The sequence below is a fragment of the Buteo buteo genome, chromosome 16 (genome assembly GCF_964188355.1).
Source record: "Buteo buteo chromosome 16, bButBut1.hap1.1, whole genome shotgun sequence".
Classification (NCBI taxonomy): Eukaryota; Metazoa; Chordata; class Aves; order Accipitriformes; family Accipitridae; genus Buteo; species Buteo buteo.
Window position 1 is genome coordinate 2912758 of NC_134186.1, and position 132900 is coordinate 3045657.

At 48.8% G+C, this 132900-nt stretch overlaps 17 protein-coding genes across 35 annotated transcripts; 7 read left to right on the top strand and 10 right to left on the bottom strand.

Moving 5' to 3' along the window:
- Positions 1–500: 500 nt before the first annotated feature.
- Positions 501–2160, bottom strand: FAM167B (family with sequence similarity 167 member B). Its single transcript, XM_075048713.1, has 2 exons — positions 1732–2160; positions 501–1118 (listed from the first exon to the last, which is right to left on the bottom strand). The coding sequence occupies exons 1-2, from the start codon at positions 2020–2022 to the stop codon at positions 855–857; spliced, it is 555 nt and encodes a 184-aa protein (XP_074904814.1). The 5' UTR covers positions 2023–2160; the 3' UTR covers positions 501–854.
- Positions 2161–2653: 493 nt separating this feature from the next.
- Positions 2654–8433, top strand: LOC142040070 (myotubularin-related protein 9-like). 3 transcript variants are annotated; one of them, XM_075047311.1, is made up of 13 exons: positions 2725–2780; positions 3367–3415; positions 4024–4301; positions 4520–4579; positions 4892–5000; positions 5327–5452; positions 5553–5726; positions 5845–6062; positions 6184–6345; positions 6454–6595; positions 6686–6906; positions 7116–7267; positions 7397–8433. In XM_075047311.1, exons 3-13 carry the CDS (start codon positions 4105–4107, stop codon positions 7558–7560), a joined length of 1725 nt encoding a protein of 574 aa, XP_074903412.1. In that variant the 5' UTR covers positions 2725–2780; positions 3367–3415; positions 4024–4104; the 3' UTR covers positions 7561–8433. The 3 variants fall into 3 exon arrangements, with proteins under 3 accessions (XP_074903410.1, XP_074903412.1, XP_074903411.1); XM_075047310.1 differs by lacking the exon at positions 2725–2780 and adding an exon at positions 2791–2826; XM_075047309.1 differs by lacking the exon at positions 4520–4579 and having other exon boundaries at positions 2654–3415.
- Positions 8434–8513: 80 nt separating this feature from the next.
- EIF3I (eukaryotic translation initiation factor 3 subunit I) lies at positions 8514–12776 on the bottom strand. 2 transcript variants are annotated; one of them, XM_075047313.1, is made up of 11 exons: positions 12723–12776; positions 12424–12516; positions 12185–12272; positions 11517–11582; positions 11002–11151; positions 10763–10890; positions 10370–10480; positions 10018–10107; positions 9592–9665; positions 9297–9389; positions 8514–8954 (listed from the first exon to the last, which is right to left on the bottom strand). In XM_075047313.1, exons 1-11 carry the CDS (start codon positions 12723–12725, stop codon positions 8873–8875), a joined length of 978 nt encoding a protein of 325 aa, XP_074903414.1. In that variant the 5' UTR covers positions 12726–12776; the 3' UTR covers positions 8514–8872. The 2 variants fall into 2 exon arrangements, with proteins under 2 accessions (XP_074903414.1, XP_074903413.1); XM_075047312.1 differs by lacking the exon at positions 12723–12776 and having other exon boundaries at positions 12424–12555.
- On the top strand, positions 12724–16159 carry TMEM234 (transmembrane protein 234). Of its 2 annotated transcripts, none has more exons than XM_075047314.1 (5): positions 12724–12820; positions 14098–14249; positions 14688–14754; positions 14944–15036; positions 15766–16159. In XM_075047314.1, the coding sequence occupies exons 1-5, from the start codon at positions 12724–12726 to the stop codon at positions 15825–15827; spliced, it is 471 nt and encodes a 156-aa protein (XP_074903415.1). In that variant the 3' UTR covers positions 15828–16159. The 2 variants fall into 2 exon arrangements, with proteins under 2 accessions (XP_074903415.1, XP_074903416.1); XM_075047315.1 differs by lacking the exon at positions 12724–12820 and adding an exon at positions 12827–12864.
- Positions 16160–16521: 362 nt separating this feature from the next.
- DCDC2B (doublecortin domain containing 2B) lies at positions 16522–23577 on the bottom strand. Its single transcript, XM_075047316.1, has 10 exons — positions 22818–23577; positions 21873–21930; positions 21350–21426; positions 20981–21112; positions 20318–20464; positions 19812–19851; positions 19301–19369; positions 18883–19072; positions 18546–18646; positions 16522–17194 (listed from the first exon to the last, which is right to left on the bottom strand). Exons 1-10 carry the CDS (start codon positions 23093–23095, stop codon positions 17063–17065), a joined length of 1224 nt encoding a protein of 407 aa, XP_074903417.1. The 5' UTR covers positions 23096–23577; the 3' UTR covers positions 16522–17062.
- Positions 23578–23708: 131 nt separating this feature from the next.
- On the bottom strand, positions 23709–27138 carry IQCC (IQ motif containing C). Of its 5 annotated transcripts, XR_012653109.1 has the most exons (6): positions 27007–27138; positions 26337–26528; positions 25505–25844; positions 25179–25297; positions 24561–24719; positions 23709–24478 (listed from the first exon to the last, which is right to left on the bottom strand). XR_012653109.1 is itself a non-coding variant. In XM_075047320.1 (5 exons), exons 1-5 carry the CDS (start codon positions 27079–27081, stop codon positions 24678–24680), a joined length of 717 nt encoding a protein of 238 aa, XP_074903421.1. In that variant the 5' UTR covers positions 27082–27138; the 3' UTR covers positions 23709–24677. The 5 variants fall into 5 exon arrangements, 4 of the variants coding, with proteins under 4 accessions (XP_074903421.1, XP_074903420.1, XP_074903418.1 ...); XM_075047320.1 differs by having other exon boundaries at positions 23709–24719; positions 25505–25841; positions 26385–26528; XM_075047319.1 differs by having other exon boundaries at positions 23709–24719; positions 26385–26528.
- Positions 27139–27254: 116 nt separating this feature from the next.
- On the bottom strand, positions 27255–29242 carry CCDC28B (coiled-coil domain containing 28B). The gene is made up of 6 exons (XM_075047322.1): positions 29079–29242; positions 28217–28844; positions 27963–28120; positions 27717–27871; positions 27579–27601; positions 27255–27394 (listed from the first exon to the last, which is right to left on the bottom strand). The coding sequence occupies exons 2-6, from the start codon at positions 28369–28371 to the stop codon at positions 27343–27345; spliced, it is 543 nt and encodes a 180-aa protein (XP_074903423.1). The 5' UTR covers positions 28372–28844; positions 29079–29242; the 3' UTR covers positions 27255–27342.
- An 894-nt stretch (positions 29243–30136) lies between these two features.
- On the bottom strand, positions 30137–40375 carry TXLNA (taxilin alpha). Of its 2 annotated transcripts, none has more exons than XM_075047324.1 (11): positions 40140–40375; positions 38508–38659; positions 37082–37420; positions 36478–36569; positions 35348–35518; positions 34844–35038; positions 34547–34666; positions 34168–34242; positions 33541–33633; positions 33015–33110; positions 30137–32574 (listed from the first exon to the last, which is right to left on the bottom strand). In XM_075047324.1, exons 2-11 carry the CDS (start codon positions 38623–38625, stop codon positions 32224–32226), a joined length of 1650 nt encoding a protein of 549 aa, XP_074903425.1. In that variant the 5' UTR covers positions 38626–38659; positions 40140–40375; the 3' UTR covers positions 30137–32223. The 2 variants fall into 2 exon arrangements, with proteins under 2 accessions (XP_074903425.1, XP_074903424.1); XM_075047323.1 differs by having other exon boundaries at positions 38412–38659.
- A 483-nt stretch (positions 40376–40858) lies between these two features.
- Positions 40859–64099, bottom strand: KPNA6 (karyopherin subunit alpha 6). Of its 4 annotated transcripts, none has more exons than XM_075047326.1 (14): positions 63970–64099; positions 51677–51810; positions 50831–50926; positions 50437–50536; positions 50009–50103; positions 48818–48949; positions 48500–48588; positions 47378–47477; positions 46197–46360; positions 45265–45343; positions 45045–45170; positions 44322–44449; positions 43629–43807; positions 40859–42610 (listed from the first exon to the last, which is right to left on the bottom strand). In XM_075047326.1, the coding sequence occupies exons 1-14, from the start codon at positions 63971–63973 to the stop codon at positions 42426–42428; spliced, it is 1611 nt and encodes a 536-aa protein (XP_074903427.1). In that variant the 5' UTR covers positions 63974–64099; the 3' UTR covers positions 40859–42425. The 4 variants fall into 4 exon arrangements, with proteins under 4 accessions (XP_074903427.1, XP_074903426.1, XP_074903429.1 ...); XM_075047325.1 differs by lacking the exon at positions 63970–64099 and adding an exon at positions 59571–59607; XM_075047328.1 differs by lacking the exon at positions 63970–64099 and adding an exon at positions 58044–58399.
- A 1440-nt stretch (positions 64100–65539) lies between these two features.
- TSSK3 (testis specific serine kinase 3) lies at positions 65540–66739 on the top strand. Its single transcript, XM_075048649.1, has 2 exons — positions 65540–65684; positions 66078–66739. The coding sequence occupies exons 1-2, from the start codon at positions 65540–65542 to the stop codon at positions 66737–66739; spliced, it is 807 nt and encodes a 268-aa protein (XP_074904750.1).
- A 1178-nt stretch (positions 66740–67917) lies between these two features.
- BSDC1 (BSD domain containing 1) lies at positions 67918–75118 on the bottom strand. 2 transcript variants are annotated; one of them, XM_075047332.1, is made up of 11 exons: positions 75024–75118; positions 74747–74807; positions 73916–74032; positions 73104–73274; positions 72932–72986; positions 72430–72545; positions 71993–72061; positions 71705–71786; positions 70975–71514; positions 69781–69884; positions 67918–69191 (listed from the first exon to the last, which is right to left on the bottom strand). In XM_075047332.1, exons 1-11 carry the CDS (start codon positions 75032–75034, stop codon positions 69159–69161), a joined length of 1359 nt encoding a protein of 452 aa, XP_074903433.1. In that variant the 5' UTR covers positions 75035–75118; the 3' UTR covers positions 67918–69158. The 2 variants fall into 2 exon arrangements, with proteins under 2 accessions (XP_074903433.1, XP_074903432.1); XM_075047331.1 differs by having other exon boundaries at positions 73904–74032.
- On the top strand, positions 75111–80228 carry ZBTB8B (zinc finger and BTB domain containing 8B). The gene is made up of 3 exons (XM_075047330.1): positions 75111–76388; positions 79079–79257; positions 79570–80228. The coding sequence occupies exons 1-3, from the start codon at positions 75443–75445 to the stop codon at positions 79885–79887; spliced, it is 1443 nt and encodes a 480-aa protein (XP_074903431.1). The 5' UTR covers positions 75111–75442; the 3' UTR covers positions 79888–80228.
- A 10534-nt stretch (positions 80229–90762) lies between these two features.
- Positions 90763–105929, top strand: LOC142040081 (zinc finger and BTB domain-containing protein 8A-like). The gene is given in 5 exon segments (XM_075047333.1): positions 90763–90984; positions 90987–91070; positions 102429–103416; positions 104364–104533; positions 104791–105929. Coding segments are annotated over 5 exon segments (1794 nt in total). The 3' UTR covers positions 105121–105929.
- On the top strand, positions 90935–97391 carry ZBTB8A (zinc finger and BTB domain containing 8A). The gene is made up of 4 exons (XM_075047334.1): positions 90935–91070; positions 92299–93266; positions 93747–93916; positions 94321–97391. Exons 2-4 carry the CDS (start codon positions 92327–92329, stop codon positions 94651–94653), a joined length of 1443 nt encoding a protein of 480 aa, XP_074903435.1. The 5' UTR covers positions 90935–91070; positions 92299–92326; the 3' UTR covers positions 94654–97391.
- A 1873-nt stretch (positions 105930–107802) lies between the features above and the next one.
- Positions 107803–114796, bottom strand: ZBTB8OS (zinc finger and BTB domain containing 8 opposite strand). 4 transcript variants are annotated; one of them, XM_075047336.1, is made up of 8 exons: positions 114615–114794; positions 113035–113219; positions 111567–111591; positions 110863–110984; positions 110544–110626; positions 110087–110139; positions 109792–109828; positions 107803–109082 (listed from the first exon to the last, which is right to left on the bottom strand). In XM_075047336.1, exons 2-8 carry the CDS (start codon positions 113120–113122, stop codon positions 108996–108998), a joined length of 495 nt encoding a protein of 164 aa, XP_074903437.1. In that variant the 5' UTR covers positions 113123–113219; positions 114615–114794; the 3' UTR covers positions 107803–108995. The 4 variants fall into 4 exon arrangements, with proteins under 4 accessions (XP_074903437.1, XP_074903438.1, XP_074903436.1 ...); XM_075047337.1 differs by having other exon boundaries at positions 113035–113222; positions 114531–114794; XM_075047335.1 differs by having other exon boundaries at positions 113035–113222; positions 114615–114793.
- Positions 114797–114988: 192 nt separating this feature from the next.
- On the top strand, positions 114989–123941 carry RBBP4 (RB binding protein 4, chromatin remodeling factor). 2 transcript variants are annotated; one of them, XM_075047341.1, is made up of 12 exons: positions 114989–115185; positions 116154–116298; positions 116951–117096; positions 118375–118548; positions 119461–119576; positions 119728–119888; positions 120014–120140; positions 120251–120328; positions 121474–121550; positions 121674–121731; positions 121823–121933; positions 122813–123941. In XM_075047341.1, exons 1-12 carry the CDS (start codon positions 115170–115172, stop codon positions 122876–122878), a joined length of 1275 nt encoding a protein of 424 aa, XP_074903442.1. In that variant the 5' UTR covers positions 114989–115169; the 3' UTR covers positions 122879–123941. The 2 variants fall into 2 exon arrangements, with proteins under 2 accessions (XP_074903442.1, XP_074903440.1); XM_075047339.1 differs by having other exon boundaries at positions 114990–115185; positions 116151–116298.
- A 337-nt stretch (positions 123942–124278) lies between these two features.
- On the bottom strand, positions 124279–132856 carry SYNC (syncoilin, intermediate filament protein). 2 transcript variants are annotated; one of them, XM_075047346.1, is made up of 5 exons: positions 131803–132856; positions 131460–131711; positions 127696–128971; positions 126269–126393; positions 124280–125006 (listed from the first exon to the last, which is right to left on the bottom strand). In XM_075047346.1, the coding sequence occupies exons 3-5, from the start codon at positions 128962–128964 to the stop codon at positions 124943–124945; spliced, it is 1458 nt and encodes a 485-aa protein (XP_074903447.1). In that variant the 5' UTR covers positions 128965–128971; positions 131460–131711; positions 131803–132856; the 3' UTR covers positions 124280–124942. The 2 variants fall into 2 exon arrangements, with proteins under 2 accessions (XP_074903446.1, XP_074903447.1); XM_075047345.1 differs by lacking the exons at positions 131460–131711; positions 131803–132856 and adding an exon at positions 130354–130503 and having other exon boundaries at positions 124279–125006.
- Between the last annotated feature and the right edge of the window lie 44 nt (positions 132857–132900).

Consider the following 132900-nt stretch of genomic DNA (forward strand, 5'->3'; position numbering starts at 1 on the left):
TCTGGTGAAGGCAGTGTTGTCAGCCCTGGCTGGTACTACCCCCCCAGGATCCCTCCTGCTCCCAGCGCAGTGCTGCAGGGGCTCGGACGGGGGCACAGGGGCTGCCAAACCCTGTGTTCAGCCTCCAGCACCTCCTGGCCTCAAGCCTCAAAAACAACCCCTCCATTCGCAGCCGGTTCGGTGACGAGCATTTCCTGCAACGGTGCAGCCCGAGCACCCACCCGCTGCCAGGGGCATCCAGGGGAGAGGCTGGCAACGAGGTCCCCAAAGCAGAGACACTGTCTCTCTAGTACAGCACCGTCCTAAAGCAGAAACCAGTGAGAAGCCACCCACCCCACGAGCCAGAGCCCTGGGGAGCAGCCAGGGAAGGGGTGAAGGCAGTGTGGTCCGCCCCTGCCACCCCCAGATCACCCACAGTGAAGAGCCGGGAGCCACATCTAGAGGCACAGGCAGGTGCCCAGGTGCATGCAAAATAAGGAAAAAACATCAGTTCTCACCTTCACCTCCTTTTATTTCTCCTCAAAGGGCTGCTCCCCACATTTTCCATGGTGGTCGATCCCATCATCTTTAGGGACAGGGCACTGGGTGCCCCAAAACACCCTGTGCCCAGTGGGGATGGTGGCATTTCTCATGCCACCGTGGCGTGGCATGGCATTGCCCTCGGGGCAGGGCTGGCAGCACCACTGGCCCCGTACTGCCTACCCCGAGGGAGCTCAGCCCCAGCAGCAGCTCCGCAGTCCCCGAGGCATTTTGGAAGGGATCCTCGAGCCCTACCAGGTGTGGGTGCACCCATGGGTGCCCGCAAGGCTCCCGTCTGGGCTTGGCGCAGAGCATTCCGCCGGGTCCCGCCGTGCTTAGCAGAGGGAGAACCGTCGAGAGTTGATGTTCATGCGGGTGACCCCGATGTGCTTGAGCGGCATGGAGAGGAGGAAGGCGGCCTTCGGCGGGATGTTGCAGAGCAGGTCCGAGTCTTCCTCGCAGCCCTCAAGGCCGAAGGTAGCGTCGTCCAGCATCTCCTTGTGCTGGTGGCAGGCCTGCTCCACCTTCAGCCGGTGCAGCTGCGCCCGCAGGCGCATCAGCTGCTGCGCCAGGCGCTGGTCTGCAGCCTGCATCTCCCGCTGCACGGGGAGACGGGCATCAGGGTCGGAGCAGGACCGGCCGTCGGGTCAGCTGCCCGGGCAGCGGGGATGCTGAGGCAGCAGGGCTGAGGTTTGGTCAGGGCATAAACCCACCGGGGACCACGCGCACACGTGGCCTTGGGATCAGCACAGAGCCCACGCGCGCAGTGCCGGGGTCGGCACGGGGTCTGTGCCGGGGGTCGCAGCCCGGGGTCAGCTCAGATGCCCGTGGGTTTGTACCCGCATGGCTGTTGCTGGCTGTGCCACCCCGTGAAAGTCACCGCAGCCGTGCCACCAGCAGAGCAGGCAGGAGGGGGTGGCAAGCGCAGACCCTGACGGAGCCGTGACCCCCCAGGGGACACGGGCAGAGCCACGGCACTGGCAGAGCCACACGCGCCTTGCAAAAAGCCACGTACTCTGGCCATGCTGGGCAAAGGAGCAAAGCACGGCGCTGCGGCTGGAGCACCCCGGCCCCCACGCATCCCGTCGCTGCCGCATGAGGTTGGGCTGCAAGCGCTCCCCCCGCACAGCGAAGCCCCACGGACCCATCCCTGCCCTGGGGCTCAGTCCTTGCCCACCCATCGTGCCCCCCATCCCACCGACATCTACTCACCAGCTCCGTCCTGAGCCACTCCAGAGCTGCCTCCATGGTGGCAAAGCCACAGATACCACCATCCCACTTGTCCCCGGGGTGCCCAGGGGCCGGCTCTACCCCCCGTGCCCCCCCAGGGCTCCGGCTGTGCCAGGGCTGCCCCCGTACCCGGGCTTCCCACTCCAGGTAGGAAGGTCTCCGTGTCTGCAGCTTCAGCTTGGCCGTCAGCGCCTTCACGCTGTCCAGGCTCTCTTCTTCCCAGCTGGGCTCCTCCTCACCCAGCTCCTTGAACTTCAGCTGGCCAAAGGACATAGTGGCACCCACCGGAGCCCCCCAAAACCTTTGGGTGAGCACTCGCCCCCTCAAAGCCCCCGTGCCAACAGAGTCTCTGCCCCGCTGCACCTACAGAGCGAAGAGCGCCCTGACCACGGACACCCACCCGCTCTCCCCAGCTACACCCGAGTCCCGGCTATTTATTCACCCCCAGAACAATAAAGGTTGGGGACGCCGAGGACAATTCTAACGGGCCGGAACTTTCTTTATCCCGAGGAGTGCAAAGGAGGGGGCTTTTTTTTTTTTTTTTTGGTTTTGTTCGGTGGAGGTTTTGTTGGTTGGGGTTTTTTTCCTTTTTTTTTGTCCTTTTTTTTTTTTTGTCCTTTTTTTTTTTTTTTTCCTTTTTTTTTTTCTTTTTTAGCATTATTGTCTCCAGCTGGGAGGAGACTCCCTGTTCCCCGGGAGGAAACCTTCACCGGGACGTACTGGCAAGGAGGAGCAGGGATGATTTATCCCCGGGCGCAGCCGCCTTCCCGCACCCGGTTGGGGGGGGGGGAGAAGCCAAAAAAAGCCCAAGGAAGGAAAAAGAAACCGGTGGGGGCTACGGGGGTGGGGGGGGCGGCTGGGGTCCCCTATCCCGGCCGGGCCGTTAAGGTGGAACCGGGTCAGGATCCGGCCGCTGTCCCCGTTCCCCCGCCCCGCCCGGCGGTGCAAGCCGCCCCGGGGCCGGGCTACCTTAAACCCGACATCCGCCGGGCGCGGAGCCCTGCGCCGAGCTGCCGTCCCCGCCAGTCCCGGTAAAGCTGTGCGGGGCATCGGCCGCCTCCAGGCTTGCACCCCCAGGTCCCCTGCTTGCACCCCGAGGTCCCTTCTTGCACCCCAAGGTCCCTGCTTGCACGCTGAGGTCCCTTGCTTGCACCCCAAGGTCCCCCGCTTGCACCCCAGGGTCTCCTGCTTATGCCCAGCACTTCTCTCTTTGCACCCTGAGGTCCTCTGCTTGCACCCCAGGACCCCTGGTGCTCCCCACAGTCTCCCGGATGCACCCCGGGATTCTTGCTTGCGCCCCGAGGTCCCCCACTCGCGCCCCGAGGTCCCCCACTTGCGCCCCGAGGTCCCTTGCTTGCACCCCAAGGTCCCCTGCTTATGCCCAGCACTTCTCTGCTTGCACCCTGAGGTCCTCTGCTTGCACCCTGAGGTCCTCTGCTCGCACCCCGAGGTCCCTGCTTGCACCCCAAGGTCCCCTGCTTATGCCCAGCAATTCTCTGTTTGCACCCTGAGGTCCTCTGCTCGCACCCCAAGGTCCCCCGCTCACACCCCAAGGTCCCCCGCTTGCACCCCACGGTCTCCTGCTTATGCCCAGCAATTCTCTGTTTGCACCCTAAGGTCCCCCACTTGCACCCCGAGGTCCCCGCCTGCCGCCAAACCCGAGCAGGTAAGTACAGGGGTGGCCAGGGCAGGCAGCGCTGCCAGCCGCTCAACCCTCCTCCTCCTCGCCCAGGGCACTTGGTAGCCCCTTCTGCTCCATCCCCAGGCCCGGGGGGTGCCTGTGGGTGCAGGGCAGAGCCCACGGGGCCGTGGGAGCCAGGGTCAGGTTGGTGCCAGTGGTCTGGCAGCGGTCGACGCAGCACCGAACAGCCCCAGCGCAGCAGGCCCCACCGCAGGCAGGAAAGGACCCAAGAGCTGCTCCCTGCAAGGCGGCAGTTGCATTTTCACCAGCCACCAAAAATCTCCCCCCGCCCGGCAGCGCAACCAGCATCGGGTGCGGGCTACCTGGCTTGGGGTCTGGGCACTGCCAGGGAGCCTGGAGCCAGCTCAGCCCCCTCTGCCTCAGTTTCCCCATCTGCAATAACAGCATTGCTGGGGGGGGGGAGAAATGTCACGCTTCCCTGCGTTTTGCAGCGAGGAGGCTCCGTATGCTATAAGTGACAATGTAAACAAGAAGAGGGGGGGTGAGGCTATAGGGCCCAGCGTGACAAAGAGGGAAGAGGGGGTTTCCAGGCTGGGCTCTGCGGCTGCAGGATTTCCCCTTTCTCCCTCCAGCCCCGAGGCAGCCGCTGGCCGCAGGTCCCTGTCCCTGGCAGAGTCAGGCTACGCCGAGGCTCGGCGGCTGCCGGCACCGCCATGGAGTTCGCCGAGCTGATCAAGACGGCGACAGTGGAGAGCGTGCTGCTGTCGTGCGTGGGGCTACCGGCGGTGAAGGGCACCCTGTGCATCACCAGCCACCACCTTCTCCTCTCCTCCTGCCCCGGGGGGGACAGCCAGCCCGGTACCGTGGAGCTCTGGCTGCTCATCCGCAACGTGGACGCCGTGGAGAAGAGGTGGGTCTCTCCCTACAGCCAGCCCCGCGCTCCTTTCTAGCAGCATCACCCCTGCCTTAGCTGGAGGAGATTCCCCACCGCTCTCCCGGTGCCCACGGCAGAGCACGGCCACCCCACGGTGCTGCCCGCCAAGCCTCGTCCCTCCTCTTCCCCGCGGCCCATGCCAGGGAATGCTCGCGGCACCGGCCATTGACCTCCTCTTCTCCTCTGTGCCTCAGAGTGCAGAATTTAGGCTGGTACCAGCCCCCCCGGACTAACGGCTCCCCACGAGACACCAGGTTTGGCTCTTAACATGCTCTTGGCTCTGCTAACCCGCCCGGCAGTGCCCGGCTTTGTGCTAACCATCGCGGCGCCCGCCGGGCCCCGGCCAGGGCAGGGAGATGGTGGAAATCCCGGCTTCAGACCGGTGTGCCATCGGCGTCAGATGAGACCCAGCGATTCGGCACCCACACCAGCACAGCCCTCCCGCTTCGCCCCGCTCAGCTCTCCTGGGGGGAGAGGGCAGCTCAGCGCTGTCGTGTGTCTGTCCGCCTGTCTGTCCGTGTGCACGGACCAACAGCCAGCCCTGACCCTTCTCCTGCCTCCCCCAGGCTCGCCGGCTCCTCCGGCACCATCACGCTCCGGTGCAAAGACCTGAAGGTGCTGCAGCTGGAGATCCCGGGCATGGAGGAGTGTCTCAACATCGCCAGCTCCATCGAGGTGAGCTCCCGGGTGGCCAGAGAGCCTGGCCCGAGCCGCGTCGGGGTGCAAAGGGTTGGCAGGAGAAAGCAGCCGCCTGCCGTGTTTGCTCTCGGTCTGTCATTAACGTGGGTAAACACTCAGCTCCCGGACAGCGTTGGCAAAGGGTGCCCGAAGAGCTGGTGGTGCCAGCGCCTGCCTGCCCAGCCCTCGCTTGCAGCTGGGACACGGCCAGGAGCGGGGAACAGGGATAGGGTTTGCAGAGCCCTGGGAACTTTCCCAGCCACCTCCGTGCTCTGGTCCGTGCCCCCCACCCGTGACCAGCTCCACCTTTGCTCCCACTCCAGGCCCTCTCGTCAGTGGACTCCGTGATGATGATGTACCCGTTCTTCTACAGACCCCAGAGCCTGAAGCTCGAGGAAGGATGGAACCTTTTCCCCCTCGAGCAGTATTTCCAACAGATCGCCTCGCAGGTGAGCCTGGAGGGGAGAGACCCGGCTAGGCTGGGGGGAGAAGTGACTCCCTGCACCCGTGCCGCGCTGCCCGCTGGGGCTCACCCCGCGTTTCCCCCAGACGAGCCGGTGGCGGCTGAGCGACGTGAACCGGGATTTCACCACCTGCCCCACGTACCCTCCCGCCGTCATCGTGCCGGCGGCGGTGGACGATGATGCCTTGCGGAAGGCTGCCCGTTTTCGGCAGGGCGGGCGATTCCCCGTCCTCAGCTATTACCACCCCAAGAATGGCACCGTGAGTCCATCTCCCCATCCTGCCCCTCATCCCCTCTCCCACCACTGCCAGCCCTTGAGCGAAGGTGGCTCGAAGCCCCCCCCCCGGCTCTCGCTGCCCACCATCCCTCACCCCGCAGGTGATGCTCCGCAGCAGCCAGCCGCTGACGGGCCCCAATCGAAAGCGCTGCCGCGAGGACGAGATGCTGCTGGGGACGGTCCTGGATGAAGGGGGACGGGGCTTTATCATCGACACGCGGTCGGCCCAGGCGGCGAAGCAGGCTCGGATGACGGGGGGGGGCACGGAACCCAAGTCCTCCTACCCACGGTGGAGGAGGCTGCACCGGCCCCTGGAGAGGTGAGGGGTTGTGCTGAGCCCTTGCACGCTCGTGACGCTGCCCTGCCAATGGCATGGGGACTCCAGCCCCCCCTCAAAAAAGGCTCATCAAGCCCCTGACACCGCTTTCCTCCCCTCCCAGAGGCCGCCCGCTGCAGGAGAGCTTTATTAAGCTGGTGGAAGCCTGCAACGACACTTCGATCAACATGGACCGGTGGCTGAGCCGGCTGGAGAGCTGCCGCTGGCTGAGCCACGTCAAGGCGGCCCTGAGCACAGCCTGCCTGGCCGCACAGTGCATGGACAGGTAACGGGGGGGGGGCTGCCATCCCGCAGCCCCTGCTTTCCCCCTTTCAAAGCTCTCAGCGTGACACAAACCTCAGGCATCGCCCCGACCGCTCGCGCTTGCCCGCAGGGAGGAGGCCAGTGTGCTGGTGCACGGGGCGGAAGGAACGGACACGACGCTGCTGGTGACGGCGCTGGCCCAGGTGATCCTGGATCCGTCCTGCCGCACGCTGGTGGGCTTCCAGGGGCTGCTGGAGCGGGAGTGGATCGAGGTGAGACCGGCAGTCCTGAGGGGGCCCAGGGACCCCAGCCTGGTTGGGCAACCCCTTCACCCCCGTTATTCCCCCTCTGGGGTCCCACAGGCTGGCCATCCCTTCCACCTCCGCTGCGCCCGCTCTGCCTACTCCCATGCCCGGCTGAAGCAGGAGGCACCGCTTTTTCTCCTCTTTCTTGACTGCGTGTGGCAGCTGAGCCGCCAGTTCCCCTTCTCCCTGGAGTTTGGGGAGCACCTCCTCCTCACCCTCTTCGACAACGCCTACGCTTCTGACTACGGCACCTTCCTCTGCAACAACGAGAAAGAGAGGTGAGTGGGGTGGGAAGTGGGGACAGCGCTTTCCCTTAGGAGCAAGGCCGTGGTCACCACTGTGACCTTGCGGCAGACCCTGCTGTGGCCAGGGCAGGGGCTGACCCTGCCAGATAGGGCAGAGCGAAGCTTTCCTGGACACAGCTTGGGTCACACCAAGCCCCATGACTCCCAGCAGGGACTGAAAACTCGTCTCATCTCTCCCATAGGTGCCTGTGTAAAGTGAAGGAGACCACGCACTCCCTCTGGGCTTGGCTGAACCAGCCTGGAGAGAAGAAGAAGTACCTGAACCCTCTCTACTCGCACAACGCCCTGGTCATCTGGCCCTCCGTTGAGCCCCAGAGCATCCAGCTCTGGCAGGGTAAGCTGAGTCCAGTGCTCTCTAAACCCATCTTCAGCTCCGAGCTGAGCTGCATGAGGGAAAGCTGCTCTGCTTTTCCCTCTCTCGACAGGGCACTGCTGAAATAACACACAGCCCCTTCTCTCCTAGGTTTATTCTTCCGATGGATCCGTTCATCCCAGTACCTGGACGAGGCCTGGGCAGAGATCGAGCGGTTAGTAGAGGGCAACAAAGCCCCTGTCAAGGAGAGCGCAGGGAACAGGCTGAGCCGGTCCCTCTCCGACCCTGCTGCCCGGACAGAGAACGAAAGATGAACAGCAGCACGGGCAATTCAGTCCCCGTGGGCTGCCAGCCCAAGGTGATGCTGCAGCTTTCCGTGGGAAGCGCTGTGCAGGACACAGGCCCCGCTGAGCCTGGAGGACAGCTCTGGTGGTGCGGACGCAGACTCCCTTTCACAGCCTCTGGGCTGCGCAGACTGAGCTTGTTTCAGTAAAGTGCTCTCTCTCGCAGCCCACGCCTGCTTTTCTGCTCTTATATAGGGGCAGAAGCAGCCCCGCTCCCTCGCAAGCAAGGGTCCTTCCCGCTCTCTTTCCCAGCGGGATTTCAGCAGCAGCGGCAGAGTAGAAGGGCAGGAGGCAGCAGGAGGTCGATGTGCCCAGCAGCATTGGCCTCCAGCAGCTCCCACCGCAGCAGAGCAAGAACTAAGCAGCAGAACACACTAAACCCCCAACACCCTCTCCACAAAGGGCACGCTGGTCGCCCATGTTGCGTTAGTTGCTCCTAGCTGGGAGCCAGGCTGGGAAATCTGCCCTTGAACCCAGTTTTGAGGAAGGAAAGAGATACAAACCACCCCTCCAGACAGACAGACACAGGGTGACAGGGCTGGAAGGATGAGGATTTGCAACACAAGCATGCTAGTGCAGGAAATAACTGTTCTATGAGGAAAGTTGGCTCAGGGTCAGTCTACCAAATAAACAAAGCACCAGAACTGGGCGCGTGCGTGTCATCTGGAAAACAATGACTGGCTGCTGCGCTTCCAGCCTGTTCACACTTCAGGGCCGGACCTGAACCATAGCTGCAGATCCTCCCTAGGAAAGAGTTAACCTAGGCCTGGGGCGGACAGAGGCCCCAGGAGTAACAGCACTGCTGGCTGCCCATGGGTGGGGAGCAAGGCACCGCCAACAGATCCGGGAAAGCAAAGCATTCAGGATAATTTTGTTCCAGATCAAGAAAAAAAAAAAAACAAAACCAAACCAACACAGAGAGGTGCTTTTCCTTGTGTTTATAAAAGATTTATATTTATTTCCTGATGATTTTTTTTTCTCCCCTGATGTATAAATATGCCCAGCAGGGCAGGAAGCTAGCATCCCCAGGGGCAGGCAGGCAGCCAACCCAAATCCCTTCCTTGCCTTCACTCTATCTCCGGTGAAAGCCAGTCCTGCCCTTTTGAGCCGGTTGGGTTTCTAGTTCCCCACCTTCACACAGCCCCCCAAGGTTGCTGCTAACTGCTTCCCGCTGCCTCCTGCAGAGCAGAATAACTTCAGGCCTTACAACAGTTCTGCACAGGAGCTGATGGACCGGGCAATGGGTTGGAGGAGGAAAGAGAAGAGGAGAGAAAGTCCTCCATTAAGCTTCAAATTCAAACTCAAAGTACTGGGGATCGAAGTAATGGATGCGAACGTAGCCATCCTCACCCCCGCTGCTGTAACTGCAAGAGAGGAAAGACAAGATAAAGTCAGGAATGTTGTCAGGAGCTCACGGCGTCTAGGTTTACACCAGTATTGGAGTCTGTTCTCACACCCCCCTCCAAAAACTAATAAAGGAGTCACAGGACAGAAAAAATATCAGTGACGCAGCCAAAACGTGCAGTAGGGCATCAGTGTGAACCCCCTGGACAGCATGGGGGGAGGCAGCAGGGCTGGAGTGGGAGAATTAAGGAAGGTGCTTGCTCCATTCGCACTGCAGAGCTCCTGTGAGCCCAGCCATCTCCTAACTGGAAGGTGGGCTTGGCTTGACTGGGGCATACTGCAAGACCCACAGAGATACTCACCTCTTCCCGTCAGGGTGAAAAGCAACGCTATTTATCGGACCAAAGTGACCCTTCACTCTGCCAAACTCTTCTTCAAAAGCCAAATGGAAGAACCTGGGAGAAGGAAGAAAATTGAAATTATCACAAGAAGCCAGGAGCCTGGTTAGGGACACTATCAGGGTTTCCTCAAAAAAGCTCTGCAAGTTTAATGACTCCTCCAACATTGCCAGGAGAAAGATGCTCTGGGACAAGCACCCCTGGGCTGTCAGGAGTCCTCCAGGTGAGGACTCGACCTTGCCAGAGGAAAAGGACCAACCTTGCCTCAAATTTGCCAATCCTGGTGGAGGTCGTGGTCACATCCATGGCCTCTTGCCCACCACCAAGCACGACCTGCAAAGGAGAGAAGCCAAAACACTTCAGTGCTGCTTACACCACACGCACAGCAGCAGCCAGGAGAGGAGGGAGCTGAGCCTTGGGGACGCCTCCTACTAACCCTGCAGATCCCAGAAACTCATAAGCAGGCCTGACTCCAGCCCCAGAGAAGGTCCTGCCTCCCAGACACACTCGTTTGAAGATTAGAGGACACAAAGCCTTGTTCCCTGCACCAGACCGCAGCAAAGTTTCCCAGACCCATCTCACAGTCATGTTTTTTAGCTGGACTGGTGACACTCTTGTCTTCCAGCTACCTGGGACAATGCAGGAGTCACAGCAAGACCGTTACAATGAACGAGCTCATTCTTACGTGATCAAAAATGGGGGAGAGTGCAGCAGAGTTCACCGGTCGCTCCGTCCGGAATGTCTTCAAATGCTCGAGTGTCGTGCAATCAAATAGCTAGGAGGCAAGAGGGAGAGAGTTATTCTGCAAGAGGGCTGGCAGCCCAATTAACTCACACAAATCTTGCTGCTAGGCCTCACCCCAGCCGTTAATTTAATGTGGTGGCACCTCCCCTTTCTCCCTGAACTTTCCCACTAAGCTTTGACTTTCCACTAACTCAAATTTCTAAGGATCAAACCTCTGTGATGGCCACAGGTCTGAGCAGAGGTCCTGCAAGCAAATACCAACAGTCCACTGCAATTCCAACAGGAGGCCTCACCTTGGCTGTGTTGTCCTTGGAGGCAGTGATGAACATGGTCATGTCCCTGGAGGTCTGAATATCGTTGATTTGCTTGGTGTGCTCCTTGATGTTTGAGAGCTGTTCCCCTGACTGAAGGGTAAAGAAGGCAGTTTCAGCGTGCTGGCAAGCAAAGTGAGTGTACACAAGATTTCTCCATGAAAAACAATTTAGGAGATGTCGCTGTCAGCAGCAGGGCAGACACTGGTACATCAGCCTTGCTCAAGGGAGCTGCGTATTTTAACTATCCTTCCATGAGGCTGCTGGTTTGAGCCAAAAAGCCCATATGCTGTCCCATGACCAGAACAGGAATGCTGCGATATCCTCCCCCAGGCATTGCTGCCCGAAGAAGATGCTGTTCCTTATCAGACTGACCTTGGCACTGAACTGGTTCAGCTCTCCACTCTCATGTCCTGCAATGATGAAGTCTCCCAGAGGGCCCCACACAGCACTAGTGATTTTAGAGTCACTGCACGGGATTTTCATGTAAGGCTCGTTGTTCTCTGCAGGAAGGAAGGAAGGAGACAGACAGACAGACAGACAGAGTGGCACCAGCTCCAGCGATCAACGCCTCCCCTTATTCCCTGGTGCAGGCACTGGCCCGGATTCCTCACCGATCTGGCTGGGGTCCCGGAGGTCAAAGAAGCTCACAAAACACTGATATCCCATCTGCTTGTCCGTGGAAAACATGATGATGTTTCCTCCAAAGTCGAAACCACATGTCCTCACTGCTGAGCTGGTCTTCACCAGGGCGAGCTGCTTTCCTGAACACAGAGCAGAAACTGTCACTTCACCAGGTATTTTATTGCAAGGTTAATGAAAAAGATCAGATGAGCGGCAGGGTCGGAGGGAGGAGAGCATTGGGCGTAGCTGACAAGCAGGTTTGGTGACCTGCAAGCACTAACTGCACGATTTGACTACTTGGGCGGTAAAGTGCACAAATTCACTACATAGTCACTAGAAACTAGGCACATCCACAGACCCTCCCCTCCAGCAGTCTGAGTTAGGATTCAGACCTCTTTCAGGGGGGTGCATAAGCACATGTTTTGCTGCCACTATGCACTCCAAGCTTAGCAGACTTCATGGCAAGACAGAGCTGTGACTCAAACAGAGAAGAAAAGAGTCTTACCTGTTTCACAGTCCCACAGCCGACAGCTGTTATCCGCAGAGCCAGTGAGCACATGTCGTGTGTCCCCTAGGTCACCAGTTAGGGAATATCAACACATTCTCAGCCCCAAAAAGCTACTGTCTACATACCCAGGGAATATTTATACACAAGATTAAAAAGCTGTATTACACAGAGATTGGGCAATGTTCATTCCAGGACCAGCAATACTCCAGTACAGACAGACACGGAGTCCCAGTGTTCGCATTAAAAAAATCCACAGCTTTTTTCTAGAAATGTTAAAGGAAAAGGCTCCAGCTCTTGCATTAACACAACCTTTACATGTTTTTGTCTCCGCTAACTGCTGCCCACACTGGAGACGGAAGACCTCGTGCAACTCAGACACCTTCCCAAGGCCACCACAGCAAAAGCAATTATGCACAAATGAAAGCAGACAGGGCAATGCCACACATGCTATTCCAAACGACAGCCCAGCATGAAAAATACCCAAAAGATGGAGTAAAGGAAAGACAACAGAAGAGTTAAATATACTGTATCACACACACACACCCCCCCACCCCGGCTCCTCTTCAAGAGGAAACAGTGCAGCAGTCGGGAGGAATCAGCTCAAGTGAATCCCTGTAAGGAAAATACATGGGGCGGACAAACTGGTTTCCACGATCAAAGGATACAGTCTGCATCCACGCACCAGACCGCTCCTGTGTGGCCGTTGTAGGTGCCGAGCCTCTCTCCATTCACTGAATACCAAACGTTGACAATCTGGGAGAAGAAAACAACCAAGCATCCCTCTTACCAGACGGATTAATTAACGGGACTGATGAAAAGCTCGTCAATTATCGCGGCGGAGGCTGGTTTTCACTCGGGGGTGGGGGTGAGGGGAACACGGACGGGCAGGGCCCGCCGCACTCACGGGATCCTTGGCCACGGTGAAAAGCAGGTCTCCCTCCCGGTTGTATTTGATCTGCGTGATGGAGCGCTCATGGCCCTGCAGTAGGATCGGCTTCTGCGAGGCGGGGGGAGACGCCATTTAATGCTTCAGGCGAGGCACGGCCTCAGCCCCCGGCCCGGGGCTCCTGGGCCGCGGGGAGGGGGCGGGGGGCGGCAGTGCCGCCGCCCCCCGCCCCCTCCCCGCGGCCCAGGAGCCCCGGCCCGGGGGCTCTGACACCGTCCGACCACCGGTCACGACCACCGACCCGACCCGGCTCTTACCATGGCGGCAGCTCTGAGGGGAAAGAACCGGCCGATCGCTTCCGGGTCAGAGGGTGCGCGGGACGGAAGTAGCGTCACCGTCGCTATGGCGGCCGTGGGTGAGCTTCCGGGATGGAGGGGAGAGAGTTCCCAGGCGGGGAAGGTTCTGCTTTGAGAAGGGAACGGGGTCTTCCCTTGGGAAGGGAAATAGCCACCGGCTGGACCTTTGTGGGGGGCTTCCTTGAGGCGGGGGGAATGTGGCGGCAGGCTGGGGCCCGGGGGGATCTTCCCTGAGGGTGGAACAGGGTCATGGCTGTTCCCGAAATCCGGAATAAAACTCCTTAACACCAAGGGGGAGTTAAGAAGCAGGCGCTTCGTTTAGTGCAGCGCTGGGAACGCGGGGGATCGCTCCTCCAAAGGCGTGTCCCACTTAGTATCAAAATCCATCAGTTTTAACAGACTTTTTCTGTCAGGACATTGTTACATAAGCTCTTTACATAAAAATGCATACTATGCTCGTTCTTAAATTTAACCTCTATGAGGATTGGTCCTTTGATTATATAACCTTATCAATATTCTTATTTAAAAACAATCATTGGTCAGTTACACTTAGCTCTACTGATTGGAATCTTCGATACTCAAATCAAGATGGGAAGGGTGAGGGGATTTCCAAGCAGCAAACTGGTGTCCATGATGGTTTCCTTAGTTTCTTGAAACAAAACATAGAAAAAACAGTAACATCCTGGTGAGGTTTCTATGGTTAGCTATTTCAAAATTTAACAATATTAAGCTTCTTATAGTCACACATAACACAGTTCCTGAAGTTTCTATGGCTACATTTCAAACTTAACAATCCTATACATTATGCTTCACAATTTTACTTCTTAATCAAACCTAACTCTTCTATGTGATTAAGTTTTGATTTCTTTACCAGAATATTTGCAACATGGCCTGGACCCCTGTGGGGTCTTCTCTGAGGGGGGAGTGGGGGATGTGGCCCTGGGTTTGGTCTGCTGTGAGGTTTTCCCTGAAGGGAGAGCGTGGCCACGGGCTCGGCTGGCTCTGCTGCTTTCCTCGAAGGAGCGTGGCTGCAGGCTGGGCCCGGTGAGGGGCTTTCCCTGAGGGGGATGCAGCAGCAGGGTGGGCTCGCTGCGGGGATTTCCCCACCCCCAGAGGAATATGTAAGTAGGCCCAGAGTGGGGTCCTTCACAATGGGAGACAGCTGTGAGCTGGGCTGGTGAACGTTGTCTCTGATGGGGAGCAGCAGTGGACCAGGCCAGGCCCTCTACAGGGAGATGAGGCCAGGCTGACCCGGTGTGGGCTCTCTGAGGTGACGGCAGACTGGGCTGACATTCCCGTGGGGCCATCGGGTCGCTGAGCCCAGGCTGTCCCGCAGGAGAGGCAGCGGCGCTGGTGCTGGTGGCCGTGCTGTGGGGCAGCACCGGACCGTTCCTGCGGACGGGCGCAGCGGGGCTGGAGGAGGTGCGGCGCCAGGGCCGCCTGCAGCAGCTGCTGGCAGAGATCCGCTTCTTGGGCTTCAACTACAAGGTGCGACATCATCCAGGCTGCCGGGCCAGGGAGGTAGCACGGTGTCAAACTGCCTTTGGGATCATTCCTTCCTGTTTACTTCTGGACTTGATACTTAAACTGTTAAATATTCCATCTATCATCACAATTCTTTATCCTTAGTAGTGTTTCATTTAATTGCCTATAGCACTGCTCTTCTTGTGCAGAATTGAGACCACTTTCATAGGTGGCAGGTTATTAACCCTCATATTTTACATAAAATAAGCACGGTCTGCCTTTTGCAGACTGGGGAACTAAGACATTGAGGAGCTTGTGCCTGGCAGCGGAATCGCCAGCGTGCCACATTTCCGCTGCCCAACACAGCACAGGGCAAGGGGGTCTGGGCTCTGCTGCCCACTCACTGCAGGGCACATGGTGGGTTTGCAAGCAGCAACTGACAGGCTTGTGTTCTTCTTGCAGTACATGGTGCCGTTTCTGCTCAATCAAGGTGGATCTCTCCTCTTCTACCTCACCTTGGCATCCGCAGGTTAGTTCTCGTCGCTTTCATGGAGCGGGTTGATTGGGATTTTGGGAGGATCAGTGCTATTGATTACTCTGGTGACTCAGGTAAACATCAAGCAGCTGTCTTGTAATAATCACAAATAAAAGAAGTCCCTTATGATTTGTACAAGATCATCCATTTTAAACTGTTTGTGTTACAACTGTTCAATTTCAGATCTGTCCCTGGCAGTACCGCTCTGTAACTCCCTGGCTTTGATAGTCACGCTGGTGACTGGGAGGCTTCTGGGAGAGGACATTGGTGGTAAAAGTAAGTTACACTTAAAACATTTCCTCACATTGTCTCCTGCACCTGTTTGCTGACTTAATAGTGTGGGCTACCCACTGGTCTCCTGAAAAATAGCAAACACCCACACAAGGGCTTTAACTAGTTAAGCAGCAGTTCTTGCTACAGGACCTGAAAGGGAAGTGAAACGGACTTGTGGGCAGCGGTAGTAAATTTGAAGATAGAACTGGCTGTCCTAAGCTAACAAAGTTTATAGGCCCGAGCTTTCACCTAACTAGATATTTAACCATAAGAGAAGCACTAAATAATATGCCCACCATGGAAAAGGAGTGCCCCATAAGCCCCCAGATGTTAACACCCATCCTTCTTTCCTTCCCTTACATCCTACAATGACATTAACTTGCTCGGAAAGTCAGAAAAACGGCAGGAAACTTGAAAGCTTAAAAACACCAGGACCTGGCGCAATAGCTGTAGGAATAGACTAAAATGGTTTTTTTTTTGTTTAAGCATGGTTCTTGCTAGCCAGACATACAGCATCAGCAACGTTTTCTTAGAAACGTGCTTTGCTCAATGTACACGGGCAGTCCAGACATCCAAACCCCTTCAGATCTCACCTGGTCCAGGTCATATCTATCCAGACATTTATGCTAGCCTAATTACTGTGACATCTGAGCATCATATAGTTAGCAATGAGAAGATCTGACTAGTGTTGAACTGTGTAAGTTCCCAACATCTTGTTGTTCATTTCCGCAGGGGCTGTGGTGGGAATGCTGCTCACCATCCTAGGAGTCACGCTCTGTGTAGCTGGTTCATGAACAAGTTGCAGTGAGAAGCAGAGGAAGAGAACCTGTTCAAAGGTAACCCCCGTGGCTGAAGAGGGGGCTTCTGGCTCAGCAGCAGACCCTTTGGCTCAGTTGGACCTAGGAAGCTGTATTTTGACACACAGATGTCAAAAACCGTGAAAACCTGGACCATATTCTCTGAGCATCAGGGTGGAACAAGGCATGTTGCAAGGACATCCTATTTAATGTCTTGAGTTAAGGAATTTTTTGTTTGTGGGTGTTTCAAGGCAAGGTCTTGTTCAGCACTGCAGGGATAATAAATGGTTAATAAATCATTCAATGGGAGCTTCTGGGACCGAGTGGTTTTTCTGTAGAAGGAATCTGTTTAGGAACTCTCCCTTTTTGTGGCCAAGCACATGGAGGTGGCTTCCTCCACTGCGCTCAGCTGCAACGTACCAGGTCATGCTGCACAGCCCCTTACACTGAGGTTACCATCTGGCTTTTCTCCACTGGCATCTTGTAGAGCGCCTCTCATCTGTAAAATAGCAACAGTGCAGTTTGTCCCTAGGGAGGGAAGGGTGTTTTTCTTTTTAGTGAAATTATCAGTCCAAAATACCAGATGGATCACAGAAGGAAAAAAATCTTTGTTACCCTTGTAATTAATCAGAAACACTAGGGAGGGGAATACAGAAAGCCTTGCACAAAGAGAGTTAATAAAAGAGCTGTTTATTACTATGACTTTTCCTAAATCAGGCAGATGCTCGTAAAAGAAGTTAACAGAAACAAAATGTACATAGTTTTGGGAACAGGTTTGATTGCTGCAAACATTATCCAAGCATTCCAAACCAGAGGGACAATGATGCGATGAAATCTCTTTATAAGAAGCATCTGACATAGAACAAACTTCCTGGCAGACATTTTGTTATAAAGGCGTGTATCCTATTTGGCAATTCTTCCTTCCCAAGTTCAGATACAAACCAGCTTAATTAGAGTTCAGAAAAGCAGCCATCGCCTCTGCCACATCATCACACGATAGAGATGAGGAAAGAGGGAAGATCTTCATTATTTAACAACATTGTGTATCTGATTCATTACTCACTGGTACTCTGCTTCTCAAGCCTACACGGTGAGGATGCTTGATTTTAGAAGAGTTTGTTAATTCATCAAAAAGCTTGGCCAGTCTAGTGTTAGAGAAATCTAGGATTCACATGCTTTTGTTTTCTGCAGCTGTGCAGATAGCCGTGTACCGAACTGTCCCTCTTCTCCCATCACACTCCCTTTGTGAACTCTTCAGAGCTCTTTCCTGCCAAGGGCAACATCGTTTGGTGCTTTTCATCCTCAGAGTCACTGGCATCCCTTTTCCTTGCCAAAGTCTTTTGTGATTTGTCTGTAGTTCGTGCCTTTTTGCGGTGAGAAGAAAATACAGTTATTAATGTAGCACTTCACTATTACAGAAAGGTTCTGGGATGAAATTCCTGGATTCCATTTCCAGTCTTACCATGGCTTTGGCATGCAAACTTGGGTCTCTACATTAAATTCAAAGGTAGTTTATTTAATGCCTCATGATTCTCTCCCACTGCGGAGGAGAGCTGTGACACTCAAATAATAACAACTGTAGAGTGGAGTGATCTGGAGGGGGGAAGGCCAACTGAAAGGAGCGGCATCAGAGTGCCCACCCCACTGAGAAATGCTGGCCCAGCCTCTAAAGCAAACACGGCACACCAGGCTCCCCATTGAGCCAAGAAGTCAGAAGCCATTAGCTAATTCTTTACTAGGGCTTTCTCTAATTTAAGTTCAAAGGAGTTATTTTCCTTTGAAGTTCTAATTAATCCAAAGAGACTACCTAGGCAGAACTGTGAATCACCTACAATATACTGCATGTCATCCCATTACATCAATTCTAAATGTCCTTATGAAAAGTTTAAAACATTAATATGCCACAAACAATAAGCATCTTGTAGACATTTTTCACACAGAATTGTGTTTTAAAAGAACTGCTTTTTTTTCCCTTTTTAAAAAAAGGCTTAAACTTGTTACTATCTAATAAATGTGTTCAGTCATTTTAGGAATTACATGTTTATTCCCTGCCATGTTTACTCACCTGGCTACAGGCAAGTTCTGCTTAACAAGTTGTATTTAGGGGTACCGAATTTTAGTGTAAGAACTCTGAACACAGCCAGGAAGGATTTTACACACTTCATAGAACCATTAAGTGGAATATATACCTTACTGTGGTGTATTATTTTGGCTTTTGGTATAAGTTCTTCTGCAACTCTCTGGAACAGGAGTAAGGATAGAAGTAGTACACACACAAAAATCCAGGAAAGCCTTTGATATCCTTACTGCAGTGGGAAGCTGTAACTCTCACATTCCAGAAGGGAAATGTTCATTACCCAGATGACAATCTCTCGGCTTTCTAACATGCAAAGCCCTGCCGTTACACGCTGTCCTCCGGTTTCTGAAGTTCCCCCTGGTGGTTACTTTCATCTTTACACATTGTAGAGAGAAGCGCAGCGCTTCATAAACCTAACGAACAGGACTTAAAACAAGTGAGAAAACTGAAGGACTTCCCCAAGCAATTGCTATAAACTATTGATTGATGTATTCTCACAGACTGCCTCTGAAGGGCTGGCTCTTGGAGTTGGCCTCCCTGCTGTGCAAAACCTGGAGCACCGATAGATTCTAGTGGGACCATAAGTACTTCCCTGCAGCAGCGAGACTCCTACCAGGGCAGAAAATCGTTTCTCAGACCTGATCAATGGGTACGTCCACCCTTGTGTGTTCATCCTCTTTTACTTCCCGGGCACCTCGCATCTCCTTTGCAGGATCTCTGGTTTTATAGAAGCTTTCTTCTGCAAAGAGAAGAAAAGAAAAAAGCTGTTCAATGGGTATTGCAGATAGCTGTGCCCTGGTCTTGATGAGGCTACAGAAATGTCCTCGTATATGCCCAGATGAGGAGAGGAAAGATGCAGAAATACAGAAGTTATTGGATGCATCACTGCTTGCTTTTGGTGTATCTGCAGGTATTTTGTCCGTTAGCATCAAAGTAAAGCCAGTCTTCCTCTATGCTTACAGCAGTGTCCTTTACCTTGATCAGGCCAGTGCTGCATATTCCTGTTGCTCCTTCTGTTTCGTCCTGCACGGACAGGTTTAGCATGGAAAATGGACTCTTCCTCTCCGAGGCAAGATTTCCTGGCTTGCCTTGGCACTTGTGGAAAAGCAGCTGGGATCTTGCCTTTCTCTGCAGCTCCTGTGGTCTGCATCCTGCGACTGTCCAGCTGAAAGTATTCACCACACACTTCTGATAGGCCTTCTTGATAAAACAGTTTATAAAACACGAGAAGTTTTGCAAGGCAATCCCTTAAACACTGCAACTTTCCTCTGTGACCCTTGATCCTGATTGGTACAAAGCTGTAACGCTGCATTCTCTGACTGGGTTTTAAGTTGATACTACAAGTGAAACAGATACAGGGAACACATAAAACACTTTTTGCAGTCACTCCTACCTGTTGAGGTGGTTCAGCAAGAGCATAGTCACCGGCTCTGTCCTGGGAGGTGGCACAGAGTTCACCAAACCAAAAACAAAAGAAAAAAAGGAAAAGGAAATTTTAAAAGCAAATAGCATAGATAATACAGATGCACACTTCAATGGACAATCCAGGACAGCCCAGCTGCTGTACCTGTAGTCTCTGTTGGGCATTTTACCCACACAGTGAGCAGGAAAGATATCCTAGCTCCAGGATGAATTCTCCCTGCCCATCAGCCAAAAAGGAGAAGAGGTAAGTGAGGCCACCTTAAGGAGTTTTTCTTCAGGCAGTGAGATTTAATTCAAGCGTGATCTGGCCACATAACTGTCTCTAGCTCCTCTCCTTTGGGAATGGTGCCAATCAAGGATGCCATAGCCATGGCAATTGGGAATGGAGATTGTGGTACACATCCATTGCGTATAGAGGGATGCCTGCACAAAAGTAATGGTGACAGTAGCACAAACAGTCCTGCGCCAGCTGAGCCACCTACCCTTCTGTGGTATTTTTTGCGCCTGCTTTTTGGGTGGTTCCTGCAACAAAAAAGAAGCAGATTCTCAGTATCAGGTAGAAGTCAGCTGCAGGAGGACACCATCTCCCGTTTTCCCATAAGAGAGAGGGCCCCTGGAGGTGTTTTTTTTCTCAGCACAGGTAGAGCACACTCCACAGCGGATCACCTTCCCATTATATCACACCACCCACCATAGGCCTGTGAAATTCAATGCCTGGCCTAATGGGCAGGTGCTCCTCAGTGCTTGATGAACACTTAACTGAGAAACAACCAAACCGCTTGCTTTCTCTGGCACCGAACTCTGGATTTCAGGGGCTAACCTTCAAAGCTTTGAAAACACATTATTTCTTTCTAAACTTCCAACACATGAAGCAAAACTCAAGCCCTGAAGCAGACAGCACTGAACAGGAGGGCTACAAAAAGGATGGCTTTAGCTGAAGACCACCACGGACATGATTCTTTAAACAACTTGGCCACAGTCTATGTACCACAGCGTCCTGCGTGCAGAATCCTGGGGCACCAGCAGCTCAAAGTAAGGCAGTTTTTTGTACTCGTCATTTCCCACTGCCACATAGTAATCGCCATTCACCAGCTCCTCCCCACTGGACACCTGGGTTCCGTCCAGCCTGCAGAGCCTCAAGGAAGAGACAGCAAAGGGTTTAGAGATGTCACCAGACCCTGAACAACCCCTCAGCATGGAAGCAATCAAGCAAGTGCAAAGTGGTAAACAGGATCAATCATTCTTAGTATTACTCCGAGGAAGTATGCAGAAATATTACACCCAGTGATCACTGAGATGCAGCTGATTTTAGCTTTTTCCTTGGGTGTCAGTAAATAGGTGTATGAGAAGAAGGTAGGCTGCATTTGTTGGATAAAAGCCCCTCTAGACATAAACTCCTTTTTATGCCATGCTTTACTGCTTGCTTACTGCTTTTCCACCCGACCACCAGCAACATCAGCCCTCCTCACAAAGCACCCAAGACATTGGGGTTATCCCTGATTTGAAGATGGGAAAACCAGAAAAGCAAATGAGTTTGCAAAAGCAGACTTTAAGTGGCTGTCTGAACTCCCAGTCTTCTGTGCTAATCAGAGCTGCTTATGTTCTGGACATAAGGAAAGAGGAGCCGGCAGTGCCTTATCTGGATACCCACTTTTTAACAGCTCCACTGCGCAGGTTGACTTTCTCTGTCAATGTGGCCAGGAGCGCATCCCACTGCAGTGAGGTGCTCTTGGAGAGTGGCAGTGGGAAAGGAGGGCTCAACAAATCCCCGTTCCGGAAAACACTGCAGTAGAAACAACCCAGAGCATGCGATGAGCCAGTACTCCTGCAGCTGTGGAAGGTGGGGAAAAAAGCCAACCAGTGGTACCTGGACAGTATTTACAACAAATAGTTCTGGTAGAAGCTGGGAATTGTATTGTCCCTGTGGGGCAGCGCTCCCAGGATCTCAAAGAAATTCCCTCCTCCAGCCTCCAAAAACATTCCCAGAGACCCTCCAAGGAGAAAACACCAAGGCACTCACTGTATCGTGCAGGGCAAACGGGTGTGCTTCTGCCATCGCGCCAAGATGTTCGACTTCCAGGGAGCTACAGTGCAGAACTGTAGAGACCAAGTTCAGCGCACAAGAACAGTGACAGCCCTGACAGAGCCTCCCAGGGCTGTTCCCTTTTCTCCATCAGGAGCTGCCTGCTCTGGGACACCGCCTGCCCTGCCTTCAGGCTTGCTGCTGCTAGGTGGGATTTGTTGTCAGCAACACCCAGGCTGGAAAGGCTCTTCACATAGCTGAGCACCTTCCAGAATTGCCAGCCAACCTCTGAGCACAGATCCTTCCCCTGCACCATTAAGGGGGATGAAGGTACACAGCAGTAGCCCCTGTGCTCTCTCCCATGTCCTACTGATTCCTGTAGCACTTTCCTGATCTCCACTGGGCACCTCGCAGCCTTAAATCTCAACTTTAGTTTCATCAGTGCCAGCCCTAATGTCTCTCTCTCACCTCCCTGCTCATTCTGCGGTCCCGCCTGCCCCCACTCAGCTCAGGGACTCACCTGCAGACCCTTGCTGTTCCTTGTCCCACGGAGCTCCTTCCTTCCGTGATTTAAATAGCTGTGAGAAAAAGATGACAACGTTGCCGCATGCCAACTGGGTCATGGCTGACTAAAGAGCAGTGAGGAAACCACCGACTGCTCTGCCTTGGTGCATTGCCACCAGAAGTGTGGGTCACTTATTTGGGTCACTTCTGAAACAATTCTCCAGGTGCCCCACCTCATGGTCTCCCAGAACTTCAGTCTAAATTAAAGTCTGCTACATGTAAGAAATTCCCAGCCAAATACAGACCATTTCAGATCCCCACGCTAAAGACACCCAAAAGATTTTATTCCTTTGTGTTGCTCACTGATCAAGGCTCCAAGGGCTGACTGGCGTTAATGTAGCCTAGACCACCTCCTCAACAAAACACAATACACACCCGGGAGCCCCTGGCACACACACCACACACATCACCTCTAGAGTCAAGCGATGCCACAAAAACCTCTTTAACCCCCTGTATTTCAGGATGAATCAAAACAGCTCTACTTTGTACAGGATTAGAAACCAAAAAACCTTCATTGAACCAAAGCAAAAGTATTTGTCAGTGGAGACAGTGTGACTGACAGCTCTGCCAAGGAAGCGGGCAGCAGCACCTCCCACGCCACAAAACAAGGTGCACAGGAGGCAGAGCAGCACCATCACAACATCCTGCCAGAGAACGCATGCCTCCCCCAACGTGTGTTCTTCTGAGAGTCAACTGACCTTACCAGGAATATTTGCATTTTCCATGCGATCTGGAATATGTCCAGTAGTTTCCAGTAAGAAAAGAAATTAATCCGTCTCTGGTTTTCGTTGGGTTTCTACCCTTCTTACCTCTTTTTTTCCATTCACACCCCAATACGTTCCCCACAGAGGTGATGTAAAGCTGTTTACCAAACCCAGAGACCAAAGTTCCATCTACTCACTCCAGCTTTTTGAACTTTTCAAAGCCTGCAGCCACGTACTGGCATCCGTCCTGCAGGTCCCCCAGCTCAGCGATGCGGCGGCCGTGCCTGGGTGTGTAGATGTTCCTCACAGCCAAGGGCGCGCGAATGCTCTTGGTCACCTCATTCAGAAATGCCTCAAAGGTCAGAAACCGCCGCTGGTTCACTACAAACTTCCTCCCGGGGAAGAAAGGGTCACCATTGCGATACACCACCACATTCTTGGCTGGAGGTGCCAGAGCTAAGCCGCAGGAGCTCATCCCCCGTAGGTCAAGCAAGTCCCGCTGACCAGAGGCAAAACAGACCAACGTGGGGAGCAGAGGAGAGCTCCAGCCAGCCTCCCGCTGAGCCCAAACCTTTCCGACCAGCCGCTCTCACGCTCTGCCGTCCCTTCCCAGCGCAGTCCGGCGCGACTGGCTGTCTCCATGGATGCACGCCCAGCAGGAGGAAGTTGTGGGCCCGACTGGAGGCCACATCAAACAACCTGCAGAGCACTTTTCTATTCGAGAACCGGGAACCACACAGCTCTAATCCCCAAACATCAAGTACTACGAGCTCCTTCACCAGCCGCTGCAGCCACCAGGCTCAGATTAATCAGCTTGAAGGTACAGTAAGTGCCAGTATCTTTACAGCAGCAGCTCACATCCCATCCAGAGCGGCACTATCCAGAAGCTGTCACCCCCTTGCCATCGCTACCTGCATGAGAAGTGCAATGGGTTTCTGTCCTGTGTTTATTGGACAAAGATCCACATCCCAGTGGACACACCACCCTTTGCACTGAACAGGCTGCCATGGGTCGGAACGGGCCGTGGACTCACTTGGGTCTGTCCAGGAGAAGGTGGCAAGCCAGACAGGAATAGCAGATTCAAGAGATGAGCGTCAGGAAAGCTTTTTATTCACAAACAAATCGGCATCATAAGGAACAGAAAGATACATCTGCCGTATGGCAAGAGTGACCGTTCAGTCAGCAGGAACGCAGAGTGTTTGCACAGAAGACTCGGGGTCCCAGTACGGAACCACAGCACCAGTCCCTTTCTGAGGGACCTCGAATACCCCTGAACTAGAGCAATGTATAGACAAAGCGCCAAACTCCTTAAGTCCTTACTTGCTCCCTCAAGCACCAGTCCAGGTGACTCTGCCGCACAGAGAGATATCACCATGGCCAGAGATGTGCAAGTCAGGAACCAAGCCTCATCTCCCGAAGGTCGGGTGTGATGTGCCATCGCTCCCCACCAACTGGACAGGAAAGTTAGGAAACTCTCCTCCTAACTTAGCACTTCAGCTAGGTGTCCCCTGAAGCCTACCAGGACCGCCTGGAGATCCCAGATATTGCAGAGCTGTGACGTGTGGAGCCATCCCAAATACACAGCTCAGATACCAGTATGGGTCACACACAGTTTGGTGGAGAAGAGCTTGTTCCTGCAGGTTCAAAGCACCTGCTGCCTTCAGGCATTTTAGTTCCACCACATGCAATCAGCTGGTCAGAAAGCACCTTCTGTAAGTGACAGTCTTCCTAGCCTCGATTTTCCCCTAGGACGGTCCAGCTCAGCCAACAGAAATAGGGTTCTTGGGGAAGAAGTCCTCACTGGGATGCCCTCCAGGACACATAACCACCTCCCTGGCTTCACAGTGGTGTTTAATCCCTGTTTTGACCAAATATTCACAGTTAAAAGAAATAAAAGGCTTTCTTGCCACATTCATCTGAAGTGGAAAACATCAACCCACAGAGCTGGAGTTCCCCTAAGCTGCTACTGTCCGTGAAGTCACATCACGACTGCGGTGCCGCAGCTCCACTGCTTCTCCACACCAATGCAAGTGCCCCTCGTGCTTGGAAATGCCCTCCTACGGGTCAGGAGTCCCCAGCCTCTGTTTCAGCATCAAGTACTGCAAGAGAAAGAAAACCAACAATTAAACCCCAGAGACCTACACGTAGGAAAGCACTCACCCTTGCAGATTAGCCAGCAAAATCATTGCACTTGGCCAGAAGATGCACGAGTCTCACCTTTCAAGCAATGCAAAGAGCAGCTCGCTACGCTAACTGGTGCCTAGGTACGTACCGCTGCCTCGTACAGAGACAGGATAGTTACCAAAGTAGCAATGTCCCTGTAGCAGGCCAGGAGCAAAGGTTGTAACCAGATCTAAACAGCTCCTGTTTTCCTTCATCATTCCTTTTTTTTTTTTCCAGAGAAGGAAAAAAAAGGGCACTGCCATCATCCAATCCAACCCTTGGGTAACTGAACCATCACCAGTCAACCCCAGTCCCACCACAGACAGCACCACTCTGGCTGCAGACAGGCACTGGTCTGACCCACTGTTTTGGAAGAGGCAGGGTCAGGCCCTTACGTTTTTACGGCTGACAATAGCTTGTTGCAACCACACCAGCTCCATGATCAAGTGATTTCTGTAGGACTGGAGACCAGACCGAGTTCGAGGAAGGTCCTTTATGTCCTCGAGTGGAATTTCTGCAAAGAAACGGAAGAATGACCTATTATTAGAACAAAGATTTGGATTGCACCTACTGTCTCTCCTGCACTGAGTTTTTCCAACCTCCCCAGGATATTCTCAAGGTTTTGGTTCTCCAAGGACCTACTGTGCCCCCTGCACTCACCACCAGGTCACTCAAAACTGCACAGGAGAGCACGGGCTGTGCACCAGCTCCTGTCTCTTACCCAGGCAGCTTTCGAAGGACTCGGCCTCCAGGACAGCGCTGTCCCACACAGAGGATACGTTGCTGTCATTCTGCCAGTCCTCGCTCTCTGCTGGGGCAGCACACTCCTTTTCAGTACATTTATCGGCATCAGCCCCGGGATCTGGGGGGTTCGCTGCATCGCCTTCACCCGTGGAGCTCAGTTCTTTCTGGCTGTCCAGCTGAGCTGTAGGTTTCACACTGCTGCAGTCCCAGTCATGTTCTGGTTCTGAGGCGTCCACCTCCTCCTGGGGTTTTTCTGCACTGGCCTCGTCACTCGGTACAGCCTCCAACAGACCTGAACGCTTCCCTTGTGCTGGCTTCTAAAGGGGCAACATGCGAGAGATTGAGATATAAGGAAAAGAAAATATATTTGAAAGGTGGCTCTGCTGTGGGCCAGAGGCTCTGTCCCAGCCAGAGCTCTGCCGTTAGCAACACTCCAGCCACAACACTGACGTGCTCTGGTTTGAACCCTTGCAAACTTTTTAAAGGGCTTTCTTTCCAGAAGCGGTAAAAACATCAGAGAGCGAGGCTCAGCCTCGCAGGAGCCCGTCCGGCTGTTCAGTACAACCAGGTGAGGTGGGTACCAGGAGACAAGACCCGCAGGAGCCACCTGCGCAGGGCGGGCGTTTGACTTGAAGCTGAGCTTCACCCAGGGGAAGAAATCCTCAGCTGGGGGCTCAGGGGGACAAGTCAGGGGGAGTCTTACAGGCCAGGGCTATGTAATGATCGTTTTTAATTTGGTAGAATTACAGGTTCCCTGGACTATGCTGGGAAAATACCGTCTGCCTGCTCCGCCAGGCCACACCACCCACCGTGCTGCTCCCCCCCTCCGAGGGGGCTGCAGAATCCCCCGCTCGGACCTCGGGGACAAACAGGGGCCGCGGCAGGAACCGTCCCCTCCACTCCAGCCGGCTCAGGTCTCCTTCGATCTCCCGCACCACCTCCTCGTACTCTTCCCGCAGGCTCCGAAACCGCTTCCGCAGCAGGTAACCCCTGACGCAGGCCTGCGGGCACCGGGGCGTTGACGCTGCTGGACCCAGCGAGAGCCCCCCGCTCCCCAACCCGTCCCCCCTTCGCCCCCCACGCCGCCACCCCCTCCCCACGCACCCCACGGGACGCGGCCTGGCACAACACAAGGAGCGAACGCGTCCCACGTCTGCAACCCTGGCAGTTTTTAATGAGAAGGCAGCGCCGGCACCGCCGGCTGGAGCAGGGCCCCCCCCGCCACCCCCCCACGGGGACCCCCATCCACCCCAAGGACCCCTTCCAGCTGTGTCCTTCTCCGTGATGTCCTCTCCCAGCCGGGGACCCCCTCTCCCACGCGTGCCTCCCCACGGGAACCCCCCCTCAGCCATGTTACCCCCCCGTTCCCAGCACCCCCCCCCCCCCGCCCCAGCCGGGCCCCACCGCGTCCTCCCACAGGCCCCGCACTGACTCGGGGGGTGTCCCCCCCTCAGCCCCCCGTCCCGGGTGGGTCCCCACCTGCAGGCGGGTCACGGCGCGGAGCAGCCGCCGCCATCCCTCCGCCTCCGCCTGCGGCCCCAGCGCCGCCGCCATGGCCGCCCCCCCCACAACCGGGCGCCGGCTTGATGGCGTCACCCGGCCCGGTGGGGCCCACCAAAATGGCGGCGGGGGCTGGAGTTGAGGGAGGGAGGGAGAGGGGGAAGGTGTGTTGGTTTCGCAGGGCCCCACCGGCCCCGCTGTCCCCGCGTTGCGTGACCGGTGTCGCCTCCATCGGCCTTTCCACGGGGAGGGGGTGGCCCCGGTGTGGGGTCTCCCGGTGGCGGCCGTCCCCTCCTAGCCGGGCCGGGCGTAGGGTCAAGCCGCCGAGTCCTCGGGGTCGGGGGTCTCTGCCAGGTGCAGCTTCTGTCTGAGCGCGGGTCAAGGGAAAGCGCCGTGGGGATACGCCGTCCCCCCCCCGTCACCACCGCCGCCATCACCGCCGCCATCACCGCCGCCATCGCCACCACCATCACCGCCGCCATCACCGCCGCCATCACCGCCGCCATCGCCGCCGCCATCACCGCCCCCGCCCCATGCCCGGCCCAGGATACATGGAGCTGCTGAGCTCCTCCAGCTGCGGGAGGCAAAGGCAGAGGCTGAGGCGCCGGCGGCGGGGAAGCCGGGTCCGGTGGGGATCCCGGCCGTGGCAGCCGGGGCCGGGCTAGGGGGAGAGGGGACACGACGCTCACGTGTGCCAGCAGCTGGTCCAGGTTCCTGTCGGCCGCCGCCTTCTTCTGCTCCTCAGGGAGCTCCTCCACGCAGACGTCGAGGCCGAAGTGGAGCCGCGCCAGCTTCTCCTGCATCTCCCGCACGTGCTCCAGCTGCTCGAAGGAGCACTCCTTCCCTGCGCCCGCGGGTGGGAGCCGTCACGGCCCACCAGCCCCGGCTCCCCCCCGGGTCCCGTCCCCCCTTGCCCAGGTCCTCCAGCCCCTCACCGAAGGCCTGCAGCTTTCCCGAGTGGAAATCGCTGAGGAGGCTGAGCAGCCCCCCCTCCATCTCGCAGACGTCGGAGACGTCGGTGAGGAAGCTGTGCTGCAGGGGGGCCCCCCGCGCCGCCCCCGCGCCGCCCGCCCGCACCCGCTCCTTGCTCGTCCTGCGTGGGGAACAGAGAGGTTGGCATCGCCCAGAACCCGCCTGGTCCCTGCGCCGGAGGGGCCGGCGGTCACCCCCGACCCACGCCGGCACTGACCGCCTGAGCCGGGCACGCTGCCTGGGCGAGGGCAGGGTGGGCAGCGGCAGCACGAAAGACGTGCTTTTGCTGGGGGGCAGCGGCCGTGGGGCCCCGGCAGGCGTCGGCTGGGCCAGGCAGGCCTTGGGGCTCCGCTTCTTCCTCCGGTCCTCCATGTTGAAGGGCGTGGGGGGCACCGGAGCCACGGGACAGGGATCCTGCGCGGGACAGACGCAGCTTTTGGCGGCTCCTTCCCCGCGCGGGGCCTCTCGTCCTCAGAGAGGATGTGTCTGCCCCGAGCCGGCGAGGATTGGGGTCCCCCCCAGGGAGCAGCGCCGGGACGGTGCCACCCCTCCTGCCTCAGCCTGTGGCGCAACGGAGGGGCCCCGGGACCCTCAGCACGGCGGCGGCGTGCCGGCCACGGCCACGGGTGAGCCGCGGCGGGGGTCTGCGAGCTGCACCACGGCTCTGCGGCGGCGGCAGGGCTGGAGCCAGGAGCTCGGATCCCCCTCCCTGGGTGCCGGCAGCCGGGCTCGGGCTCAGGCTGCGCTATCCCGGCGTCTGCGCTGGAGCATCGCGGCGTGGAGCAAAGCCAGGGCCTGACGAGCGGCTGCCGGCCTGGCCTCGGCTTTCAGCGTCTTCCCCAGCGCTGCGGAAAAGAGGATTATGGCCACACGCGCCAGGGCTGAACGACACCAGCTGCCCTCAGCGAGAGCGGGACAGAGACCGCGGGGGGGGGACACCCATCCCCTGAGGCACCAGCCAAGCACCCCCGTGTCTCGGGGCCCTTTGCGGCGGCGGTGGGACGGGGCTGCGGGAGTCCCTTTGTCCGCAGCCTCCGGCCGCCCTCCCAGAGCGCCATGGCCGCGTGGGGGGGACTGACCTGCGCCAGGCCCCGGTCTGGCCCGCGGTGCCGAGCCAGCCGTGTTCCTGAGCCCGCCGGACGCCCCAAGTCTGCCGGACACCCGGAGTCCGCCGGACACCCCGAGTCTGCCGGACACCCGTCCTGCAGCCCCAGGGCTGGGATTTGCATTTAAAGGGAAAGGGAACTTCCTCCAGCTCTGTCACGTCCCCAGGGTGGTGGCATCGCCGGACACCGGCTCCCCGAGCGGCCTGCAGCATGCAGGATGGCTGGGCCTGGCCCTGACCCCGGCACCGGCATCAGCTTCGTGTTGGGCTTGGGGGAGAGGGCAGGATCCCAGCCCGCGGTCCCGCAGAGCGGGAGCAGGCACAGCGGCTGCGTTGGCACGCAAGGGTCTGGCATGGGTGATGGGGTCTGCTCCCACATGCCTCCCCCATCGGACCTGGGGTCACCGCCTGCCACCCTCTTTCAGCCACCCCAGGCCACCGGGGTTTACCCCAAGTCTCCCCGGCATCACCGGACTCGTGCGATCACAGGATCCGCCTCTGCAGGAACCAGCCTCCAGCCCTCACGCAGGGACAAGATTAGACAAGTCCCGGCCCCTCAGCGTACACTGAACTGAACCTGGCTGCTTATTTAAATCATTGCAGGATTTTAAGCCAATCTTAGACGTTTTGGAGCCAATGCAGATGCCAGGGGCTGGGCAATCCAGGGTTTGATACCACCAGGGCCAGGACCCCCGGGGCAGGGGGGGTCTGACAAGCACACAGTGCTTGGTGGCTGCCCCAGCTCGAGGCAAGGGAGAGCCACACAGGAGATACCGGGGGTCCTGGGGACAGACCCACCCGACCTTCCTCCCCAGCAGGGACATCCCATCACCGCTGCAGCAGAAGGTCCCTCTCAGCCTCCTCAACCCCTGCCCCGCTGGGAATGCAGGGCCAGAGCCCCTGGGAGACAGGGAAGCCATTGCCCAGCAGAGGCTGATGTGGCCTCCCCGCTCCCACCCCACGGCCCGGTGCCCCTGGTATTCACTCCCAAACGTGACCTAACGAATGAGAAACAACAGAGGCAGCAGCAGCGAGGTTGGGTGCATTTCTATTGGATACGAAGATACATACAATAGCCCCCACAGAGGTTATCTGTACCATAACAGGGGAAAAAAAAAAAAAGGGGTGGTGGTGGTGGTGGTGATGATTTTCTAAGAGGTTTTTCTTTTACTGAAAGAGTGGGAAGAGAAGTTCAGAGCCCGGCTGCAGCCCTCGCTCAGCCTGGCTGCTGGGAATGGGGTGGTCCCACAAGGCCAGAGCTACATTCGCTTGCTCGGGGGCTCCTGCCGGCTCCTTCCAGAGGCAAACGTGTCCCTTGCGCTGGAGGAAGCAACGTTGACAGCGAGGGGCCGGAAGACAAAACCATGCTCAGCTCCAGAGAACGCGTCCCAGTGGGTGTTCATGACTGTGGCTCTGCAGAGACTCGTTAGACCCCGTCTCTGCTGCAGCCAGCCACCTTCGTTAGACCTGAACTCGCTGGAGTCTCCGTGGAGGAAAGGGGGATGTGGAGGCAGCTCCCGCAGGCTGCTCCCCCAGCAGTGTGGCAGGTCCTTGGCGAGGGGACTGTACAACAGTGGAGAGAAGATGCAAGAGCAGCTGCGTTGCTGGAAAAGAAACCAAAGCTGTTCCGCTGAACACATCCACTGCAAGGAATGGCTCCGGCCCGCTCGCTTCAGCTTCAAGCAAAAGGAAGGCAATGCTGAAAATAAAGTCTGTCGTAAAGAGAAGCCGCAGCAAGGACGTTTCCAAGCAAGTAGAGGTCTCCCAAAAGATTAGCGAGAAAGTCTTGAGAAACTAAGGAGAAATCCCCTAGCCCCGTGCCAGCAGGCCCCAAGTCTGTCCATAAACACCCTCCCAGCACAACAGGGTCCTTCGGGCTAGCACTTCACCCTGTGGGCAGATGCCGCAGGGACCCACCCAGACATGGCGGTGCTTGGGAGATGGTCTTCTGAGAAAGCAGAGAGGGAAAAGAGAAAGGCGGGGGCTGTGATAGCACCAGCACAGCTGGACTGGAGGGCCCACAGGGGTCTGACACTGCAGAAGGGACCAGCCCGCAACACGGTCCTCATGCTGGTCCCGTCAATTCAGCTTAAGCAGCAGGTCATGGAGCAGATGCAGGTTTTATCCTCCTGGAGCCCCAGCTCCGTGGACACCTCCAAGACCACCCGCTTGGCACCGAGGGATGGGCCGGGGAGGTCCTGACGCAGGGACAGAGGAGCTCAGGTGGAACCTCCCTGTCCCCTTGCACAACTGATCAGACACGCTTGTGCAAAACACTTGGGAATTAGACCTTTGGATTAACTGTTTAATACACTTGTGCACATGTGCGTATAGCAAAGAGGCAACTGTGAATCATAAGGCTATTGAGACATTGGCAGGTTCTGGGAAGAGCAAAGGCCCTGTGAGAGGCCTGGGTAAACCAGGCACCCCCAGTTTCTCTGCTTCTTTTTGTCCCTGTTCAATACACAAAACCCAGACAGAGGAGGGCAACGGCCTCTTTCACCCTCATTTGCTCAGCTCACCCATGAGAGAGCTGCCAGCCAGGGCACGAGAAAACAAGAGCAAGTCCCGGAGCTTGCTCCTGCCTGAGGCAGAAGAGGAAGGGAGAATCCAGCACTGGGAAACGCTTTGGTTCTCCCCTGCTCAGCTCCTTTGCTTTCACTCGATGCAAGAGCATCGCTGTGGAGGCGGCGACACATCCAGCTGTCCCAGCGCTGCGTGCCGGGGCAGATCCACGCACCTGCTTTCCTGAGCTGCGCTAAATTTTAGGGGAATCGCAGCCTGCCAATGACAAGGTCTTTTAGTGAAAGGGACGATCAGTTGAGTCTCCATATATTAGTTATTCACGCACACGCAGGGAGGTGGGTCATTCTAGTTTTCATGTATATCCATATATAAAGTGTACGTTGCCCTGCACATATTTTATATATCATATATATATCATATATATATATAAAATTTTAAAAACCCTCCAAAAACCTAAGCTAGGAAATCTCAAATTCCCAGGAGGGCTGTCCTCTCACGCCTGTCCAAGGACCAGGAGAGGGGCATCAGGTCGAGTCTACGGAAACATTCATGTTACCCTCCCTCGCCCTACCTCTGCCTACCGCACAACGGGCTCAGTCGGCACCCTGAGTGCGTTCCTCAGTCCCACTCTGCCCCAAGGCTCCTATGCTCAGTTCTCCCAGGCTCTCCGCAGGATCCGTGCTGTGCGTCGGCTTTCCCGAGTGAAGGCAATCCTCAGCCAGGCGCTGCTCGGCTGGAACACCTCCCGCCGCCGCCTCGGAGCTGTCCCGAGATGGGTCCTTCAAAGGCTCCAACAGGTCCGTGTCTGCCCGGGGCGCGTGGGCACACAGGTCCTGCACCTTCTTATTGAGGTCATTGCGCTCCGTTTGCAGGGCTCGGCACAGTTTCTCCAAGCGCTGGATTTTCACCTGAAGCCCCTCTAACTCTTTGTCCCGAAGGGTTTTCTGCAAACAGAGAGGCAGTTCAGACTCTACCATGCTGGGGACAGAGAGGCAGAAAGGGAGAGATGAAACCTCAAAGGGAAGCTGAAGGGGGAAACACTTGTGACCAAGCAAACATGCGGCATTCAAAGAACCTGATGCTATTGTCACTGCTTCTTTCTTCCTTTGCCCCCACAGAGGCCAAGTGCCGCTGAGACTGTCTGACTTCTTCTGCGCACCTCTGCACTAATTAACCTTCGCTTCTGCCACATGACAGAGGGTCCTGCCACCAGGTACAGGGAAGGAAATCAAGCTGAAAGGAAAAACAACCCACCCCCAGCCTGCCTGCAATAAGACAGGAGCTGTCCTGCTATCCCTCAGCTCCGGCCCAACTTCACACAACACATCACCACACTGCTCCAGCTGCCTGCCTCAGCACGGAAGGACAGCCAGAGCCTCCTCACCTCTTCAGCCATTTCCAAGAGAGCCTTGTTGCTGCTCTCCCAGCGAGAGCGGTACATAGTGGTCTCTTTCTCCAGCTTCTTAATTTTCTTAGTCATCTACAGAATCAGAGTGACAAAAAAGGAACAAATAAGCCACAGGCAGAGCGCTGCAGTCACTTACATCTCACGTGTCCTCAAATGAGCACCCACTATCCCAGCACAGACAGTGCGGTTCTGCTGTCCTGGGAGATGTCCCTTTGTCTCGCTGCAGTCAGCTTCACCAGTGGGAAACACTGACCAAGTAACAACAAACCAGGAGACAGGGGTAGTGCTGCTTGTTCTGACACAAGTGGGAGACAGAAGTCACCAGGCAAGGACAGTATCAGTCTTCTACAAGCAGCCAGCTAGTGGCTGATTTTAATAACAGTAAAACTAAACAAAACTACAGAGCTGTGGCTCTTCCAGCTCGCAGAAGCAGTGAGGAGAGGCAGATAGGCAGTGCCTCCAGCCCACACAAGCTCTGCTGGGAAGCAAAAGTGTTACCCACCTTCTCCATCTCCTGCTTAAATGTCGTGAACACTTCACTGCTTTTGGAAAGGGTGTTCTGGAATTCTTCAAACTTCTCTGTGTAGAGAGCCAGCTGTGGGGAGAGACAGGGTTATAGCTCCTCACTGCTCACTACGGCACCTCCTGACAGCCTTCCCCAGGAGAGGGGAGATGTCAGCCAAGAACTGAGCTAGTTCTCTTGTGACTGGACTTTACAACAAATAAACTGGCAGCATGGAGCTGCTCTGCCAACGTTAGGTACTGGGGAATGTGGAAAAATTCTTTCTTGGGGAAACATCCTCAGAGACTGATGTGTTCTGCAAACATCTCCTGGCCTTGGCAGGAGGCACTTGTGGGGTCTGATTCAGCAAGGTATGGTCACACGACTGCTGCCAGCACTGGGAATTGCGCTGGTAAAAAACCAAGGCCCCTTTCTACCAGAAGGCAGAATTGCTGAAGGAAGTTTCAGCTCACACTGTGCTGACGCAGCCTCACCAGTACCAAACCACAGAGCAATCCTGCCCCTGTGTTTTCCAGATTAAGGAACTTTGGGTTGTTTCCTGCTTAGGGAGGAAGGGAAAAAACCCAAATAAATAACCAGGCTGAGCACACAGACCGGGTAACTCACCTGCTGCTTGAGATGGGTCTCCTGCTGCTTCATCAGCTCACACATCCTCTGTGATTCCACAGCTTCCTTCAGCAGCTAGGGGAGAGCAAAAGCAGTTACCTGGCTGCCACCAGGGAAGGCTCTCACCATGACCCTGCACGGCTGGTTCTTGGCCAGAAGACAGGAGCCAACTGGGAGAAACACAAAGAGCAGAGCAGGGCTGCAGCCTTGCTCCTGAAGCTGCTGCGGGAGTGGTGACTGCTGGGCATGCAGGAAGCCTGGGATGACCTGCTCCATTTTGGGCTCTGCACTCAGGGATCCAACAGTAACAAGCCTCCATGGAAGGACAAGGCAAAAAACAAAGTGCTCGCAACCATTAGAGAACTGCTCTAAGACTTACAAAGTCCTTCTCCCGCTGGTGTCTCTCCTCTGCCTCCTTCAGCATTTCCTGCGCCTGCTGGAGCTTGGCATCCACCAGCTGCTGCTGCAGGTCCTTGTGTTTGAACACCTTATCGATGTGCTGCCAAGGAAACACCATCAGTCATTGACATGCTCAGGCAGCAACTCCAAGGGAAGATCCCAGAGACCAAAGGCCCCTTCTCCCCTCCAGCAGCAGTCCCTGCTCCAGAAACACACTCCACTGGGCAGAATGGATGCACCAGAGGAGTCCTACACCAGGTCTCCTGCCCCGACTCACCTCCTCCCGCAGCTCATACTGCTCAATGAGCTTCTTGAGCCGCTCTGCCAGCTCCATGTTCTCCTGGCGCAGCTTGGAGTTCCTCTCGTTGTGCTGCTCCATCTGGAGCTGGATGTCGTTCAGCGTCACCTGGAAGTGGGATGTCACCTCCTTCCGCTTCTCTTCTTCCTCCCGTGCACGCTGGACACCCTCCTCCTGCATGAGGAGGGCAGAGACAGCAGGGACATGTCAGCCTCTGTGCTGGGCAGGTAGGTGAGCAAACTGTCCAAACTGCAATGCTTTGAACCCACCCAGACTCCCACTGTTGCTTGTATCAATCAGGAAGGGACTTCGGGCCTTTCCCCTCCCTTTCTCTGGTGAATATACCCTGAAATAACACTCAGGCACTGTGGATAACGATGGCCTAACAGCAAAATTAAAGCACTGTCCTGGATGGTAGACTGTGGGCAACCGCTAGTAAAGGTGGTAAAGCAGCTCCTGGAGTAATGCCCAGGAGACACTTACCTTGAGGGTGCGGTTGTGTCTCTGGAGCTCGCGGCATAGGCTCTCCAGCTTGCTGCGGGCCAGGATGGCCTTGCTGTGCTCACTCTGCAAGTGGTCCTTCTCTTGCACCAGCTGCGTCTGCTTCTTCTGCAAGATCTTCATCTGTTTCTGGGAGTTACGGTGCTCTTCCAGCTAGGATAGGGGAGCAAAGGGCACAGATGCAGCAAGACAGACCAGGGCAATATGCTGTGCCCCAATGAGGGGACATGAGGATCAAAGAAGTGCTGTGCTCCGAGAGGAGGACAAGAGCTTTATAATGCAAAAGATGCCACTTTTGAGCAGAGCAGAACTGATGCAGAGCTCGAGGTCCCCTGAATTCCTTCTGAATTCCTCCCTTCCTGAATTCCTGTCCTGCTGGAATCTGAAAGACTTGCACATTCATGCAGCACCTCCACACGCATGTTGCTCAAATGGAGCAGAGCTCCGAGCACAGACAAAACGTGCACGTGTCCACTTTGGATATGCACAGACAGTCCCACGTCTCTCCTCTGTACCAGATCCATACACAGAACTAGACCTGTGCCTAGAACTAGCTTTGGTTAAACATGGCACCACTTTGTGTGTGTTGTATGGCTGAACGTGCACAAGCAGCAGCATGGCGAGTCTGCCAAACACAGCGATGGAGATGGCAGATGTATCTGTGCGGTCTTCTGTCACAGCTGGGCCTGCCAACTCACAGCTTAGCCCTGCCTGCAGAGAGATCAGGACATGCAGGCTCACCAGAACAGACCTGGCCACAGTACACTCCTGGGACAGGATGGGCAAGAGATGCAGCTTCCACATTAGACAAGCAGACAGAAAACAGATCTGAAGTCCTCTTACACTCAGATTTGCCAAAAATACTCCTGTCCATGCTTACCCTTCCGCAAACAACAACGCCTGGCTGGATCAAGCAACATCTATCCTCTAATAGTTGGATATCCAGCACTGCAGAGATCCCAGAACATACATGAGTGTTCCTGGACTGTCCCTCTCAACATCAAGAAAAAATTACCTACAGCCATCTTCTGCCTCCTCAAGCAGCTCCCGTGCTCACTGCTGCAGTGTCCTCCCCCAGCCCCAGAGCCTGAAACAAAGAAATAAGCACTCACCAGCTCAGCGTATTTCTTGCACAGTGCTGCTAGTTTCTCCTCTGGCGTGCTCAGGGTGTTCAGTGTCTGCATCAGCAAAGTGATTTCTTTACCTGGAATGAGACACAGAATTAAAATAAATAAATAAATAAAATAAAATCACTTACACAGAGTTCCAGCTCACAAGGACAAAGACAGGAGAGACAAACCAGGTCTCACAGCTGTGCCCACCCTGGGCCAGAGCTAGCATCTCCAGTGCCTTCTCAGGGCTCTGCCCCACAGATTTCACCCTATACAGTGGGTGAACAATTGAAGTAGCTGGGGAAAGACCTGGTTTTCAGAGCAGAAAACCACCACTGGGCTGGCTAGAGAGAGTTGTGTCCAGCAGAAGAGAAATCCACAGACTTCAGAGGCTGCAGCAGCACCCAGGAGCAGTCAGTGCTTTTGCAGCACTCGATATGTTTCCTGACACACCACAAACACGATGCTGTATCATTCCCAAACGCTGCTGCACATCACGCACCCAAGGCGCTTATTTCACTGAGGGCAGTCAGTGCAGTATAAAATCAATGTCTGCACTGAAGTTCTCAGGCTGGCAGCACAACCAGAGCAGGGAACCTCTTACCTAGGCCCTTGGCTTTCTTCTTTTCCTGAGCCTTCTTTTGATCCCGCTCCCCACACTCCTCGCCGGGTCGAAACTCTTCAGTCCCCTTCGTGCTTTCCTTCTCCCCGTTCATCTCGGGGCTGCCCGTCTCCTGGTCACCGTTCCTTGGGGACTCGCTACGACACTTCTCAGCTTCTTCCGGCTCCGTGGGCTCACTCTGCCCGCCGTCCTCGCCCGGACCCTCCTGGCTGGCATCCACACAGTATGTGTTCAAGATGTCCTCAAGCTGTCTGCTTAGCTCTTCAGAGACGTCACGTACGGCAGGCCGGGAGGACTTGGTGTCCTCCTGTGCAAGAGGAGCTGTGGGAGACGGGAACACAAAAGCATGAGACTTCCCCCACACCGTCTATTCTCTGGTCTCTACGAACACACGGCAAAGGGAAGGTTTGCCGAGCACCCCACTGCACCAAGGCTGGCTAAACTTCCAGCAACATAAGCTGCTTTGTTCTGGCTGCGTCTCCAGCCAGCTGCCCTGACAATGGAGGTGCATTCCTAACAGCCTCTCTTTTGATCACAAGAGCATGACCAAGCCCCTGACATCTGTCAAGAGCAAAAATTCCTCCCCCCTCCCCACCATCCCTTAACGAAGGCAGGTTGTGCGTGAGCTTTCCCTCATAGGAACTGCCTGCTAACATCCCCAGAGCCAGGCTTTTTTACATTACAATAGATTTTTAAACCTGAGTTAGCCTCTCTCTGCACATATAAGAGCAGCTGTACCGCCTCAGATCAAACATATTTTGTCCCCAACAGCAGACCTTTAGGGAAAGAGCAGGCAACACATCCTTCAGTATGCTTCTTTGCTTCCAAAGTTCCTCCAAATGAGAGACTTACAGCAGTTGATTATTAAACTAACTCTACTCACTGTGGATTTCCTACACCCCGCATTTACTAGGCATCAGAATACAAGGTAGGGTTAATTTTAACCAAGCACCTACTCAATTAGACCTGGTTTTCCTCTTCCAGAGAGTTATTTTTATGAAGTGCCAGTAACAGGGCAGGTCACTCAACATAACGCTGCCCCAAGGAAAGAGTTGTCTGACATATTCTGAACAGGACCCTTAAGGTCTAAGCAACAATAAACAACCCATAATTTTCAGGTGAGAATCAACTCCACGCTTTGGTCAGAAAGAGGGAACTACTTCAGAACCATACACACACAGAAATAGGAGGAAACCAGGGTTTTCTGCCCAGGAAATCACAGCTGCTCTTATACAAGTAAAAAGAGCTGGATACAACGGCCCACCCTCATACAGAGAAAGCAACACCCTGGCTCTCCAGGCTCAAAACCCACCCTCACGTGTTTCTTGCCCCTCGCTGCTCAGGCTGTCAGCACTGCCATCAGCCGCGGGCAGGGAGCGGCGCGCCCCAGGCCCTGGGGACTCCCCACCTTCCAGGGGTGCTGTGGCCTCTGGTGAGTCACCTTCCTCCAGTGCCAGACCACTGCTCATTTTGGAAGAGCTAGCAGGCCGCGGGGCTGCTTTGGTTTCCCCGCCTTGGTTCTTCATGGTGACCTTTTTCCCTGCTCAGTCTCAACAAACACTAGAAAAAGAAAAACAGCAATTATACTTAATTTTAAGAAGTAACAGTTTGAAGGATTTTAGGAGTCATCAACGTGGACTGGGAAGGAACTTGTTCTCAGCAGAGGCTGCCACCCACAGCTCCATGCTGAGGAAAGCATCATTTCGTTTTCAGTTTACACCTCACCGCAAAGGTCTCCATATCAGGATAACTCCTCTTCCAGCTGAGCAGAGCTGGAAGCAGCCCCTCCTAGAGCAAGGCAGCATCTCCTGACTCACAGACAGCACGCAGTTCTCCTAATCCTCTGGGACCAGCCTTCTCAGCCCCGGCTGTCCCTCCCCCTCACCCCCACTGTGTTTTATTCTTGGATTTCAAAACTCAGAGCTGTCTGTGCATGCTGACAGAGAATCTCCCTTGCTGCGGTGGGGGACCCAGAGACCAGAGCCTCGACAGCAGAAAGGTCAACACCTGCTAAGACCGCATACCCGGCTGAGGAAAGCCCGCAGCTCCCTGGCAGAGCTGGTGCTCAGCGCTGAAAAGATTAACCGGCATCACCATGGCCAACGCTAACAGACCGAGCCCAAATCCTGGCTCCAATCTCCTCATCCTCTCTCCCTCCGCAGGGTATGTATGTTCTCACCCTTCCCACCAGCACCCTCTGCTCTAGTTATGACGCTAATTACGGAGCAGAGGCAGCCGATGCTCCTAGTCTAGAGGCAAGGGATTGTTCCACAAGAAGTGGAGAACAGCTTTTCATGCCATTTTGCAGCAGTTATACAGAGACCTCGGCTGTTCCTCAGAGAACAGCCCAGGACAGGGCTTACGAAGGAAAAAAAAAAAAAACACAAGAGAAAATTAGCAGCGGCAGCAGCCAAGCACATGTGTCATCCACCCACGTGCAGGCTGGAGGCCGTGCCCCCTGCCACGGCGGGCCTGCCAGCACGGCTTCACGCCGCACACCTGCCCCAGAGCCTCGGGCGCTCTTTTTCCTCCTCTCCTGTAAATAACGCAACTCCCGTCTGCTTCCCGAGGCTCCGACGGACGATAACCGGACCCGCAGCACCCCGCTGCGCCCTCCGCACCCCGACCCCGGGTGAGAGGCAGCCACTCCGGCCCTGCCTCGCCCCTACCCTGGCTCCTCTCGCAGCCCCCTGCCCCCCTCTCCCCCCAGCCCATCGCCCCTGACGTGGCCTCCTCAGCAGCCCTTTGCCCTTCGCTCTGACACCCCCGGCCCAGCCACACCCTGCCCCCCCTCCCCCCAGCCAATACCCCTGCTCCTGCCCTACCCCCCCTCATTAACGTTTTTGACCCATCCCTAATTAACACCGGCCCCCCCCCCGCCGGGTCCAGCGCTCCCACCCTGCCCCCTTCAGCGCCCCAGGCGCGGCCCTGCCCCCCGGTAATGCCCCTGCCTTCACCCCCCACCCCCGCCGTTAAAAGCAGACACAGGTCTTCCCCCCCCCCTCCAACCCCCAGCACCGCAGTGACGTCATGCACGCACCCCCGTGGCGTCAGCTCCAGCGGTCTGACGCAGGTCTCTCCCCTCTCTCCTCAGCCAATCAGCGCGCAAGACCCGGCGGCACCCCGGTACATCGGAGGGAAGGGGGAGCGGAGGGAGGACGGAGCGGCCCCCTCCCCGTGCCGGTGCCGGTACCGGTGCCGCTGCCCGCGGCGCCCCGCCCGCCTCCCGCCGACCTTCCGCGCTGAGGGAAGCGGCTCCGGCCCGGGCCTCCCAGCGGGCGCGCAACGCGCATGCGCCGGGCCGCTCCGCCGTCCAATCAGCGACGGGGCAGCGCGAAGTCTGCCGGGAAAGACCGGGAGAGAAGCGGCAAGCCGTGGTGGACTACAACTCCCGGCATGCCCCGCGCGCGGGGGGGAAATAACGCCCCGCATTTCTTCCCGCCGCCGCCGCGGACTACAACTCCCATGGTGCCCCGCGCCAACCGCCGGCTCCCGGCCTGCCCCGCGCGCGGGGCTCCCTCTTCCCGCCGAGGGAAGCCTCGCCTGAGGCAGCGGCAGCCCTCCCGCCTCCCCTCGAGGGACGGGGAGTCACGGCAGAGCCACCCCCCGCGGGACAGGGAGTCACGGCAGAGCCTCCCGCCTCCACCCGTGAGGGGAAGCTGCCCCGGCCCCCCCCATCCCCCTTCACCCACCCCCGGAGGAAAAGGCCGGCCCAGCGAAGGTGCCCGCCCTGAGACTTTGCCACAACCACACCTCAAGTCAACTGCACAGATGTAGTTTATTCGTTTCACAATAAAGGACTCATCAAACCAGAGCTCCGGCCGGCGTGTGAGCAGCACCCCGAGTCGCTTCTCACCCTCCCCGGACAGCCTCCGCAGGCAGCAGCCAGGGGCTCGCCCACAGCGACAGCCAGCTCTCCCCCACACCCCACAAATGTTTTTGTTCTCCACAGCCTAGCGCATTCGCTTTTGTTTAATGAAATCTTGGCTAAGTAACTCAAATCGGGTAGAGGAGTTTAAGACAGCTCTATGTTCGCTTATACAGTACGTGAGTAAACAGAGGAAAAGAAGCAGGACCACCAGTGAGTGAGTTGGGGCCATCGTTTCCAGGTGTGCCTGCCTCACAGTGCTCTATTTACATAAATTACAGAAATTTTATATATATTTTTTCTCTGAAGCCCAATTAGACAAATATCTACCTATATATAATATAAAAAATACAGAGATTTGACTTTTTTTTTAAGTAAAATGTACACGATCCAACTGTGAGCAGGAGGTAAACCTGAAAACTCAGGCCTGTTGCTACTGAAGTTAACACCGCACACAACACTGCTGTCAAGTGTAGCTACGTCCTCTTCCTCCAACCCATTAAATGATCCACCCCAACCCAAGTCAGAAAACAAACCCCCAGAACTCAAAACATGTTCTCATGGAAAAAAAAACCCCACAAAATTTTTTTCAAGTAAAGATGAAGATGGGTTTTCACCATTTCAACAGTTCCGTGACTTCAGTCAGTAGCAATGCAAACAAAGCCTGTGCAACAGCAGCTGTGCTTCCTGTTTCAAAAACCACCCGAGCATCCCGCCCTCTTCATAGTTACCATCTCTGGGGTCTTGTTGCCTTTTTTTTTTTTTCTCCTTGTAAATACCACTAGCAGTTCTTCAAAAAAACAACAAAAAAAAATCTAGACAAAGGGAAGAAGCCTTCCCCCCAGAAAAATCTTCCCAGGAGTGGGAGAACTTCCCATTTCTCTGTCCATTTACAGTATATTTCAGGGGAAACTTGGCCCAGGTTCAACAGGACTGTCCACTGAAGGAGGGTCGCAGAAAGGCCAGGGCTAAACTTTGCTCTTGGCAAATTAGAGTCTTTAATAAAGAGTAACATGTGCAAAAAAATTAAATAGATCAACCCAGGTTTCCAGAATTATTGTCGTCAGAATGCTTACTTTCTATTTGTGTTCTTACCCAACCCAATGCTGAAATCTCAATTAAGTACCCGAGGTAAGAAGTGACATTTGGGAGAGATCACCACAAGGAAAAAAAAACCAAAAACCAAGAGGTGCAATCTGTTACCTCAGTGTCCTTCCTCCACCCAGATGCCTGCTTTAAAGACATGTATGTATGCAGCAGCAAAAAGAAAAAAGTGTAAGAACATCCCCTTCTCTCCATGAGGACAAAGCACTGTTTCTAGTTGTTTGAAGGAAGAATTGTTTCCTAACAGGTGGAGTGGGTGTTTAGCCTTCCATTTGCAAGGAGGGGATGGGACGATCAGCTGCTCCCAGTTGCTTTCTGGCAAGTTTGTGGTGGTTTTTTTTTCCCCCGGGCACATTATAGCTGGAAACCTTCCATGGGGGCTTCAGGTTGCTGGAAGATGAATTGCTGCTGGTTCTCATCTACCTGTGGAGCTAGAGTGGAGTCATCCTCTACTCCAAAGTAGTGCTCAATGAGGTCAAAGGCCTTCTGGTAGATCTCTTGGTTCTCATGGCTCTGTAGGAACTCTATCTTATCCAAACCTGGGAGGAAAAAAAAAAAAAGTAGAATGTGATGAAACAAGTAGATCCTAATACTTACACCGTCCCACATCCATCCTCCATCCTTGTCCCTATTCACTGCAAGACCTCTGTCTGTTAGATTTGCATTTTGTGAGCAGCACTGACATCTACAGCTAACTACTGCAGAGCTGCTTGTGGATTTCATCTGTATCAGGCAGCATTAATGTCCTTTCAATAGCAGGTTTAGCTGACACAGCTAAAGCAGATGTGCTCCCAGGTCTCTGCTGGAGACTAAACCAGATTTCAGTGAAATTAAAACAACTGGCTGTGAACAGTTTGGTAGTTGCAGGGGGTAGGGAGGGGAAGGAAGCAGGGCCCATCCCAGTAGCCTCCAGCAGAAGGGCAGCAACAGCTTTAGCTGCCCTAATTAAATCCACTGCTGAACAGAAAGCATCCAAGTACAACATACTCTCAAGAATTTCAAGAATTATTCTTACTGGGAAAATCAGGACACACAATGTAACAGTCAGCGAGAGGGCAAATCAGACACTGGCAGTATACAGGGAGTTTCAGACCAAAATAGGAACTGTTCCTCAAAGCATTAAGAGCAGGACAAAAAAAACCCCCACCAAATTAAGTCACTCCAGGGAAAAGCAAAGTCCTTCTGGATTTCCACTATACATCTACAGTGTACCACTGGGTACAGTTAGAGCAATCAGACCCAGAAGCATCACTTTTTGCTTAGATCAGCTTATTTCTGATTAACACTTCCAACTGGTGCGAGCCACAATTATCAGCGTGGCCTCCAGGTCTAGGAAGCTTGGATCATAAGTATGATTGTTTTTACTTGTAAGTATTTTGTCCTATGCCCCATCACAAGAGTCTAAAAAGACAGACTACTGGAACAAATATTGGCTAGTTTGGAATATACTAAATCCCCTAGCACAGCAGAAGAGCAACCAACAAAACTAGCAGACGCCTTTCAATACATCCTGTGGTGTTAAAGTCAATAGCACCGAGGCCACCAGCCACAACCTACCATAAGCCTCCTCAATCAGGCTACAGTACGGGTTGATGCCTGTCCCACTCTGGTTGGCTTCCTGCTCTCCAAGCCTCAGTATGTTCTCCAGGCCGTTCAATGCCACCTGAACAATCTTGGAGTCCATGACAGTCAGCAGGTCGCAAAGAGGCTTGATACAACCCAAGTTTACCAAGTATCTGAAGAGAGAGCACCAACAACATACACTTGCTGTTCAGGATCTAGCAAGCATCACCTATGCTCAGTGAGAAAGAGCAAGGGAAATGAGTCAAACTAAAATACAAAAGTTACCTTAAAATACTTATTTACTGTTCTGCAAGGTTAATTTTTATCCACTTATTTGTATACACACCCCTTCTTTTAAGAAGCCTGCTAACTCCCTTTGAAATCCAGGTGCTACTCTAAGCCCACACTGGAATTGAACTGTCATCAAGTTTGGACATTTAGCTTAGCCTAAGCCATCTAAGGGGGGGGGGGGGGGCGGGGAAGTAGTTTGGACTATCTTATCCTTATTCAGAAGGAAGCTACAACTTGCAGCACAGTATACGATCCAGCTATAGCTTTGCCTGTGTCTCAGGTACTCCCCCAGATGTTCTCCAAATTACTCCCTTGCTACTTGTCTTGCAGTTCCCACAAAGACAAAGCTACACTACATTCAGGCAGATTTCCCCTAAGAGGGGCCACAGGGAGTACCTGATCTGTTCAGGAGTTCCTCCTGACGTTGCATTTGTGATAGCCCATGCTGCCTCTTTCCTCGTGCGGAATTCTGCTTTCTGCAAGATTTCTATCAGTACCGGGAAAATGTTTGCATCGATGACTGCCTGGGGAGAGAGAGTAGTAAGAAGAGTTTCAATTGGCAACACAGTTTCTAAAAGGCTATTAAGCACCTGAAAGAAACCTCCATCTCCATTTTCCAATGCAAAAGAACTTTCCAAGCTGTATTCTTCAGCGATTCCTCCATTTTATTCCTCAGCCAAATCCTATTAACATGAGATATCCAATTCCATAACTAGCATAGCAGACAATCCCTATTATTGCATCAATACTGTAGGAATGCTTTCATCACTTATCTGCTTTTGTATGTAGGTCATTAAAAGGATAATTAAAACTCAACAAGCTCCAGCTTTTCAAAGGGGTATCTCTAACTAAGCATAGAGAAATAGGGGCTGTATATCCTCTTGTTCCAATGATCCAACCTGTGGGACTCATTTTAGGCTAGCCTTTGTGGGTACAATTAGCAGGTTTTTTTTAGCTCTTGTTTGGCAGATGGCTGGGAGCAGCAAATTTGCAAATTACTGCAGATAAGAGATGTGAACAAATACAGCCTCCAAGTGTCAAATAAGATAAAAAGTTGCAAACCCTTAATGTCGAGCTTGGAATCTAGGATCATTACAGATGGGCTGGAGAAGACTGTACCTGTATCTGTGCTCTGTTTCCAGCTGTGATGTTAGATATAGTCCAGCAGGCTTCTTTCCTGATTGACTCCTTGGGACTACTTAATAAGTGAAGAAGACAAGGCAGGGCTGAACAGTTCAGAATCACCTTTTGAGAAAGAAAGCAGAAGTGAGATCACCAGTATCAGGTAACAGAGCTCATGGGCACTGCACTTCCCTACAAGACAGTCATTTCCCCTCACCTGTGTCTGGATGTCATCCCCTGTCACGATGTTGCCAACTGCTCGCAAAGCTGGGGAGGCTACTTTGTAGTCATTGTGCCTACAAGAAAAATGGTACACGGACAAAACCCAAATCTATCAGATCACATGCACCTGGATATTCACGAGTTTCTCTCCCCAGTATCTCATCTGCATTATTTACTTTGAATTCCATTCCCTAGCATGTAGAAGCATACAGGAAGTTGACCGTATTGCCACTGGACAAGCAGACTGAAAACAAAGTTGCAATACAGAGTTTTCATCCTTTACATCCTAACTCCATCATCTTCAGCTTAATTACAGACCTCACCTTTTACATATCCTTCCTGAACAAAGATGTTGTTAACACAATGAGAACACCCAGAATTTTTCAGGAGAATTTTAGAAGCAAGTATCTCACAGTTCTACCAATTCTGAAGGTGTTAGAGGCCCATTCAAACTGCAAATAGCAAACATTTTTGTCTAAGTTTCCACATAGATATGAGAGAAACAAAGCCAAGCTGAGTTTTTCTAGACAGTATTCTTGCCATCTTTGATTTGCCTACTAACTAGGCTTCTGCAAGCATATTTGGAGTTTGAGAGCACAAGACACTCTGCAGTCCCCTCTCCTTTCACGGATTAGAAGTGTCAGTCCAACCTCTCTTTAATAAGTTCTTCCTGGCGTACAGTATTAACTAGCATTCCAGCACTAGAAAATGCTCAGCTTCCTCAAAGAAAAGCCAGTAAACTGCAGCTCTCAAGCTGCTTTAGATCCCTCCTACGTAACAGCTCCAGAGTCAGCTAAGGTACCCATTACCTGGATCCTCTGCGCATGAGAGGTGTGAAGAGTGCTCTGATGGGTTCTGATATGAACTCATGCTCAGTCACATGCTTCCCAGTCTCACTGGGCTGAAGCAGCAAGGCAAGTTACTTACATTAACAGCTCCACCAGTCGCCGACACACTCCCGAGTCAATGACTGCTTGAATTTTCTCATTGGGGCCATCTGATAAGTAGGAAAGAGCCCAGCATGCATCTGCCAGCAAGTCAGAGTCACTGTTGAATAACAATCGGGACAACACTGGCAGGCAGGGAGATACCTACAACAGCCACCACCCCAGAAGGTTAGTCATGTTCTGTCAAGGACCACCACATTTGCAAGCAAACACCATGTGGCTATGCTGACTGACAAGATAACAAGTCTTGAACGTCCACAGTTTCCTTCCCCAAAGTCAGCAGCTTCCTTGCTGGTTCACATACCTCATAATCACAGTGTCTAAAGTTACCTCAACAGCTTTATTGCTAAACTAAAATTACATCCCTTCCTCTTGGACCAAGTCTAGACTCCTGAGACAAGTGCTGCTGTGCATGCTACCGTTTGGAAGCTCCTCACATGTCTTATGTAAGAGCACTGCTCCATTTCTTACTCTTAATAACCCTAAATAGCTCAATATTCAGAGCAGCAACAATCAACAGTTACACCTCCGAGTACTTCAATCATTTATAAGTGGTTTTATATTTAAACTCAATTCAGATTTCATCCCTCACCACAGATTTCCCAGCTTTGACACACATGAGCTTTCATTTAAAACAAGTGAGAACACATTGATCTTAAAACATTTTTGTTCTGCCAAGGAAAGATGAGGCACCTGAAAGGCCAGCAGAACCTTTTATTAGTGTCACTAGCACACCAGGAAAGGGAAAGAGGAAAGCTACTACAGGTCCCATGTAGCTACAGGAGTCCTGTTTTGTAGCATTTGGAGGTCTCAGAGTCAAGATTTTAGTCACAAATTGAGTGAAGTCTCAAAATTCCAGAGTTTAAAACAAAAGGGTTTAGAGAAGCCCACAGAGTACGCTACTTTGCAGGGAAGCCTGGGCTTGCCCCTTAAGGGGTCCAGCTGATGGGCTGCCAATAGAGCCAGGCAGAAACGTTGGCAGAAAATTAAACAGGCACTCAAACATTTTCTGAACAGTAAGATCAACCTCAGCAGGAAGAACCTCACCCTGTTCCCTCCCAGAATGACTTACAGAAGTCCAACAGCCAAAAATAATTTAGACAAACATCTTAACTGGGTGTTTCCCCATCACCTCTCTGCCAACAAGGCATTTATTCTCACCTTATCAAATTCAGGTGGTGGACTCTTTCCTCTGCACAAGTTTGACAGGGCCCAGACAGCATTTCGTGTCATTGTCAACCTGGTGGACTTTGTAAGGAGCCTAAAGAGACAATTACCGTGAATTATAATCCTTGATGTGGAAGCCAGCAAGGGAATCAGAAGAAGGAAAACTAGTATGATTTTAAGGAAGTAAAATCACTATGCCACTTGCTGTAGCTCAAGCCATGCTGCTTGTCACTTGAGCCTCTCAATAAGCAGAAGTGACATGCAACTACTTCTTAGGATAAATAGCTATTATTCCTAACAACATCAACTGACATGAGTCAGGAAGGCAAGTTCCACACTAGACAAGTTGCAGAAAGAATGGCAAGTTAGTCAAATGCAGTTCCAAGTTCAAATTCAGCCCAGGCAGACACTCACACCCTTATCTGAGGTCAGATGGTCCTCACTAGAGACCAACTGACACAAACTGCTGTCTCTCAACTCTAATGAGGACAGTGAGTTCTGTGTGCTGAGGACTTCAGTCAGCAATCACTGCTGACAGGTGACTGACAGAAGTAGCAGTATAACAAGCCAAGTCACTTGTGACAAAGCATCAGTTTGCCAAGGACAGGATAAAGTAAGGATTAATTCTTTCCAGAGCAGTGAACAGTACTTGAGAGCACACTCCTGACAGGCAGATCTTCTGACTACAGTGGGTATGCACCACACAAGAGCTGCAGAGGCAAGGTGGTGTGAAAAGACCTGCTCCCTTTCCTCAGTTCTAGAGGAGCCCACTCAGAAAAGCACCTGAAATCCATAGCATAAGCACACAGAGCAGGCATCTGGAGGGACACAGTGAAACAGCAAGCCCTGTGACTTCAGAAAGACAAGCATGCTGCAACAGCACCCGCTTCAGATTCAGAGCAGGGTAAAGGTTTGTGAGAAGGCATGTTATCTACCAAGTCCCACTATTTATCAGATACTTCTCTGAACTGCCAGTTTATCTGATACCAATGATTTGATTCCCAGTGAACATTACCACACATTGCTAGGGAATCTATTCGCCCAGCTCAAATATTGCTCTGCTGTAGTACAATGGGACTTCAAGAACTGTATTGGCAAGTATTCATGGCTACTCACATTAATAAGGGAGGAAGAATAGCGCAGTTAAGGACATAATCTCTACACACAGAGCTGTCTCCAGCAATGTTCCCCAATGCCCAGACAGCCTGAAAGGAAACAGCAACAGTTTTAGCATTCACGCAGTTTCTGAACAGAGGAAGAAAAGGGTAGTGTGCTAAGAAAGCATTTTCCCTGTAATTCCAGGCAAACAATACTTCAATTTGTGGTCTAAAGCCAGTTGTTAGACACTGGTCACTCATTTTAAATGCTGCACTTTAATCATGTGCAGTCCACTGTGGTTCTCTCCCTAACCCCAAAGTAAGAAGTGAACCTTACCTGTTCTTGAACATCCTCAAAGTCAGAGTTTAACAGCTCTATAAATATAGGAACTGCCCCAGCCTCAATTACTATTTTTGTTTGTTGGGAAGTTCCTGATGCAATATTTGTCAGTGCCCACGCTGCTTCAAACTGAAACAAGCAAATAAACAACAGAAGTATGAATAAAATGATCCTGATTTAGCAAAATATTTGCCATTAAATTTTGGCTATAATTCTTTCAACTTCTACTAAAAAGGCTGTGAGAGAAAGAAAGCATATGACAACAGACCACCTCAATACTCAGAGGATTTTATTTTCTTGAGCAATAAAAAAAGCCGTATCTGCTAAATGCCTTCTCAGAGGCTATAGTTTCTCAAAGGATTAGCAAGTGAAGACATCACTGTCAGTCACACCACATTATTTCACCTATGCAACAATTTTCAGCAAGAAAAGTGAAGATACACAGTTCATAAATACATGTGGAGTAGAAAGTTTTTTGTACCTAGTACAGACTAGCCAGTTCTAGGCCACCCTCTCATCTGGCTAACACCACAAAGATGCCTTGAGTTCAAGTGGAGCTGAGCAGCAAGTTCCCTGCTTTTGCCACTCATTCTTTGGTTTAAAACCAGATTTACATTCAGTTCTTCTTGAAAGTAAGCCCCTATGATACATGGCCTTGGACCAGAGGCAGGAAGAAAGATGAAGACAGTCATCAACTCTGATCCAATTCCATGTATGGAAGTATCTTTAACCCCTACAAAGTAACTATAGTTATTACCAAGCTGGATGGAATCTCAAGAAGCCATCTAGTCCATCCCTCTGCCCCACAGCAGGATCAGCACTACCTAACCCATTTCTAACAGACTCTTAGCCTGTACTTAAAAGCCTCCAATATGGGAGGTTTTTTCTCACACAACTTCTTCCTATAGATTTATTCTGTGGCCCCACCAGCTCCCAGCAGAAATATCAGACACAGGAAGGCCAATTCTCTTCCACTGCAGCTGAAAGATGTTATTTTTGCCAGCATTCTTCCAAGAATTTCATTTAGAGCAATTTATAGTTTCTTTTTTTTGCCATGCATCATATGACATGCATCTTTTGGGTTCAAGACATCATTTTTCCCTGATAGCACCTGTGGGTTCACATTGCTAAGCTGTGAAAGTTAAACACCTATATGCCATGAAGAATTCATACCACAATCTCCTTTACCTGTAGCGTGCAATTTTCACTTCTTTTCAGGAATTCAACAAATCTGTCCACCACTCCCTGAGTGTTTATCACTTCATCTATTGGAGGATTTGGCTCTGAAATAGCAAGGCAGTGTCAAAACAGTATATAGGTCTAACACAGGGTCAAAACAGTATATAGGTCTAATGGAGGGGAATAACAAGCATGAACTATTACTGAATTGAACGATCTCAAGCTGTACTAACTCAGCAGGACAACTCTCCAGAAGCACTTTCTGTACGATTCATAGAACTGTAAATCATTAGCAATATATTAGATTATTAAGTTTCTAGATTATAACTTACTTGCCCCAAGCTCAAAGCTGCTAGGCTTCTGTATAGCCATACACGTGCACAAATGCTTGCAAAAGAAAGGCTACATCAGATCCTATGGCAGCGATGAGTTTTTACCTTTGGAGAGTAACTTTCTGAATTTCTGAGTGGTTGCTAGCTGTAGATCAGGGTCATCTGAGAAAAGCATCTCTACCATCTCTCTTGTGATCACTCCCTCCTGAAATGATGCAAAGGAGACAGAACAATGATTCCATTTCACACTAAGATTATTTAAGGCATCATAGTCATGACAGCCTACCACAATTTTGTGCTTAGCTAGTAATCCAAAGATTCACAATTTGAGATTACAGCACACTATTTACTTCCCAGCAGACTCTTCCAGTTCACTGTAGTAACATTTGCAACATTCTCAAAAGTGAGAAAACAAAAGCATTGAGGTTTGTCAGTTCTATGCAGTCCACAGCATTAAATCTATCTGGAGGCACGACTGCAACAAGGAAAGGCACCTTACCCCACATGTTGTGGAACTAACATAGGAATCCACAAGGAGACTATCAAACATGGAGGCATCTTCATTGATCAACTCCACGTTTCTTCTTTTAAAGAGCTGGCGGTGAACAAAACACAGGAGTCATTATTAGAAAGCAATGATGAACAGTCTTCATAACTAGACATTCTTGTTCCTCAAACAAGATATCGTCAGCTAGACTGAATGCAACCTGAATAAAAAAGTAGTCATTAATAACAGCTCTGCACTCTGAAGACTAGTTTGGCATACAAACCCCAATAATAAAACATGCTAAGTCTTGCCCTCAGATATGTAAATGCCCAAGTCACTGAGACACTGGTACAGGCAAGTGCAGAATTTGACCTAACAAGTTAGAGAAAATGGGGAGAAGGCAGCTTGTAGATGATGCACTAATAGACCAAACATTTAGTCTGAGCCTCATACATCACCTGGGAATCACCTCTTTCATAGACCTCCAAGCCAAAAAAAAAAACCAGCTCAGAATTAAGAAATATGTGCAGCCCATACTTTCACTTGCTCTTCCTGCTTCTTGAGGAAATAACCCAATTCACTAATTAATAAAAAAAATAAGAACCTTTAAAAAACAAGGATCTGTGAACAAAAACCTTCAGTACCCCAAGAACAAAGTGCTTAGAGAGCTCTTGATGTGAGCTACACTCTGTACTAGGTACAAAGAAAAAGAGAAAAGCAAGATCTCAGTTAGAACAGGGAAAAATAAGAGGACTGCCAACAAACCTTAATGCACAGATCCTTGAAGATTCCAGTTTGGCAGCAGCACAATCCTGGTTGTGTTAAGGCTGTACACAAGCTAGTCAAGATGACAGTTACCTGTTGCTCTCGTTTCTGTTTGCGCAGTTGAATTCCTTCCTCTTCTCTTCTCCGACGCATTTCCTCAGGATTTAGGGCTTTGTTCTTGTAACTCTTCATTCGATAGTTATCCTTCGCAGGACTCGCCATGGTTTCTGTAAAGAGAAAAAAATACCTGCCTCAGATTTCTTGTCACTCTCTGCTCCTTCACCCACACATCCTTTCTGACAAGAAGTCTGTGCACATGAAGAATCATGGAATAGACAGATTAAACAGACTTACTTGCAAGAGCTGGTCTCAAAAACTAAAGTAGAAGCTTCAAGTTAGAATGTGATCCTAACCTTAGTTCATGTGATATGCTGTCATAGTAAGAGCGTTATGAAGTTTCTAGGAAGCATAAGAATAGGTTTATGGTTCTGAAAGGAACCTGGACCCAGCTTCACAATATCGAGCACGTTAGCCATATGAAAGGCTTCTACTCAAACAGCTTCACTGTCCTCAGGAGGTGCATAACTCAATTCTACTTTGGTTTTCAGCAGGAATTATTTCCCTTGTATCATCATGGCATAAACCACACCTTGACATTTTTTTTCCAGATTGAGAGGTTCACTGCATATGCATGGCAAAAATCCAACAGAAGTCACAGCAAACCAAGGCCTTGGTTTTACGACAATAAAAAAACCTTCCAAAAGCAGAGTTGTATGTAACACATAGGCCATGTTTGTCCCACCAGGTTACTGCAAACGTTCAGTACCTGACCTACTTATTTTGTTGCTTCATGTCTGACTAATGCTGTACTTCAAACTTGATTACTTGTGCATTTGCCTCCTAGTCAGGGAAGTGACACTCCACTATTTGGCACAGTTGAAGGCAACCAGGGCCAAGCAGTAACCTGAGTACAAAAGGATATCAATTCCTCAGCTGCATCCAGCTGTAATACACTGCTTTGACCACACTGACTCCTTTTTGCATCTTCCAAACACTCCCTTTCTCCCATTTATTATACAGATTATTTGCTTAACATCTGTGCCTTCCTCAGGACAGGAAGGAAGCAATCATGATACACAAGAAAGTGCCAATTAATCCATAGACCAATTTACTCTTCTCCAGAAGTCTGCTGGACACCAATGCTTTTGTTTTCTTCCAACTGCTAAGGGCAGGTAGAAGAAGCGTCCTGTGAAAGTTTGCAGCGCTATCTCCTTACCCCTCTTCTTTCAAGCTTTAAGCACTCCTCAGCCATACTGCTTACAGAAAGTTTCAGTGCGACTTATCAACTGCCTCCAGCCATTCTGGAGACCTTCCAAGGTCAGCTGGAGAAGTTTCAGACCTTACCGCCCTCCAACTAGAAAAGCCCACAGCCAAGAAAAGACATATACAACGTACAAATATCCAACATTTCATTGCTATGGAGAGAGGAAACAACTGGGGGAAAAAAATGTATTTTAACAGGAGAGGAAACAAAATAACTTTCAGTTCTATGATTTCCCCAAAACAGCTAAAAAGATACCAAGCACTGTGAAAAAGTCAGGCTCTATTTCTCAGCATCTGCTTTCTAAGAGGGCATTCTCTTTCCTAGCCAAAGCATCAAGAGGACATTCTTGTGAAATGCAATAAAGAAAAAAAAAAACCACCAAACCCCAAGTCCTCTGGTTGTTTACACTGTAACAGAGATGCATGTCCCTGACAAACACCCCTGATCCCATGCTGTCCAGAGCTGTGAAACAGTTTTGAAGCTCAGCAACCAACAGCTACATGCAGAGACAACACCAGGCTTGAAGAGGTGCAGCATGATGAGTTGCAAGTTTATTGGCACCTCTGAAACTAAAAAGAAACTACTGACCACAACTCTTCATCAGTAAAAGCAGTATTGCAGTGCCAAGTTAGAAAGCCTTTTCCAGTAACTTGCTCAGGGCACAGTAAGTAGCCAGAAGTTATAAGAAAAAGGTACTATGTCATGCTGAGCACCACTAAGAAAAAGGCATATAGCCTCAAAACTGACTGTAGGATTAAAGCAATCAAATTACAGTAGGTCTTGCAAGATCTTGAGCCTTACAGAAGTTTACCTTTAGTCCCTTTTCCAAGTACCACATTTTATAAGGTCTGTCCTCAATAAAACCAAGGCAAGAAACCTACTTACAACACTAAATGTGGCAGTTGGACTATACCTTACTGACAGCCTCACTGTGAAGCCTGTACTAAACCATTAAATTTTTCTCTAAGTTTATTTCTCACAAGTCAGAGGTTCAGAGGAATAGCTGGCCTGTTTCTAAAGGTATATGACAGCACACTCCTCATTCTAAAAGACCATTTACATGGCAAAGAAAATCAGAGATTGAAGATCACAGGAACCATGCAACTGTTCTCACTTGTCCATCCCTCTTCCCAACAGCACTGTATGCCAAGAATGGAGGGAAGAATTTTATTATTTTTAACTGAAAAGCAGCCAATTCAGAAGATAGAAGACTTCAAAAAATCTACAGGCTTTAGGGGTTTATATCTGATCTTACAGTAGCAAGGTGTGTCAGCTACATATAGATTTTAATTCAGAAAATGTATTTAACCACCCCTGTTATGTCAGTGTATTCATATTACCACCCCAACGCTAATGGCTAATAGAGCCACACAAAAGAGCAAGAGTTGCTAGCTCAATTCTGAAGATTACAACAGAATCCCTAGCAAAGACAAATTTGTTACCTCCCTTTGGAAAGTGAAGTCTCCAATTAAAAGGTAGTTTTTAAGAAAAGGAGGAGGAAAAAGTGATTAAATGGCTTAACACTACACACAGGATTACCAGCCAGTCAGGCATATAAATAGCCAAGTGACACATGACAGTTCAGCTGCCTCCAAACTTGCACAACCCCACTCAGCTGGGCACACCCTGGACCCTGCTCTGGGTGTCTGGAAAACAGCCAGAGACTCTCAGCCATGCTGCGAGGTCTCTGCACACTCTAGAGCACCAAGAACACTGTTATGCTGCAAGGAAACCCCAAAGATACAACTAGCCCTTGAAGAGTGATTTTTTGCATCAGCTGTGTAACAGCACATCACAGTGCAACAGTAGCACTTAATTTTCTATTTTCTCTCACACATGTTTATCTCTTCAGATGCTTTCCATTGACATAATCTGTGTCAATACTTTAATGACATTAGAATGCTAATTTGCTATATTACACCCCATTTCCATGGCAATGGATGAATGTCACAAATGCAGGATTATGACTTCACAGTGAGCTCAGCAGATGCTGTAGGCACCACAGACTGCAGCAAGCCCAAACACATGAAACAAAACAGACAGTGGGATGCCAGGCACATACAAATTCTTCACTTGCACTGTTCAGTACAAAACATCTAGCTCACTCAGTGGATCTGCAAGTCAGGCTTCCTCGTTAACTATTAACTCAAATTCTATCAGTGTGAATACTTGCTGCTCAACAGATGAGTGATACATAGAAGATACTGAAGCCACAGATTTTCACTTTACATCTTAACATTGTTGCTCTGAGAAGTTTCACTTTTACAGAAAAGCCCTCAACTGCAAAGTGGCAATGGAAACTTCACTAGAGCAAGTTTCTTTAACTGCTCTAAAGTTTTAGCTTCTGCATTTAGGCAGCCACCTTACCCTCTACAAAATGCTGTCCTACTAGAACAGTACCTTGCACTGCACCTCTCCTAGGAAAGGTTTTTCTTCTCCAAGAACCAGCTAAGCCCTGCCTAAAATGAAGATAGTATCAGCTCACACCCTAGAATTACAAAATTGTTCTGATGTTGTTCCAGCCAGAACTCCAGGGCTCCAAGCTTACCTGCAGCACTCCAAGGAAGCTGGGCAATAAGGCTTTTTCCTCCTATACCACAGCAGCTCACCCCGAGCAATTTGTGCAGCCTGCAGCTGCTCCAGGTACCCCTTTTTCCTGAGACCACACCAAACAGACTGCACACTAGATAAACTGTTCTGGCAGTGCCTGCTCACCACTTATCTCTCCCCCAGAAACCACCCCCCCACACTTTCCTCCTGGCACAACAGGTACAGGTACCCATTCACGTGAAGGGGAAAGGCTGCAGGCATCCAAGCACAAGTGCCTGGGGCACAGTGCTGTGAGCCCATCTAACAACTTGCTGAAGAAAGAGGACAGGCTTACTGCATATCTGCCAAATATCTCAGTAAGTGGCAACACAAGAGGGGTACGCAGGCATTTGGATAGGACAGCAAGACACCACAATCCCAGCATCGTCCCTTCACAACAGGCATAAAACCATATTTTCACCCCCAGAGCTAAGCTCAACCCTGTCTGGCCAGGTACAGAAGCATGTCTGCGTGGGAGCAGGACTGTTTGGCAAGGGCCAGCGCTTGCCCTGTTCTACTAGAATCAGCACAGCATGAATATCTTGTTAGAAAAGAAAGGAAAACAGCAAGAATTAGGACAGAATTAGAATCGGGCACCTCCTCCAGCAGTGGAAACAGTAACACAGCTTTTCCAAAAACAGCAAAAGCCAGTTCAGCTACTTATGTTTCAGGCCCTTGCTTATACTGCATTCCTACCACCCTAGCCTCTTGCTGCAAGAGACAGCCTCATTTTCTAGGAACCTGGTTTCCTCCAAGTTCAGCATCCCTTGGATTACCCTGGAAAAGTACAATCTCTACCTTTTCCTTTTTCACCGGTCAATTAGAACCGACTACTGGAAGTCCCTTTGAAGTACCTGTGTTTCCTCAGCAGCATATTGCCATTCCTGACCACTGGTTACAGAGCAGCTCAGGGTGCATCACCCTCACCTCAACCTCTTCAGTCCAATTCACCTTCCCTAGGGCAGAATTAAAAACTGCAAAGGTAAAAGCTTATACTGCATTAAAAAACTGAGTCTGCAGAGCTTTCAACCCATCTCTTCCCAAGATCTCTGCAGACCAAACAGTTCCACAAATCTACAAGAGTTTTAACACTATTTCCAAATGCGAAGAACACTTGAGGATCTGCCATTTACACCAAAACCTCCTAATGTTCATTCAAGAAAACAGTAGACTTAGACTTGCAAGATTGACTCCATTTAAAATAGTGTTCTGACCAAGCTTGGAGAAATATCACTTCTGTTCTAGGAATCCCCTGACCTCACACAGTTCCCTAAGTCAGTGCCTTTTGTAGCCAAGTACCTTCCTGCATTAGTGAACTTTATTCACAGCGGCTCCACAGAAGAAAGTGACGGTATTTGCATTTCAATAGCTCTCCTATTGAGCATCCAAGCTCTGCACCTCCAATCAGATCTGCCATTAGCCCCAAGATGCCAAATCAGACATTAAATTCAGTGCTAACATGACACACTAAATAGATCTAAGGATTATCAGCCTGCATATATAAAGATTTATTTATATATCCTGAACACATAACAGCAGGTAACCTTGGCTCTGCAGGACAGATTTTGAAATCCATTTGTAAATGTTTGATGACTTGCTTTAATAAAACACAGCTATGTAAAGCTTTGCTCAGGCACCTCAGAGACCAGGCAGATGTAAGGCTCACTAAAAAGCAAACCACTTGCTAGTCCTGGCTCAGAGGGACACCTCTGTCCTGAGGAAAAGCGCAGCAATTGGAAAACTTGGCAGAAAGGCCAAAAGGGATCATGTACTAAGTGTCAGCAGCATTAGCTTTTATTTCTTAGCTACACGAGTGGCTATGCAAGGTGACATGCTCAAGGGAACTCTGTTAAGTTTAGCGAGAGCTAAAGCCACTACCTGACAAGCTACAAACAAGCACTGAGATTGAAACAGCAACACGAGTTTAGATGCATCTCCATCATCCTGAGCCAGAAAGAGACAAGGCCAACATCCGACAAGTAACTCTGCTCACTATTAATGAGGCATGAGTAAGTTGCTGCAATGATCTGCATTTCATTTCAGAGCATGAAGCAATTAGCTGCGTTTCCAGGTCCGTATAAAACATACATGTAAGCCCAATACTGATACACCTTTCAGGATTGCAAAGCATCAATGAGTTAAAACACATTTTTATAACTCCTTTTAGAAGACTGTTTGCCTACATCCTCAAAACTCACACTACTAGAAGTCCACATGAAACCAATCAGCTTCTCCATTATTCTTCTTTAGTATCCCCAGAGCAAAAAATTGCCTAAGTGGGACTTTAAAGCCACTATGAGATCATGCCTCCTAGCATATAGCACATCTTTGGCATAAACATTAAAAAGTCCATGCCAACAATTTCTGAATGCTAACACCTTTGGAATCAAATTATTGATAAAAACTGGTCCACTAAAACCAAAGCAAGGTTTTATTAACCTAATAATTCATACTGGGAATGACTTCAGGTGTTCTGCAAGCTGAGAATCCTCTTACAAGAACTACAGGAGCAGTCAACCTTAGGGATGAAGTTTAACTGAACAATACCTTTTCAATTCCTTGTGCTAAGGAAACCCCCTCAGGAGAGGAAAAAAATTTGGCTCCTGCGGTAGGTTTTGTTGGCAATGGTTGTCTTCACTGAGAAAAAAAATCCTCCAGTTGTCATGTAAACCAAATAATTCCTAGTACAGGTTGCCACAGTTGTCATTATATAATGAAGGATGAGAAGGTATTTACCACTTAAAAGAAAGGAAAAAACAGTGTGAAAGTTTGACTCTGAAGGCTCAGCAGAGCACTCAAATCCTGTAAGCATCTGTGTAAAAGCCAACAAACTTCAGCAGTTCAGCCAGAAAACTGTAATTCCAGGGTCATTACTGCCACGCCAAGATTATAACGGCTTCTTAATGTTACTGGATTAGAAACCCAACCTTGCTTCTTTCCAGATGACGCTATGCTCATTTCTCTGCATTACAAAAAGTATTTGCTTCAAACATTTTTTCAGCTGCTGATTAAAGCCTCCCAGCTGAGTCACTGCAGGGACTCACATGTCTAAATCAGGACTTGTGCTGCTGAGTCAGACCGAAGTGACAGAGCAGAGAAACAGTTACGCTGACAGATCTGACAAGGCCTTTTTTTTTTTTTTTTTAAGCCAAAACACCCTTTCACAAAGGTAATCTTCATAAGATATCTATTACAGTTCTGTTGCTGGGCATAAGACACATACCTAAGGCAAAGCCTGGCCAGCCAGGAAGGCTGACAGCTGCTTGTTTGGAGTGGAGAAGCATAGTAAAATTATGCAAGTGTAAACGAATACACTTGATGAACTCTATCAGCCCTGATCTGCCAATTAGTGCCCACTGGGTACATTTCAAAGCTTCCCAGCTCTGAGCAAGCACTGGGCTAGATGACCTCCAAAGGCCCCCTCCAACCTAAGTTTTCCCTGTGATAGTATTATCTTAGTCAGTTACAATTAAAATCCCTCTAAGTTTGAGAAGTAGTACCAAAACAGACCCAGTGAACTACTAAGTTTCATCTGACAAGCCTTACTGACTATATTCTTCAGGTTTCTCCTACCCAGCAGAAAGTTTCTCCATTTCATATACTTACCTGAAAACCCAGAGGAACTTCCCATCTCCTCCTGCCTCCCCGTTTGCACAGGCTCTGAGCTAAAGACATATTCCTACAGCATCACACTCCTGCACTGCTGCTGCAAGAAAAACTACCAGCAGCACAGGAATGGTTACTGCTCTTTGCTGCCCTTGGTCTCCTCATATTTTCTAAGACGAACCGAGTTGCAGGGAAATAGAGATAAACCACATCAAATTCACGTAAATCACCATCCCCCTCCAGGGTGCCAAGTTGGTTCAGGCACCGAAGAGGAAACACAGGACTCTTCTGCAACAGTCACCAGGAGAGTAAGCTTGGTAGGTGTCTTTCTCTGCAGGATCCATGTTCAACAAAATACCTGTGCTTTCAACACTATGCCCTCCAGGAACAGAAGACAGTTGAAGTAAACTGATTTAGTAGTAGTAGACATCAGACCAGTTTGGATCACACAAAGAAAATGAACCTTACCTTGAGAAGAACAAGCTAGCATTGCTAAATCTGAGGTTTAAGACTCTAGTCATGTCCCCTGACAAAGTTAAAAACTACATGCAATATTCAAGCTATCTCCAGTTACAGTTACTGAGGCATTTCTTTAAAAAAAAATCAAAGCATTTGTGATATTTTTGGACCTGGGGAGGAGGGGCCTGTAAGAATATGCCAATCATCTTCTGAGGCTGCACACACAAGTCCATAGTGGGAAGTGGACATTAGGCTGACTACACATTATTGCTTCATGATCCCACATTTCTCCAGAAGGCTTAATAGTTGACATTTGTAATTCTCACACTCTTGTTATTTCTGCCATCAGCTACTCAATACAGCTCACAAGAACACACTGAGAGTGAAGTCCTGGAAACTTGATTCAGCATTTAGGTACGGCATGTCAGTTTTGAACATAGTTTCTTGTTGCTATCACCTACTTACAACTGAAAAGAAAAATCTCTGCCCACTTCTACATTCATCCTTCCATTGACTCTTACTTTGTCAAACTGTCATCAGAGCTGCTGCTTTAAGTAAACAAAAAAAACATTCAATGCAATAGGCAACAACAGTGTTAGGCATTTCTGAAGTGTTGCAAAATCTAAAGTCTCTCTCTTCACCTAGCCAAGTGTATCAGCATTCATCACTGGTTTCCTTGTAAATGTAAAGAGTGTCACTTTACAATTAGCAGTTCTTACATGAATTTTGTTCCTTCTATCTCCCATTTGTGAAGGGGTTCCTTCACTTTGAGAACAGAAATTCTTCTGAAACTCAGATATGTAATGCATTTTACAGCACTCTATAGATATGTCTTCAGTCAATGCTTAAGAGCTTAAGCACTCGCTTTACAACACAGCATAAAGGTTCTTCCTGACAGAAGCTACAGATATGGACCTATTAACATCTCTAGAGGATTCTCTTCTAGAAAAAGTGTGTCCAGGACAACTTTATGATTTCAGTTGAAACCACAGAAAGAGAAACCTAATCTGTACTACTCAAATATAAATTAAATGAAGCTGGTTATAATAAACACATAAAAATAGTTGAATAGTTGACTTGTATACACTGTACAAAAAACCAGCTCTGAACTGTTACCAGCAATTAGCCAAGAACAGGTTCTTATATTGAATGTGTCACTTTGGTAGTTTTACAGTGAATTAAAAAAAACCCCAAAATTCATTTGCTCAGAAGACAACAGAGGGAAAAGGAAGCTAAAGAGTCATGCTTACAGGAGAAGAACAACTACATAAGAAGTCCTGTCAAATAAGCAGCAACTCAAGGCTTTTCCTCTACAGCCCTGGAATTACCCCAGCTGCTGTTAAACCCTGGAAAAGCAGCCAGAGTTCTGTCGTCCTGTCACTTGTGCAGGTCTGTTTTGCATGTTTGCTCTGCTGCTTTTATGCTCTCACACAGGTCACTTGAGTGTTTACTACAAATAAGCACACACAGAGCCAGTTCTTTTTCAGAGCTGCCTTAAACCCAGCCTGCCACCCTCCCCTGGCTGGGTGCTTTGCACACAGTACACACTGTGCTAGTAAAACGCTTATCCATGCAGCTATTTGGCTGTCTGGTGCAGCAGCCATCATTGGCTCGTTCCCTTCTGTTTTAGCTACCAAGAGCCAGTGATGTGATATCACTGCTGGAATGTGCAACAGCTTCACTGATGGTGCTGGCTGTGGAGGGGGAAGGGAAAAGCAAAAAATCTCTTTGGGGAAAATCAACAGTCCTACAGCATACTTGTTCTTCACTAGGGTCAGTCTAAGATTTGGATTCCTTTTAGGCTGTCCATGCCCTGACATAAAAAGAACCCACCTATTCCTCAGTCCAGTTCTCAATACACATTAATTTCAACTCTACTTCCTCCTGATCTTTTAACTCAAAAAAACACGAGGTTTGGGGGCTTTAAGTCCTCTTCAATTTGATTTACATATTCTGAGACATTCAGATTTCCTTAAGAGTGGACCGATCAAGTACAACAGTCTGTCACCTGAGGTCAGGAAGTCCTTTGTAACAGTTCTTAAAACAGAGATTAACTCTTTGACTAAATCAACTCAAACTCGACTGACAAGTTATAGGAGGTTTAAAAACAACCAGAAATAGTCAGAGACAATTACAGAGGGCTATAAAATTCCAACAAGCTCATCCTTCCCAACATGTGCTTTGCTCCAGAAACAAACAGTACTGTCTGATTTGCTAAGCAAATTTGAGTTTATCTGGACCTCACTAGCACAATAGCTTAAAGCTGAAAGGCTGAAGGAATTAGTACTTTCACTATTACACTATTTTAATGATCACGCTCCCCTTTACAAAGTTCATGTTTGCTCTCCTGAACACAAGCAAACAAAGCAAAATAGCCAAGTAACTAGTTAAATTCATCAGGCACAGAAGTTTTGCTAAGAATAGAGCATAACATACTGCTCCGCAGGCTAAATAGCACTATAAAGGCATTTAGACATGTCATTTGCATAGAAAACGATGAACAAACTGATGAGCATTTCTAACAACACAGGCAAGACCAATATCACAACTGCTTACAAACACCTTCAACCTGCACCATGCAAGAAGGGGTAGCAACATTATGCTGCTGCTGCTTAGTCCTATGAATGTAAAACAAAGAAAAAGCTGTCTTAGTTTATTTAAAAACTTAAGAAAAAGTTACATTAGGATAATTCAAATGAAGGAAGTATTAAATTCTTGCTGTCAGAAAAATGCCAAACTCCAAGAAGAAACGGGGAGGCAGTGGTGGGAAAGGATGGGAAGCTCCTTGGCATGACCATCCTCAGCTCCAGATAACAGAGGCAGTTTTCAGACATTCACCAACAGGCCCGAGGACATTTTTCTACTCAAAGTTGCCAGTCAAGATTTTACATCTCAAGCTATAAATTAAGTTTTAAAAGCTGTTCTGGACTGGGAGGTGCTGCAGCCATTGCATACGCAGACTTGTGGCCACTGACTTTTCCTGGAACATCACAGGAGGGGTTTGAAGATGGCAGGAGAGTTTCTGACGAGATCATTTTGGTCAAGCAGCATCCCACCCCAAGGGGCGTTTTTAAGAGTTCTGAAACAAGTCTGGCTAAAAGACAATATCACAGGTGAAAACTGATAAGACCTTAATCCTTACTTCCCAGAGGATCCTTACTCTGCTTTATAGAGAACATGCCTGCTACAGGCTTGGCTTTTCCATTCACCTCATCCATTCAAACCCTGTCGTACTATGTGAAGCCTCAAGAAAAAAAACATCTCTCCTCCCCAAGCAGGGAGCTTCAACTTCAGGCTACATCAAAAGTGACAAAAAAAGTCTGCTGTTAGTAAAGTACCTTTTGAAGGGCAATACTCAGGTATGATTTATTTGTAGCTCACAGAAGGAGCTATCTGCTACCTCTCTGAACCTTTAAGTATATGTAGTGGTACTGCTTATAAAGATGCAAACAAACTCCTCCACCACACTCCTTTCCTGCACAGTGTCAGGAGACATATTCGCTTACATTGTCCACCGTGACCTGCTGCACAGGGACAGGGTAAGTTTATGTTGACACCACTGCTGAAGTTTTATTTTATGAAAGCTACAACAGCCAAGGCCCTGCTGGGTTATTGGAACAGTAAACAGTTTAGTAGGATGTCCCTTGAGGTCGGTCCTAAACGTTTACAAACTTCAGAATTTAAATGAGCCAACGATCAGAGGTCTGACAGCATGCCACAGACACTTTGACGAAGCTTCAATCGCAGCAGTTCCTTTCCACCACCACCGCCTCTCAAGGCTTTTACCTTGCTGCCTACGGCACGAACAGTCCCCAATACCCAAGAACCAGACTGCTACAGCATTAAGTAACCCCCCTGCTCCCCTCACTCTGCCCCGGAGCAGCCCAGAGACCGAGCTGCCCATCACCGAGTCTCCACTAGCGCTGCTTACAGCAGGCAACAACCCCCCCACCCAGCAAAACCCCTGCTCCAGCCGCCTGCCTACTCGGCGGGGCAGAGCCCGACCCCTGCCCCGAGAAAACCCCGCGGCAAGACCACCCGCCCCCCACCAACTCCCGCCGCTGGGTGTCCCCCCCCCGAGCCCCGGCTCCGCCGTCAGGCCGCAGACAGCGGGCTCCGAGGGCCCTGCCCGGGGAAGGCCCCGTCGTGCCGGGGCCGGCAGCGGGATGACTCAGCGGCGGCGGCCGGGCCCGCAGCCCCTCGCCCCGCCAGGCCAGGCCGCCCCGCCGCCGCTGAGGGGAGGCGCCCGGAGCCCCGGTGAGGGGCGCGGGCGGTGCCAAGACGGGCTGTCCCCCCCCCTGCCCGGCCGGCGGGACGGCTCCTCCTCCCCTCTCCGCGTACCTCTCCCTCCCTCCCCACCCGCCCGCTGCCGGGACGCCCGGGCCAAGGGGACCGCGCCCGCCCTCACCCATCGCGGCTCCTCAGGCGGCGGCTCCCGAGCTGCGGCGGCCACAATATGGCGGGCCGGGGGAGAGGGAGGGCGAGGGGAACGGACGGCGGCCGGAGCGGGACAAACCTCCTCCGCGCGGCGGGCGCCCCGCCCCTTAAGGAGGCAGGGGGCGGGGCCGCTCTCTCCCGCCGGGCCCGCGGCGCTCGGGCGCCCCCAGCGGGCGGGGGGAGGCGGGGAGGACCTGGCCCGGTCCTGGCGTCCTGTCCCACGCGTGTCCTGTCCCACGCGTGTCCTGTCCCTCGCGTGTCCTGTCCCTCGTGTCCCATCTCCCCGTATCCCATCCCTCACACCCCATCCCCTTGTGCCCCATCTGTCCCGTCCCTTCTCACCTCGTCCCCTCGCGTCCCCTCTCACCCCACGACCCTCCACGGCCGACGCACCGCGCGCACGGGTTTCGAACACAGAAATGCTCCAAGAGGTCTTTTTATTATAAAGTCCGTCACCAATCTCTGTCCTTGGCAGTTCTGCAGCTCCGGGGCTGGCTCCGGCCGGCGCGGCGCTGGCGCGGGGGGCGTTATTAGGCGGTGCGAGGCCTGCCGCTCCCTCCCATGGCGATGAAGACGTCAATGGGGACGTTGGGCAGCGTCAGGCAGTGGCTGCCGGGGCATCGCCGCAGCTGCCTGCGGGGAGAGAGCAGCAGCGTGAGCCCAGCGGCATGGCACGACACGGCACGACACGACAAGGCACGGCACAGCCTGACATGAGCCAGCATGGCATGGCATAGCACAACCTGGCACAGCATGGCATGGCGTTGTCCAATATGGCATGGCATGGCGTTGTCCAATATGGCATGGCATGGCGTTTTCCAATATGGCACGGCACATCACGTCACAGGACGCTGCCTGCCCCGATAAAGCCTGCTGGCAGCAGCAGGCAGGCAAGCAAGGAGCCAGCCTGCCCTGTCGCAGGACAAGGAAGGGTTCGAGCCGTCAGACGATGCTTTTGGGAGCAAAACAAGCCATGTTTGCCAGAGTAGCGACCTGTGCGATCAGGACATGGCGTGGCTGCGCCAGGGCCAGACCCTGCACCCCACAGGGTCTCCTGGCCCCACTTACCTTCCCACAGACCGCTCAGAGCCTACCGGCTCCTGCGTTTCGGGAGGCACAGCTGAGCTGGGACAGTCGCCTGCCTCGATGGGGAACCTCCGAGCCTGCGGTGTCTGCTGGTAGTTCATGTCTGGGCGCTGGACTTGTCTGACCGGAGAGGAGTGGGTGGATGAGCTGGGAGAACACGAGACCCCTGGCAATGACGAAAGCACAGGGGGAACGTGGGGGGACCCCAGCCAGCCCCGTAACCTCTGCAGTGCCCACCCCAAGAGCCCCCGCTCACGGAGAAGGTGTTCCAGCCTGTCCCCCAACCTCGCTGCACACCCGCCACCCAACTGACACGGCGTCGGCTGCATCACAATAGCAACTCCAGGTTTTAAAAGGTCCCCCTGTGCCCCCCCGGGGTGCTGCAGGTGCTGAGATGCTGTTGAGTCTCTGAGGGATGAACTGAGGGAGTGAAGGGTCCCAGCCCATGCAAGGACATGGAGGGGTTTTTGCTAGCCAATGGCTACCAGCTCGGCAGGACCATTGGGGAGGGGAGGTACTCCAAAGTGAAGGAGGCTTTCTCCCAAAAGCACCAGAAGAAAGTGGCAATTAAAATAATTGATAAGAACAAAGGCCCAGAAGGTAAGAGGTGACCCCAAAAGGGCTCCAGGCTGAGGCCCTGTCCCTCCTCGGAGGCTTTTAATTCCCAACAGAAAACTAGTTTCCCACGCTTGCCACCTGAGAGCAGACGGGGCCGGGACGGGGTGGGGGGGGGACAGTGCTGGGGACTCCAGCAGAAGAGCTCAGGGCCACGGCCTGAGGAACAGGACCTGTTTAGGCAGCCACCCCTCCAAACACAAGGACAGCAAAGCGCTGGTGGAGCCCAGCACCGTCCCCCTCGACAAAGCATCCCTCCGGGAATGGGGCCAGACACCCCACAACAACCTTCCCTCCCTCTGCCGAGTCCCAGAGGGGTGCCTGGAGGCAGCACCTCAGGGACTTCCCCGTGAGCAAACCCGCCTCCTCTCTCGGCAGAGTTTATTCACAGATTCCTGCCCCGGGAGCTCCAGATCATCACGCGTTTGAACCACAAGAACATCATCCGCGTGCACGAGATGCTGGAGTCCGCAGAGGCGAAGATCTGCCTCGTGATGGAGCTGGCGGAGGACGGGGACATCTTTGACTACGTGCTCCGCGAGGGTCCCTTGCCCGAGCCCCGTGCCAGGACTCTCTTCTGCCAGCTGGTAGAGGTCATCCAGTACTGCCACAACTGCGGGGTGGCCCATCGCGACCTCAAGTGCGAGAACGCCCTGCTGCAGGGCCACACCTTGAAGCTGACGGATTTTGGCTTCGCCAAGCTGCTCCCCAGGGACGGCAGGGAACTGAGCTGGACCTTCTGCGGCAGCACAGCCTACGCGGCCCCCGAGGTGCTGCAGGGTGTGCCCCACGACAGCCGCAAAGGCGATGTCTGGAGCATGGGTGTCATCCTCTATGTCCTGCTCTGCGCCCGCCTGCCCTTCGACGACACCGACATCCCCAACATGCTGCACCAGCAGCAGAAAGGTGTCTCCGTGCCCAGGCACCTAGAGATCTCCAAGGAGTGCCAGAACCTCCTGAGAATGCTCCTAGAACCAGATATGATGCTGAGACCCTCCATCGAGGGGGTCAGCATACACCCGTGGCTGACTAACGCCTGAGAAGGACTCGCCCTGCTCTCCCCAAATGGAACAGATTGTTTCTAAAATTACGATAAATTTGGAGGTCAGTGTTTCCCATCTATCTAGCCTCGTGGGTGGTGTACCAGGCCTCTGGCTGACAGAGGCAAGGTCTGGTTCATGCTAAGGCATTTTTATCGGCTCACTCAAAGCCCTCGGCCCTCAACAGCAGGGAACAGGACAGACACGTCCTCTGAGCAGCCTGGGGTGGTGTGAATCCACGTTCCTGAGTTAAGCAAACCTTCCCTGAGGCAGGTGGGAGGAAAGGTAAAGTTAAAGCAGCTGACATGCAGACCCTCTTGTGGCAGCCATCCCCTTCCCGCAGGCAAAGGAAATAAGAACACCCGACACAGGCAAAGACTCTGTAGAATTCCTTTAATTGCTGTTAACTGCAAGTCTGTAAAAGGTTTGGAGAAAGTCATCTTTACAAAACTACCAGCTGTTAGAATTGTTCCTGGTTTTCACCCCAGCTAGAAAAGGCTCAGGGAGATGCAGAATAGTTCAGAACAGAGAATATTGCACAGACAACCAAACGGTTAATTTGACTAAAGAGAAAAAAAGAAAAAAAAAGTGACACAGATGAGAGCACTGCACCCTCCGAGCTCTGCTGCAGGCCCAGGGATCCAGCTGCAACTCATACCATCAAACCCCGAGGGAACACAGCCCCAAGCCCCCTGTCCTGACACCCCCACTGGTGTCATCTACCCACAACAGGTTTTCCTGCTATAGCTAAATTTGAGCCCAGGACAGGGTGAGGCTGCAGCACATTTTGGAGGCTCTGCCAGGCCCACTGTACACCAAGCAGGGAGAGAGTTGTAGCTCAGTCCCCAGCCCTTGTGTGTTTTGCAGGACAGACATGCTCTCGTGTAAGCGCCTGAAGTCACTGCTGCCACCAATGCACCTGTGTGGGCAGCTGCATTCGAGAATCTCCCCAAAGGGGGAGGGACACCCCCCCCCCCCCGCCCCAAACCCCAACTCCTCCAAGTGCACCTAGGTTAATGCTATCCAAAACCAGAAAGAAACCCACAGCTCCAATGAACCAGCCCTGGAAGGGGCAGAAGGACAAAGGTAGCATGTATAAAACCACCACATGAAAGGCCAGAGACAGCAGTGAGGGCTCTGTCCCTTTAGGGTAACTGTATATTAACAACATCCACTGAGGAGCATCTCGTGACTTTAGAAGGGAACTGCCCCAAAAAGAGAGGCCACGGGTCCAGAGGAAGCATTACAAGCAGTCACAGGGGGCTTAAGCGAAGGAACTCAAGTGAGCACAGCGAGGCTTGTGACCCTGGTGGCCGTGGAGCCTGGCATGGGTGGGACATGAAGGGAGTCAGATGAGTGGACAGATGCAGCCTCAGCCAGCAGGTACCACCCATACTTGGGTGCTTCTGCCTCCCCCCAGGCTGGGAAGGGACGAGCCTCAGTGCCAAGGCAGAGGTTAAAGTGGTCAGTGGGCCAGACTGGGGCTTTGTGAGGGCTGAACTGGGCACCACAATGGAGGGGTTCTGCTCTCACGGTGACCCAAATCACTGCCTGCCCTGAAGGGCTCAAGTAAGAGCAAGACACAAGTACTTTGCTTGGAGAATTTAACTAGAAGTACACAAAACCCAGCAGAGGAAGGCAGTGCAGCTGCAAAGGGAGCAGCAGCAGGCCCTGGCTCTTAGAGGAGCTACTGCTCTTGCAGCAGGAAACAGGAGTTTCCATTAGAAAAAGCTTCCAAGACAAAAAGCCAGGCAGAAGCTCAGGGTTTGGCAGGGAGTTTGGCTCCTTCCAGCAGGGCCCAGCTTTGGGTCAAAGCCACAAGTCAACTGCCTTTCTTTGCAGCAATGAGTGGCACAGCAGAAAGGGCTTCTACTGCAGCATCTCCAGCCACCAGCCGCTCCCTGCATGGGGGCTTTCTCCAGGGATGGCCTGGCCCACAGGACAGAGCAGCGAGCGAGCAGGCACAGCTTGCATCCAAGAGCCTTTGAACTGCTGTACTGTAGATTACACAAGCACACACAAGCAATCAATCAGCCAGCTGGCAGTCTGGCGGCATCAAGCATTCCTGCCAGGTGTCCGAGTGCCCAGCTCGCCCCGGGGACCCCTCGCCTGCATCACATCTGCCTCTACCCGACACTTTCGGAGCAGCCTGTTTTGGCTTGGCCAGTCTCTAGGACCTACTGAGAAGATGGGCTCCCTAGCAGCTAAGTGTACAAGTGAACTCTTGCTTCCTCCTCCTCTTCCAGGTCTGAAGGGGTCACTTGAGTTGCCCACAGGATTTAGCAGGAACAAAACTCCTCCAGCCTGGAAATGCTGCAATCCCCAGCACAGTTACACACAAAGGAACAGCTGGTCCGTGATTTAATTCACATTCGATGGTGGAAATGAGCCTGTGATACACACACTGGAAGCAGTTGCTTTATTCCCAGTCTTCCCACTCTTCATCTTCCAGCTGCAAATGAGAGTAACAACCCTCAGTTTGTTTCTGTAACTCAAGAGCCATCTGTCAACAGATCCTCCTGCCCAGGGCACCCGAGTCAGCACAAAGCCTGACATATCCTCACGCTCCCACACCCTCACAACAGGGATTTGCTTGCTCTGTTCACCTTGCGGAACTTGCACACTCATCCCTCTTTAAGCATGTCCAGACAGCTACTCTCTGCTCCAGCTAACACCCATGACTCCCGCAGTGAGATCCCAACCTAAGCCTGTGTCCTCAAAGAGCAAGTTACGCCTTTGAGAAGCCTCCTGCGAGCTACTCTAGGCAGGCAGCTGCCTGCTGCAGCGCTGCCCTTCCAGGCCAGCAGCAGCCATGTCTCGCTGCAATGTGCTGCACAGCCTTGGCTCCAGCACAGGGACTGGAAGCGGAGCTCGAGCAGAGGGATTCGCCCTCTCGCTCTGAGGTACTGCAGGCTCTCTTCACCTCCCAGGGGAAGCACTCGGCAACAGCAGAACTCACGCAGCATCACCCCAAGGAGTTGCTGATGGTTTCTGGGAGCAACCTTCTTGCCTATTTGAGTGAGCACCTCCCCCCGACTCACCTCCCCAGACACTTCCACCTTCGAGAGTGCCAGCTGCACCTCCTCTTCAGTCATGTCCAGATCAAAGTCCTTTTCCCAGTCCTCACTGATATCAGTGCTGGAGCCTGTAACCACAAACATCACAACTGAGCTGTCAGAGCTACACATGCTCTCCAGACACTCTGGCCAAAGCACACAGCTGCCCAAGCAGGCCCACAAAGCCCTGGCATTCATGAGGCTCGGATCTACTGCAGTCTGCCTGAGGAGAGAAAGCCTCCCCCATTCCCAACAGCAGGCTGTCAGCTCACTAACAGAGACGGGATGGACTGAACTGCGCTTCCCTTGCAGCAAGGGCTGGTTCAAAACAAGTGGGAGAGGTGAACGCTGAAACATGTTTTCCTCTGGCCTGGGAGAATTAGGACGTGTCACATTTCAGTCACGCAAAAAACACAACAGATAAGGAATGACAGGAGTGAATTAGATACGGGGACTGTCATAGTCCCCAACAGAAAGAACCACCGCCCGAGGCAGAGGAGCAGCAGGGACACTCCTAGGGGCAACATGCAGGGGGAAGGAAACACCACGCTGCCAACACAGACCACAGCCTTGCCCCGGCTCCCAGCAGGCCAGGGACCAAAGGCCTACTCTGTTCAGCCAGCAGACTTTTGATTTCTTGTCCAACTTCATTCTGCTCACAGACCCAGTTCATGATACTTGGCCACCTTGCTGGACCTTGAGTAGCCTACAGCAGCTTTATAATCCTACAACCACCATAACCATTATTCTGGGAGACCTGCAGCAGGCTCTGCTGAAGGCAGTATCCCCTGCAATGAAAGATTTGTAAATAGTGTCAGCCAGAGCTGCAATGTGTCCCTAGTCAGGGTCCTGGAAGAGTCTCACCCTCCATTCTCCTAAGGAAGCACAGGAACGGCACTCAGGAGAGGGTTCAGGCTAGAGCCAGCTATGGCACCAGCCCAGCCACCTGCTGAGAGCAGATTGTCACCATCTGATGTGACCCACTTGACCCCACCCAGAAGCATAAGGATTTGCTTCCACTTTAATTTTGGCCATTAGACAGTCTTTGGCTCTAACCTTCCTGGGTGATTTTGGCAAAACCCCTTTTCCCCTCCTCCACCATCACAAAATCAGGCCCTTTCCCCAAAAGTTGCCACCACCAGCAAGTTTCCAGGCCCTGTGCTGGCCCCACATACGCACCTTTCTTGCCATTGTTGGAGGGAGTGGATTTCCCACTATCCGAGTTCAGCTCAAAGACTCGTAGATCCGTTGGTCCTTCCTCTTTCACAGTCTCTGTCCTTCCCTGGGCTTTGCTCTCCACCTCTTTGAGCTCCGTAACAGACAGTTGCTCTGAGGATGCTGCTGACTCCCGCGTAGGTGCAGAAGGATGACCAGGTTCTGGGGGCTTTGGCAGGGAGCTCTGCTCTTCCGAGGTGGCCTCCAGCAGCCTCTGGGAGAGGTCTCCGGTCCCAGCTGGTTGCGCTCCAGTCTGTAGCTGCGCAGCAGGCACAGAGGCAGGGTTTGCAATCTGAGTCACAAGGGAGATGCTCTCACTGCTCTCAGAGGGGCTCCCCTCTGCTGGGGCCAGCTCTGGAGGGAGGACGGCCCAGCTTTCCTCTGAGGGTCCCTTGTGAGCAGTGGGGTGGCTTCCCTCCAGGGCTGCAGGGGCAGATTCTTTCTCTGCTGCTTCTGGAAATTTCACGTTTGCACAAGGCAGGGGTGACATCCCCAAGAACTCCTCTGTAGGAAGGCACAAGAGAAGCGAGAGATGTTTCAGCAAGCGCAGCAGCAGCTGACAGTGCAGCAGGGTTGGCTGTAGCTGGGCTGGGAGCTGAATTTCTGGGAGCGAGGAGGAGCCACCACCCTCTCTAACTGAGACCTGCCGAGGTCTGCACGAGCCCTCCCACAGATCCCCAACCATCTGACCCACCTTCATCCTCTTCCCAGCCTGGCTCCTCTTGGTGAATGCTCTGCTCCGCTCGCTGCTTCAGAGCCTCCCTCCGGGCTTCGTCCTGCAGGGAATTCAACGTCAACAGCGACTCAGGTCCCCAGTCCTTTCTTCCCCCAGGCATTTCAGCGTCAGTGACAAGGACACAGACAAGGCAGCCGAGATCCCTGTTTCTCCAGCAGGAGTATCTTCTGCCTCTCTGGGCTGCACTAGAGAGCTCCTTGGCTGGAGCACCCACCCACCAGGGGAGACATTCACCTCCTGACCTACCTGCTCCAGGCGATGCACTTTATAGAAGTAGCGCTGCCAGAATTCAGAATGGGAAACAGCCACAGGGACCTGGGAGCAACATGGGAAACACTATGAGTCACTTCAGAAGGAGGGCTGCAGTTGCTGCCTTGCTCCTCCTGAGCCTTGCAGCTACCCTTGTAACCTGCGCAAGACACCTGCATTTTCAGGTGCACAGACCTGAGACCAAGCCTCAGACGCTCCGACACGCACTGGATAGCTACAGAGGAACTTCTATTCCAGGCCCATGACAAACAGGCAGCATATTGTATTCTTCCCTGCTTAATACCCCTGTGCCAGTTTACCACGCGACTGCAGTCCTTTCTACCACCAGCTCCAGGGCCCAAGCAGCTCAGGGCTTCCCTGCACCATACCCCAAGTCAGAAGCTGCCCACTACAGGAGCCAGGCAGGGCCTTACCATTTTGGTGTACAGAGCCCGGATGGAAGGGCTGGTTGCCAGCAGCTCTGCAATCTCCCCTTTCTTCTCCTCTAGGTTAAACTGAGAGAGCCAGGCCTCAAGGAGTTCAGCAGGGCCTGTACAGGACAAGCACAGAGATAACAGTCCTTGGCACAAACAAGGCAGGAACAGTTTTGGGAAGTTTCATTGGAAAGATGCTACAGACCAGACCAGCTGGGGTGAGCCAGGGGCAAAGGAGGCAGACATGGGTCTCTGAGCCCACCCGATATTGTGGGTCCTCCACCAGCACAAGGCCACACAGCACCAGCAGCAGTGGTTTAAACTGGCCCAGCAAATTCCCAGTCTAAGCTAGTCCCCAGTGCAACAGACAGATCTGCTCTCCATAAACTGTGACCCCACCCACAGTCAAGCCAGCAGGCCCACTGGCGAAAGGCTCTGGGCAATTCAGGATGGCCCGCAGACCCCACACAAGGGCCAGCTTGGCTCGGCAGCAGCGCCGTACCATCAGGTTCGTTGCAGTAGGTGGCTGGGTCTGACTGGAGGCTGTAGAGGCGAGCCTGGAGGAGAAGATGCACAGGGCAGAGCCGTCAGCGGTGGGGCAGCAGCAAAGCCCCAAGAGGACAGGGTTCAGGACTCCGCATCCCAGAGAGAAGCTCCGGGAATGGGACACTCACCTTGGCGCTGTCATAGGGCTCTGTGGTACCTGTGGGTGTTGCCATCAATGTTATGACATCGCAGTCAATGGTCTTATCTGGCGAGGGAGCAAATGTGTCCGAGATGACACCCAGGAAGTCAGAGAGCCCTTTCCTCACCCTTTCAGTTGCACCTGAGGAACCTTCCGTCCTCTTGAAAAGAAAAAGCAGCACAGTATAAGTAACAGTGCCTGCAGCAGGAGGGCAAGTCTCACTCTTTTCTGGATAGGTTCGTTTAAGGAAGCAGAATGTCTCTTCATACAAAAAAGTGCTAATGAGGCAACTGTGTGGCCATGGCTGGGCTAGGAGAAGGGTGTGGTGACAGGCACTAGCCTCAGGTGGCAGTGGGGCAGGCAGGCCTTGTAATAGGTTTGTGGGGAACTGAGCCTAGGCTTTGTAGGGAAGGCCACAGCCATGTTCCGGGACTGGCTGGTTTGGGGGTTGGACTGTCACAGCGGCAGTTGTGCAGGGCTAAGGCTGACAACTTGCGTGGAGATCTGATGTCATACTACAGTGATACTGCCAGCATCCCACTTACACAGCACATAGGGAGAGGGAAAGCACAGTGAACCTTTCTCCACTCATTTCCGGATGTTCCTTACCACTACAGCAAGGAAATCCCACACAGTGCTCGGCACCAAACCTGCACCGGGGAGAATGCCCGAAACCTGAAGCTCATGGTTACACACTGGGGTTTGTTCAGAGGATCGTGTCCTCGGGTGCAGGTACATCCTATTCACCCTCCACTTTGCTTTCTGCAACAAGAATCCCAGATCTCTTACTCCTATACTCACTGCCAGCTTGTCCTTGACCACACTGGCCGTAGCAGCGATAGTGCAGGCTGTGTCATGCTGTACTACTTGAGTGAACTCAGCCAGGTCCCGTTTCATGAATTCCAAAGCTTCTGTGGACTGTAAGAAGACGACATATAGATTGTGCAACCCTTTTGCTCCCCAACAAAGCCACGGTCACTCTGGGAACACCTGGCACATTACGAAGATTAAAGTGCAAGAGCCAGCTGAACCCTTACCCCAACTCGTGCAATGGGTAAGACAGTGATAACCAGAACAATGGGCAACACCTATGCCCAAAACATGTTACAGTGGGGGTTTTTTAAGCCAAGAAGGGAAAAAGACAGGTTAGGAAAAGCTTTGTTCTGAGTTTTACATATAATTAACATAAGCATTGCTGTCGCAGGCAGGAAATTACACATCAGAAAGCGATGCTGCAAGCACATGCCCTCCCTACTCAGGTGGCGATTTTCACATCAACAGAGCCCAACGCTGCTCCCCTGAGCCATAAGATCCCAGTGCGGCGGTCAGGTCCCCGGCTCCCAGAGTTATAACAAATACATCCGAACTCCCTCGACGCGTACCCATCGGTTCCGTCCCCGGGGTGACGGGCTGCCCTACAGCCGCACACCCTCGCAGGGCGTCAGGCAGTGGCTAAGGCCGGGCTCAGAAGGCATCGGAGCCGTTGCTGACAAAGCCGCTGTTGAGACTACGGCCCGGCCGGCGCCGCAGCCTGCGGGGAGCGCGGTGCGGGTCTCCCTCAGCCCGCCGCCGGCCCCTGGGCGGCGAGTCCCAGGGCCGGCCGCCCCGCAAACCCGGCCCGGTGGCTCCTACCTTCTCCTTGACGGCTTGGTAGCTCTGCTGCAGCCAGCTCCGCCACCATCCCGCGTCCTCCCTGCCAGGGGGACACGCACGTCAGGCGACCCACGGCCCCGCCACGGCCCTGCCCCGCGTCCACCCCGCTCCCCGACCCGACCCGGTGCCCCGGCCCCTCCGCGCCGACCCCCGAGGCCTGCCCCGCTCTCCCACCGCCACCACCCGCGGCCTGAACCCGGCCCGTTCCCCCCCCCCAGCCCCAGCCCCAGCCCCAGCCTGGCGACACCGAACTCACCCCTCCGCCATCTTGGCGGCCTGACGTCACCAATATTTACCGACCCCTCACCCCGCAGGCCCCGCCGCCGTGGGCCGTGACTCGCCGCCGACGTCACTTCCGTCTCCTCCTCCTCCCGGGAGGGCGGCTCGGTTCCCCCGGGTTACCGCCCGGTTTACCGGGGCTAAAGGAAAGAATCCTCGGCGGCAGCGACGGTGCCTGCCGGCTGGCGGGGAAAGAGCCACGGGGGTCCGCGCGGCGGTGGGGAGGTGGCGGCGGGGCCGCTCCCGTTCCCTCCGGTTCCCTCCGGTTCCCTGCCGTCCCCTCCGGTTCTCCAGAAGTTACCCGCGGGGCCCCCGGGGAGAGGCTGGCGGCTCGGTGGTCCCCGGGAGTCCCTCCTGCTTGACGGTGCCTTGTGGTCGATTCCGTCAGCGGGAGCGATGGAGATGCAGTCGTACTACACGAAGCTTTTGGGAGAGCTCAACGAGCAGCGCAAGAGGGACTTCTTCTGCGACTGCAGCATTATCGTGGAAGGGAGGATCTTCAAAGCGCACAAAAACATTTTGTTCGCCAACAGCGGTTATTTCCGAGCCCTGCTGATTCACTACATCCAAGACAGTGGACGCCACAGCACCGCCTCGCTGGACATTGTCACCTCGGAGGCCTTCTCCATCATCCTAGATTTCCTTTATTCCGGGAAGCTAGATCTCTGTGGGGAAAATGTTATTGAGGTGATGTCTGCGGCTAGCTATTTGCAGATGACCGATGTGGTCAACTTCTGCAAAACGTATATAAGGTCATCGTTAGATATTTGCAGGAAAATAGAGAGAGAAGCTGCTTTCTATCAGGCTGATAGCGGGAGCGCGAGTTCTGCGAGAGAGGGCATCTCGTACAGCTCAAAGAGCCAGTGCTCTGCCCCTGTCTCTTCCCTGCAGGAAAAGGAAAGGATTTCGGATTGCCAGAGAGATCCTCCCTGTGGTGAATGCAGCAGCTGCCATCCCCTGGAGCTCGTCGTCAGAGACCCCCTCAGCAGCGACTCCCCGGACGATGTTAATTCTTCGCTGCCCAAGGGGGTGGAACCCAAAGTGGAGTTTGACTCGGATGAAGTGGAGGTAGAAGTGGGTGAACGGCTGCCGCAGTACCCGACTCCGTTGTCCCTCGAGCAGATGGAAGAGGGGCTGCACGGCGGGCAGGCGATGGACCTGGCCTGCAATAACTATCATATGAAACAATTCCTAGAGGCCCTGTTGCGCAACAGCTCAGCTCAGAGAAAGGATGATGTGGTTCATCACTTTGTCCGGGGCTTTGAGGGTAGGCCAGAGGACGCAGGGGTAGCCATGAGTTCCATGATGGACATTCACAGCGACTGGTATGGTGAGGACACAGGTGAGAGGACTCCGGGGGGGGTGTAGTCTGTATAATCGAGGAGGAAACCGCTTAGTGGTGCGACTGCCTTTGTCACTCTCATTCTTGTCCAGGAATATATATTGCTGAATATTATGCCGTAGCAAAATAAACTATTGTTCTGGAGTTCAAAAGAAAGCTGTACTCTTTTATTCAGTGCAGCGTTTGGGAGGTAAGTATTTCTGACAGCTTTTACGGTCTCTTTGAAACAGATGCTGGAGCTTGGTGTTGGTGACACTGCTTTAATAAACAATCTCATTTGGGACCTTGTTGAGTGGCAGGTGAATTTTTAAAAATAATCTTCTCCTCATAATGTTAGTGTTAGAAAGAGCAATCAGAAAGATTAAGTTGAGCTGCCACAAGAGGGATCTGCTGTAGAACCTGGCAGAGCAGAAGTAACTTACTCCAGCGCAGCTCCTGCCAGCGCATCTGTTGCTGGATGATAGTCTGTTTGGTGTTACTTTGAACTTCAAAAGGGCAGAAATCAGTTTTATTCAATACTGAGCGATACCTAGAAATTATTTAAGAGCACTGAAAGCTTTAAACTCTGTGGTATTGCATAAAGACGAGACTTAACTTTTACCTCTAGAGGCAGACTCGCTTTTCAGCTGCTGGTCACCTGAGGTTCCGCTGCTTTCCCAAGCCCAGGCCTGTTGGGATGTCTCACGCTGACAGGAATATCTCCTAGCAGCGGTGTCAGGGACCTGGAGAAGAAGAAGATCATGTCCATATGCATTTCTCCTGAAGTGGACAATAAGGATTTGAGCATTTTATCTGCTTACGGCAATGTTGGCGCACAACTTGCCTCGTCCAAACTGCCTTACGAAGATGGGAGGCGGCTCTGACAAACATTGCAAGTGCCATCACTGTTCAGGATGTGACAAATGCAATTATGGTGTGGGCCACAGAGAGGAAATCTTTCACTGAATATTCTACTCTAGGTAGCAAGCTTACATTTGTGTCATTTTCAGCTCAAGCGTGCATGTGTGATCTTAAAGCCAATAAAACCAATATATTCTCTCACAGCTTTAAAATAAGGAATCTGATAAAATCACAAATCCAGTCTTACAGTCACCAGAAGACTAAAGTTAGCAGAACAGAGTGCTGTCACCACCAGATCATGCCTATGGTTTTTGACACGTAGCAAGGCAAGAGCATCTAACACACAAACTTTGATTACTTTTTTTTCTCTCTTAAAATCTTCACACTGTTAATGAATCATTAAAAGGGAAATGCTTCTAGAATTTGATAGAGAACATCAGGTCTTATGACGTCTTAGAAATGTTAACAGTAGATGTGCTTTAAATAGGAGTGGGGAAAAAAACCCTTGCATTCAGTTATGTTTCTTTGCTAAAACTGAACATCGTAAGCATTTAGTAGAATGGAGGTATCTCTTCGCCATTTTTAGTGGTCCTGCTGTCTTAGCATTTTCACAAGACACTAGGAACGAGAACTACAAAGTCCTGATAAAAGAATGGTTCTCTCGTGCATTCAGGCTGACAGTTAAGATAAATGCCACTTACTTTCAAGTGTCCGCATCTGTTCCAGTCACCCTGGTCCCCGTCACAGCTGATGGAGGGTAAACAGGCACCTCTGGAGAGCCTGGAAGCAAGGCAGGTCTAAGAACTGCTTTTCTTTTTTTAATCAGAGCTCTAAACGTCCAGCAGGGATTAGCAATACCTTGTGAAGGTCCAAAATTGGGTGAGATGAATTTCACTTGATAGCCACATGTTAATACTAGACACTCCTTTTTTTTTTTGAGACTGGGTTGGACAAACCTCAGTACAAGGAATGTTCTACAGCCCCACTTACTTTGGTGTAACTGTTAAAGAGCTCAAAACTTGATATGCAAACACTTTCCTGAATCAGTACCTCAAACAGGGAAAACTAATCTTGTAGTATAACATCTCAAACTTTATGATGGAAAGGAAGCTCGTATCTGAGCTGATACTGACAAACTTGGGAATACCCATGTTTATGTAAAATGTGATCTTCAAATTTAATTCCCTCTTTTTGCATCTGACTTCATAAATTAGATATTACTTGTGTACATATCATTTGATTTTAGGAAAAGTAAAATGCCATCAGCAAATGTATTGGAGTCCTTCATCTTGTTATTACCAATAGAAAGGCTAAAGTGAATGGCAGTAGAAAACAAGCATTCATATTTTTAGATGAGTTCCCCACATCTAAATTTATGCACTTTGTAAAAGCACACGGGAAACATTGCACTACTTCTACCTGTAATTTGTGTTAAAGATTTTAGTTTCTAATGCTGTTTAATGCTAATGGTATCTTAAAAAAAAAGGAAGTAGGAGACTTTCTATGGCTGAGAGAGCACAGAAACCCCACTGCACTAAAAGTAAATTTTTGGCACTCAATTAAATGGCTTCTTAAAATAAAATTCATTTGTTTTTCTGTTGTGAGCCAGCTCCCTTAAAGTATCAGCTATGTAAGTATAGGCAGGCAGATTTTCAAGGGACTTGGTCGTCTGCAGCTGCATGATGTCTTCTGAAATTGCACAACCTACAGAAGTTGCAGGTAAGCCAAATACAAAGAGAGGTGAAAGTGCAATTATCCTGACTCAGATGTGCAGCAAGGAGGATAAGAAACCAACACAGCTAACGTTGGTGAACTGCCTAATCTAATGCATTGTGTTTTTTTTCCAAAAGGTGATGTGTTAGTTGTGCCAATCAAGCTTCACAAATGTCCGTTTTGTCCCTACACGGCTAAACAGAAAGGAATACTAAAACGGCACATTCGCTCTCACACAGGTGAGAGACCCTACCCCTGTGAGACGTGTGGGAAACGTTTCACTCGGCAGGAACACCTTCGGAGTCACGCTTTAAGTGTAAGTTTGAAAGATTATATTTATCAGGAAATATTTTCCCGATCGTATTCCCAAAATACATTGGACAAAATGATTGTTGCCAATGTGAGATGAACTTTTCTAATAATAAGTATAAGCCACAGATATTTGGTTCATTAGCACTTATGTAGCCCCAAATCTTTGTTGCTGGAAATGTGATGGGATCGTCTGCCCTTCAGCTTAAGTGTAGATGTTTTTCTGTTCTAGGAATATATGCAAACCAGCACCCTAGAAAGAGCTAAAGGCAGAAGGCAGATTGCCCTTTTTACCATAGTGTTTTATTTTTAACTTCAGGTGCATCGATCAAACAAGCCAATTATCTGTAAAGGTTGCAGGAGAACATTCACAAGTAGCCTGTCTCAAGGATTACGACGCTTTGGCTTGTGCGACAGCTGCACCTGCGTGACCACTACCCATGAGGACTCGATGCCCATTAACCTCAGCCTAATGGAACCTTCATCAGAAGGCCAAGAGAAGGGTGATGCCGATAACGATTGGCCCATATATGTGGAGTCTGGAGAGGAAAATGATCCAGCTGATGATGATGATGCCGATGGTGATGACAAGCAGGAAATCCACAGGAGCTTATCAGATCGAGAAACACTTATGTAGCAGTGAGAGGAGAGTGGGAGCATTTAAAGTGTTTCCCTGGCAGTGGTCAGTCTGCAACTGGAAACTGCGTGTTTGCCCAATTAGTGAGACTGTGCTGGTTTTTTATATTCCATTTTTTAATAGAAGAGTGGGGAGAATTGGAATTTTTAATACTTTTCAGTGCTGTGCACCAGAAATCTGTGAAGAATCTTCTGTCTGGGGTTCACAGAGGTTGTACTTGAGCAATTTCCAGTGGTGTCTCTGCCTCCTAGTTTTGATTTTGCAGGTGGAACATCTCTGTTTCATTTTGATAACAGGTTTCTTCAAATAATGCTGTCATGGTCCTTAATCCCTGATCTGAAAGGGGCACCATCTTCTCTCTGAAGATTACATTAAAAGAAATGTAGTTTTCATCCATTATCTTGGACTTTTCTAAACTAGGTTGTGATCCTTCTGTATTAGGATAGTATTATCTAAATTGTAATCCTTAAGTGTTTGCTTAGACTGGATTTGACCTGGAAACCAGGACAGACAAACCAGGATAACAAAAATATGCTCCTGATGAAAGCATAGACAGAATAAACATATTTCACATGTCCTTAATTGCAGGTATTTAGAGAACAAACTTCTCTTTCTGTATTGTTTTTATTGCATCTTTCTCTCTGAAGAGCTTGGACTACAGATCTTCAGATGTGTCTTTAATGTCATTTAGACATTAGTAGTCTTGGCTTAAGAAATATTAAGCATACATTATGGTGTCTAGTGTCCTGGTCTCTCAGTTTAGACTAAGCGAACTGCCCAATCTTCAGTTTTTTACACTAGAAATTAAAAGCTGTCAAGCAGGTTACTTGGCAATTCTGATTCTGGTAGATTAAATAGCCAGATTCACAGCTGATGTAGCCGAGGAGCAGTTAAATATAAATATCTGAGCTATGCATATAAACCAGCTCTGAATACCCTTTTTGAAGCAATTGGGTAGGAAATCTCAGAAATTTTTACTAGCCTCTTTGTATGCAAATCCTTTTCTTTTAGTATATTTTCTTCTAGTCTTTGGTGATCCTTCTCATGGTTTGTGTTGTTGTGTGAACTTATCCAAGTACTGTTTTGTTGGTTTTTTTTTTAAAAAAAAAAACTTAAGCGTGGACCTCATGTTTCTTTGCTGGGATAAAGGTTGGCTTTCAAAGGAGGTGATTTTTTTTGCCTTTCCAGTAGCAAGTTGATACAAGCTATCAAAAATCAAGCTGGGAAGCTTTAGAAGAAAATGCACCACCAACAGAAAGCCTGTTTGCCTATGGGTAACCTACTGTTTCCTAATGAAGAGACAAAACTGAAATATACTGTGAAACAAGACTGTTAATGCTTCTTTAGTATGTTGTTCGTAAGTGTTTCATGAAAAGGCAAATTGTATGAGTCTTTCTAGCTGGAGTAAGTGCTAGATCAGAAGCCTGTAGACAGACATGGCTGACAAAAAAATGAGCAGTTCCTCCCATTTAACAAGGCAGTGCTTCTTAAGGTTTTTAGTGTAAAGACTTTACATTTGGCAAACATTAGATGCAACCTAAAAAACAAAGAGCCCCCTGATTTAACCAGGGTTTGTTTGGGGGTTTTTTTGCATACCTTGTGTTTTTATTTTACATACTGAAAAAGAACAATTTAGCTTCTCTATCTGCTTCATCCTACAGTGAAACAGTAGTCCTATAGTCGTGTCGCAATTTACTCGTTGAGAGGTGATCTGATATCACAAATGGATTTAAAAGTTCATTGCCAGATCAGGTAGGATGAGGAAAGAAGAAACAAGCTTCTTTTTAAACAAGTCCCTTTACTAGTGATTCCTGAAAAGAGCAAAAGGTAAAGAGACTCGTTCTGAAATAGTCTGGTCTAAATTCTTGATGAGTGCCACCTTCGCAAGAAGATACCCGAGTGCTACATTTATTTTCTGTAACTTAAGTTGCATAAGCTTTCAGTAGTCCCTGTTCCAGGTCATCTGTAAATTTGAGTTTGTAATAGCTGAACTGTATCATAGTGATATATATCATCATAGAAAAATCTCACTGGGACAAGACCTTTAAAAAATTCAGGGCTCTATAGCCCCTATTTCCATCATTGAAATTAAGACCATCAAAACTCATGTAGATGCCAGATTTGGAGCTGAACTCCTTTGAAGATCCTGCTGTGGTTTTGGGTCCTTAGCACTTTTGAAAATCTGAGCAAAATGTCGGCTTGTAAATCATGCTGGCACATTTGAAAATGCCACCTCCAGCCTACCAGGGCTAGTCTTTTGGACTACTACTCTATTTTTGTTGAGTCCATCCAACATCAGAGGGTGGTTTTTTGGTATCTGCTTATCTGATAAAGGATGGACTTCTGCGTGTGAGAACACCTGAAAAAGAGTCACGGATTATCTGCGTTTGTTGGGAGACGAACTCGCTGATGAAAGTGGGGTAAGAATGTAAACAGGGATCCAAAATGGTATTTAGTGACCAGGCATCCCAATTTCAGGCCATTCTAGCGTGAAGATGCCACCTCATTGTAAATATTGGTAGAAGCCACTAGACGTGGAATATCAGCTGGGCATGGTTCTGGCTAGTGCACCACAATTAAACCGTCAAGAAGATTTAGCTTCTCACACGGCTGAGCTGTGCTGAGGTGCGGGCTAGCTAACTCTGAAACTGTAAAGTAATTCAGAGTAGGGAAAATTAACCTCTTGCGAAAGTCTGTTAGTAAGGGCTGCAGGAATGACTGCAGAGACCTTCAGCAATTTTACTTCAACCTGCTTTCTTTGGTCTTAGAGATTGTTCTTGTGTGTCTTGTGCATAGAGAATGGAGCTGTGTTAAGGTTTGTGTAACGCTGGGTAAGGGGTGCGGGTGGGGGGTACGCCGTTCACATTCCAGATTGAAAGTGACCACCAAAATCGATGTTTCCTGTTGATCTGTCATATTGTGCTGCTTTGTTTTCAATGGAGTCCTTCAGCCTTTGTATTTAGAAGAGGATGTAGTTTATCCACATTCTTGTGACCAGATGTTCATGTAAAACTGTTTGCTGTGCTTTCCATTTAGTTTTTAGATGTTTTTCCTGAAATCTTCCATTGTAGATCCAGCCTCTACAAGCTTTGAGAAAATGATGCAGCTGTTTTAAAATATTCATATGGTGCTTAATGAAGAATCAAAAATAATGTTTTTAGGAAAGTTATTTCTAATATCTCTTTCTCAAAGTTTTTTAAAGGCCACGCAGACTACATATCTTGAAGTCTTAGCTCTATGTAATTGACTTTGTTTAGGAGTATACGTTTTAACGTACTTTTGCACATAATTGCACTGTATTTCACTACAGGAATACATGCTGCACTGGTATTTGTAGCGCATTTAATTTCTTGGTGCAAGACCTTGTAAATCTTCCAAATGTGGTCATTTAATTTACTGATGTTTTGTAAGGCAGTTTCATAACTGAAGTCCTTTAGTCTAGTTTAAATGACAAATTCTTATAAACCGAACCTTATTTGTAGAAGTGACTTAACTATATTTGTGGATCTTGGAGCATTCTGGAGCTTTTTGATTGTCTAGAAAATAAAACTTTCTGAGAGGGTTGCTTTGATTTTTTACCATTCAAAAGGTGACTAAGTAAACCTGAGAGTGTCTAGATTAAGGCTCACATTTCAATTTCTGGGAATTAAAAATGAGTATATCCATTTCTGGTGGCAGACAGTTTGCAAGCAAGAATCAGATTCTTGGTAGGAAAGGACTAAAAGGATGCTGTCAAAACCCAGCCAACCTGGTGGGGTTTTTTTTAGAAAATCTTTTATGTTATTAACACTGACTTTGTTTCCTTACCAGTTTTTGTAGTTTTATAATCATCTTAACTTTTGAAACTCTTTTTAAAGCTTTTCTTTTTTTCATGCTGTGTGAGAGAAATCCATGCAGCTGGGAAGCAGTCACTGATCCTAGCTAGAAGAAAATGCTGTCAAATGCCTACAATAAAATGCACGTGGATGGGGGGGAACAGACTCCCAAATATTCTTTCTAGATAATTTTTGAATTATATTGGGTATTTCACAAACAGACTTTTTAAAACCTGCTTTTACAGACTATGATATTTAAAACCTCTATTTACCTGTTGTTTTAGAATATCCTGAATCAATGAAGAATGTAATAACCCCTTCTTTCTTTTCACTATTTTCAGTCAAACAGTGAAATCTGTTAATTTTTATTTTATTGGGATCTTTAGGTTTATACATTTTTGTTTCAGAAGTGCCTGGGAATTATTCATATTTAAAAACTTCTTTTTTTCTTCTTTTTAAATTATTAAAACCTTTTCATTAGTATTAAAGATTTTTGGATCCAACTTAAGTTGACAGTGCCCTTTAACGTGCACATAAAAATTGCATTTCTTCTCTGAAAGGCGACTGTTAACATGTCAACCAAATAACTGAAGACAGTCTGGTTTTTGCCTTTTGTTGGATTGTTTGAAATTCAGATTTTCTACATGTCTAGAAATGTTAGTAGCATGTATGAGAACAAAAAGGTCGTGAAGTTGTTAAAACCTTGCCAGCGGCTCCATTTATACACGTACGTGTGGTGTGCATGCCCACACAGAGCTGCTTTTAGGTCTGGAGTTATAGTTAAGAAGTCATCATCTCTGCCATGTAGGTCAGCGGAGCACTTTTGCTAAAACACCACCAGTGAGTATAGCGACTATTTTGGTTTTTATTAAATAGTTATAGGCAGGTATCTGAGTACTAGTAAGTTAAAAAAGAAAGAAAAAAAAATTAAAAATCAAACCAAACCAAACACTACCCACCACCCCAAAAAAAAAGTCTCAAACCAACGTGCTGTACACAGCGACTTTAAATGCCACTCCCAAATATCCAAAGACAATATACTAGACTTTAAACTTTGGACTGCCAGTCAAGATACAAAATATTTTAACTGCCAAAATATATGACTCCATACTTCTTACGCGCTTTTAGCATAACCAGCTAAGTCTCCAGTCCTCTGAAGGCTTAGACACACAATTGGTCCCACTAAGCACGAGACTAGTTAAAAGGGTAAAATTTAAGCACGCACTGACAGTTTTGCAGAATTAGAAACCGTATCAGGTCTTAGAAATTCTTAAAGTTCTTCAGTGGCAATGCTTATTTTAATTTTTAGCTGCTGGCTTCTTTTTGGGTTGGAGGGGAGCTATGTGAACACAAATTTAATTTTAGAGCCAATGGCTGTGCTACTGATTTTTCAAATTCTGTCTTGTTGTTTGGTTGTTAGTAACTAAGGTATGCAAGCTCTGACCCAAACTAGTGTGTATTAAACAAAAATAGGAAGCTTGCTTTGAAATTGTTTCTTGTAGTTGTTTGTGTTTCTAATACAAGACAGGCATCTTTTGCTGGTAAATAATGGCTATTGATAGCTATAACAGCCTTTTCTAGATCACTAAAGTTTTGAATACTTCAGTGTTTGGAGACTTGGAGGATTCTTCTCTCCTCCTGTAGGAAAGTGAAAACTAGAATACTCACTAAACTAAACAAGAGTTATCACTTTGGGGAAATGCCCTGATTTTAGAACCTGCTTATTTTAGATACCGTCATGCAGATGGATTTATGGGTAGATTCAAGGACCTTCATAAATCTCCAAGCTCATTCCAGGATCTGTCCAAGTGAAAGCCAGTATAGTAATAGCACTGTATTATTAAACAAGATGCTATATATTTGTTGAGGAAGATTTTCACTTTTGAAAACCAATGTGTGAATGTTGCCAGTTAATACAGTATCTTCAGACAGATCAGTGGAGTAGTTCAATCAAAAGTAAATTGTCCTAAAATACTAATTGGTACAATAGCATTTTCATTTGTACCATCTGAATCCGATGTATGTGAAATCCAGTTACCCCAGCTTTCTCTGGATGTCCATCTTCTTTTACATTTTTTACTGTTTTAACTCTTCTTTTGTTGTTTACTGACCTTTTAAACATAGCAGATTATGACTTTTTAAAAAGTGCTCCAGTACAACCAAAATAAGGGTACTTAAAAAAACCCACACCAACGACTAAGAAGAAACAGTATCCAATGTTAAGCAGATTATTTTGATGAGAAAGAGGAGTGCTAGGGAATGAAAGAAGGGACTGATATCTGGTGCTCTGCTTCCACAGGTATTTGGGATCAATAGTTCTATGTGGGAAAAAGGTCACGTAAAGTTCTGAATCGTGGGTCTTTATAGTATTTTAGAAAAGACAGCCTGGCAGCATTCACAGACAATTCAGAGTACAATCCGGGTGGCAGTGTGAACCCAGCAGCCCTTTCCAGATTTAGTAACTGGATGTTTTCCACAGATCAGTAATAGAGAAGTTGCACTGATGTTTTACCGCAAGCTGCCAGATCTGCAATTGTACCTGTCCTGATGCTGAGGTGTCTGTGAGTGCATGTGTCAGGCTGGAAGAGAGAAAACCAAATTGAACCAAAGTTGAGAATTAACGTGCATCACCACCATACAGGCAATTTACCCTTTTTAAGGGGTGGGGATCAAATCTTTAAGTGCTTTTTGTAACGTTTTTTCTACAGTGGTGCATTACTGAATTTGTCTTTATTGTATGTTAAATTGTGTATGTACTACATATGTTTATATTGTTGTATGTAGTCTGGTTCTTTTATAGTGAAAGAACAGAAAACATTAAATAAATACTAATCTCACAGTAAGTATACATTTTTTCCATTTTTTTACATGACAGATATGGGGTACCGAAGCACTCGTCCCCGTTCTTGTCTCCCTGGCTCTGAGGACCACGGGGTTGTTACCATCCCTGGTGAAAGCGACTCTCACTGTGGGAGAAGGAAAGTGGGAATGCAAGGCAATCAAGGGAGATGAGAGGTTGTCAGAGAGCTTGCTAATGATTTGGGGAGAACTAATTGTTTAGATCAAGGTCTAAGTCATCAACATAGATGAGCTGTATGCAAATATGCTCACAATTTTAGGTGTTAAGGGAAGCTGGGTTGACGATAAGGATACGTCTAACAAGTATTTAATTTAATTCTATTGGTACAGGATTAGGATTTTAGGTTCCTAGTACAGATGAAGCTACTGACAAGTTATGCTGATATGCTTGTACAGCTGCTGCCTCTGTTAACACTGCCATCAAACCTCAGACTTTTCCTAAGTTGTAAACTTTGTTTAGAAGATGGCCTGCTCGGTTTCTGTTAGGTGTACTGGCAGATGGAAGATTCCTCCCTGTACTCAACATTTTAGGACAGTGTATTATGATTTCCTTTTCATTTTGAAAAATGAAGTGATCTCCTGGTGACCTGGAGGCTGCACAATCATTTGTGTTTGTAGCAGAAGACAACAAGGATGCAGCTCGGGATCTTCGTGAAGACTGGCTTTGTCACACGGAAAGCTGATGACAGTAAAGATGATGTCGAGGCAACTGAACTAAAGCCAAATAGAAGTTGGTAGTGTATTAGATGAAAATTGTAATCTCATTCTTAATTCATTTCTAGTGTCTTGCTTATTCCCCTATCTCCAGACCATGTCTGTGTAACTTAAAAAGGTCTTTCATTATGACGGGGATACGGTCTTATCTTGCATATTCCTCAATATCTTTGTATTCCTCAAGTCATTAGGTCCCGTGACACTGAAAAGTTTTCTGACATGGAACGATTAGCAACTCATCTATGAACTACTAAAAAATATGTATTTTTATGTCACACAAAGTTTCTTGAAAGCTTTTAAACAAACAAAATATTCTCAGAAAATTACTTTTCCTTTAAGAGGTATAACACTATTTTAAAAGCAACAATTTTTGCAGGAGCATGGATTAAAATTCCTGCTGTCCACATTTTCTCATTAAATGCATTTTTAGATCCAGTGCAAAAAAAAACCCCAGCAACTAATTAATTCTAATTAATTCCCCAAGCATGGTACATTTCTGATCCAGTGGAAAAAAACCAATGCAGCTATTTCTTCAGTGGTAGAAAAAGGAAATAAATTGTGTTGCTTTAGCCCAAGGTTATATGCTATTTTACTTATACTTCCAAAATTTAAAATAAAACCCTTGGTAAATGCATATTACTTCACTCACACATTTGGGAAAAATCCATTGCAACTCTAACAAATTAATCTTGTGAATCAATTCATGTCAGTCTTCGAACTATGGTACGTCAGTTGTTCTAGTATACGCTCTTGAGTTTTCTTTGGCCAGAAATATCGCTATATATTTAAAGTCAGAAAACATACCATAACTGAACCCTGTGATTTTTGAGAAACATTTGTTTTAAGGAAAACTGTTTAAGGAAAATCTTTTAACTGGTGTTACTGTTAATTATATTTTGTTACCGAAACCCAAATAAGACAATGCAAAATTTATGTTAATAATTTTTGTATCAGCACCAACAATGTTTTTTTTTTAAAGTAATTTGTAAATTGTTCTCTGAAAAGCAGACTATTAGTCTTGCTTTGCAACACTCCTCCTGTTGCTGTGAGAAGCACCTCCTCCACATAGCTCCCAAGTTTACTCCCATTGGATAAGCTCTCCAAACAATATCTCAACTTCAAGTGGAACTGTCTTGGCTAGACACCATAATTCTAAAATTTAGAAATACAAAACAAAAAAATAGATTAAACAACTAAATACATTTCTGGAATCAGTGGATTGTTTTTGATGTATTAATGTGCAAAACAGGATTAAATCAGTCCCTATGCATGAGAAAACCAAAGTCTGTTCCATGGCCGTTCCTAGCTGCACTGCGCAGACTCGAGGGCACGGTTTCTGAAGTGCTCTGAGTAAAGCACTTGCAACATCTTTAAAAATTCTAATTAAGCTACTCTAGATACCACTGCATTTTTTTCTACGTTTTAAATTCTATTACCTGTTCCTAGCAGATGGAGAACCCTTGAAGTCCTATTAATATTGATACAAACTACCAAGCAAAGCACTCTCCGATATACAACTGAATGTACCAATTACCTGAAAAGTCAGCTAAATCAAACAGAGAAAATACCTACAAATAGTTCTTTTCAAAAGGAAGTTTTCAGCAGATGAAGTAATTTGGGCATGGATCTGAAAAAATATGTAGAATGTTATATAAAAAGAGGTGCTACTTAGTTGAATTGACAGGTAAAATCAAACTATAGAGGAATGAATTCAAGCGTCATTAAAAACTGATACTGCAAATAAATTTTCTAGTTTGTATTAAACAAACTAAGTCATTGTTTAATTGCCTGTTGTCTTTATTTCTCAATACCGGAATCAGTAATTGAAAGGTTATGTTAGTTGGCAATAAACTGAATTCAATGAAATTCCCCAACTCAAGACTTTTGCGTCAAAATTGGTTGCTGTATGGAAGAACACGACAGGCAATATTTTTACTTGAATACTCTTCCAGTCTCCTACAGTTTGTGACCTGGGGACTTCTGAAGGCACAGGATATTTCTACATGTAGCTCTCAAGTCTCTCTCACGACCACGTCTAGTACAGCCCTGTAACACTCACAAACATTTCGCATCCACAACAGCCTATAGCAAGCAGTTCCAGTGCCGAACTACGTGATATACAAAGAACCATGTCCTCTTGTTTGCTCTGACCCTGCCACCTGCTAGCTTCATTTGCTATCACCTTCCTCTTAGGCTGAAATAAGCAGTGAACAATCAGTCCCTATTGATCCTTTCACGATTTTATAGATTTCCATTTACCTCACCTGCTTAACTTTTTTTCCTAGCTCAGACATCTCTCATTCTACAGACATTTGTACAAAGCTGTGCCAGACTTTGGTCATTTCTCTTTTCCCTCCCTGAAGCATTACAGGGTCCTGTATACACACTTTGAAATGAGTGACCCAGGGGCTGCATACAGTATTCAATGTGCAGGTGTGCACTATTAATTAATGGTAAGAGCTGTGAGAAGCTGGGTGCTAGGGTTGTGTTGTCTAACCCTGAAAGGGGAACGATGAGGAAAAAGATGCTCTAATGGTCCTCTGGGCTGACTTTGGAACCGGTTCTGCTAATACAGTCTTTAGACTTTGATGTAAAAGCAAGATAAATTACATGAAATTTGCACGTGACACTGATCAGAGGATGACTACGGACTGGCAATGTGCCATGGCTGGAAAAGGCTGGTCAGTTGTAGGTACATCAGATTGAAATGTTTTCAGTTGATAATTAACACCATTGCCCAGTGGACTGAAAAGATACATGCAAAATACTGTGTAAATTCCAATTGCTTTCATGTTCAAGAATGATTAATTTAAACTGGTCAGGTAGACAGTGGAGTCTTACGCAAGCAGAACGGGTCTCATGAAAGATTTTAAAAGTGTGGCCTGCATTTGAAAGGAGATGGAATCTACAAAGCTATGGATGTTTGTTAAAAAGGGGGAAATAAGCCAGTGAAAAATATTGTTGCAATATAAATGGATATAAATTGAATATGAATAAATGATATACTGGGTGAATGTTTCTTACAATCAGAGGAAAGAGTCTTTAGAAGTCTTTCCCATTTTGCTATAGTGGGGAAAGGAACATGAATTATTTCAAGAGGGAATGTCTTAAGTTTATGGAAGGGAAGGCTAAAAAGGATACAAAGGATACAGTTAAGGCAGAATGGCTCCCACGGGAAAACAAGTATTTATGAGAAATATCTGGGGTGTCAAGAGCACAGAAAAGACCCTGGTGGCAAGAAGAGGAAGGAGAAAGATATCAAACTTCGAGTGAGAGAAGGTGAGAGGTTCAGGTACTAGGATTTCAGATGTGCTTTTTTCAGAAGATAACAGACATGAACAGGAAAAAAAAAAGAAAAGAAGACGTTACATCTCCTTTTGAGGAAGCTGCAGGCGCGTTAAAGAAGGATTTGGGTCATCAAGGCCCCTGCTGTACATAAAGGTGTGAGAAGGAAGCATCTAGGGCATCACATCCCCTCCCGGACGGCATGTGGGTGTGGGAAGAGGCGAGCAGCCCCGACTGCAGGGCGAGCAGGCAGAGGAAAGCCGCTGGGCTGCGCCTGCAATCGGTGCGTTGCCCCTTTAATTGTGTCCCCAGCCCTCGGGCGTCTCTGTCCAACGCCCACGTCAGCAAATACCTTTTGTTTCTCTCACGTTCGGGCTTCCAGGGCTCGGGGCTGCGGGACCAGCGCGTCGCCTTCAGCCACCGGCGAGCCCCGACGCGGGGCCGGGGACCCCCCGCATCCACCGCCCGCTCCCTTCGGCTCAGCGGCGGCCGCCCGCAGGACCCAGCCCGGTGAGTGGCGGCTCTAGCACGCCGGCAGGCCAGGCAGGGCGTCGGGATTCGGGGGGCGGAAACGGCCCCGGAGCGAGCCTTGCTGCGAGGGGCAGCGAGGGGACGGCCCCGGTCTCCGCGCTCTCCGAGGGCGCCGGGGGTCCGTGTGCCGTGACGGCCGGCGGGCAGCTGCCCCTGGGAGCCGATGGTTACCGGGGCTGCACGGCGTCCTTAGGCGGGCGCCATTTGCAGCCCCGGGCGCGGCTGCGAGGAGCCAGGCGCGGCAACAAAGGGCTGCGCGGGAGCAGGAGCGGGCGGCGGGTGCGCGGCGAGAGGGGCCGCGCAAGGGGGCGGCCGGGGCGCTGCCCCCCGCGGGGAGGCTGCGGGCAGCTGCGGCGGGAGCGGCCCCGGCCCCGGCCCCGGCCCGGGCCACGCCGGGCGCCCGGCACCGGGCGGCGGTGGCGGCGTGGCGGGGTGCTCTGGCGGAGCGGCAGCCGGGGCTCCGCTAAGGCGGGCGGCTCCGGGCTGCCCGCCCGGCCCGGCCCGGCCCGGCCCGGCCCGGTCCGGCGGAGGGGAGCGCGCAGCCGGCCGGAGCGCTGGCGGGCGCCGGCGCTGCGGTCCCCGCGGCGGGAGCGGGAGCGGGGGCGGCCGCGGCAGCCCGCGAAGCCGGGAGGCGCCTCCGCGCTTTGGCGGGCGGGTCCGGCGCCGTCGGGCGTCCCGGGCTCCCGATGGCCGAGCGACCAATTCGGCCGGGCGTTGCGGGTGAGTGACGGCGGCCTCCGCCAATGCCGCGGGAGGAGGGCTGAGGCTGCCGGGGCTCGGCCGCCGGGTCCCATTTCTGGTCGCTTCGGCGGCGAGGCTTGGAGCCCGGCGGGAGCCGGGGCGATGCGGTAACGTCGGCTCAGGGCGCGGACGCGGTCCTCCACCGCAGCTGCTGGAGCGCTCGTCGTCTCGCTGGAGAGCGCCTGAAGGGTGTGCAGCTGCCTTCTGTGTCCTGCATCCTTCGGAAGGAGATGCTCTAGGTGTAGCACGCACGTCTCTGCCAGATAACGTGTACTGATTCGGCTTTTTCATGGCTCTTTAATTCTTGGAAAAAGAATGTATGGTTGCGCATATTGTAATTTAATGTATTTATAGATTTAAATACATAAGATTATTTGTTAAGATGTCTGTAAAATTGGGTCTGACATCTTTGGCTGCGTTGCACGGCGCTGAAGTCAAGACTCAGGTTATTTTCTTTATTTTTTAGAGTGACGCTTCATTTCATCTTTTCTGGAATGGAGATTTCTTCTCACCAGTTTCACCTCTTGCAGCAACTAAATGAGCAGCGCAGGCAAGACTTATTCTGTGACTGCAATATCCTGGTGGAGGGCAAGGTCTTTAAAGCACATCGCAATGTGCTCTTTGCCAGCAGCGGCTATTTCAAAATGCTCCTTTCGCAGAGCTCGAAGGAGGCGAGTCAGCCGACGACAGCTACTTTCCAGGCATTTTCTCCTGACACGTTTACAGTTATTCTAGATTTTGTGTATTCGGGCAAACTGTCTCTCACTGGTCAGAATGTCATCGAAGTCATGTCAGCTGCTAGCTATCTGCAGATGACCGATGTTATCAGTGTGTGTAAAACGTTCATTAAGTCATCGCTGGACATCAGTGAGAAGGAGAAGGATCGCTACTTCAGTCTGTCAGACAAAGATGTAAATTCAAACGGCGTGGACCGATCCTGCTTGTACAGCGCAGGCTGGCGGGGAGAAAGCAGCCCCCCGCATTCGCACTTAAGTCCGGAGCAAGGGACATGTATGATGGGTGGAAACGCTTGGAGCAATTTCAGCTACTATCCAACTTCTCAAAGAAATGCCCAGCAGCAGCTGTCCAAACACGAGCAACGACAGGATTCCATAAAGAAATCCCGGCACCTGGGACTGCAGCAACCTTCTGACATTCCTCACTATAAATCAAGCAAACTGGAGGACAGGGCTGCCGAGCCCGCTGGCCATATTGCTCAGTCTGAGGAGCAAGTTCAGATTGAAACAGAAGTTGAATCCCCTCACGTGGGATACCAGTATGGCCAAGGGTCTGACGTGATGCCAAGGAGCTTGGCTGTGTCACAGCAGGAGCATGAATCACCCCGTTCTTCTAGTAAATCGAAGTCTTCAAAAGCAGACGAGCAGTACACGAGCATGCCCTCCATTCTAGGTGTCATGGGAAGCTGGGCTGAAGGTAAGAATTAGTTTTAATGCTGTAGGTGCACAGTCATCTGTGAATCGTCTGTTCTGTCCGTGAGAAAACCTACTTTACTGAACAGGTGTACAATTTCCAAAAAGACATCGGTATTGTCCAGAAATGTAAGTTTGGAAAGTTTAACTCTTATTTTTCAATAATTGTGAATGATTGAAGTACCCGTTTTATTAAAACTAGCCCATCAAAATACATAATCTTTAGCATCATCTTGCAAATTTGTGATCTTTTTGGATATTTTTAAGCTCATTTTAATATAGCTAACGGTCCGCTCCTTTTCCTTTGTTGCACTCCTGTGTATTTTACAAGAAAACACAAGATCTTTGTGCTTGAAAAGACCTACGGTAATATTTTTTTAATAAAAGTGATTTGCTATTCTGCTCATAGAATGCCTTTTCCTAGAGCATTATGTGACTAGACATGTTATGACTTAATTTTTTTAATCGCATTATTTTCTAACAGATGATCTGCCCAGGATGAGGTTCAAGTGCCCATTCTGCACTCATGTGGTGAAAAGAAAAGCAGACCTAAAGCGTCACCTTCGCTGTCATACAGGAGAGCGCCCTTACCCTTGTGAGGCATGTGGGAAAAGATTTAGCAGGCTAGATCACCTAAGTAGCCATTTTCGAACAGTATGTATTTTTAGTAACTGCATGATTTGTTTAATGTGTATATCTGTCTCAGTACAATTAAACACAGTACAAGTGTATCTGGTTGATATATTGACTCCTGTAAAGAAGAGGTAATAGAAAATGAATTTGGTTTTGTTGTCAGTTTGAAACATAATTTGTATCAAAGGGGATGAAGTTCTGTATTAGTTGATGGCTCACAAAGATACTGCTCTGTGCAAGTCCTGTAACAGAGCTTAAGTGGGTAATTACAGCACCTGCGATGGTTTAATTTTTAACTTTGGATGACTGTTTCTCAAAATGAGTTAACACTACCATTTGACACTACTCCAGCCCTACTTTTTGTCATCTTAAAAAATGCTTCTTTGTGGACACATTAACAAATTTATTCCTTTCAATTTTCCCAGATTCACCAGGCTTGTAAGCCTATCTGCAGAAAGTGTAAACGCCACGTGACTGAGCTAACAGGACAAGTGGTTCAAGAGGGGACACGACGTTACAGACTCTGTAATGAGTGTTTGGCTGAAGCTGGCATAGACAGTATTCGCATTGACTTGGAGGCTGAAGCACCCCTTGAATTTCCACAAGATGGGGATAAGGATTCCAGGTGGCACTATGGGGAAGACAACAGATCCGATGTGGAGATTGTGGAGGATGGGTCAACCGACTTGGTCATTCAGCAAGTTGATGACAGTGAGGATGAAGTAGATGAAAAAGAAGTAAAACCAAATATTAGGTAGTTGCAAGAGAAGAAGTAGGAATTCTGTGTAAGAGGGAGAATGTACTGTCTTGACCACAAACCCTCCACCAGCCTGTTGTTAATCGTGCAGAGATGTACTGGTTTCTCTTGAACAGGTCCAGACTTGCATGTATTTATGGACTTGCCATTGAGTCCACCCTGAGTTTTCTTATCAGAATACCCATGCTTCGCTTCATTAGAAAGAATCCACCCTTAAATGAAATAATGGATGAACAAGGAAACTGAAGTACTACATGGATAACTTTTTATAGCAGACAATGTGTCACTTCTCAAAACCTCTTTCAAGGAAGTGAGGTCTAAATACAAAAAAAAAAAAAAAAAATCACACAGTACTGTAAATTGCCCACTTTTTAAACTTGTAGAGATGTGGGTTTTATATGTAATATCATCTGGTGATAAACAAAGTATAAATACCCCACACACCAGAATATAAAGAAAACCTCTCTTCAGTATTCAGAAATGAAGATAATCTTCCAGGAAATTTCATGAAGTCTTCATATTATGATAAGGAAAAAAGGCAGCTAATTAAGAAAAAGCATATAAAAATGTTTTAGAACATTCATCTGGAAAAGCACTTTCTTGTAAAATTTATTAGAATAAGGAGAATCTTTAGCAGATCGTTCATTCAAGACATATTTCTTTACAAGAAAATAAACACATGAATGCTAGTCCTAGTCAGCACATCAGAGATAAAATTATTACAATTATGGATCATTAACTGATGCAAGTAGATGTTTCATTGATTCTGAAAATTGGGAACTTGGACTGGGGAATATTTTAATAAGCACTAGTAAAATACTTTTTTTTTTTTTTAAACCTCTCAAAAGTGCTAGACTGACATGACTGGTAGCCCTGCATCCATGGCATTGCCAATGGCAGTGTCAGCTTCTCCATGCCAATGTGAAGGAAACAACCCTTATGAGGTTACTTTAGCTGTTGTTTTCTCTCTTTGTCCCGTTTTATTTGCCAATAACAGTGGCAGAACAATTTGTACAGTATATATACTATATAATTAGAAATGGAACTGATGAGATTTTACATCTGAAACCATTGACTGCTCTTGTTTGTATTGACCTGTACTCAGTTTAAACTGATTAATTTTAAGATGGAGTCATTATCAATTTATATATTCCCAAAGTCATTCGGTCACCAGGAGAACACACTTTAAACTTTTTCAGTCTGTACTATATGCTGATGAGAACAAGATGTACTGGAAGTTCTAGACATCTTCTTTGTGTAATTTTACCAACAATTAGACGACAAGAGATGAGATGACTAATGGTGAAGAAAGTTTACTTCTATAACAAAATAAGCCAATTTTTGTTTTGTAACTTAGTGAGTTTATCTTAACCAGCACTGTAAACAGGAGAGAAGTATGCTCCTGGGGTGCTTTTACTCTGTGTTTTCTTGGACAGACCTGAGTATTAATACAGTCTTCATCCCATGATCATTGAACTCAATGGGTAAAGGCTTAGAAAACTTTTTTTTTTTATTATTATTTTTTACAACTTTGTAAGCATGTTTGGCTGAAACCCGGGATTAATTACAGAACAATCCCATATATATACACTATATAATCTCTTTCCCAGGGACAGCTAAAAATTCACTACTTTATTTTTATTTGTGTAAAAACTATATAGCCTTATTAGTATCATCATTACCAGAGAGTGCAGCATTTTCATTCCAGGCTGCAGATGGCCATCCTACAGGTCTCTTAAATGACAGCTCATGCACTTCCTTCTGAGTTCACAGTGTAAGCATTAGGAGCCCTTCCCCTCAAACGTGCCAGGCTATCAAGAAGCAGCCTGCTTGTATGTTCTAAGGAGACAAGAAATGGTATTTTATTGTTCCTACAAAAATTACCATCCATTGGCTTGGACTTGGGGAGGGGGGTTGAAGGGGTGAACTTAGAAAACTTTCTGATGACCCAGATGAAAACATCTTTTCCAAACAAGACTTACACTTGCCTCAATTTTATGTTACGCTTTGGTCAGCAGTCCAGAAAATGGACTTGACGTGAAAACAGTTTGTTATTTTCTTGAACCTTATTACTCCTAAAATGCATATTAAATGGCTGAAATATTCCTGAGCAACCTTAACTAAATCAAATATAGAACAAAGAAATATATAAAAGAACATGGAATGACTTCAATCAAATTTCAAGAGAAAATGCTTGCTGAAATCAAATTTAATAGATTTTTCCATTTCCCTTTACATTAAACACTATGCGCAATAAATTCTAGGTATTGGTGCCTGCTGTCCCAGAATACAAAGTGGCTGGGATTAGTCTGTGTGTGTGTTTGGGGATGGATTAAGGGGAGGGGAAAATAAAGTGTCACTCTAGGTCTAAAATCTTAACTGCAACTGTAAAGGTGAGACTACTAAGTGTTTCTGTATACTTGGGGGCGTTTTTAGAAGAAAAGGGATTTTTGGATCAATATTCAATCTAATTAGATACCATAAATCTAAGAATACTGAGGACCAGATGCTTCAGAAAAAGATGTGACGTGGCTATAAATGGGCAAATGGAACAATCCATCCGTGTGAAGACATTAACTTTTTAAATATAGGCAGATTAATTGTTGATTTGCCTGGCAAATAAGGGTTTTTACTGCTTTTATATTTTATTGTTATTCTCAGTAGCATAACTAGATATCTGTAGTAATTTTTAAGGTATCTTATTAAGCTTGGAGTTTTAGCTCAAGAATGCGATTCCCACAGGTCAATTATGTTCTGTATTTTAAAAAGGTTACCATTTTTATATTTGTTGCCTTAATTTTCGTTGTTGTTCCCTTATTTTTGTATTGCAAGACAAGATAAATGTTAAGTGCCTTCTATTTTCTACGTCTTCATTTTACATAGCCAGTCATATATTTTGCTTGTTTTTCTCTAAATGAAAGTAATTCTATTTGTTTTCTTTTCATCTCCTTGCATTGCCTCTGATGACTGTTGTCTTCATATTTCTGTTATGATCATGTACCACTCATTAGCAGAAGTATCATTGTCTTTCTTCTCAAAGAAGAAAGTAAAGACCATATAGGGTTGTTCCCACAGAATTTCATTTACCTGGCAGTAACTGATTTGACTGTGTTGCTTTTAGAACTTTGCCAGGTCACAAGTAGGACACCTGATTTTATCTTTAAATGCTAGAGGATGCTGTATAGAACTGTATTGACTTCTGCGAATAGCAATCCATTCAGATTCTGTTTCTGTCCTGCCTCTGTACATCCAAATCACAGTTTGAGAGGTTTAAATTGAGTGCAGCATTGGAACGGGCGGTGCAGAAAACAGCCTCAGAGATGGTTGTCCTTGAAGGTGTTCAAGACTTGGCTAGACAAAGCCGTGGCTGATCTGATCATGATCTGATCTCGATGCTGGCCACCTTCCTGTGGGAGATGGGACTAGAGACATTCACAGCTCCCCTATGACCAACAGTTCTGCTATTCCTCTCAAATTGGTTTTTGCTTTTTTTTTTTAAATTTTTTCCCTTGCATTTCTTTCATCTTATTCATGTTGCTTTGAATGCTCTTAAATACTACTTCTTAATGCATGTTTTGGTTATTCACTGGTTTTCAGTACATCATCTCTTGTCATTTGCTTTTCCATTCCCCATTTCATCTGACTAACATTGGAGGGATGTCTACTTCAAGAGGCATTCCTCTTGTATACCTCTACTTTCTGTGCAATCCTAGTGTCTTTGTCCTTTTCTCTCCTCTGTCTGTCCTTTGTCACTGAAAGCCTGCCTCTTAGGGACATGCTTTAGTGGTGGACTTGGCAGCGCTAGGTTAACCGTTGGACTTTATGATCTTAAAGGTCTTTTCCAACCTAAACAATTCTGTGATTCTATGATTCCTTTTGCTTGGCTTGTGTTTATCGTGTTCACAAAACCACAGTCAAGAGTGAAGACAGATTCATAATCTTCTGTTTAGTGTCTCACCTTTAACTATCCTTATTTTCTGACAACTATCTTGCCATCCTTTCAAAGGCTGAAACACTGAATTAAAAAACATTTCTCTTTCTCCCTTTTGAGGTATTCCCTACAGAATTCTACTTGCCACATAAACCTATGACTTGTGTGATACTTGATTAGTTTTTCTCCTTCACATCATATCCCATTTTTTTTGTTTTCCATTAAATTATCTAAACTTCTGTATTTACTATCCCCCAAAAGTGACACTTATCTTTATCTTAATGGTTCAACTGTTGGTTTTGTTGGTTGTTTTTTTCTTCCCCCCAAATTAATAAAAAAAAAGCAGACCCTAAAAACCAACCTCATAATAAATCTCCCTTTCCAACTTTTTGATATATATTCCATTCCAATTCTGAATAACTGAGATGAAAAAAAAATTGCAAAAATATTTAGTGTGAGTTTTGAAAATACCTGTAAACCCACAGATCTAGCGGAGGACTGACACTTGACTGCTACATGTATCATCCTTCCTTTACTCATGGCTCTTCAGAAGAACATTCCATCCTCCCATATTTTGGGATCCCTCCCAGTTTTTCAGTGATAACTTAGAAAAAAAACCCAAACAACTCTGTTGTATATAAAATTATGGAATGTACTACATTTCTACCCTGAAGCATCTGGTCACTGTCAGAGGTTATCCCATTACCTAGCAATGCCAATGTCTAGCTTTCTTATATTTTGGTCTCTTAGTCTGCAGAAATACTTGGCTTTGAACTTCAGATAGCCTACACAGGGGCTAACAGCACTATCTTCAGCCCCATTTATTATTTATATGGACCTTGATTTAGCTGAAAAATGCCTGACCTGCCATCTGGCTACAGCTGAGTCAATGGCTGTGCCTGGATCCCAGGATCCCCCTCTGACTATCGTTAGCATCTTTCAGCATAACAACAATGCTATATAGTTGAGTATCTATCTAAAACCTTAACTGCTGAGGGCTAGCAGAGTTGAGGTTTGCGTTAAGTGAGGATTACAGCTAAACTAAACTTGTTTAGTTGAATTTATCCTAAAAAAGGCATTTAAAAATTATATTTTAATTGAAGCCTTGAGGCTAAAGATAGCAGCAGTCAGACTGGAATAAGCACATGCATTTAGGGTTTATTTAGTAAGATTACAAATTCATAAGGAACTACTTCAGTGGACTGCTGAGGCCAGTATCTATGTGATCTGCTCAAGCTGGCACTGGGGACTTCTAACCATTTGCAAGGTAGAGAAATGTAAATTTTAATCCAAAAAGAGTCCAAATAGTTAATTCTGTATTCCTTTTATTGTTTCTACATGAATAAGTGCAGCAGAATTGTAAGAGTAGTTCAATATTCTAGTACAGGCATTTGAACACTTGCTTCTTGATTTTTCTGGAACATCTCAGGAAAAGTCAGAAGTCAATTACAAGGTTACTATTAGTTGGAAGGCAACATGTATGAGAATGAAATAGCAGAAAATTTCTCTAATTCTGGCCAAAAGGTTGAGTTTTGAAGAAAAGGATCTTATAATTATCCAGTCCCTGCCTCCAGACTTTCAGTGTACTTTTCCCATTAGGTATAAATCTGTACCAACAGTCAGTATGTCTGTTGAGTGGTGGGTATAATTTGATAAGCTACTAAGAAAAGCTTATAATACCATTTAGTGAAATATTTTCTATACTGTTTAACTTAAAAAAGCTCCCACACTGGAGTTAGCATAACCTTTCATCATATTTAACTCTTGAAATGCAGAGAGGCATCTTATTTGGTGCATCAAGAATTTTAAACATAGCAACACAGAACAAAAAATCTTGTAAGGAAAAACTGGGAAGAGTGGCAGGAAAAAGATTACCGTATCTTGGTTTAGCTGTTGTACTAAATTAAACACTAAAGAAGTTCTCTGCCCCACTCTGACCTGACACTTTTTACTGTGCAAATGGGAACTGTTCTTTGACTGCGTCCTAACTGACTCTGCTTTGAGGAGGGGACTATACCTGAGGACCTGCAGAGGTTCCTTCTCAAAATTATTCAATGGTCTCGAGGAACAAGATTGAAAGTGTCTTGTCTTCTCACGGGCATCCTGATTTGATTTTCTTTTTCCACACAGAAGTGAAAAGAACCCGAGAATCTGTCATACTGCACTCCCACTTGCAGTACTTTGGTTTAGGATTATCTCCATGGTCTGAATACAAAACTTGCCTGTTATGGAAGTGCTGCTGTATTGAGTAATAGCATATATCCTACGCCACAGAACTACAGGTATTTCCCATTCAGGTGGCGCCTTCCTTCTACATACAAAGCTATCCAGACGGGCCTTTAACAATAGCCATGCATTGTCTGCGGTAAGGCAGTGAGCCTCCCGGACGGCATGTGGGTGTGGGAAGAGGCGAGCAGCCCCGACTGCAGGGCGAGCAGGCAGAGGAAAGCCGCTGGGCTGCGCCTGCAATCGGTGCGTTGCCCCTTTAATTGTGTCCCCAGCCCTCGGGCGTCTCTGTCCAACGCCCACGTCAGCAAATACCTTTTGTTTCTCTCACGTTCGGGCTTCCAGGGCTCGGGGCTGCGGGACCAGCGCGTCGCCTTCAGCCACCGGGGACCCCGCATCCACCGCCCGCTCCCTTCGCCTCAGCGGCGGCCGCCCGCAGGACCCAGCCCGGTGAGTGGCGGTTCTGCTGTACACCGATAGGTCGGACCGGGCGTCGGGGCTGAAGACGGGTAGGAGCGGGCTGTCTGCGAGGGACGGCCCCGGTCTCCGCGCTCTCCGAGGGCGCCGGGGGTCCGTGTGCCGTGACGGCCCGCGGGCAGCTGCCCCTGGGAGCCGATGGTTACCGGGGCTGCACGGCGTCCTTAGGCGGGCGCCATTTGCAGCCCCGGGCGCGGCTGCGAGGAGCCAGGCGCGGCAACAAAGGGCTGCGCGGGAGCAGGAGCGGGCGGCGGGTGCGCGGCGAGAGGGGCCGCGCAAGGGGGCGGCCGGGGCGCTGCCCCCCGCGGGGAGGCTGCGGGCAGCTGCGGCGGGAGCGGCCCCGGCCCCGGCCCGGGCCACGCCGGGCGCCCGGCACCGGGCGGCGGTGGCGGCGTGGCGGGGTGCTCTGGCGGAGCGCTCTGGCGGAGCGGCAGCCGGGGCTCCGCTAAGGCGGGCGGCTCCGGGCTGCCCGCCCGGCCCGGCCCGGCCCGGCCCGGTCCGGCGGAGGGGAGCGCGCAGCCGGCCGGAGCGCTGGCGGGCGCCGGCGCTGCGGTCCCCGCGGCGGGAGCGGGAGCGGGGGCGGCCGCGGCAGCCCGCGAAGCCGGGAGGCGCCTCCGCGCTTTGGCGGGCGGGTCCGGCGCCGTCGGGCGTCCCGGGCTCCCGATGGCCGAGCGACCAATTCGGCCGGGCGTTGCGGGTGAGTGACGGCGGCCTCCGCCAATGCCGGGAAGGCTGAGGCCGCCGGGGCTCGGCCGCTGCCTTCATGCTCGGCCGTGCCGGCGCTCTGCCCGCGGCGGGCGGGTTGGAGGCGCAGGCTCTCCCGTCGGGCGCGGCAGTCCCCAGGGCAGAAGGGCCGAGTCCTCGTCAGTCAGCGAGCCGTTCACGTCTTCGTCGGTGTAATCGTAATTCTTTTAGGATGTGCAGTAACCCTGCTGAGGCGTCTTTTCCCCTCTTCCAGAGTTGTTAAGTTTCTTCTCTGATGTTATTATGTGGGGTAGGGGCTGCAGGGAGTTTGGAGATATATTGGGAATGTGATGCCATGTACGATGTTCATGTTTTTAAAAACAGAGCTCATCCCTTTAAAATAGGATTCAGCAACCTTGGTTTAGATTGTCATGGTTATACTTGTTTTTTTACTTTAGAGCAAGCCTTCCTCTTATTCCCTGACTGGAATGGAGATTTCTTCCCACCAGTTTCACCTCCTAGAGCAGCTAAACGAACAACGGAAGCAAGACTTGTTCTGTGACTGCAATATCCTGGTCGAGGGCAAGGTCTTTAAGGCACATCGCAATGTGCTGTTTGCCAGCAGCGGCTATTTCAAAATGCTCCTTTCGCAGAGCTCGAAGGAGGCGAGTCAGCCAACAATAGCTACTTTTGAGGTCTTCTCCCCAGAGACATTTATGGTTATCCTGGACTTCGTGTATTCAGGCATACTGTCTTTAACTGGTCAGAATGTCATCGAAGTCATGTCAGCTGCTAGCTATCTGCAGATGACAGATATTCTTAATGTCTGTAAGACATTCATCAAGTCCTCACTTGATATTAACGAAAAGGAGAAGGATCACTACCTCAGCCTTTCGGCCAAAAGTACAAGCAGTGAACCTGCCCATCCATCTCTTTATCGGTCAAGAAGGAAAGCAAAGAGCAACCCCAGGCGTTCCTATTCAATCCCGGATGAAAAGGCTAATACGGTAAATGAAAATGCCTGGAGTAGCTACAGCAGCTACCTGTCCTCACAGGTGATTCTTCAGAGGGCAGAAACACAGCTATCAAAAAGAGGCAGAAAACAGGGCTCAACGAGAAAGCGCCGAAAGCATCTCGGACTGTCACAGACCCGTGATTTTGTGCAGTATAAATTGAACAAAGCTGAGCGGGCCAGCGGAGGTTGCAGCGCATCAGATTCCAGCCACATCTCTCGGGTTAGAGAGGAGGTTGAATTTGATGCCGAGAATGACATTGATCATGATGATTATGGATATAATCACGAATCGGAAGTGATACCAAAGAAGTGGTCTGTTGCTCAGCTAGAACAAGAACTTTCAAGAACTCCTGAGTTCATGGAATTAAAGGCAGAGGAACTGTACACCTCAATGCCCACAATTTTAGGTGTAATGAGTAGTTGGAACGAAGGTAAAAAATACATATGGTTTTGCAAAGTTTGTCTTTGTTTGGAAGAATTCACATGATCTTTTGGAGAGAATTTGTATGGCTGCATGAAAACCAAAATGATGCCTAGTGTTGCAGATTATTTTCTTGATCTACGCGATTATAGTACCTAACAGAATAAGAAACTTTGAAGCCAGAACCAGGCATGAGAATTAGAATCAGCGAACTTGACCCATGTATTCTGTAAAGTTAAAACAATAAATGCCAGATTATTTGGACCCAAGTGGAATTTAATGAAGCCTCAAGAGCTGTAATTGACTAGGGGACCTGAAGGACTGAGTTTCTCTTGTAAGGTCCCCAATACCTGACAGTAATAGAGGCATCCAACCCAAATCCAACCGAAGTCCTTCCCAAGAGAAGGTCCTGTCACTGGCAGGATGCTACATTTCCCGTAAGGTCCAAACCAGCCCAATCTTCACAACTGTTTGGCCGCACTACATAAAGCATCTAAGCTCTTGACAGCATATGCCTGAGATGGTGGAATAAAGTTGACAGGTGTATTCTTACATGCATTCTGATGGAAACTAATGTACCTATATTTTATTATAATTGCATATTTTTAAGACTTTGGGCATCCTAGTATATTAGACAGAGATTATAAATGTTAAAGCTATGAACTGTTAGCTGATGAAAGGATCAGATATGATGACTATATGTAATAGCTATGTATTTATGATCATCTGTATGTCTAAAAAATACCCTGAGTAAGAAAGAATATACTATCAAACGGCCGTTTAACAATTTCAATAAGAACTACTGGGTTTGGAGGATTGTATTTTGGGATTTTTCCTATTTAGTGACAGACCAGAGGGAAAATGAACTGCTGCTTATTTAAGCTGAGAAATAATCAAACTACTACATAAAGAGATGCCACTGCTATTTGACATTTTACCTGTATTTCTCTGTAACAGATGACCTACCTCGGATGCGATTCAAATGCCCCTTCTGTACACACACAGTGAAACGACGTGCAGACCTGAAGCGACATCTTCGGTGTCACACAGGGGAGCGACCGTACCCGTGCGAAGCATGTGGGAAAAGGTTCACCCGACTAGAGCATCTACGTAACCACTTCCAAACGGTACGCCATGTCCGTCGGAGACTCAGCCTAGAAAAAAAACCCACAAGATGTCATTGGTACCAGCTGTTCAGTCATTTCCAGAACTAATACCAGAAAAGCTTCCTAGCTGCACATCAACATTAATTATTCATTATTTAAATTGGCAAATTATATTTTAAATTTAATTTTTTTAGAATGATTCAGTGAATTTTCTTTTTTTTTTTTTTAAATCTGCTTTTGGATGAACACTGACATTTTCAAATTTTAAATCTCTTTAGATACATCAAGCTGGCAAACTGATCTGCAGAAAATGCAAGCGTCACGTAACTGAACTAACAGGATGTGTTGTTCAGCAAGGAACAAGACGCTACAGACTGTGCCCTAAGTGTCTAGCAGAAGCTAATTTTGACAGCATCCCTGACGATTTAGATGCAGAACATTCTCCTGTCTCCTCCACAGGAAACAAACGTTCCAAATGGGCTTTGGAGGAGGAACAGAAATCAGATGAAGAGACAATGGAGGAGGAACCATATAATTTGGTTGTCCGACATGTTAATGATGATATTCCAGATGAGGTAGATGAAAAGGTGAAACCAAATCTTAGGTAGATATATTTGTGTATTTGTTATTGTTGTATTCAAGATTAAATTACTTGTGTCCTGCCAACTAATGCTGGTTTATTACTTTCATTAAAATGAAATATAGCTAAAATTCTATTATGAGAAGCAAAATACGGACTACAGAGGAGTTGTTTTGTACTTACAGATATGCAACAGTGTAACTGCTTCTAAATATCATCCAGAAAGTACTTATCTGGAAACTATGTAGTAGAATTGGTTTATATTTCAAAGACTTGCTCAGAGCTCCTGTTCATAGTGGAAGTGTGAACCAATTTACAGTTCTACAAAGATTCTATATTATATAGATTTTTAAAAAACAAATATTGATATTTGCTTTGAAAAAGTCTTACTAAAGCAGCTAAGAAATGTAAACCACATTTTTGTTGACACTGTAATTAACATGTATATACACTTCAGAAACTTCATAAGAAAGGAGTAAAGAAAACAAGTGGAATTCTTCCTGTTGAAGAACCTTTTTATGAGAGCTTTGTTTTCTGAGTGAGCTTATTGCATCTTATAGTTCAGAAAAGCATGACTAGTTTTAAAGAATACACACAGCCGTACAGAGTAGAATAATGAACAGAGCATCTGTAGTGCACTTGGATAGTATGAGTTTGCCTTTTCAGATATGCAGTGTTTTTGTACTGTGAATTTTAAAGAAAGATACACTAACGTGGTTCCAAGGAAATAAAAGTGCAATCACTGGAAGTACAGTTGTCAGGTTTTTTCCATTTTTTTTCAGGACTGGTGCAAGATTTGCTTAAACTCCTGTCTATCTTACACTAAGATAATAAAGGCGACACGTCCCTTTAATTTCAGTGGGACACTTGTGACTTAGATCACGGAGCTACTTTAGAAAGGCTTTCCTGCTCATATAAATTTAGGATGCTTAACGGCTGCTTGACAGTCAGCATAAAAACATCTGTTTATATGGACAATTTCCCTTAGAGTTTAAGTAACCTTTGTAATTCTGGAGTGTCTTCAGCTTTTTTAGTAACAATTTTTTTTCCCAGTCATTTGGCTCAGAGAACCTCTACTTGCTAGAGAAACTGAAAATGGTCAGTACTAAAATGATTAAAAAAAAAAAAAAATCCCAGGGAGAATGTGTAGAAGAAACATTCTGCCTGAGAGCAGAGAATGGCATTCCCAGTAGGTACTCTTGATAAAGAGCCACTGTTTGGTCTCATGTCTCATTTTATGCTATGTTTCCTTTCCTGTTAGCAGAATCTGTAGCCTGAGGTTACTGCCAAGCAAGCAAAGATTCCCTGTAGAGAATTTGAGAACAGCCATATTGATTCACATCAAGGTTCTCCCTGTCTCCAATAGTTGCCATTAACAGATACCTAGGGAAAAGTGAGAACAGGGCAAGCCTGTATAATAATTCCCTAATGCTCTCCCCAAATCCAGCCATTTTCAGTTAAGGGGATTTTCTTAATTTGGGATTTGTACATTTAGAAACCACCAATGCACATCTTCACTGCTCTACCCTTAAACTCATCTAAACTTCTTGCATCAGCAGTATGCTTTGGCAAATACCTCCACCAGTCTAGTATGCCCTGTGAGTCCCATCTCCTTTGAATCTGGCTTCTAGAACAGCCACCACCGTGTCTAGCTGATCCACAGAGATGCACACGAACTCAGTGCAGAACTTGCTCAACTAACAGCCAGAAAAGAAGGGTGTGCAGTTTTACCATGTTTTTTAATTAAACACTTTCAGGTAGTTAATTGTCTCAGTGGGCCCCAGCTCAGTGAGAGACTACAGCCAGCCATGGGGCTCCTGTATAACGCACCGGGAGAACAGTAAACACGCCGCTAGCTGAAACCTGTTGCTCCTGCAGCTGTGGAAATAGAACAAGGTAAATTTAAGGCCTGTTTTACAGTAAGTATGTAATAAATAGTGAAAAAAAAAATGACTAACACTTACTTAGTTAATTCCAAATGTTCTTCTAGTAAGTTCTGTCACCATTTCTAAAAGCAGAGCACTTGTGTTACTACAGCCTGTGACTGATGGTATAGACAGGGCATCTCAGCACTTCTACAGATTTAACTACATAAATTTCTCTTCTCCCATTTTAGAGAGCTGGGCAAAAGGAAGGGACTCCCCAGCCGCAGCCCTTCAGCCCCTGCTCTCACCTCCCCGCCGGTCCCGGCTCCCTCCTCAGCCTCTCTGGAGAACCAAGCCGCCTCAACTCGACGCCTCATTGGCTAGTTCCCAGTCACCTCACCCAGCCGGCCAATGAGGTGTCAAAAGCGCTGCTGAGGGGCGGGAGCCGCCCTGTGCCTGCCTGCCTGAGGGGCGGCGGCGGCAGCGCCCGCCCGCCCGCCATGGCCTTCACCTCCCGGGGCGGGCGGGCGGTTTGCCGCGCTGAGGGAAGGCCCGGAGCCGTTCACTTCGAGCAGCGCCAACAGGCGGGCCCAGGCCTCGCTCTTCGTCCACAGCGCCGCTGTGTCTGGCCTGTCACCTTAGGTGTGTGCTGGAGCCCTGGGGCTGCTCCCGAGGAGGGAAGAAAACCCAGTGTGTGAAAATCGTATTTATTTTTGTACCATCAAATAGGCCTATCGTCACTCTTGCTGACAAAGAAGTCTGCTCACCTTAACAGAGAAAAAAGCACAAATGTCATTCATTGGTGTTAAAACTCTGCTGGTCAAAATTATTCACACACAAACCTGTTAATTCTTTCAGTCCAAGTTTTATTTCAGCATTGAAGCTTTCTCAAAAAATAAAAGGGATTTTATCCCTCAGTCTTCATAATATGGAAGTAAAAAGAGATCTATTCAAGATGACTTCACAGTGAAATCAAGATGAGACCCTGCCTCCAGAGGTGAGGCACTTGTAGCATTTACAATAAAAAAAAAAAGCAGGTCAGGTCAGCGCCAACCATCCATCCCTTACTCACTGTGCCCCTCTCACATTTAAATAGCAATGGCAGGTAATGCACACTTGCTGTCCTGTGATTTAAAAAAACCCCACACTTTTGATTATTTTTGATTAATTATGATTCAGTGAACTGCCCATAATGCTTTGACATGAAAGGATTGTCTGTATTGTCCTTTCTAAAGGAAGAAACGGAAGCTGATCCGAATTGTCTGCTTTTTCTACAAGAGAATCGGCTTTCGCAAGACATAGTTGGAAGTGAACCCACAGAGAGTCTGGTGCATCCCCTTCTACCGCCACAGCAAAGCTGCCTGCTTTTTAGAGTGGTAATAGGTGCTGTTAGGATTCCATGTACATGTGGAAATTTATTTACAGCAATTCAGCACCACCTGCTGGCACGACTTTTTTAAGTAGTTCAGAAGGTGTGGTTTGTTTTTTAAATTGGTACCCTTTCTTAGGTGTCCTTTGAACAGTCAGAAATTTTTCTACATTAAATCTGACCCACTGCTGATATTTTGGACCCTTTATATAATATGGCGGAGGGCTGCCACCTCAGAATTAGAGTATTTAAATCTAAAAATGAAATCATGTCGATGAACATTTACCTTCTGCCACTGTACGAAAAGGTAGTATTTTAGCTAGCAGCTCCACTAATTTCTCTATTTAGTTCATACAGCACCTAACATAAATCAGCCTTAAAAACTGATTACTAGCATTCCTGAGAGACTTTCAACCCCTGCAACCCTCTTTCTTCTTCTCAACACCCCCAAAACCCCAACTAGTTCTTTTTTTTTTTTTTCCTGGCATGCAGGTATTTCTCTGTCTCACCATCCTCAAGTCAAAACAGGGGCTGACATTCCCCGCAGTTACACCCTTCAATTTATGACTTGAATTGGCAAATTCCTTAGTTACTTCCACAGGGATTACAGTTTTCAAGGGACTTTTGCCAGCCAATGCCAAATATCCACTCAACCACACTTTTCTTGCTTTAAATGTCAATGATGACAAAGACTTCTGGCTTTTCATCTTCACAGATCTGCATTGCTGAGTAAGTTATGGCTTTGACCTCCGTACCCTAGAGAGAAAAGACACAAAAGCATGGATTTTCTAAATGACATCCCTTGTAGCAGTTCATGATGATACACAGTACTTATCACCTTCTACAAATGCTATCCAGTTTAATAGTTTTTCTCCCCCAAAAGCTGTTACTGCATTTGTTCTGATGAATAAGAAAGTTGGCATACTAATGGCAAGGTCTTGGCCAGGCCAAACAGTAAGTAACTCTTCCCTTATTTTATTGCCTCTTGAATACTACAAATTCCTCCTCTTACCTCTGACAGAACATCAACATTTGCTATGCTAATACTGACACAGCTGAAGAGCTGGTGGGTAGATAAGGATTTGCTTCTAGCAATTCTTTAAATCAAAAAAAAAAAAAGCAAAAACTGACTAAGCAAAAAGCTGTGATAATAGCATGAAAACCAAACCCATGTACACATTCTGGATATAGACTGGTTTACTGTGTTATCAGCATCACAAAAAGGAAGCCAACTGTTGAGTTTTGCTAGTGCTGAGGAACCATCAGATGCTTAGGTCAACAGTTTCAGGAACTCATTCACAAAAAACAAGCAGAAAGTGAGATCTTAAGTTTAGTGCCTGTGACACCATTCAGACATGTTTATACTTGGATCTCCTGAGAACTTAAGAGGTCTGATTTAAAAGACACCACACCTTCCCACCCTACCCCTAAAATGTAAAAGATGTACAGACGAACCACTGCATACCTGAGGGTGTTTGGGTAAAGAGAACTCTTCTCCCCACCTTTAAAGGCAAAAAGAAAAGTGGTTGGAATTTTGGTAGTATTTACCAAATGTTGTAATTAGTTCCATTGATGAGCACAGGACAGTGAGATTTTCATTTAAAGCGTCAAAGGAAGAAAAAAAAAGAAGTCCACAATCCACTTTTTAGAAAGCATCAGTGAACTCCAGCACATCATGATACTGCAGAGTGGTTACTCTGAAGGCAATATGTGCGTTTTCAGTGAAGATATTCATTACTCAACTGATCGTTTAAGCTCACCCAATTGATCTTATTTTGAATTGCATTCGGTCAATGTAAAGCACTTTCACCTCCTGCAGAGAAACCAAGAGGAGAAATATGTCAGTAACATCTTCTATCTTCAGGCAGAAATGCTCAGTAAATCTCATTTACAAGGGTTATATTCCACTGTTTAGATGGAATCTAGAACCAGAGAATATGAGCAGCTTCAAAGAGCTACACTGCTACTTGGAACCTGAAGGCAGCAGAGCTGCCCATACTGTGTAATAGCAGCTAATAATTGGTGTTTGTGGTAGCAAAGCTTAACAATTTGTTTCTCAAGTCTTTCTGCCCTGGTACTTTCAATTCTCCATGTGTTGTGCTTCAGTGATCTGCTGTGTCCCTTTTTCTTCCCTAAAGTAACATTGCATTCAGAGCTGGTATTTTCAGAGAACAGCCTCGACCTACAAATGGAAAAAGATCAAAACAGAATACTTACCCTCGGTATAAAGAACTCATTAGCACTGAATTTATACAGCCACTCATCCAAAAAATGGAAGAGAAGAGACAACATGTCATGTCCTGCATGGTTGAAGCAGAGAAGATAGTCAGATGATTGTCTCAGCAAGAACGCCCAAACATTTCTAAGAGTACGTCAGATGTACAGCTTTCTGCACTATTAGAAGATTCAGATTAGTGTGATGCTTAATTAGATTTTAATTAACTGCAACAACACTACCTGTAAAGATTCAAAATGTTGGTACCCTTCTCCCTCAGGGTTCATACAGTTCCAATATGAAAAGTCAACGCAGCCTTACCTTCTGCCTCTACCTCTACTGTATCCACAGGCTCCACGGTCTCTGTATCAGTCATGTAGCCAAACATGGCCATAACGCACTGCTCAAATGCTTCTTCCAAAGTGTCTCCCCAGGCATGCAGCCTAAAAAGACATGGGATAATTTACCGGACTGTTAAAAAAAAAAAAAAAAATCCCAAGTAATATGCACGTGAGCAATCAGCACACGAGAATTAATGCAGAGGAAGTGAATGAACAAAAATACTTGCTTTTCTATACCTATGCATTTGGGCAGATTACAGAGATTTTCCTCCTTGAGGTTTGTGAGAAGAGTTTCTTGGGAGAATATGGAAAATAAATTTTTTACCAGACAGCAAGAAAGTTCTTTCTCAATATAGCTAATTGATGTCTATAAAAGTGAACTACTCAGAAGAAATTTGGTTTAAAAGGAAGAGATTAAAGGAGATTTCAAAAGACATTTCCAAATAACAGAGGCTTAATCAGAAGCACCATAGGAATATTACATTAGAAAAGAAACCAAACACATGGTTCTATGCTCTCCCAAGAGCAGAAACAAAACTGACCATCAAAAGACCTGGTGTGTGACATTTCATAGTTCCATAAGGTGTACATCTGCAACCAGTCTTCAACAGTTAGTCCAGATTTATCGCAGTGTAAGAAATAATCAATTTGTCATATTGAGAAATCCCAGCTGCCCATACTTACTGGACATCTGCCGTGTGATCCAAATCTGAGGAGGAAGGAAAAAGAAAAGGCATGACACCACCAAACATATTAAAAAAATGAGGATTAAAAAAAAAAAAAAAAGAAAATCAGATATTGTTGTTATAACAAGAACTTTTTGCATTCATTTTCAGATGTGAAACAGTGACAATTTTGCAGTGTATTAGAAAAAGCACAGGTGGAATCTGGGATTATTTCTGCCAAGCAGAAAAACAGTGTTTAATGTAATTATGTCAGTGCCCTACATGTACAGCACTGTGTGCAAGGTATGGCTGTTGTAACGCAACAGGCTTCTACAAGTTAACTGCAATAAAAAGAAACTTTAACCAGTAGTAAAGAGTACTTGCTGAAGTCTGCAGGACTGAAAATTATTCATGCAGAGGACAAGATTTGCAAATATTTCCAGCTCAGTGAAGAAATATACCTGTCCACACCCCAAAACACCCATTATGCAAAAAGGAGAATTAAAAAAAAAAAAAAAAAAGTATGTAATACAAAATAGAAGGCAACCTTCACTAGTAAGGTAGGATTAATATCCCAAGCATGTATCCAGTTTTACATTAACATCATTTATATTCATTCAGAGGAATAAGAGAAATCCAAAATTATACCAGGTTGGCAGAAACAGAGCTAACTTGGGTTGTAAAATAAATGCCACACCATGATCACTCTAACCAAAAGATTGTTCTGATGCTGTTTAGATCGTTCACACACTATTAATGGATTCTCAACAACAGTCTCTAAAGCAAACAAATTCCAGTGGATGTAAAAGAAGAATAAAACCTCTTCCAGTTATGGAAACAGCATGACTATTGTAATATGTCACCATATTTCTGCACTGCTATTAAAGATCTGAACACATCCTAAAAATATATATTCTAACAGAGTAATAGACACTGTCCCTCCAGACAGACACCGCTGAAATAGAAAACAGTCACTGACACTGAATGGTCTCCTGTGAGTGCCTTAAGCTAACCCTTGGGCTGCCACCCACTTGCTTGACATGTTCTTAGAAGACATTCCAGGGGTGGAGAAAGGGAGAGATAATGATCTTTAAGTAGTGCAGGTAGGAGAAAAAACACCACACAGAAGACCAACACACTCTTGAATGTCTCTTCCTAGATCAGAGAGGTAGAAAAATGTACTGCCTTGCTAAGAAATAGTTTGAAAGGGGAAAGTTTTCAAGGTGAGACTTAACTAATTTATTTCTATCATTACTTCTTTAGCACCTTAACAAGAAAGGCATTTATCTGTGACAAAGAAAATTGTAGATATCTCAATTAATTCAATTACAGATGCATCCCACAGTCTAAACAGATACGATACTGGCATACTAAGAAACCCCACATGTGCTTACAAAGCATATCCTGCTATCTTCCTTCCCCTCCCTCCCCCTCATGACTGCACCGTCACACGTGCGCTGCATCAGGATAGCGTTAAAAATACTCACATTCATATTTCTTATTGAGCGGTGGGTATTTGGCTTTGATAGCCTTCTGCTCCTCCGTCAGGTTGTAGTCCCTCTCATCGGCTGCCATAGCTGCTGGGCTTGAGCAACACTCACTCACTTCCTGGTGGTAGGAAACATGGCGACCTCCGCGACTGCTTCAACGCTGCCAGGCTTCTCATGTGATGCTGCTGTAAAAAGGGAGAATTGCCTCTCAGTTCAGTTTTTCACTTGATAGCAGTTTGGTAACACTTGTACACAGGCTTGGGTATTCAAAACAAGATATTAAATGCACGTCATTTAAATTGTTTGCTATCAAAGCTGTCGCTGGGAGATGGGGGAAATTCAGGGTTCGATCCTACACCACTCGCCTCATGAACTGATACGAGTTATGTTCAGCCAGTGAAGGCAAGGGCTTACAGTTCTTACAGAAAGCGTGGACTTTGACCTTTTCTGGTAAGAACCATGTTTCTTCCTCCTTGTTGTGTACGCCACCAAGCATTTCACTCATCCTCAAATAATAAAATAGAGTAATAATGAAAAATAATGAAAACAGCTGTAAAGTGAATTAAACTTTCATGCTTCAAGTAACATCTACTGAATTTTACAACTGAGGGTACTCAGCCCACTGATACATTACACAGCAAGCCAAAATATGCATTGCCTCCAAACTCCTAGACGTGACTTTACACCTGATTTCAATTCAGGAAAGAAAGTCTTGTTTTCTCTTAGGACAGGGATTGTATTTAAGCCTTCAAACCTAGAAGCACATGCATGGCAAATACAACTGTCACACAAGTGCAAGAGTTTTCCTATGTTCCTTTTCTTGCATAACATGTTTTTTTTTTAAATTAAAAAAACCACCAATGAACTGTATCAAATCCCCATTTAAAAGTCAAATTCTCAGACTAGATCTTAGTAGTTGCTGTTTCATGCAAGCTTTTATTTGTAAATCTAACAGACACAAATTAGAGAACCTGATTAACTTCAGGCTAATTAATTTTCCTCAGATGAAATCTCCCCAGGTTTCCAGATATAATAACAATTCTCACTCTTATTTTTTTTGTCCATTACAAGATTTATCCACAGCCGAGCCCAAGACTTCCCGAAATAATGCAAATGATAGATTTATAGATAGCACGTAATACCATCAAAACTACTTTCAAACAGGAGTGGTTCTTACTCCAAGGCTTAGAAACAAGACTACACAGGATTTCCAGTTTGTTTTCAGGTAAGCGCCTAGATACATTGCAAAGACAGGTCTGAAATCGAGAAGCCAGTGCTCCTCTTAGGGAATAAACCCAGATGAACACACATTTTGATTTTAAACCCGTTAAGCCTTTACTGCGGAGGGTCAGATCCAGGACTGATCACCCCGGGTTACCCACAGCGGGCCCATCAGAACCAGCTACATACTAAGGATGGCTGTCTGTAAAGCTCACCGCTGCACTGAATTAGGGGAAAAGGAAAGTTGTTAGTGATTATAGACAATTAATAACCCAAGAGCAAGCTGAGGATACTCCGCAGGTCTCTGGGCAGTCCTGTGAGGAGGGGAGGGCCGAGCCTCGGTCCCACACACGCACCAGTCCGGTCCACTCCGCTCCCATCCGCTCCCGACACGGTCGTGGTGACCGAAAGAAACCGCGGCCTCAGCCACGGACCTTCCCGCTCCCGAACCGGGGCCTGGCCCCCGGCTGCGGCCGCCACCGCAGAGCCGGCCCTCAGCGCGAAGCGCTGCCACTTTAAGAGTGAGCGAGGGGTGGGGGGGTCCCCCTCCGGAAAATGGCGGCTCCCAGGGGAGCTTCACCAGCACCACCCTCCTCCTCCTCCTCCCCCGCCCGCCTTCTTCCCGGCCGCCCTCCCACGTGACCTCCGGGCGCGCTCGCCTGCCCCGTGTCCCCGCCCCGTGCCTCTCGTCGATTGGCGGCAGCGTCCCGGCGGCGGGCGACGATTGGCCGGCGTTGGCGCGCGAAGGGGTGCGCGGCGCCGGAGCGGCACGCAGCGGGGGCAGGAAACAATAGAACCGCGGCCGGAGGGGTCCGAGCAGGGAGCGGAGGAACCGGCCGCCCGCCTCGCTCAGCCCAACCCAACCCAGCCCGCCCCGCGCCCCGCAGCCGCCCCGCTGCCCCCGCCCCGCCATGGCGGACAAGGAAGGTAGGGCTCACGGCGCAGGCCCCGCGGCGCGGCCTCCTCCGTGAGGCGCGGGGGACACCCCTCCCTCCCCTCCCCCCCCGCCCGTAACGGCCGCCGGTCTGAGGGGAGCGGGGACGGGGCCCGCCGGCCTCCCCCGAACCCCGCCGCCCGCCGTTTCCCCTCGCCCCCGGGCCGCGCGGGCGAGGCCTGTGGCCCGACATGTCGAGGCGGCGACGCTGCCGCCCGGGGGGGGGCGGGGAGGGAACCATGCCCGGATCCCGGTGTCGTCGTCCCCCCCCCCCCGCTTTTCGCCGTTTGATGGCGCCCGAAGGAGGGAGTTTGTCTTTTCCGAGCAGAGACCGGTGGGCTGGTGTAGGTGGGGAGGGCCGCAGAAATGTCGTCCCCCCCCGGGAGGGGTGCAGGCAGCTGCCTGCCTACTGCAGACAAAGAGATGTCACCGGCCACACAGCCGTGTTCCGTGGGTGCCCTCCCAAAGGTCTTGCTGCGCTCGTTTGGTTTCTGTAGGGGAGGAGGTTAGCAGCAGATGGTGTGAGAGAAAGAAGGCAGCAGAAGGAGCCTTGGAAAACCGGATTTTGGGAACTAGGAGTTCAAGGCTGCACCTGGACCGGTCTATTTAACAGCAGTTGCTGGACCTCCCGCACGTAAACATCTTCACCATTCTGGTTTTTGCCTCCACAATATCCTGTGGCAACAAGTTTCAGAATTTTATTACGCTGTTTCTGTTGAGATGATGGAAATTTGACATGGTTAATTTCAATTCCCAGCCTTACATCCAGAAACAAGGATTAGCATGTGCAACAAAGGATTTTTAATTATCTAGCCACTACTCGAATAGAGTAGTCTAACACCAAACCAGGGTGTGATGTAGTTGGCTCTTTATTCAATTGCCCACTCACAGTGTTGTGCGTGTGTTGTAAATATATTCATAAAGGCTAATCGTATGCATTTTTTTAAAAAAACTTTAGCAGCCTTTGATGATGCAGTGGAAGAACGTGTGATTAATGAAGAGTATAAAATATGGAAAAAGAATACCCCCTTCTTATATGATTTGGTAATGACCCATGCTCTGGAATGGCCCAGCTTGACTGCTCAGTGGCTTCCTGATGTAACAAGGTAAACTGATCCTTTTTTTTTTTTAAAAGCAAAATAAATAGTAAATCTAGGATCACTTTTTGTTAAGGTAAGACAGTATGTGATTCCTTTCTGTCTTGATTGCTTTTTGTACCCTTGCCTTGCCAACAGCAAGTCGAGGACTATGAACACTAGAGAGTTAATGAGACATTTATAATTTGGGAAAATGTCTTCTATTACTGAGAAGGTATTTTTACACATTTCATTTCCATGTTTTTCTTCTTCCAGCTTCACCCTCCCCTCTAATAAGCAAAAAAACTACTAAAAAATAGAACTAGATATAATTTCTGTATAACCACTGTTTTGTCCTAAGCTTCCATAACAATGTTCTGCTTGCAGTGAATGTTCATGCCCTCAGAGTTGTACTTGGGAGGAGCTGCTAAGGTCTGTTAAAGGAAGGCATAGGAATGGTGGTCTGTCAGAGTGTTGTGCTGCAAGAATTTTAGGTTGAGGTCTTGAGTTCCAATAAGAGATTTCCTCTGGAGGAAGCGAGTTTGGTGTTGGAGCAGGAGAGCAATGATAACTTTAAACAGTGTTATTAGTGTTAGAAGCTGTCATCAAAAAACGTTGTAATCAGCTCAGTATTTGTGTAACCCCCTTTTTTTGTTTGTCATGTAACTCTCTTCCCTTGCAGACCTGAAGGCAAAGATTTCAGTATTCACCGGTTAGTCCTGGGGACCCATACTTCAGATGAACAAAATCATCTCGTGATAGCTAGTGTGCAGTTGCCAAACGATGATGCACAGTTTGATGCTTCACACTATGATAGTGAGAAAGGAGGTAAGGAACTAGAGGGAGTTTTAACCATTTTTTCCTTCCCTTCTCAAAAGAACATTTGTCTTTCCTTAAAGTCAGGCAGCAAAGTTCAGATATTACTTCTAAACTAATTTATTTTTAAGTGATACCCTTAATTAATAGACAAGTACTGTGTTTTTTGGATGTATGTAATGTCTGAATAATATAATGATGGAAAAAGAAGGTGGCAGACTTATTGCAAAAGTACATGTAGGGGGTAAAACCTCACACCTCAGTATTTCTCATCAGGAATTGACATTGAATTTCATGGAGTACTGCTTATTGGTATTCGTATTATCACTTTTGCATTACATAAACTCTTCCAGTGAGAAAGTCACTGATGTAAAAGAATATTTTATGTCAGAGGAGTGTAGCATTTTAAATGTTCTTGTCTGAATTCTGCTGCCTGATAGTTGTGCCAGCCCCTCTTGGATAAAAAGATTGCGTTTTGTTAGGTATATCAGGCTTGAGTTGGATGCTTTCTGTAATCTTGTTGGCTGTCAGCATTGCTACAAGTTAGACGTTTCTAATTTTTACTTGGTTGAATCACTCTTTCTACCTGGTGAAAGTCCTTAATAATCCAATATTTGCTCTTCTTTTTGCTGAAAGCCTGGATTGTGCAATTAGTATTTTGATCTTCTTAGAGTTATTCATGAGCACAATGTTGTCTAATAAATACTTTGTTTCTATTCTATTTTACTATTTCTCAAAAACATACTACTCCAATTTAAAAACAAGGCAAACAAAAAAACCCTCTTTTTTCCAGAATGGCGCTGTGCAATTTTGTGAAATACTAAGTTATTGTGACTTTACTTATAAAGATAAGGTAGCTTTAGCAAGTTATTTTAGAGTCCTGTATCTTAAACGTAGTGCAGCAATTTGTTTTTACCAGAAATTTGTTTATTCTGCAATGCTGAATTTTGTTATATTTGAAAGTGCAGTTACATCACATCTGTTTCAAATGTACAACATGTCTTCATTACAGATAAGAGTTTTAGATATCATAAATGTGGGGCTTGTGTTGTTAAATTTGAAACAGTAAAAATCTGGGGGGAAGAAATGGTCTTTAACTTAGCCAAAATCCTGATATTTTGATGTTACGAATAGAGGTGCTTAAAACAACATGCTATTTGAAAGCTGGATTCTTTCAGTTACAGTTGTTCTTGTGACTGTCTTTCAAAATAAGTGCTTGGTAGTACCAGATGTACTACCAGTAAATAATAATGGGCTTGTTATTTACAACTACTAAATTCTTATTTCCAGAGTTTGGAGGCTTTGGATCAGTTAGTGGAAAAATTGAAATTGAAATCAAGATAAATCACGAGGGAGAAGTGAACAGAGCGCGTTACATGCCACAGAACCCATGTATCATCGCTACGAAGACTCCATCCAGTGATGTCCTTGTCTTTGATTACACCAAACACCCTTCTAAACCAGGTGTCTGCTTTATGTCTGTGCTTCAGAGATCAGCTAGCCCTTCCTTAAGAAAAGGCTGGTGTAGTGAAAAAGAGTTAAAAAGTTTTGTGGATTGCATGTCATTTGTGATTTTAGGGGAAAGTGGGGTTTTAGTGTAAAAGGTTATTTTATATGAAGTTTAAACATATGTATGCAATATGTATCAATAGAAAGGTATGCTTTTTTTTTTTGCTGTTCTTCTGCATGTTTTATCATGTCACTGTGTGTGTTGGTATTTGGGGTGGTGGAAGGAGGCTCTTTGGAAACTGTATGATTTGCTGGGTAGCTGAGCTGTTGTCCCAATATCCTGTAAGGATATTAACAGTCATTTACCGATGAACTCATCAAGATCGTATAGAGTAACTAGTTTTGTCACTCGCGGGGAGGATCAGAAGTGCCTTTCTCACTTTCAAAATGGAGTTGGAGATGATGAGGGAGAGAAAAATACTGCACCAGCAGAGTGTTCAGGAAGAGTTTTTTGAGCAGTAACTGAGATGAGCTGCTGTTCCTCCATGCAGCTAGATCAGGCGACTCATGCCAAAGCATGGAGGTGGCTACTGGGCTTCTGATTCTTCAGCAGGTACTGTAGCACTAATTTAGAATGGACTACTGCTAGGTCATCCAGGCAGGGGAAAAAAAAAAAAAAGCAGCTTGGAAAAATCTTCAGAGTGCTTTTATTAAGCTAAGAAGACAAACTGCTTTGTGTTGTTTCAGTGCATTCTGTTTTAATGAGGTGATTCTTCAGTTGGGGAGAGTGCTCAAAAGGCTAGAGAGGGATCCTGTTGAAAATGTCAAAGCAAAGTTTAGTAAAGCACAGTAAACTTAATGCCAGGTGTTCCAGGATGTGCTGGAAATGATCCTAGGCACTGGATTTCTTACGCCACCTCTTTACAGACCCTTCTGGAGAGTGTAACCCTGATCTGCGTCTTCGTGGACACCAGAAGGAAGGTTATGGGCTGTCATGGAACCCCAACCTGAGTGGGCATTTGCTTAGTGCTTCTGATGATCATGTGAGTATTTTAAATATAGCTGGGGTACAATCTGCACTTTGTGTCCCTTGGCAAAGGTCAAAAATAGTTTTGTTTTTTCTGAGGGGGAGGAGTAGGGGAGGTAACAAGAGTGTCTGTCTAAAGATGCAATTTTAATTTTTTTTTTTTAAAGACCATTTGCTTGTGGGATATTAGTGCTGTTCCAAAAGAAGGCAAAGTGGTGGACGCAAAGACCATCTTCACAGGGCATACAGCAGTAGTGGAAGATGTATCTTGGCACCTGCTCCATGAATCTCTTTTTGGATCTGTCGCTGATGATCAGAAGCTCATGATGTAAGTGGGGTTAATGTCGTCAGAAACTGAGTGCTTCTATCCCTCTTGCTTTCCCATCTGCTCCTTAGTCCCTCAGTAAAATGGGATATAAACCTTTGTTTCAATTCCATGTTTTCCCCTGACAGTTGGGATACTCGGTCAAACAATACCTCCAAACCTAGCCATTCAGTGGATGCTCACACAGCTGAAGTCAACTGCCTCTCTTTCAATCCCTATAGTGAGTTTATCCTGGCTACAGGATCAGCTGATAAGGTATGTCTGCCTTGAACTTGAAACATACTTGTTTAGTTTCTGGTGCATAAATGTGGATGTATTTGTTGGTTACTTCAACAAAAAAATGTTCCTATGTGTTTTTTTCCTAGACTGTTGCTTTATGGGACTTGAGGAACCTAAAACTGAAGTTGCACTCCTTTGAATCACATAAAGATGAAATATTTCAGGTATAACAAAATGTCTTTCTTTTATGTACATAGACTTAGTTCTACTTAGCTGTCTGGAAAAAATGAAGAACATTCTTTTCTACTCTATGTTTTTATTAAGTGTACTTGCACTTAAAAACTCCTATATTCTTTTCTCTCATCTGCTTATAATTTTCTGGCTTATTGTTGTGGAGCTGTATAGCGCTCTGTGTGGGGTAGAGCTCCAGCACAGATAAGAGTGTCCAGAAAGCCAGGGGCAGAATGTAACAAGCAAAGATCGAGAGCTTTAACCACAACAGAAGGGTGAAATGCTAGCAGTACAGAGTAAATGTAAATTATTCATGGCAGCAGATTGAAGCAGGGAGGCACAATGAAATGGCTGCAGTGTTTTCATTTTCTCAGCTTGGTCCTGTAGGAAGGCTTTAGCTGGTACCCATTAAAGGGGATCACCGGAACATCCTGTGACAACGAACAATTGCTAATTTTGCTGGTGTAAATATAGAATGTTAACACCATGGGTAGCATGTGCTTAGCAGATACAGTATTTCCATCTCCAACTCATGCCTTACTCAGAAGAAAAATATGTAGAGATTTTTTGTAGAAGGGTTACTAGTTAAGGCTGTAGTTACCTCTGAATAAAGTGACACATGGAATCTTGAAATGTCAGGTTAGTGTGCAGAATTATGTGTTCTTTTCTAATCCTGTGATCCTATAAAGTGTGTTTTGAAGAGATTAATCTCCAGCAGAAGTAGTAAACGTAAGCTTTTGCGCAGTTAAGCTTAATTACAGTGATTTCTTTTCATGTATTAACTGTACTTACTACTTAAGGAATCCATAGTTTATATTTTTGCAATCCTTATTAAGGTAAAGAGCAGCTAATATCCTTGAGGGCTGTTTGCACTTCATAACACGTGGTCTTTGTTAGAGGAAAGGTTATGTGTGGTAGCTTTTTTGGTGCTCAAATGCCTTTTTAGTGTATGAATGTTCACAAACCTACCTCCTGTGTTAGAATGTTACTATTGGACATATTAATATTTCAAGTTAATATCAATTTGAATTCTCACAGAGCTTTCACAGTGCAAAAGATAGTGGTGTTTGTTGTGAATGTGTGTGACATTACAGCTTTGTAAAACTAACTTTCTTTCTAAATTCATCCTTGTCTGTAGGTTCAGTGGTCTCCCCATAATGAAACTATATTGGCTTCCAGTGGCACTGACCGCAGGCTAAATGTTTGGGACTTGAGGTAAATCCCAAATTAGTCAATGTTGTCCTGACAAAATACTATTGACTAATTTTATCACACTTCAAAAAACAACCAACCTCCCACCTTTTCATTTTTCCTCCCCTTTTTTTTTTTTTTAAACAGTAAAATTGGAGAAGAGCAATCCCCTGAAGATGCTGAAGATGGTCCCCCAGAGCTATTGGTAAATCTTTTGAATCTCATTGATTGTTTTGACCGGTTATCTCTGTGATGTAGATTTGAAAACATTCCCCTTTTTGTTTCCCCAATACTAGTTTATTCATGGTGGTCATACTGCAAAGATATCTGATTTCTCCTGGAATCCCAATGAACCCTGGGTAATTTGTTCTGTATCAGAAGATAATATCATGCAAGTCTGGCAAATGGTAAGTTGTTTGGGAAGGTGCGGGAAGTGGCAGATGAGAGACGGTGTTGAACTGCCTGGATTTCGGCATTCCTGGTTTTATTTACAGCTCTCGGAATTACTCATTTTGTAGCACTGCTTAAATCTCAAAGGGATAGTGAAATCCACTTTAGGTTTGGTTGAAACAATGGTTTACAAATACTCAGAAGCTGTTCTGTGTTTCTCATGATTAAAAAAAAAAAGTATTGGTGCAGAAGCAAACTTTTCCCTTCTACGTTTGAATGAAAACAGGGTGTGTGAGAACCCAAGATGAAGTTGAGGTTTCTTTTAATTATTGTCTTAAAGAATGAAATCTTTGCAAATTATATAAATGTCTTCCTGAAGATGGAGAGGGGTGGTGGTGAATAGGAAAAGTTTGCTGGCCCTAAATTACCAGCTGTTGAAGGTTTTGGAAAACAGTCTTGTATTGTTTGAATACCTTTGACAAGACCATACTCCTAATTTTTGTTTATCTATAAATTGTTTTCCAGGGGCTTTGTTTTTAGCAGCCTTCCACATAGTTTTTTTGGAAGGTGCTGCTGCAAAGTAGAGGATCTACTAAAAGTATACAAAAGAGTCTGTTAATTGAAGTAAGTCTTGCAGCGGTCTCTACTTTAACAAGGCAGATTTCCTTAAGCTGCAGTAGCCTACAGGGTACTTACGAAATGTTTCGGAGATATGGCTCTTATGGAAAAGGTCATTTGCGTTGCTGCTTTTATGTTAAATGGCCTTGAGGGGTCAGGGATGGGTGATAACATACCTGCAGATGAAAAACTGCCAGAACTTTTTGAAGTGTTCTGGCAGATGGAATCCTGTTCACTGTGGTGGTAAATGTTTCTTCGGCTCCTCCACTGTCTTGCAGGCGGAGAACATATATAATGATGAAGACCCTGAAGGAAGTGTGGATCCAGAAGGTCAAGGATCCTAGACGACAACCTTTTCCTGTTTTTAGTCTTTTTCCTTCTCTTCCCTCTCAGCCCTGATATTGACTTAACACTGGTTTTGAGACACACGTAGACTTTGTGTTCAGCCATCCTTCTGTAGATACCGTCAACAGGCTTTTTAACCCAGACAGTGAGTACTCCCTAAGAAAAGGGCTTAGCCCGACTCAGCTGGTACCGTGCTGTAGCTCCTTGGTCAGATTTCCTATAGCAGCCTCTTGCGTATAGGGCTGGCTGTCCCATTTTAGCTGCCTTCATCACACAGAGCAAACTTGGTTTTGTTTTTTTCTTCTGTTGTTAGCTTGCTACAGTTGTGGGCTTTTGCCTAATTTAAACAAAAGTTAAATTGGTAGAGCTGCCAGAGTATGCCTGAGCCAATGGAGATGATACAAGTGTTAATCCACTGACAGTTCAGAAATGGTGTGGAAGGTCTTGTCCTCTTCAGTACAACTCAGAACTCTTGGGATTCCTTTAGTTAATCTGTACCTTCTGGATTTTCTGCCTCTGCAGATACAAAACAGACTTGCAGATTCTGACTTGAACTGAAATTAAATTTCTTTCTGTATTTTTTTGTCTCTACTGGTAATTCTGGGTTTTTCATTCCTTCCTTCCTTCCTTCCTTTCCCTTTTCTCCTGTCTGCTGGGCGACAGCGGTTTGGATTCGTTAGCTATTGCTGCAGAGCATTGTTCACCTTCCATGTATTTTGCTCTATTGTGTGTTTCTTGAGCTGTGTTTTCACATATATTTCTTTCCTTTCTGTGAAATGGTTTTTAAAACTTGGGGCCACCAAGTTGTAAAGGTGTATGTTTTTACCAACTGATGTACCACAGATGGCATGCCCGGTAACCTAAAACAGCATTGGTAGCTGGTATCTGTAAAGCAAACTAAATGTGGATGAACTACTTTTTTTAGGAGTTAGTCCTTGACCACTAGTTCCTGCACATCTTCCACTAGGGTGTCCTGTTCCACCAGCAACCTGTTACTCTCCATGCTCCTCATGACTAATTGCGTGTAAGTGCTTCAGATGGAATAAATTTTTTCTACGTAAATGCTGTGTAGCTTTGTGATTTTTTGCGCTGATGATTTCCTTCTGCATTAACTACTTTGTCAAGAGTGAAGTGTACCTCTTCAGAAAGCAGAGAAAGCAGGGGCGTAGTCTTTATCTATACGTGTCCTATGAGACTAGATGCCAGTATAGATATTCCTTAGTTTGTAACACGTGGACAATTCTCCCCCTCTTGTTTCTGCTGCTTTCTTTGTGAAATGAGTAAATAAGTACTTCATATCCCCAAGCAGTCAAGAATGCACTGAAGTGTGCCTTCCACCTGAAGCGTGCTGCTGTCTGGATTTTGGGTCTGCCTGTAGCCCTTACCACAGAACTATTTTTATTTTTTTTTATTAGTCTGCAGCATGAATAGTTTGATACTTTGAAGTACCTTGGTTTGACACACAAGCTTGTTATTTTGAGACAGCTTTGAGAATGAAAAGGATCCTTAAACTCCGACCTTTATTTTCAGTGTGAGACTTTTATATAATATAAAGTGGAAACCTCTTATCCACAAACTAGTTTCTGTGGCCCACAGTGGAGCATAGAATCAGTTAGGTTGGAAAGGACCTTTAAGCATGTCACAATACAGCAGAGACTCTTGAAATACAAAAGAAAATCCTGTTAAAAGGATAAAGCTTCTCTCACATGTAAACTTTTAAAAATCAACCCCCTCTAACACTAGCTTCCAGAACAATACTTTCTGTATACAATCCACTATGAAACAAGACAAGATACATTTTCCGAACACAGCAAAACATATATCTTATCCTTCATATATGTCCATTGTTCAGTGCAAGTATTATTTCCTCTGCTCCTCTGTGGAAAAGCAGTTTTACTACACAATCAGCAGCAGTGCCTTGAGAAATACATACAAGCAAATGATTGGTATTCCTGACTTCAGGCAGCTGCTGCGCATCAGGTAGGATAAGCAGCAAGAGGCGAGGTCTCCTGCAGATGCCTCTGTCCTTTGCTTTTGCTACAACAAGGAAAAGTCCGCCGTTCCTAACAGTCCTGGTCTGCTTTTTCTTCCGATTTGCAAAGGTGGCCGTAGATTTCTAAGCAGCTCCTGTATGGGTAGAAAGTAAATTTAGGCTACTGAATATTTACATCAGGTACTCTGGCTGGAGAAAATGGGGAAGGGGGAACAGATGTTATTTCTGAAAAACATTCTTTTCACGGTATGGAAGAAAGTAATTAGGAAATGCTTAAACTGCCTCAGTATATGGTCTTGTGAGTGTGCAGACCTAGCCCAGCCCTTCCAGAACCCCTGGCAAACAAACTAGCTTTAACAGAAGGGAATGTAATTTTTGGTGTGAGCTATGGGAGACGGCATCTCAGAGCCATACTTAACTCTGAGGTCCCTGGTGCAAATGTGAAACTTAATGAGGTGTCCTGACACACGAGAAACCTTGCACGCTATCGCTTCCAGGGACGGCAATTTGTAGATTGCCAGGAGTTAAGAGACTGCGCTGCTGCACCCAGGCTTAAATATTAGTCTGTGATTTAGAAGAACCACAAGCAGCAAAGACATGGGGTTGCTGGGATCTGGTCTGAATCGTAAATGCAGTCACTCTCATTAATACGTCTTGGAATGGCTGGTGATGTGCCAGGCTGAAACAGAGATGTCTTCCCCTGTGCTTACCATGCTGAAGTCTTACCTGGATAAAAGAAACTATAGCTATTTGTGGCAGGGAATATCTTCCCATGGTGTGCTTGCATGAGGAGGTTTGAGTGGAGAAGAGGAAAAAAGTACTAAAGTAACAGTGAAGCTACAGAAAATGGTTGTGTACAGCTGAGATTGGAGCAACACATAACACCACAAATTTTGGTGAGTAAAATAGTCCACAAACTTAAAGACATTTTCTGGAGCTTTAAAAAATCCTGTGTAATGAAGACCTGAGTGAAACCAGCAGTAGGGAGCGATAAGCAGATAGTTCTCTCTCACTGGAAAGCACCCGCAACGGTGTTTCCCAAATCTAAACCACAGCTCCTTTCCAATATTCCTAAGGAAACTGGCACTTAGTTTTAAGTTGCCACGCCTGCTTCTCGGAAAGCAACTTGGAAAGCAACCTCCACTCCTCGTGTACAGGAATTTCCACCAAATCCCTATTTCCTGGACGGCCAAAGGTCTGGAGCTCCTGCTGTGCTGCCCCACCAGACCCCTTGCTTACGCACTGACCACGTGCCCAGGGACCAGGACCAAAAGCCCGTGGTGTCCAATAGCTGTGTGACCACCAGCCTCTCTTCTCCACCATCCTCCTCCTCCCAGCCCCCTACCCACTGTCCTCCCAGTCCCCTCCGTACTGCAGGGACGAAACACAAACGGACTTGTAGATGGAGAGCTCCCGGTGGAGGCTGGTCCTCAGCTCCTCCAGTTCCTGATTCTTGCGCTGCTGGAGCTGGACCCCGTTTTTCAGCTCCTTCAGCCTGTCTTCCAGCTCCTCAACATGTTCCTGGAGAGTAAGAAGACAAGAGTGGATTACCTGGGGGAGGAAGGCTGTTTCGATGCCCATGCTCTCGTGGAGGGGGGATCTGCCTGTCAATGGTGTTGGTCTGGACAAAGCACGGCCAGGCTGATGGCTGGCCAACTACTGTCTTAAAAAAAAAAAACACTCTGCAAAAAAGCTTTGTTTTATTACAAAGGTGGGAGCTTGGGCTGGGATGTGATGCATTGGGTTCTTAGGCTCCCCTTGGCTGGTTGGTTTCATCCCCTAGACTACTTTGTGTGTGTTTTGAGATGCTGTCGGAATTGTATAAACCCACGAGTCAGGAGAAGATAAACATGGAATCTGGGAAAAAGAAAATGTGGAGGCACATCAGGGATGCCCCAAAGTCCTGTCCTTCCAGAGGGAGTGGACCCTGAAACCCAAGACGAGCAGTGTCGTGGGCGCTGGTGACCTGGTCCCCAGCTCAGCAGGGAGGAGAAGCGATGGAGGGGGGACGCCAGCTTCCAGAAGCTGCTCAGAGCCAGGCTGGGAGGAGGCAGCGATTACGAGCCGAGAACAGGGAGTGTTGAAACAGCGGAGATTAATTGTGGAGCTTCTTTGCCAAATGTGCTCTTGTAGATATTGAATTGCCTTATCCCTCAGGACAAGGTGCCGGGGGTGGGGGAGATGCCTGGTGCAGCCAGAAATAACCCTCTCGGGAGGCAGCCCGGCTCCTGGGCTGTGGGCACAGGAGGCGAGACCCTTCCTGGCAGTGGAAAGGGCAGGATCTGCCCTGGAGGGGTTGGACTTTTAAAGAAAAGCCACCTTTATTTAAAACTGACTTTTCCAAGCGCCTTAGCTCAGCCCCCGTGCTAGTGCAAGCTGCAAGAAACGTGTGGTGCCTGGGCTCAGCAGCTCTGCCACCAGCCCGCTCTGGGAAGGAAACCTGCCATCCTTCCCCTCTGCCTCGTCCCTGCTTGCTGGAGCCATTTCCAAGGGGCAGGTCAAAACCAAGTGAGACTATAAGCAGGAGAAACCTTTTTTTCTAGCAGCTCGAGTGAAGCCCCAGCACTTTCCCACCGCATCCCTCTAACCTCGGGTTTGCCCTACGCCCAGGGGCTGCTGCTTCCCCTGGCCCGTGCCAGGGCGGGGGATGCTTTTGACTTCAGCCAGGAGGAGATATTCCACCTCCTTACCCTCCTCATCCACCCCGCTCCTCCCCTTGGCCCTACGAGCGAGACGTTCAGCATCCACATTCCACCGGCTGCAAAGAACGACTCCCACTCTCCAAAGAAGAGGGTGCGAGGGGTGCCCAGCCGGGGCGCGTACCCGATACTGCCCGACCTCTTCATCCCGCTTCTGCTTGACGAGGATGATCTGCTCCTCCAGGCTCCGGTTCTGCAGCCGCAGCCGGCTGACCTCCCCCTGCAAGGGCCGCAGGGCTTCCTTCATCCCTTGGATCTCCCCCTGCATCTCCTGCAGCGCCTTCGCCCCGGCCTCGCGTCTCTCCAGCAGCCGCAGCAGTTGGGGCTCGTAGTGCTCCTCCAGACCCCGCCGGCTCTCCGCCACGAAGCTCTCGAACTCCATGGAGAGCCGCCGGCTTTCCTGCAGGTACAGGTTATCCTGCCGACACGGCGGAGCCTCCAGCCGTTGCCTCAAAACCTCCTTTTCCTTCTCGCAGGTCTCCTTCAGGCGGGACAGTTCGCCAGAGAGCTGCCCAGCCTGGGTCTCCAGCTCGCCCCGGTAAGCAGCGTGCTGGGAGAGGTCGTGCCGCCGGCTCTCCAACTGGTACTGGCAAGCCACGCACTCCTTCGTCACTTTGAAGAGCTTCTGCTTGATCTGTCGGATCTCGTCCTTCAGGTTGTCCCTCTCCAGCTCCACCTTGGCCAGCAGCCGGCAGGCTGCCTGGATCTCCTCGTGGGCATGGCGGATCTCCTGCAGCGCTGGCTCCCGGAGCTGGGCGAGCTCTGCGATCAGGCTGTCTCTCTCTTTCTCCAGCTGCTCGACGGCTTCGATGCACTCTTGGAAGTAGTCCCCCAGCTCTTCGAGGGTCAGACACTGATGCTCCGCGCCATCCGCGTCCAGGGGGCTGCCTGCCCCCTCTGCGTCCATGTCCAAGGGGATCCCTGCCCCGTCTGCGTCCATGTCGGCTGGGATCCCTGCCCCGTCTGTGTCCATGTACAGTGGGATCCCTACTCCTTCTGCATCCACGTCCAGTGGGATCCCCGTCCCACCTGCATCCACACCCAGTGGGATCCCCGCCCCATCCGCATCCAGCGGGATCCCTACTCCATCCACGTCCAGCGGGATTCCTGCCACGTCCACGTCCAGCGGGATCCCGGCTCCAGCCGCATCCTCGTCCAGCTGGGACCCTGGCATGTTTACCTCCAAGGAAGTGTCCCTGACATTTGCCTGCAGCTCCTGGCCGGCGTCTGGGCTGTCCCCATGGAGGGGTGTCACCCCCACCCCTACCGCGGGGTCTAACGGGCTGCGCGAAAGGTCCGGGTGCGGAGCAGCACCTGCAGCCTCTCCCTGCGGGGCTGAGGATGCTCCGACTTCATCCAGCTGCAGCTCTAGATGGGGCTCGGGCTCTGCCATCAGGTCCCTGGAAAGAAGAGGAGACGTGAACCAGAGCAATGAGTGTAACAGGTCTCAGCGAGACGCGGGTGCCCCGCAGCAGGCTGAGCTGGGGGTGCGCTCGCCATGGCCCCACTGCCATGACCGTCCCCATGTCACCCACAGGCTGCGCAAACTGGGCAGGGCACGCTCTGATGACAACTTGGAGCCAAACTGTCAGCTCTGTCATGGGCGAAAACAAGGGAAGAAAACCCTCTTAAAGTGACTGACAGCCACAGAGAAAGAACGAGGGATGCAAACCCAGACCCCAAAACCAAGAGCTGCTCTAGTGCCGACAGAAACTGCCACCCTGTCGCAGCCGATCTCCCCCAGTGGCACCGGTGTGACCGGCGTGGGCACTCCCAGTAAAACTTGCGGGGATTTTAGCATGTGGCATAACCTCATAGCAAGGGAATGTGCTTCTAAAGCACAGGCAGGCTCCGAGATGGTTGGGATGGAGTAAAGCACTGCATGCACAGTGCCGGAGCGAGCGGCAGTTTCTGCAGCAGGAGCCCGGCGAGCTCCTCTTTGCAGAGTCATCCGATCCCATCATTATCCCCAGCCCCGGTACCTGCAGCTGCCACCACCAAATACTCGCGTCTCACATTTGCTCGGGTGCTATTTGGGGTAGGATGGAGAGGACAACCCTCGGGGACGAAACGGGGCTTTTCCTGCTGCTTCCAGGAGCTGGGGCCGGTGGGTTTGGTGGGAGGATGCTCTCACCTCCCGGCCACACCGCTGAGCTCATGTCTAGTCATCCCCCGAGGAATGAGCGCAGGCTGGCACTCGCAGGCAGCCCTCGGCTCGCAGCAACGGCTTTAAGGAAAGAACTGATTTTCACCGATACTTTCTCTCCTAATAAGGTAGTTTTCGGCAGCGATGACACATCGCAGCCTCGGACTTAATGGCCCGTTGGCTGGAGAGGGGGCAGCGCCTGGAAAGGTGGGGAAAGGGCTCCGCTTCATTTTTCCTTGCCCTCCTCCAGTGCCAGCGCTTATTTTTCAAAGTTCCCGGCTCTGCTTTGCATCCGTGGGGCAGGAGGGGAGGACGGCTGTCCCACCTTCACAGTGGGGCTCGGGGGCTCGCTCCCACCCCCCCACTCCTCATCCCAGAGCCCCCCAGGTGGGCAGCACTCCTGGGCAACCCAGAGGGGCTGTGCCCCCCCCACTCCTGAGGGTCCACGGATGCTCCCCGAGTGCTGAACCCCTGATCCCCCCACCCCATCCCTGCACCCCAAGCTTTGGCAGCCCCCTCGCCTGCCCCACGCCCCCCACCTCGTCAAGGATCCCGCACCCATGGGACCCCCCCTTTGGCCAGACACCAGCCCCTTCTCCTCTCCCCCCACCCTGCTCGCCCCGGGTGGGCTCTTACCGTCCTCCCCTGGAGCCCAGCACCTCCGGCTCTGCGCTGCACATGGGCTTAGCATGGGGTGGGGGGTTATTAATAAACAGGGTTGGAAATCAGACTCCCCGGAGCAGCCGCTTCGCTTGGCCACCGCCTGCAGTGCCAGCTGCGGGCTGCTGCTCCCTCCGCCCCGGGGAGGAGGAGGAGGAGGAGGAGGAGGAGGAGGAGGAGGGCGGGGAAGGCCAAGCCGCCTGCATCCCTGGCAGAGGCAGCTGCAGGGGCTGGCTGCAGCCAGCCTGCATCCCTAGGGAGTATCCCCCGCATCCCCCCATATTCCTCTCCGGCTGTTCCCACCCGTGATTTAAGGTGGAGGTTTGCTTAAACGTGCCCCTTCCCACGGTGCTGGGGGCTCCTTCCCAGGGGCTGCGGGGCTGGGGTCCCCGGCAGGACGTGGGGGGCCGGGATGGGGACAGTGGGGTGTCTGGGCAGTGTCCCCTGGAGCTGCGTGGGGTTCGCCTCCGACGCGGGCGGCTGGAAGGGGAAGCGCCGGAGGAGGACGCAGCACGTGGCCGCCAAACGCTGCGGCCTCATCCTGTGCACAGAGCGGGGTGCTCAGCCAGGCAGCGATGCATTCCCCTTGGTATTTATTAAAGCATATTCATGTATTAAATACCAACAACTCAGGGGTCTTTAGGTGCCCCCGTTGGGCCCTGCAAACACCCCAGTAACGGCAGAACGCAGCCTCCGCTTCCTCTTCCACCCATAACCCCATCTTTGCCTCCCCTTCCCCCTCTGTTTTGGGGATGGAGTTGGTTGTATTTCACTCTGCGAAGCCCTGCGGTGGCCAGGTGCCCGGCACCGCTGCCTTCGCTGCCCACAGACGTGGTTTTCCACCTCCGCTCACCCACCATCCCCGCAGCTCTGCTCCCCCGCAGTGCCCGTCCCCATCCTCCCCACCCCGCAGCACCCCAAACCGCCCCTTCAGTGGTTATATTATTAGCATGTATTTATATAAAATACATATTTTAGATATATTGCCGTGTTGGCACGGGTGCAACCGCCCAAGGCGGTGACACGGCCAGCGGGCGCTTCGCCCGGCCGCCCCCCGTGGTATTAGAGCCAACCGAGCCTACCTCCGCCTGGGCCCGATCCTGCCCGCTGCCACCGTGACTGAGGAAGTCGGCACTTTGCCGTTCAGGAAGTCGCCAGCTTACGTGCCCCGAAATCGCCCAGCAACGCGTACCACAGCTTGCAACATCGCCCGGTGCCACCCTGTGCCTGCGTCACCAACACCATCACCGACACCTTGCCCATGCCTTGCTCGCTGCCGGGCTGCCGAAATCAGGTTTAAAATAACTGCGCTTGTCCATCTCCCGGGAACAGAGCTTTAAAAGGAAAAGGGAGATTTAGGTGGGGGTTTTTTCTTTTTTTTTTTTTTTTTGTTTTGATCCTGTTGCTTTTTTCAGCACGACCCACCTTTTTTTTCTCTCTTTTTTTCCATGAAGCGCCTCTATTTGTGCCGAGATTTTTGACTCAATAGGAGAGGAATGCTGTTAACTCGCACAAGTCGCGTGTATAAATATATATCTAGAGCTGAAACTGCCAAGGGGAGAAACCTGCGGGTCGTGAGGGCTGGGTCCAACAAACCCTTGTAGGGGATGGAGGGGACGATGGCAGCGGCGCTGCCGAGCCCGGGCTGGGGTTTATCTAATGAGCTGCCAAGGGCAGGGTGGGGATTGAAGAGGCTCAGCTGTTCTCTCCTCCGTAAGAAGATACCCCGGCCCCGGCACGGGGCTGTTTTGTGGATATAACCAGGCAACGGCCAGCTCGGGTGTCAGCAGCCGGACCCCGATGCGCTCGGCAGAGCCTGGCCGGCCGCGGGCACGCGCCGAGTTGGGCCGGCACGGAAAGACACCGTCGTCTGCGAACCGGAGTGGACTTTGCTCGGGTAAACAGAGCTGGCGGGGAGTTATCGGCGCTGCTGCCGAAGGGGAAAGCGAAAGGCAGGAGAGTATTTCACAGACAAAATGTTCCGGCTGTTAGAATAAATGGCAGCGGCTCCAGTCACTGCCCTGCCCCACCGCCACCGCGGCGTCCCCGGCACGGACTCGGTGAGCGGCTGAAGACGGTCACGGGGAGCAAAGAGCAGCGAGCTGTGGGTCCCTTCGCCTCGCCTCCGCTGACCTGGTGCTGCCATCCCCCTTCCCGGTGGATTTTTCCTTCCCGTTAAGCGTGGCAGATCCGCCCCGAGGGCAGGGAAGGAGCCGACACTGTGGTCTCGCCACCCTGGCACCACCATCTTGGCACCGCCACCCTGGCACCGCTACGGCAGCTCTGGCTCTGTCCCCATCCCACAATCTTTAGGGACAGGCTTGGTCCCCAACTTTGGGACCTCCTCGGCCAGAGGCTCCAGCAGCGCCGACGGCACCGCGGGGCGCCCAGCCTGCCCAAACCCCAGCGCCGACTGGTTTTAGCAGTGGCGAAGCTGGGTGATGCTGCCAGCCCGGTGGTCTCCGCACGTGGCTCACCGTGGGTCTGTTTGCCGAGGCCGTGGGGGCTCCGGCTGCAGCAGGG

Bases quoted from the DNA above. Each gene is read 5' to 3' on its own strand.
- FAM167B (XM_075048713.1), bottom strand. From the start codon at position 2,022: ATGTCCTTTGGCCAGCTGAAGTTCAAGGAGCTGGGTGAGGAGGAGCCC. The intron at 1,119-1,731 runs GTGAGTAGATGT...CTCCCCGTGCAG, and splicing joins AGTGGCTCAGGACGGAGCTG to CGGGAGATGCAGGCTGCAGA.
- LOC142040070 (XM_075047311.1), top strand. From the start codon at position 4,105: ATGGAGTTCGCCGAGCTGATCAAGACGGCGACAGTGGAGAGCGTGCTG. The intron at 5,727-5,844 runs GTGAGTCCATCT...CTCACCCCGCAG, and splicing joins ACCACCCCAAGAATGGCACC to GTGATGCTCCGCAGCAGCCA. The intron at 6,907-7,115 runs GTGAGTGGGGTG...TCTCTCCCATAG, and splicing joins TGCAACAACGAGAAAGAGAG to GTGCCTGTGTAAAGTGAAGG.
- EIF3I (XM_075047312.1), bottom strand. From the start codon at position 12,540: ATGGCGTCTCCCCCCGCCTCGCAGAAGCCGATCCTACTGCAGGGCCAT. The intron at 10,481-10,762 runs GTCAGTCTGATA...TTTACCCTTCAG, and splicing joins TGAACCAGTTCAGTGCCAAG to TCAGGGGAACAGCTCTCAAA. The intron at 9,666-10,017 runs GTAAGAATGAGC...TCTCCTTTGCAG, and splicing joins TCTCCCCCATTTTTGATCAC to GTCGTGCTTGGTGGTGGGCA.
- TMEM234 (XM_075047314.1), top strand. From the start codon at position 12,724: ATGGCGGCAGCTCTGAGGGGAAAGAACCGGCCGATCGCTTCCGGGTCA. The intron at 12,821-14,097 runs GTGAGCTTCCGG...GCTGTCCCGCAG, and splicing joins CGTCGCTATGGCGGCCGTGG to GAGAGGCAGCGGCGCTGGTG. The intron at 15,037-15,765 runs GTAAGTTACACT...TCATTTCCGCAG, and splicing joins AGAGGACATTGGTGGTAAAA to GGGCTGTGGTGGGAATGCTG.
- DCDC2B (XM_075047316.1), bottom strand. From the start codon at position 23,095: ATGAGCTCCTGCGGCTTAGCTCTGGCACCTCCAGCCAAGAATGTGGTG. The intron at 21,113-21,349 runs GTGAGTGCCTTG...TTTCTACTGCAG, and splicing joins CGTTTGCCCTGCACGATACA to TGTTTTCCGGAACGGGGATT. The intron at 19,073-19,300 runs GTAGGAGTGACT...GAATACTTTCAG, and splicing joins TTGCTGAACCACCTCAACAG to CTGGACAGTCGCAGGATGCA.
- IQCC (XM_075047317.1), bottom strand. From the start codon at position 27,081: ATGGCGGCGGCGCTGGGGCCGCAGGCGGAGGCGGAGGGATGGCGGCGG. The intron at 25,845-26,336 runs GTGGGTGGTGTG...TTGCCCCTTTAG, and splicing joins CGGAGGGGGGGAGCAGCACG to AAGCCAGCACAAGGGAAGCG. The intron at 24,720-25,178 runs GTAAGGGCCTGA...TTTCTCTTGCAG, and splicing joins CTATTGTCAGCCGTAAAAAC to TACTTGATGCTGAAACAGAG.
- CCDC28B (XM_075047322.1), bottom strand. From the start codon at position 28,371: ATGGAGGACCGGAGGAAGAAGCGGAGCCCCAAGGCCTGCCTGGCCCAG. The intron at 27,872-27,962 runs GTGAGGGGCTGG...CCGCGGGCGCAG, and splicing joins GGGAAAGCTGCAGGCCTTCG to GGAAGGAGTGCTCCTTCGAG. The intron at 27,602-27,716 runs GTGAGCGTCGTG...TGCCTCCCGCAG, and splicing joins TGGACCAGCTGCTGGCACAC to CTGGAGGAGCTCAGCAGCTC.
- TXLNA (XM_075047323.1), bottom strand. From the start codon at position 38,625: ATGAAGAACCAAGGCGGGGAAACCAAAGCAGCCCCGCGGCCTGCTAGC. The intron at 35,519-36,477 runs GTGAGTGCTTAT...CCCCTATCCTAG, and splicing joins GCAAGAAATACGCTGAGCTG to CTGGAAGAGCACCGTAACTC. The intron at 32,575-33,014 runs GTGAGGAGGCTC...CTCTGTTTGCAG, and splicing joins TCTTGGAAATGGCTGAAGAG to AAAACCCTTCGGGACAAAGA.
- KPNA6 (XM_075047325.1), bottom strand. From the start codon at position 59,592: ATGCTAGCTTGTTCTTCTCAAG. The intron at 48,589-48,817 runs GTAAGGTTCACT...GTTTCCTTTCAG, and splicing joins TTGAGGATGTTCAAGAACAG to GCTGTCTGGGCATTGGGGAA. The intron at 46,361-47,377 runs GTGAGAATAAAT...TGGCTGTTGTAG, and splicing joins CACCACCTGAATTTGATAAG to GTATCTCCCTGCCTGCCAGT.
- TSSK3 (XM_075048649.1), top strand. From the start codon at position 65,540: ATGGAGGGGTTTTTGCTAGCCAATGGCTACCAGCTCGGCAGGACCATT. The intron at 65,685-66,077 runs GTAAGAGGTGAC...CTCTCTCGGCAG, and splicing joins TAAGAACAAAGGCCCAGAAG to AGTTTATTCACAGATTCCTG.
- BSDC1 (XM_075047331.1), bottom strand. The intron at 72,546-72,931 runs GTACGGCGCTGC...TGTCCTGTACAG, and splicing joins CTACTGCAACGAACCTGATG to GCCCTGCTGAACTCCTTGAG. The intron at 69,192-69,780 runs GTGAGTCGGGGG...TCTCATTTGCAG, and splicing joins AGGTGGAAGTGTCTGGGGAG to CTGGAAGATGAAGAGTGGGA.
- ZBTB8B (XM_075047330.1), top strand. From the start codon at position 75,443: ATGGAGATGCAGTCGTACTACACGAAGCTTTTGGGAGAGCTCAACGAG. The intron at 76,389-79,078 runs GTGAGAGGACTC...TTTTTCCAAAAG, and splicing joins CTGGTATGGTGAGGACACAG to GTGATGTGTTAGTTGTGCCA. The intron at 79,258-79,569 runs GTAAGTTTGAAA...TTTTAACTTCAG, and splicing joins TTCGGAGTCACGCTTTAAGT to GTGCATCGATCAAACAAGCC.
- ZBTB8A (XM_075047334.1), top strand. From the start codon at position 92,327: ATGGAGATTTCTTCTCACCAGTTTCACCTCTTGCAGCAACTAAATGAG. The intron at 93,267-93,746 runs GTAAGAATTAGT...ATTTTCTAACAG, and splicing joins CATGGGAAGCTGGGCTGAAG to ATGATCTGCCCAGGATGAGG. The intron at 93,917-94,320 runs GTATGTATTTTT...CAATTTTCCCAG, and splicing joins TAAGTAGCCATTTTCGAACA to ATTCACCAGGCTTGTAAGCC.
- ZBTB8OS (XM_075047336.1), bottom strand. From the start codon at position 113,122: ATGGCAGCCGATGAGAGGGACTACAACCTGACGGAGGAGCAGAAGGCT. The intron at 109,829-110,086 runs GTGAGCTTAAAC...TTGCCTTTAAAG, and splicing joins TTCAAAATAAGATCAATTGG to GTGGGGAGAAGAGTTCTCTT. The intron at 109,083-109,791 runs GTATGCAGTGGT...TTTTCTCTCTAG, and splicing joins CTTTACCCAAACACCCTCAG to GGTACGGAGGTCAAAGCCAT.
- RBBP4 (XM_075047339.1), top strand. The intron at 118,549-119,460 runs GTGTCTGCTTTA...ACCTCTTTACAG, and splicing joins CAAACACCCTTCTAAACCAG to ACCCTTCTGGAGAGTGTAAC. The intron at 119,889-120,013 runs GTAAGTGGGGTT...TTCCCCTGACAG, and splicing joins GATGATCAGAAGCTCATGAT to TTGGGATACTCGGTCAAACA.
- SYNC (XM_075047345.1), bottom strand. From the start codon at position 130,397: ATGTGCAGCGCAGAGCCGGAGGTGCTGGGCTCCAGGGGAGGACG. The intron at 126,394-127,695 runs GTACGCGCCCCG...CTTACTCTCCAG, and splicing joins AAGAGGTCGGGCAGTATCGG to GAACATGTTGAGGAGCTGGA. The intron at 125,007-126,268 runs GTCCGTTTGTGT...CTACCCATACAG, and splicing joins CGGGAGCTCTCCATCTACAA to GAGCTGCTTAGAAATCTACG.